This window comes from Ranitomeya variabilis, chromosome 2 (assembly GCF_051348905.1).
Source record: "Ranitomeya variabilis isolate aRanVar5 chromosome 2, aRanVar5.hap1, whole genome shotgun sequence".
Lineage (NCBI taxonomy): Eukaryota > Metazoa > Chordata > Amphibia > Anura > Dendrobatidae > Ranitomeya > Ranitomeya variabilis.
Window position 1 is genome coordinate 579,028,190 of NC_135233.1, and position 108,832 is coordinate 579,137,021.

The 108,832-nt window shown below is 46.8% G+C and overlaps 2 protein-coding genes across 6 annotated transcripts; one reads left to right on the forward strand and one right to left on the reverse strand.

Moving 5' to 3' along the window:
* Nucleotides 1–282: 282 nt before the first annotated feature.
* On the reverse strand, nt 283–65,452 carry CENPN (centromere protein N). Of its 4 annotated transcripts, none has more exons than XM_077288355.1 (11): nt 65,261–65,452; nt 63,779–63,959; nt 63,554–63,599; nt 62,703–62,762; nt 61,857–61,933; nt 61,230–61,400; nt 50,811–50,912; nt 38,856–38,913; nt 38,525–38,637; nt 1,720–1,837; nt 283–1,637 (listed from the first exon to the last, which is right to left on the reverse strand). In XM_077288355.1, exons 1-11 carry the CDS (start codon nt 65,308–65,310, stop codon nt 1,525–1,527), a joined length of 1,089 nt encoding a protein of 362 aa, XP_077144470.1. In that variant the 5' UTR covers nt 65,311–65,452; the 3' UTR covers nt 283–1,524. The 4 variants fall into 4 exon arrangements, with proteins under 4 accessions (XP_077144470.1, XP_077144469.1, XP_077144472.1 ...); XM_077288354.1 differs by having other exon boundaries at nt 63,696–63,959; nt 65,261–65,397; XM_077288357.1 differs by lacking the exon at nt 50,811–50,912 and having other exon boundaries at nt 65,261–65,426.
* Nucleotides 65,453–65,579: 127 nt separating this feature from the next.
* CMC2 (C-X9-C motif containing 2) lies at nt 65,580–107,002 on the forward strand. 2 transcript variants are annotated; one of them, XM_077288358.1, is made up of 5 exons: nt 65,614–65,713; nt 100,620–100,666; nt 101,385–101,455; nt 101,561–101,632; nt 106,812–107,002. In XM_077288358.1, exons 2-5 carry the CDS (start codon nt 100,630–100,632, stop codon nt 106,893–106,895), a joined length of 264 nt encoding a protein of 87 aa, XP_077144473.1. In that variant the 5' UTR covers nt 65,614–65,713; nt 100,620–100,629; the 3' UTR covers nt 106,896–107,002. The 2 variants fall into 2 exon arrangements, with proteins under 2 accessions (XP_077144474.1, XP_077144473.1); XM_077288359.1 differs by lacking the exon at nt 100,620–100,666 and having other exon boundaries at nt 65,580–65,713; nt 101,358–101,455.
* Nucleotides 107,003–108,832: the final 1,830 nt, after the last annotated feature.

Consider the following 108,832-nt stretch of genomic DNA (forward strand, 5'->3'; position numbering starts at 1 on the left):
GTCGTGTGTGCTGGAATAAAATGAGGCGTGAAGTGGGGAGTAAATTTCAGTCCTAATTCACGCCTCTTATTTTTTGGCAGGTTAGGGGGGTAAATTATGATTACTTCGTTGGTCATGCCCGTAATATGTCACGCTAAATGTACTCACAATTACAGGTGTGTGCATGGGGCTTTATTAGAAGAAAAGGCTAAGAAAAGTGGAAAGGATGAATTCACGGTTCCCAGGATTCGATGATGTATTTAACTTATTTGCCACTCACTCAAAACTTTGTGCAAAAATATCAACAGTTCATAAATAAAATCTTTAATTTAAAAAAAAAGAAACACCAAGTTAACAGGTAGAAAGACAGACGAGGCACAACGTAGAAAATGTACAAGTCATGGGTGTATGGAAAAACGCAACAAGTATAGAAGCTTTAATGTTATTGATAGCGATGTACCGAAACCCAGTGAGATGGAAAAAGATGGGACCAGTCCGATAGATGAGATCAAGTGATCCTAAAAGGCGGTGGTCCCCAAAAACACCGAAAAGGGGGCAATTGGAGAGAATGAATACACAGAAGCTTATTTCCCACCCAACTCCTTTATGATATTTGTAGCTGATAATCTGATAACAAATAAGCACAAAAGAAAACAAGAGATGTTTACTAATAATTAATAAACTCAGACAAGTTTTTAAAAGGAACTCCACCAGATTTTTTATTTTTTAACTCCTCAGGCTAGCCTGAAGTTTACTTAGCCCCTGCCACAGCAGCAATGTTTCCCCTGCCTTGGCGACCACTGCGGCCTATCTCTGGGCTCCTCGGTGATGCCAATGTAATCAGGACAAAACAGCCTAAGCTCAATGACTGGCTGCAGCGGTCAGGTGCTGAAGTCGTGATGTCGTTGCTGCACGCTGACAACAGGCCGCAGACAGCGTGGGAGAGATCGTGCTGGATGAGTAAAGAGCAGTTTGCTAGTTGCGGAGTAAAAAAAATAAAATAAAATAAGAATAAAAAAAAAATAATAATTTTGGAAAGCTGCTTTTTGAAAAAAAATGGTGGAGAAAATTAAAAATGTCCCAGAATTCCAATAAAACCGAAAATGAATATAATGTAAATGTGTAAAATATAACCAGAACGGTAAAAAAAAAAAAAAAAAAATAACACACTGCTGCCCCTTCCATCTGTCTATTTCTAAATGGCTGCATAAAAAAAAAAATATTATAACAAAGAATGTAAAAAATAAATTCAAATTTTTTTTAATGGCAAATTTATATATTGAAATGGCAGTGAATAAAATAAAAAAATAAAAAATGGGACACTTGTTTTAACTACATAATGTCCCATTCACTGCCAATAGGCACTATAAACTCCATAAGGAACTTTGACATGTTGGAAAACCTCCCTGTGCCCCTTCGGAGTCCTCACAAACAAAGGCCTGGGTCAGAGATAGCGAAAAATTACAGAAAGCAGAAACCGTAGAATTAGGATTCTTCTTGTTTCGCCCAGAGTTTGTCAGCTGCTCGGAAGTTGAAGAGCTGTCTTTAGTTGTCGCCTCGGCTGCCAGATGATTCCTTCTTTTCCGAGACATAAAATATGTTCTTCCCTTTACTGATTATAGCGGAGAAAAGGCTGGAAACAGGAGCTTCTGATAAACCTGAGAATAGAGACAATGGATGGGTTATATACAGATGTCTTGTATATCAGTATGAAGGAAGTAGGCATCTTCTCAGAGTTACCTGATTGTGCCAGGGATCTGACGGACTCCAGAATATGAGGGCTGGAGAACTTGACCATACACTGGAAAGGTTTAATTTTATTAGCAATACCGGCCTCCCCTTTGAACGGAGTATCCAGCTGTTTGATAATGGAAATAACAGATATAAAAGTGTATATGTTAGATAGCAAGGAAGGTGCTGGGAAAAAGAAATACATTATTATAGAATTAGTTTTTTTCTGCTATTTCTTCTTGTGGCAATGTCTCGGGTCAGTATTAAAAATTGCAGCATGCTAAGTGAGTTATGAAAAATAAACAACAATAAAGTGGTCATGTTTTCTGAGATGGCCAATTAGTTGCTCAAGACTTTTTTTTTCCTATACACTGGCTTGTGAAAAAGTGTTTACCCCTTTGGCTTTCTAGGTTTTTTGTTACATTACAACCTGTGTTTAAAATATTTTGTAATCTGACTTGTGTGTGATGAATCAGCACTAAATAATCTAAATTGATGAAGTGCGAAAATTATAGGCACAAATTCAATTTATGGGATCAAATAACTAAAAACTGGCAAGTGCATATGTATTCAACCCTTGTGAGGAGACCCTAAAAATGTCTGGTACAAGCAATTCCCTTGATAAGTTCCATGTTTGGTGACAGGACGTAACCTGTGTGCAGTTTAAGTGTCACAAATCTGTCAGTATATACACTGTGTGCAGAATTATTAGGCAAGTTGTACTTTGATCACATGATACTTTTTATACATGTTGTCCTACTCCAAGCTGTTCAGGCTTGAGAGCCAAGTACCAATTAAGTAAATCAGGTGATGTGCACCTGTGTAATGAGGAGGGGTGTTGTCTAATGACATCAAAACCCTATAGAAGGTGTGCTTAATTATTAGGCAGCTTCCTTTCCTTTTGCAAAATGGATCAGAAGAGAGATTTGACGGGCTCTGAAAAGTCCAAAATTGTGAGATGTCTTGCAGATGGATGCAGCAGTCTTGAAATTGCCAAACTTTTGAAGCATGATCACCGAACAATCAAGCGTTTCATGGCAAATAGCCAACAGGGTCGCAAGAATTGTGTTGGGCAAAAAAGGCGCAAAATAACTGCCCATGAATTGAGGAAAATCAAGCGTGAAGCTGCCAAGATGCCATTTGCCACCAGTTTTGCCATATTTCAGAGCTGCAACGTTACTGGAGTAGCAAAAAGCACAAGGTGTGCGATACTCAGGGACATGGCCAAGGTAAGGAAGACTGAAAAACGACCACCTTTGAACAAGAAACATCAGATCAAACGTCAAGACTGGGTCAAGAAATATCTTAACCCCTTCATGACCCAGCCTATTTTGGCCTTAATGACCTTGCCATTTTTTGCAATTCTGACCAGTGTCCCTTTATGAGGTAATAACTCAGGAACGCTTCAACGGATCCTTGCGGTTCTGAGATTGTTTTTTCGTGACATATTGGGCTTCATGTTAGTGGTAAATTTAGGTCGATAATTTCTGAGTTTATTTGTGAAAAAAACGGAAATTTGGTGAAAATGTTGAAAATTTTGCAATTTTCACATTTTGAATTTTTATTCTGTTAAACCAGAGAGTTATGTGACACAAAATAGTTAATAAATAACATTTCCCACATGTCTACTTTACATCAGCACAATTTTGGAAACAAATTTTTTTTTTGCTAGGAAGTTATAAGGGTTAAAATTTGACCAGTGATTTCTCATTTTTACAACAAAATTTACAAAACCATTTTTTTTAGGGACCACCTCACATTTGAAGTCAGTTTGAGGGGTCTATATGGCTGAAAATACCCAAAAGTGACACCATTCTAAAAACTGCACCCCTCAAGGTGCTCAAAACCACATTCAAGAAGTTTATTAACCCTTCAGGTGTTTCAGAGCAGCAGAAGCAACAAATAGGGGAAAAATTAACATTTAACTTTTTAGTCACAAAAATGATCTTTTCGCAACAATTTTTTTATTTTCCCAAGGGTAAAAGGAGAAACTGGACCACGGATGTTGTTGTCCAATTTGTCCTGAGTACGCTGATGCCTCATATGTGGGGGTAAACCACTGTTTGGGCGCACGGCAGGGCTCGGAAGGGAAGGAGCGCCATTTGACTTTTTGAATTAAAAATTGGCTCCAATCTTTAGCGGACACCATGTCGCGTTTGGAGAGCCCCCGTGTGCCTAAACATTGGAGCTCCCCCACAAGTGACCCCATTTTGGAAACTAGACCCCCCAAGGAACGTATCTAGAAGCATAGTGAGCACTTTAAACCCCCAGGTGCTTCACAAATTAATCCGTACAAATGAAAAAGTACTTTTTTTTTCACACAAATTTTCTTTTAGCCTCAATTTTTTCATTTTCACATGGGCAACAGAATAAAATGGATCCTAAAATTTGTTGGGCAATTTCTCCTGAGTACGCCAATACCTCATATGTAGGGGTAAACTACTGTTTGGGCACATGGTAAGGCTCGGAAGGGAAGGAGCGCCATTTGACTTTTTGAATGAAAAATTATCTCCATCGTTAGCGGACACCATGTCAGGTTTGGAGAGCCCCTGTGTGCCTAAACATTGGAGCTCCCCCACAAGTGACCCCATTTTGGAAACTAGACCCCCCAAGGAACTTATCTAGATGCATAGTGAGCACTTTAAACCCTCAGGTGCTTCACAAATTGATCCGTAAAAATGAAAAAGTACTTTTTTTTCACACAAAATTTTTTTTAGCCTCATTTTTTTCATTTTCACATGGGCAACAGGATAAAATGGATCCTAAAATTTGTTGGGCAATTTCTCCTGAGTACGCCGATACCTCATATGTGGGGGTAAACCACTGTTTGGGTGCACGGCAAGGCTTGGAAGGGAAGGCGCGCCATTTGACTTTTTCAATGGAAAATTAGCTCCAATCATTGGCGGACACCATGTTGCGTTTGGAGAGCCCCTGTGTGCCTAAACATTGGAGCTCCCCTACAAGTGACCCCATTTTGGAAACTAGACCCCCCAAGGAACTAATCTAGATGTATAGTGAGCACTTAAAACCCCCAGGTGCTTCACAGAAGTTTATAACGCAGAGCCATGAAAATAAAAAAATATTTTTCTTTCCTCAAAAATGATTTTTAGCCCGGAGTTTTTTATTTTCCCAAGGATAATAGGAGAAATTGGACCCCAAATGTTGTTGTCCAGTTTGTCCTGACTACGATGATACCCCATATGTGGGGGTAAACCACTGTTTGGGCGCACGGCAGGGCTCGGAAGGGAAGGCACGCCATTTGGCTTTTTGAATGGAAAATTAGCTTCAATCATTAGCGGACACCATGTCGCGTTTGGAGAGCCCCTGTGTGCCTAAACATTGGAGCTCCCCTACAAGTGACCCCATTTTGGAAACTAGACCCCCCAAGGAACTAATCTAGATGTATAGTGAGCACTTAAAACCCCCAGGTGCTTCACAGAAGTTTATAACGCAGAGCCATGAAAATAAAAAAATATTTTTCTTTCCTCAAAAATGATTTTTAGCCCGGAGTTTTTTATTTTCCCAAGGATAATAGGAGAAATTGGACCCCAAATGTTGTTGTCCAGTTTGTCCTGAGTACGATGATACCCCATATGTGGGGGTAAACCACTGTTTGGGCGCACGGCAGGGCTCGGAAGGGAAGGCACGCCATTTGGCTTTTTGAATGGAAAATTAGCTTCAATCATTAGCGGACACCATGTCGCGTTTGGAGAGCCCCTGTGTGCCTAAACATTGGAGCTCCCGCACAAGTGACCCCATATTGGAAACTAGACCTCCCAAGGAACTAATCTAGATGTGTGGTGAGCACTTTGATCCCTCAAGTGCTTCACAGAAGTTTATAACGCAGAGCCATGAAAATAAAAAATTATTTTTCTTTCCTCAAAAATGATTTTTTAACCCACAATTTTTTATTTTCCCAAGGGTAACAGGAGAAATTGGACCCCAAAAGTTGTTGTGCAGTTTCTCCTGAGTACGCTGATACCCCATATGTGGGGGTAAACCACTGTTTTGGCACACGTCGGGGAGCGGAAGGGAAGTAGTGACGTTTTGAAATGCAGACTTTAATGTAATGCTCTGCGGGCGTCACGTTGCATTTGCAGAGCCCCTGATGTGCCTAAACAGTAGGAACTCCCCACAATTGACCCCACTTTGGAAACTAGACCCACAAGGGAACTAATCTAGATGTGTGGTGAGCACTTTGATCCCTCAAGTGCTTCACAGAAGTTTATAACGCAGAGCCGTGAAAATAAAAAATGTGTTTTCTTTCCTCAAAAATATTTTTTTAGCCCAGAATTTTTTAATTTTCCCAAGGGTAACAGGAAAAATTTGATCCCAAAAGTTGTTGTCCAGTTTCTCCTGAGTACGCTGATACCCCATATGTGGGGGTAAACCACTGTTTGGGCACATGGCGGGGCTCGGAATGGAAGTAGTGACGATTTGGAATGCAGACTTTGATGGAATGGTCTGCGGGAATCATGTTACGTTTGCAGAGCCCCTGATGTGCCTAAACAGTAGAAACCCCCCACAAGTGACCCCATTTTGGAAACTAGACCCCCCAAGGAACTTATCTAGATGTGTGGTGAGCACGTTCAACCCCCAAGTGCTTCACAGAAGTTTACAACGCAGAGCCGTGAAAATAAAAAATAATTTTTCTTTCCTCAAAAAAGATGTTTTAGCAAGCAATTGTTTATTTTCACAAGGGTAACAGGAGAAATTGGACCCCAATATTTGTTGCTCAGTTTGTTGTGAGTACGCTGATACCTCATATGTGGGGGTAAACCACTGTTTGGGCGCACGTCAGGGATCGGAAGGGAAGTAGTGACATTTGAAATGCAGACTTTGATGGAATGGTCTGCGGGCGTCACGTTGCATTTGCAGAGCCCCTGATGTGCCTAAACAGTAGAAACCCCCCCACAAGTGACCCCATTTTGGAAACTAGACCCCAAAAGGATCTTATCTAGATGTGTGGTGAGCACTTTCAACCCCCAAGTGTTTCACATAAGTTTATAACGTAGAGCCGTGAAAATAAAAAATAATTGTTCTTTCCTCAAAATTATGTTTTAGCAAGTAATTTTTTTTTTTTGCAAGGGTAACAGGAGAAATTGGACCCCAATAGTTGTTGCCCAGTTTGTCCTGAGTACGCTGGTATCCCATATGTGGGGGTAAACCACTGTTTGGGCGCACGTCGGGGCTTGGAAGGGAGGGCGCACCATTTGACTTTTTGAACGCAAGATTGGCTGGAATCAATGGTGGCGCCATGTTGCATTTGGAGACCCCTGATGTGCCTAAACAGTGGAAACCCCTCAATTCTAACTTCAACACTAACCCCAACACACCCCTAACCCTAATCCCAACTGTAGCCATAACCATAATCACAACCCTAACCCCAACACACCCCTAACCACAACCCTAACCCCAACACACCCGTAACCCTAAATCCAACCCTAATCCTAACCCTAATCCCAACCCTACCCACAACTGTAACCCCAACACAACCCTAACCCTATCCTTAACCCTAACCACAAGCCTAATCTTAACCCTATTTCCAACCCTAGCCCTAATTCCAACCCTAAGGGTACCGTCTCACATAACGATTTACCAAAGATCACGACCAGCGATACGACCTGGCCGTGATCGTTGGAAAGTCATTGTGTGGTCGCTGGGGAGCTGTCACACAGACCGCTCTCCAGCGACCAACGATGCCAAGGTCCCAGGTAACCAGGGTAAACATCGGGTTACTAAGCACAGGGCCGCGCTTAGTAACCCGATGTTTACCGTGGTTACCAGCGTAAAAGTAAAAAAAAAAAAAAAAACACGTACATACTCACATTTCGGTGTCCTTCAGGTCCCTTGCCGTCTGCTTCCCGCTCTGACTGAGTGCCGCCATACAGTGAGAGCAGAGCGCAGCGGTGACGTCACTGCTGTGCTGTGCTCTCACTTTCCGGCCGGCAGACAGTCAGAGCGGGAAGCAGACGGCAAGGGACCTGAAGGACACCGAAATGTGAGTATGTACATTTTTTTTTTTTTTTTTTTACTTTTACGCTGGTAACCACGGTAAACATCAGGTTACTAAGCGCGGCCCTGCGCTTAGTAACCCGATGTTTACCCTGGTTACAAGTGAACGCATCGCTGGATCGCTGTCACACACACCGATCCAGCGATGACAGCGGGAGATCCAGCGACGAAAGAAAGTTCCAAACGATCTGCTACGACGTACGATTTTCAGCAGGGTCCCTGATCGCTGCTGCGTGTCAGACACAACGTCATGGATCGTACCGTCGTAGCGACCAAAGTGCCACTGTGAGACGGTACCCTAACTCTAATTCCAACCCTAACCCTAAGGCTATGTGCCCACTTTGCGGATTCGTGTGAGATTTTTCCGCACCATTTTTGAAAAATCCGCAGGTAAAAGGCACTGCGTTTTACCTACGGATTTACAGCGGATTTCCAGTGTTTTTTTGTGCGGATTTCACCTGCGGATTCCTATTGAGGAACAGGTGTAAAACGCTGCGGAATCCGCACAAAGAATTGACATGCTGCGGAAAATACAACGCAGCGTTTCTGCATGGAATTTTCCGCACCATGGGCACAGCGGATTTGGTTTTCCTTAGGTGTACATGGTACTGTAAACCTGATGGAAAACTGCTTCGAATTCGCAGCGGCCAATCCGCTGCGGATCCGCGGCCAATCCGCTGCGAATTCGCTGCGTATCCGCTGCGTATCCGTGGCCGATCCGCTGCGGATCCGCGGCCGATCCGCTGCGTATCCGCGGCCGATCCGCTGCGGATCCGCGGCCGATCCGCTGCGTATCCGCGGCCGATCCGCTGCGGATCCGCGGCCGATCCGCTGCGGATCCGCTGCGGATCCGCGGCCGATCCGCTGCATATCCGTTGCCGATCCGCTGCGGATCCGCGGCCGATCCGCTGCGTATCCGCGGCCGATCCGCTGCGTATCCGCTGCGGATCCGCTGCGGATCCGCGGCCGATCCGCTCTGTGTGCACATGCCATAACCCTACCCCTAACCCTACCCGTAACCCTAACCCTACCCCTAACCCTACCCCTAGTTCTAACCCTAGTTCTAACCCTAACCCTAGTGGAAAAAGAAAAAAAAAAAATTCTTTATTTTATTATTGTCCCTATGGGGGTGATAAAGGGGGGGGTTATTTATTATTTTTTTTATTTTGATCGCTGTGATAGAACCTACCACAGCGATCAAAATGTACCTGTAAGGAATCTGCCGACTGGCAGATTCGGCGGGCGCACTGAGCATGCGCCGGCCATTTTCCAAGATGGCGGCGCCCAGCGAGGAGACGGCCGGACACCGGGAGGATCGGTAAGTATGAAGGGGTGGTGGTGGGGGGGGGGGTGTCGGAGCACAGGGGGGGTGATCGGACCACAGGGGGGCTTTATTCACACAAGGAGGGAGCGGACAGGAGGACGGGGGAGCCGGCAGGCGGACGGAGGGGACCGGAGGACTAACGGAGGACTGGGGGGGCGATCGGTGGGGTGGGGGGGGTCCACTTAAGTATTTCCAGCCATGGCCGATGATATTGCAGCATCGGCCATGGCTGGATTGTAATATTTCACCAGTTTTTTAGGTGAAATATTACAAATCGCTCTGATTGGCAGTTTCACTTTCAACAGCCAATCAGAGCGATCGTAGCCACGGGGGGGTGAAGCCACCCCCCCTGGGCTGAAGTACCACTCCCCCTCTCCCTGCAGATCGGGTAAAATAGGAGTTAACCCCTTCACCCGATCTGCAGGGACGCGATCATTCCATGACGCATACGCTGCGTCATAGGTCGGGAAGGCACAGACTTTCATGACGCAGCGTATGCGTCAAAGGTCGGGAAGGGGTTAAAGAAGTTGTCCACTACTATAACCTTTTTTTTTTTTCCCCATAAATCTTGCTATTATGTGCCACTGAAAACATCTACTGTGTTTATTTTAGCAATATTACCTTTTATCATGCTGTAGCAGCCCACTTTAGTGCTGGATTCAGCTCTCATGGGGTTAATCGACAACTTCCTTTCTCCTGAGTTATTGTGCTCTAATACTACAAGTTCCATGATGCATTGCACTGTCCTCTAAGCCTGAACTTAGCACACCCACTCCAAAACACACCCCAAGCCCTCCCTCCTCTCGCTTCAAAAAGATTTGTGATGTCATTTCTGTCCAACCTCCTCTTTTACATTTGTCCAACCCACACTCCATTACACACAGATAGAGGGAAAGACAGACAGACAGACAGACAGATAGATATGGGATAGATAGACAGACAGATAGATAGATACATACAGATATATCTATGTCTATTTCCATACATATGTCCATATCCATGTTTCTAAACCCCTTCACCCCTGCAGCTTTTTTGTTATCGTTTATCGCTCCCCTTCTATCCAGAGCCATAATTTTTCCGTCAATATGGCCATGTGAGGGCTTGTCTTTTGCCGAACAAGTTCTACTTTTGAACGACATCATTGGTTTTACCTTGTCGTGTAGCAGAAAATGTGAAAAAAATTCAAAGTGCAATGAAATGGCAAAAAAAAAGGGAATTAGACCTACCGGTAATTCGGATTCCAGGTAGTCCCTCAGGACAGCACAATGGAGGATGTCCTTCCTTTGACCTATAGCGGGACAGGATCATAGAGAGGTTAAAAGGACCCTCCCACCTCCACCCTCCAGTGTTTTTTCAAAGTACCACAGAAGGATGGAAATAAATGGTCTAAACATGCCCTTACAAACACAAGTGTTATAATCCATTTAACGGCTTCATCTTAATTTTGAGCCATGGTGACTCAAAGGACGAACGATCTGCCGGTAGATTAATCCCGTACAAGCCTAAAAAGAGAAACATAAGGGAGGGAACTAAGGGTGCTGTCCTGAGGGACTACCTGGAAACCGAATTACCGGTAGGTCTAATTCCCTTTTTCCATTACGTCCCTCAGGACAGCACAATGGAGAATACCAAAGAAACTCTCCCAGGGTGGGTACAGAAGCCCAGGAATCAAAGTCCCAGGCTAAAACCAGACTAGGTGTATAAATGATATGAAAGATCAGAAAACCATAGATATCTAAAGAGATCCGCAAAGAAAATCACCGTAGTGAGTGTCTGATATACATCTATAATGGCCAATTTCAGTATGAATGTGGTAAACGAAATAAGCATCAGAAATAGAGAGGGAAATTCACCCATTGTACTCAAATACCAATAATGAACCACAGCAAGTTATTTATTGTGATAGATACTTATAGACATCGCAGCCCCAGAATAGGGTTAGAAAACCTTAATGCCCAGCAAAATATGGTGAAAGTCACAGCCACCACACAATGAGGACTGTACCGACCAATAATAAGCTGCATGTGCTTATAACAGGACTGTTCCTTCATCGGTCCTTCTGGGCTCAGGTTAAGTCTTGGTTACAGACCAGCTTACCGTACTACAAGGAGACCTGCAGGACAGAGGCCCTGGACTGCGGGAATATCAAACCAATAACAGTTAGTACGTGGATAATGGCAGAGCATTGGGTGTACGCACATTACTCATCCAGGAGATCACGTCTATTCCAAATCCTTAGATGTCTAACCCCAAGTAAGGGTTGGATATTATTGAAACTAAGGAATACACCATCCGGCAGGTAATATCTCCTGCCATTACCAATGTCGGGCTTCTCATTAGAAGCGCTGAAAGAGAAACGTGGGTCATCACTCCTGTTTTCCTTGATGTTAGACACAGGGAGTCTGGAATCTGAATCGATGAAGGTGGTGGTGCTATTAAAAATCTTCCGACACTTGAAATTATTCGAAACTGCATTTATACGAGTCATTAGTCCAGACATTATAAGTATGTCGACTATTTGTCCATATATGCATATTACGCTCATACATATCCCAAGAAGCAATCTTCTCAGGAATCTTTATACACCCAGACTGCCATTGTGGGAGTAACCATATTCCATGGCTACAGAAAAAGTAGGTCTCTTCCCCATTACGGAGGGAGATTATCTACTGTGAGGCAGTGAGACTATGGGGTCTTAACAGTAAGAGCCCTGGATACAGTTTCATTTATCTTAGGAGCCGTGACTGCTGTAAGAGCCGCGAGTATGAGATCCTCTGCCACACGACAGTACTGCTACTTCACCACAAGGTACAGAAGGCAGTGCTGATGTCCCTGGTAAACATAACGCAACAGACTTATGGGACAAGAATCTGTCTGATTGCCGAATGTAGAGTTTGGGAAGGATCAATAATAACAACAACAATAAACTTTATATAAAGTCAACATATTCCGCAGCGCTTTACAGCTTGACAGTTTCAAACGCAACAGTCATAAGTATCCACCATATAATAATTAAAGCAAAATAAAACGACCCTGCTCGTGAGAGTTCAATCTACAATGAGGCGGGGAAGATACAATGTACAAGTGTGTACTGTATTAACAATGTTGTATAACAATGATGGCACAGCCATCTTTAGGGGGTGGGGGATAGATGGAGATAGTGAATGGGCTACACACACACACACACACACACACACACACACACACACACAAACACAAAATGACTGATTAGGGAACGTGATAGGCCGCTCTGAACAAATGTGCCCTGAGGGAGTGGCCAAACTATGCAAATTGTAGATGGTCCTAATATTTTAGGGCAAATCATTCCAAGGAGGAAGGAATCCTTCCTTTCAACTCGTGGGATTTTTCCCATTCCCAGGACAGTAGTATGTCCTTTTATAGGATTATAGGATGTACCAAAATGACATATGTCATCTTTTAAAGCGAATTATGTAATAGACTTGCCTTTAGCACTCAAGGTAGAATCTACCTGACAGATCTGTTCCAAACAGAAGAAATGCAAATTCTACTAAGACAATTCAAGCATATCTGTTTGCTTGACTAAGCCCTGTTGTAAAGAATGAAGTAACAGAAGCTGGATCTGGGTCCAAAAACACAAGGACTCCATATCCAGAGTTGCGGCCCAAGACAAAATGTGAAGTGGTAGACCGATGATACAATGTGCAGCCACACAAGGCACAAGACAGAAGGTCTAACCCAGTGGTTCACCGCCAGAGGCGAAAAAAAACACCAAGCCTGACACACTAATGATACCCCCTGAGGCACAGGGCACCAAAACCCTATGATGCAAAATGATGCATATAGGAACTATGAAGCAATATAATGCAATATGATGTCCAAAGGCACTATTAAGTAATCTGATTCAATACGATGCAATATGATGCAAAGTCACTATGAAGCGCTATAATGCATATAGCAACTATGAAGAAATATGATGCACAAAGGCAATCTGAAGCACTATGATGAATACACGAACAATGAAGCAATATGATGCATATAGGAATAATGAAGCAGTATGATGCATGAAGTAACTATGAAGCGCTATGGTGCATATAGGAACAATGAAGCACTATAATGCATATAGGAACTATGAAGCAATATGATGCATGAAGTAACTATAAAGCACAATGGTGCATATAGGAACAAAGAAGTAATATGCTGTAATATAATGCACAAAGGCAATATGAAGCACTATGGTGCATATAGGAACAATGAAGCAATATGCTGTAATATAATACACAAAGTCACTATGAAGCGCTATGATGCGTATAGGAACCATGAAGCAATATACTGTAATATAATGAACAAAGGTAATATGAAGAGCTATGATGCGTATAGTAACCATGAAGCAATATGCTGTAATCTAATGCACAAAGTCACTATGAAGCGCTATGATGCGTATAGGAACCATGAAGCAATATGCTGTAATATAATGCACAGAGGCAATATGAAGCGCTATGATGCGTATAGGAACCATGAAGAAATATGCTGTAACCTAATGCACAAAGGCAATATGAAGCGCTATGATGCGTATAGGAACCATGAAGAAATATGCTGTAACCTAATGCACAAAGGCAATATGAAGAGCTATGATGCGTATAGGAACCATGAAGCAATATGCTGTAATATAATGCTCAAAGGTAATATGAAGCGCTATGATGCGTATAGGAACCATGAAGCAATATGCTGTAATATAATGCACAAAGGCAATATGCAGTGCTATGATGCGTATAGGAACCATGAAGCAATATGCTGTACTATAATGCACAAAGGCAATATGCAGTGCTATGATGCGTATAGGAACCATGAAGCAATATGCTGTAATATAATGCACAAAGGCAATATGAAGCGCTATGATGCGTATAGGAACCATGAAGCAATATGCTGTAATATAATGCACAGAGGCAATATGAAGCACTATAATGCGTATAGGAACCATGAAGCAATATGCTGTAATATAATGCACAAAGGCATTATGAAGCGCTATGATGTGTATAGGAACCATGAAGCAATATGCTGTAATCTAATGCACAGAGGCAATATGAAGCGTTATGATGCATATAGGAACCATGAAGCAATATGATACACAAAGGCAATATGAGCACTATGATGCATATAGGAACAGAGATGCAATATATGATGCAGAAAGGCAATATGAAGCACTCTGATGCATAAAGGAACCATGAAGCAATATGATGCAATATGATACACGAAGTAACTATGAAGCGCTATGATGCATATAGGAACTATAAAGCAATATGATGCCGTATGATAACCCAGAGGCACTCAATATGTTGCATAGATGTACTATGATTCAGTATCATGCACAGAGACCCTCCATATGATGCATAAAAGCAGTATGATGCAGTATTATGCACGGAGGCACTTGATATGATGCACAGAAAGACTAGGCCATGCTTGAAGGTGCCAAACAAGAGACCAGGCCTACACTTTTAAGCAAAAGAGCAATCTATCAGAGGTCCAGATAAATCTCCACTCTGAACAGTACCTCTCATTTGTCAGACTGACTCCACCCGAAGGAGCTAATTAATGAGCCGCAGCTGGAGGGCAGTCTTCAAGGAGACAATGTGCTGAATTAACACCTTGTGTCCTCCTACGGACGGAGTAGTTAAGTTGCAAAGAAAAGTGAAACACTTGTTTATTGAACCAAAAAATGGAAAGCATGCTTCCAAAAAAAAAAAAAATCACTCTGAAGCCCAATCATAAGGCTCTGTGCAGACAAAACCTGCAACTAACTGAAGTCCAGTCATGAGATGTAGCCTGGACATATGGCCCTACCATAGCCTAGAGGTCCAAGGCCTAGCTGCAAATGGGTTCCAGGTACAGCTTTGACACAAAGGCATGAGACTAGAGTCAGCCCAGAGGCCCAGGCCATCAATGCAACATTTAAACCATGCACTCACCTGTGCTGGCTCCATACCTGCTAGAAGACAGGGGGAGCTGGTAACGCCGAAAGCCTACCGTGGAAGGAAGCGGCGTCCCCATTACTCTTCTCCTGTGCCCCCTTCCGTGTTCCATCGTGGAACGCACGCCAAACCTATGTGCCGGCGCTCCATCACTGTAAGCGCCACGGCCTTCTCCACCACACGACCTTCGGACATAGAGGTGTTTTGCCGGTTGGCGTCCGAGCCGAGAGCCCCCCACCGGGAAGAAGCGGCTCTACCCAGGAGCCCGTCCGCTCGACTGGTCTCTGGGGCTGAGGGACTCCCCACCGGGGAGTTTCCACCCTGGGCTACTTGACAGGGGGAAGGATTGGACCAGCCGCACGATCCCCCTGAGCCCATTGCACAGGCTGACTGTTGGCTGAGGAACCTCTCAAAGAGGAGTCGGCCACAGTCCACTTGACAGGGGTGAGAGAATCCACAGGCTATCTTCGCTCTAGGAGCAACCTCTCATACAACCGTCCCCTGTAGGGACAGGAAAAACACTGGAGGGTGGAGGTGGGAGGGTCCTTTTAACCTCTCTATGATCCTGTCCCGCTATAGGTCAAAGGAAGGACATCCTCCATTGTGCTGTCCTGAGGGACGTAATGGAAAGTGCAATCCCACACTTGTTTTTTGCTTGGCTTTTTTGCTAGGTTCCCTAAATGCTAAGGCTGTGTGCACACATTGTGGATTTGATTGCAGATCCGCAGCGTTTTTTGCCGCACTGAATTGCATCAAATCCGCAGTGTAGTGCACAACCATTGTAAGTCTATGGGAGCCGCAGACTTGTTGTGCACATGCTGCGGAAAAGGCCGCACCGAAACGCAGCTTTTTTTTCTCGCAGCATGTCACTTCTTTTGTGCGGAACTGCAGCGTTTCTGCACCTTTAGGCTATGTGCACACTCTGCGGCGTGCTCTGCGGGTTCTCCCGCAGCGGAATTGATAAATCTGCAGGGCAAAACCGCTGCGGTTATCCGTGCAGATTTATCGCGGTTTGTTCCGCGGTTTCCGCTGCGGGATTACTCCTGTACTATTGATGCTGCATATGCAGCAATATGCAGCATCAATAGTAATGTAAAAAATAATAAAAATTGGCTATACTCACCCTCTGATGTCCGGATCTCCTCGGCGCTGCACCCGGCGGTCCAGTTCCAAAGATGCTGTGCCGAGAAGGACCTTCGTGACGTCACGGTCATGTGACCCAGGCGTCATCACGGTCATGTGACCGCAACGTCACCACAGGTCCTGCTCGCACACCAACCCTGATACCGGACGGCCGCGTGCAGCGCTGAGAGGTGAGTATAGCATCATTTTTTATTTTAATTCTTTTTTTTTTTTACACTATTTATGCTTCCCAGGGCCTGTAGGAGAGTCTCCTCTCCTCCACCCCGGGTAGCAACCGCACATGATCTGCTTACTTCCCGCATCATGGGCACAGCCCCATGCGGGAAGTTAGCGGTTCAATGCATTCCTATGGGTGCAGAATCGCTGCGATTCTGCACAAAGAAGTGACATGCTGCGGGTTTTAAACCGCTGCGTTTCTGCGCGGTTTTTCCCGCAGCATGTGCACAGCGGTTTGCGGTTTCCATAGGGTTTATATGTTAATGTAAACGCAATGGAAACTGCTGCGGACCCGCAGCATCAAAATCGCCGCGGATCCGCGGTAAAAACCGCTATGTGTGAACATGGCCTTAGACTTTCATTGAGTCGGGCACATCCGCCGCAAAACCGCAGATGTAAAAAAGATCTGCAGTTTTGCTGCGGATGTGGGTCCGAGAAACGCAGCAGCTCGGGAGGATGGAAGTGTGTGGGCGGTGACGGTGTGCGTCTATGTGTGGGCGGGCGGGGTCTGCGGGCTGTTCGGATGTGTGCTGCGCTGTGCGGGACTGTTCAGGTGTGTGCGGGGTCTGTGGGCTGTTCGTGTGTGTGCGGGGCTGTGGGGGGGGGGGGGGTCTTTTGGGGTGTGTGTGCAGGCATCATCCGATGGAACTACAAGTACGCAGCATACAATCTGCAGCTCATTCGGATGTAATCCGGACAGTGGACACACACCCTACGCTATCCATACATCTATCAATAGATATCTATCCAGACACATCTATAGATAGATATAGGAATAGATAGATGTATGCATCTATAGATCTATCTATATGTAGATCTGTCTATCCATTTCATCTATCATCTATCTGTCTATCTGTGTGTTTAAAGGAGTGTGGGTTGGACAAATGTAAAAGAGGAGGTTGGACAATAATGACATCACAAATCTTTTTTTTTGTTCAATAATACATCTTTATTTACCTTTCAAAAACGCACCAAAACGCCTAAAAACCGCGCAAAAACCGCAACAAAAGCGAATTAAAAAATGCATCAAAACCGTGCAAAAAACTGCATAAAAAATGCATCAAAACTGAAAAAAATCGCATCAAAACCGCACCATAATTGCATCAACACTGCACCAAAAACTGCATAAAAACTGCGCAAAAACCGCACCAAAAACGCCATCAAAACCACACCAAAACCACACTAAGAACTGCATCAAAACCGCACCAAGAACTGCATCAAAACCGCACCAAAACTGCAAACTGCACCAAAACTGCAAAACTGCACTAGGTTTTGATGCAGTTTTTGGTGCAGTTTTGATGCAGTTTTTGGTGCAGTTTTGATGCTTTTTTTGGTGCGGTTTTAATGCCGTTTTTGGAAATAAGTAAATAAACGGAAAATGTGCATGATTTGAATGGAAACATGCATGAAAAAAAGGATTCCAAGGCCGTATTCATCATTTCACAGCTCAATTTCATAGGTTTTTTTGCCGGATCCGTCGCTGTGCGTTTTTTCGCCGGACAGAAAAAATGTTCCTCTGTATGTGTTTTCTATCCGGCGGAAACAGCTTTTTTGACGGATCCGGTAAAAATCGGATGAAACGTGTGGCCATCAGGCGCAATCCGGCGCAAATACAACTCTGAGAAAAAAACAGATCCGGCGGAAAAAAATGGATCCGTTTTTTTCAAAACTTGCCGGATTGTGCCTCACGGCAAAAACCTGATGTGTGAACGCAGCCAAATATATGGATAGATACATCTATGTTTCTATAGATATATCTATCTATAAATATATCTATAGATAGATATATCCATAGATATATAATAGAAAGGCCGATGTTTCTAAGGCCTCTTTCACACTAGCGCTGTGCACTGCACATCGCAATGCGTCGTTGTGGAGAAAAACGCGTCCTGCAAAGTTGTCTGCAGGATGCGTTTTTTCTCCATAGACTTTTATTAGCGACACAGCGCGACAGCCCCTTACCGATGCTAGTCTGAAAGCAGCCTAAGGCTACTTTCACACTTGCGTTTTTAGCAATCCGTCTTTTTGGGAAAAAAACGGATCCTGCAAATGTGCTCGCAGGATGCGTTTTTTACCCATAGACTTGTATTAGTGAGGGATCACGATGGATTGCCACACGTCGCGTCAGTCGTGCAACGGATGCGTCGTGTTTTGGCGGACCGTTGGCACGTCCCTCGCATCTGCCATTTTCTACCGCGCATGTGCGGCCAAAACTCCGCCCCCTCCTCCCCGGACTTCAGAATGGGTAGCTGATGCGTTGAAAAACTGCATCCACTGCCCACGACGTGCACAAATTTCACAACGTGAGTCAGTACGTAGGCCCGACGCATAGCGATGGACCCGTACCGACGCAAGTGTGAAACAGGCCTTAATGAGCGTTTAATTTAATAAAGAAACAGAAAAAAACGGCGTGGGCTCCCGCGCAATTTTCTGCGCCAGAGGGGGAAAGCCGACGGCCGGGGGCCAATATTTGTAGCCTGCTATGAATATCAGCCCGCAGCTGTCTGCGTAGCCTTTACTGGCTATTAAAATAGGGGGACCCCCCCAAAAAAATAACGTGGGGTCCCCCTATATTTTATAGCCAGAAAGGCTACGCAGACAGCTGCGGGCTGATATTCATAGCCTAGAGAGGGGCCATGGATATTGGTCCCCCCCGGCTACAAATACCAGTCCGCAGCCGCCCCGGAAATGGCGCGTCTGTAAGATGTACATGTAAGATGTAAGATGCGCCAATTCCGGCACTGAGGCTGGTTTCACACTTGCGTTTTTGGACGCTGCGTTTTAGCGCTAAGAAACGCATGCGTTTTTTTCCTATACTTAACATTAAAAACGCATGCGTTTTGACGCGTTTTCGGCAACGCATGCGCTTTTGAACGCGCGCGTTCATTTGCAGAAATGCAACCTGTAGTAATTTTTAGCGGCGTTTTTTTTGCGGCAAAAAAATGCATTGCTGTCTATGTAAACGCATGCGTTTTTAAGCACATGCGTTTGTTTGCGTTAAAAACGCATGTGTTTTTATAGAAAAAAACAAAAAACACTGAAAAACCACCCACCACCATCAGGGTGATAAAGGGATCCAAACCCTAACCCTACCCCTAACCGTTTAATGAACATTTTCTGACATAGTGCAACGATATTTCAGTGCCACGTATTTCAGTGCCACGTATGTAAGTGCCACGGATTTCAGTGCCACGGATTTAAGTGCCACCTATGTAAGTGCCACATGCCACGTATTTCAGTGCCACGTATTTAAGTGCCACGTATGTAATTGCCACGTGCCACGTATTTCAGTGCCACGTATTTCTGTCACGTTTGGGGCCTAACCCTACCCCTAGCTATTTCTATTTATAGTGGGTTTTCTTGTGGATTTTGATGATTGGCAGCTGTCACACTTCTCAGCATGCGTTTTAAAAACGCAAACGCATGAAAAACCGCATGTAAACGTGGCAAAACGCAGCGTTTTTTTTCTACATGCAAAAACGCATGTGTCTAAAAAACGCAGCGTTTTACCGCGTTTACATGCGTTTTTTCACACATGCGTTTTTTTTTTAAAACGCATGCAGATAAAAACGCAAGTGTGAAACCAGCCTTAGCCCCTCTCTTCCCACTCCTGTGTAGCGGTGGGATATGGGGTAATAAGGGGTTAATGTCACCTTGCTATTGTAAGGTGACATTAAGCCGAGTTAATAACAGAGAGTCGTCAATAAGACGCCTATCCATTATTAATCCAATACTAAAAAAGGGTTAATAAAACACGCACACATTAGGAAAAAGTATTTTAATATTCTTCATTTAACCATACTTACCATAATTCAGTGCCTGCAAAAAAACGTATACTACCTGTCCGCCGTAGTCCAATTAATAACGAGTGTCCCACGACGACCTCCCCTATAGAACAGTGACATCGGGTGATGTCACTGCTCTATAGAACCCTCAGTGACACACTGACAGGAGACAATGGCTCCTGCAGTGCATCACTGAGGTTACTATAGTTCACTGGTCTCACTTTATGGCAAAAAGCTGCGTGGGAACTTTCTCATACAGCATGCCATAAAGTGAGAGTAGGGACTATTTTCTCACAGGGGCGTAGGAATACATTGTGGGGAATACATTGTGGAAGGATACCTTCCTCTCCTCATTGTGTTCCTGGAGCCCCTGGAGAGTGGTTGCATCAGCAGAGGCTCCTGCTCTCCACGGGAGATCGTCGTGGGACACTCGTTTTTATTGGATTTCTGCGGATCAGGGAGTATAGTGTTTGTTTATTATTTTAATATTTTTTACAGATGACACTGGCTTCGGGGATCAAAGTGACAAGTGATGGTGAGTATGTACTCTATGTTATATGTACTGTATGTCTGTATGTATGTTGTATGTACGTACTGTATGCGCATGTCGTCGCATGCAGCATGTCGTCGCATGCTGCATGTTGTCGCATGGCGCATGTCGTCGCATGGTGCATGTCGTCGCATGGCGCATGTTGTCGCATGGAGCATGTCGTCGCATGGAGCATGTTCTGTATGTGTGTATGTACTGTATATGTGTGGTTTTTTTTTTTACATTCAACACATTAGCCGGATGATGGGACTACTACTGTCCCATCATTGGCTAATGTGTCACTGACTGTTACTGTAGCAGGCAGAGCCCGATGGGACTTGTAGTCCCATCGGACAATGCCTGCACACAGACACACACACACACACACCAAAGACCACCCCACCCCCCGCAGCAGACCCAGCACATACCGGCAGCAGAGCCCCGGCGCCGGCCCCCACCCCCACATACCGGCGCAGAGCCCCGGCGCCGGCCCCCACCCCCACCCCCACATACCGGCGCAGAGCCCCGGCGCTGTACCCACATACCGGCGCTGGCACGCAGGGCACCGGCCCCCACCCCCACATGCCGGCGCAGAGCCCCGGCGCTGTACCCACATACCGGCGCTGGCACGCAGGGCACCGGCGCCGGCCCCCACATGCCGGCGCAGAGCCCCGGCGCCGTACCCACATTCCGGCGCTGGCACGCAGAGCACCGGCACGAACATACAGACCCCAGCGCCCGCACCTTCATCATCCCTGCCTAGCCCCGCCCGCCCCCAGCACAGCCCCGCCCGCCCCCAGCACAGCCCCGCAGGCAGCCACCAGCCCCGCCCACAGCCCAGTCACTCTTGATGAGTGACTGCTCTGACTGTGCGGCTGGGACACACCTGCTGCTGACGTCACGTCAATTTCCAGAGTCTGGAAATTGACGTGACGTCGGCGGAAATAAGCGGCGGCTGCAGCCTGGGGGTCACGTGACCCGGACTCAGCCGCCGCTACAGCGCCGCTCACAGGCGAAAACGGCAACAAAAGGTATTTGCACAATTCATCAGGGGCCCCGGGGGGATACATTGGGGGGTTAATTGAAAGTAGTGGACAACCCCTTTAAGACTGACTTTTCAAAGGTTTTATGGACTGATGAAATGAGAGTGACTCTTGATGGGCCAGAGGCTGGATCAGTAAAGGGCAGAGAGCTCCACTCCAACTCAGACACCAGCAAGGTGGAGGTGGGGTACTGGTATGGGCTGGTATCCTCAAGGATGAACTTGTGGGACCTTGTCGGGTTGAGGATGGAGTGAAGCTCAACTCCCAGACCTACTGCCAGTTTCTGGAAGACAACTTCTTCAAGCAGTGGTACAGGAAGAAGTCGGTATCGTCCAAGAAAAACATGATTTTCCTGCAGGACAATGCTCCATCACATGCCTCCAACTACTCCACAGAGTGGCTGGCCAGTAAAGGTCTCAAAGAAGAGAAAATAATGACATGGCCCCCTTGTTCCCCTGATCTGAACCCCATAGAGAACCTGTGGTCCCTCATAAAATGTGAGATCTACAGGGAGGGAAAACAGTCCACCTCTCGGAACAGTGTCTGGGAGGCTGTGGTGGCTGCTGCACGCAATGTTGATCGTAAACAGATCAAGCAACTGACAGAATCTATGGATGGAAGGCTGCTGAGTGTCATCATAAAGAAAGGTGGCTATATTGGTCACTCATTTTGGGGGGTTTTGTTTTTGCATGTCAGAAATGTTTATTTCTAAATTTTGTGCAGCTATATTGGTTTACCTGGTGAAAATAAACAAGGGAGATGGGAATATATTTGGTTTTTATTAAGTTGCCTAATAATTCTGCACAGTAATAGTTACCTGCACAAACCGATATCCTCCTAAGATGGCCAAATCTAAAAAAAACCCCACTCCAACTTCCAAAAATATTAAGCTTTGATATTTATGAGTCTTTTGGGTTGATTGCGAACATAGTTGTTGATCAATAATAAAAATAATCCTCTAAAATACAACTTGCCTAATAATTCTGCACAGTGTACACTTTACCTTTCCTGAAAGGCCACAGAGGCTGCAACACAGTTAACAAGAGTCACCACTAACCAAACACCATGAAGACAGAGCAGATCTCCAAACAACACTATGAAGACCAAGGAGATCTCCAAACAAGTCAGGGTTGACTTGTTGGGAAATACTAGTCAGGGTTGGGTTATAAAAAAAAAAAAAAAATATCCCAATCACTGATGATCCTCCAGAGTACCATCAAATCCATTATCATCAAAAGGAAAGAACATCATACCACAACAAACCTGCCAACAGACGGCTGTCCACCAAAACTCTCAGCCCGGGCAAGTAGAGCATTAATTAGAGAGGCAGCACAGAGACCAAAGAGAACCCGGAAGGAGCTGCAGAGTTTCCGACCAGAGACTGGAGTATCTGTCCATACTAACAAAATAAGCTGTACACTCCATAGAGGTGGCCTTTATGGAAAAGTGGCCAGAAAAAAGGCTTAACTTACACACAAAAATTGTAAGTCTCGTTGTGAGTTTGCCAAAAGACATGTGGGACATTCCTCTAATGTATTGAGGAAGGCGCTGTGGTCAAATGAGACCAAAATTTGAACTTTTCGGCCACCAAGATAAATGCTGTCTGTCGTCAAACCAACAGTTCATCAACCCAAGAATACCATCACCACAGTGAAACATGGTGGTGGCAGCATCATGCTGTGGGGATGTTTTTCGGCATCAGGGACAGGAACACGGTCTGATTTGAGAAGATGGATGGTGCGAAATACAGGGATATTCTTGAGCAAAACCTCTTTCATCTGTCAGTGATTTGAGATTGGGACGGATGTTCATCTTCCAACAAGACAATGACCATAAAGCAACACTCGAGTGGTTTAAGGGGAAACGTGTAAATGTTTTGGAGGGGCCTAGTCAGATTACAGACCTTAATCCAATAGAGAATTTGTGATCAGACGAAGATTGTCGTTCACAGAGGAAAACATTTATTGTGAAGGAGCTGGAGCAGTTTTCCCTTGAGGAATGGGAAATATCCCAGTGGCAAGATATGGAAAGCCCAGACTTGTCCGATGCGAACTGCAGCTGTAATTGCTGCTAAAGGAGGCTCTACGAAGAACTGACTTCAAGTGGGGGGGGGGTTGGGTGAAATGAATAGTTATGCACACTGAAGTTGTCAGTTATTTTGTCCTGTTTGTTGTTTACTTCACAATAAAAAGAAAACTAAATGTTCACTATTGTAGGCATGCTGTCTACATCAACTGATGTTCTCCCTCATAAAAAAATCAAACAGTAAAATTCCAGATTGTGAAGTAGTAAAACACTAAGAATGCCAAGGGGAGGTGTGTGTGTGTTTGTATGTATGTGGAACACTTTCAGAAGCCACTGTGAATAATATATATATATACATATATATATATACACATATATACACACATATACATACATACATACATTATATATATATATATATATATATATATATATATATATATATATACACACACACACTATATATATATATATATATATATATATATACACATACATACACTAGATGGTGGCCCGATTCTAACGCATCGGGTATTCTAGAGTATGCATGTCCACGTACTATATTGCCCAGTCACATAGTATATTGCCCAGCGACGTAGTATATTGCGCAGCTACATAGTATACAGCACAGCGACGTAGGATATTGCGCAGCTACGTAGTATATTGCACAGCTTTGTAGTATATTGCCCAGCCTTGTAGTATATTGCCCAGCCACGTAGTATATTGCCCAGCCTTGTAGTATACAGCAGAGCCACGTAGGATATTGCCCAGTGACGTAGTATATTACCGAGGCACGTATAGGGCCAAAAAATAAAAAATAAACATACTCACCTAACGATCCGAGGGCCCCTTGTAGTGTATCATACTCACCATTCTTGTCGCTGCTCCTCTGCGTCCTGCCATCTCTTCCTGGGATCCTGTGCAGATGGTAGTGGTCGGCTTCAGGAAAATGGCCGCTGGATGCTGCGCGTGCGCAGATCGAGATCGCGGCGGCCATTTTCCTGAAGCCGAGTTCCATTGCAAGTGCCAGGGCTGGTGGGAGCAGGACCTATGAAGACGTCGCGGTCACATGACCGTGACGTCACAGCAGGTCCTTGCCGCACACCAGCCCTGGGACGGGACCGCACCGCAAGCTGACGCTTGTAATGGAGCGGTCCGGGGAGCGTGGCGAGGAGCGAGAAAGGCGGCGGAGGGTGAGTATAGCAGGTTTTTTTTTTTTTTTTATTATTTTTAACATTACATTTTGTACTATTGATGCCGCATAGGCAGCGTCAATAGTACAAAGTTGGGGACACACAGGGTTAATAGCAGCGGTAACGGAGTGCGTTACCCGCGGCATAACGCGGTCCGTTACCGCCGGCATTAACCCTGTGTGAGCGGTGTATGCGGGCGCCGGCAGTGAGTGCGGGGAGTAAGCGGCCATTTTTTTCTGGACTGTGCGCGTCGCTGATTGGTCGCGGCAGCCATGACAGGCAGCTGCCGAGACCAATCAGCGAACGAATAACGGTGACAGACAGAAGGACAGACGGAAGTACCCTTAGACAATTATATAGTAGATATATATATATATATATATACACACACACATATACATACACACACACACACACACACACATTTATTTTTTTTTCTTTCAAAAGTTTGGACACACCTTCTCATTTAAAGATTTTTCTGTATTTTCATGACTATGAAAATTGTACATTCGCACTGAAGGCATCAAAACTATGAATTAACACATGTGGAATTTTATACTTAACAAAAAAGTGTGAAGCAACTGAAATTATGTCTTATATTCTAGGTTCTTCAAAGTAGCCACCTTTTGCTTTGATGACTGCTTTGCACACTCTTGGCATTCTCTTGATGAGCTTCAAGAGGTAGTCACCGGGAATGGTTTTCACTTCACAGGTGTGCCCTGTCAGGTTTAATAAGTGGGATTTATTGCCTTATAAATGGGGTTGGGACCATCAGTTGTGTTGTGCAGAAGTCTGGTGGATACACAGCTGATAGTCCTACTGAATAGACTGTTAGAATTTGTATTATGGCAAGAAAAAAACAGCTAAGTAAAGAAAAACGAGTGGCCATCATTACTTTAAGAAATGAAGGTCAGTTAGTCAGAAAAAAGGAGATTTTTGTGTACTCACCGTAAAATCTATTTCTCTTAGCTTCTAATTGGGGGATACAGGACCATGGGTGTTATGCTGCTGTCCACTAGGAGGCGACACTATGCATAATCTGAAAAAGATTAACTGTGGCTCCTCCTGTGCAGTATACACCCCTGGATGGCATCAGCCTTCTCCAGTTTTGTGCAAAAGCAGTAAGAGGAACGTAACATGAATAACATAATTATGCCTGTAAGAAGGCAACTATGTACGAGCTCAAGAAAACAATATGAGAACTCAACAGTTACAACGGCCCGGAAAGGGCAACAGGGTGGGAGCTGTGTCCCCCAATTAAAGGCTAAGAGAAAGAGATTTTACGGTGAGTACACAAAAATCTCCTTTACTCTGTCGCCTCATTGGGGGACACAGGACCATGGGACGTCCTAAAGCAGTCCCTGGGTGGGAAGCAATGGACGAATATTGTGCAGACAGGCCCCTATACTTAGGGCACCGCCGCCTGCAGGACACATCTACCCAGGCTCGCGTCCGCTGAGGACTGGGTATGAACCCTGTAGTGTTTAGTAAATGTGTGTAAGCTAGTCCAAGTGGCCGCCTTACACACTTGTTGTGCCGAAGCCTGGTGCCGAATGGCCCAGGAGGCCCCTACCGCCCGTCTAGAGTGTGCCGTAATACCGGCTGGAAGAGGAGAATTCTTAATGCGGTAGGCCTCTTGTATGGTGGATTTGATCCATCTGGCAAGGGTAGCTTTGGAAGCTGGCAGACCCTTGTGGCCGCCTTCCGGATGGAGGAAAAGAGAATCAGACCTCCGGAAGGACGCTGTCCTAGACTTGTATATACGCAATGCCCTGACAAGGTCAAGCGTATGCAGAGCCTTCTCCACTCTATGAACCGGAACCGGACAAAGGGATGGTAGTGAAATTTCCTCATTGAGGTGGAAGTCGGACACAACCTTCGGAAGGAAGGATGGGACCGTACGAAGAACTACCTTGTCCTGGTGAAAAGCCAGGAAGGGACGTCTGCAGGAGAGTGCTGTCAGTTCAGACACCCTGCGTAGCGAGGTGATTGCCACCAGGAAAACCACCTTCTGGGAAAGAAGGCGGAGCGGGACCTCCTTAAGGGGTTCGAAGGGTGGTTCCTGCAATGCTGTAAGGACCAGGTTGAGGTCCCACATTTCAAGCGGTCGTCTGTAGGGGGGAACCAATCGGGAAACCCCCTGAAGGAAAGTCCTTACTTGCGGCTTGGTAGCAATGCGCCTTTGAAAAAACACAGAGGGCTGACACCTGGCTCTTAAGCGAGCCCAATGACAGCCTGGCCTCCAGACCCGATTGGAGAAAACCAAGTACTTTGGGTAGGGAATAAGGGAGTGGGATCTGGCCACGAGATTCGCACCAGGTAAAGAAAGCTTTCCAGGTACGGTAATAAATCTTGGCAGAGGCTGGTTTCCGTGCTCTGATCATGGTTCCAATGACGTCCGTTGAGAGCCCTGCCTGGGTTAGAACCCAGGTCTCAAGGGCCACGTCGTCAAATTGAGAGCCCCTGAGTTCTGGTGGTAGAACGGGCCTTGTGATAGAAGATCGTGGCGGTAGGGGAGACGCCAGGGGGCGTCTGCTGTGAGTTGTACGATGTCGGCGTACCATGTGCGTCTGGGCCAGTCCGGTGCAATTAGGATGGTTGAACTCCCTCTTGTTTGATCTTCCTCTCCACTCTGGATATCAGGGGGAGAGGTGGAAAAATATACAGAAGCTGGAACTGGGTCCAGTCCTGAACCAGAGCGTCTGCTCCGAGCGACCGCGGATCGTGTGTTCTGGCCATGAAGTTGGAGACCTTGGCATTGAAGTGGGATGCCATTAGGTCCACATCCGGGGTCCCCCAGCGGAGACAGATCTGTTTAAAAATTTCGGGATGGAGAGACCACTCTCCCGAGTCTATTCCTTGTCGGCTGAGGAAGTCTGCTTCCCAGTTGTCCACACCCGGAATGTGGACCGCAGAAAGAACCGACCCTGTGTCCTCCGCCCAGCGGAGGATGTGTGACACTTCTCGCATCGTCTGGGTACTGCGGGTCCCCCTTGGTGATTCACATATGCCACAGCCGTGGCATTGTCCAACTGTATTCTGATGTGAGAGGCTGCCAGTAAGTGATGGAAGGCCCTCAAAGCCAGAAGGATGGCACAAATTTCCAGGATGTTGATGGGCATGGTCGCTTCCACTGGGGACCACTTGCCCTGTGGTGTAGGTGCACCGCACCCCAACCTGTCAGGCTCGCGTCGGTGGTCAGAACCTTCCATTGACATGTGAGAAAGGATTTCCCCTTTGCTAGCGAGGTTGGCTTGAGCCACCAGTGCAGGGACCTCCTGGTTGACGGCGTTAGCTGGAACTCCCTGTCGAGAGAAAAGGGATTCCTGTCCCAGGACTTGAGAATGGCTAGTTGGAGAGGTCTGAGGTGAAACTGGGCAAATGGGACAGCTTCTATTGCTGCTGCCATCTTGCCGAGGACTCTCATGGCAAACCGGAGAGATCGAGGGGGTTTGCGGAGGAGGGTGCGAACTGCTAGTCGGAGAGCCAGTGCCTTGCCCTTGGGAAGGAGCACTAGACCCCTGGAGGTGTTGAATAACATTCCCAGGAAGGTCAGGAACTGACTCGGGGTTGGTGATGACTTTTGTAGGTTGATTAACCAGCCCATGCGACTGAGAGTATCGGTTGTGATTGAGACGCAGAGCTCGCAGTCCTTGAAGGTGGGAGTCTTGATGAGTAGATCGTCCAGGTATGGAACGACTACTATGCCTCTGGAGTGCAGGACGTCCATGGTGGCTGCCATGACCTTGGTGAACACTCTGGGAGCCGTGGCGAGTCCGAAAGGGAGAGCCACGAATTGGTAGTGGTCCTGGCCTATTGCGAACCTGAGAAACCTCTGATGGGCAGGTGCAATGGGTATATGCAGGTATGCGTCTTGTATGTCTATGGAGGCGAGATATTCTCCCTTCTCCATGGATGCAATGATGGACCGAAGGGACTCCATGCGGAAATGACGGACCCGTACATATTTGTTGAGCTGTTTTAGGTCTAGTATGGGCCGTACGCTGCCTCCTTTCTTGGGAACTACGAATAGATTGGAGTAGAACCCTCGGAAGCGGTCGGTCGTGGGTACCGGTACTATGACTCCTGCTTGAAAAAGCGAGGAGACCGCTTGGTGGTAGGCACGAGCCTTGGCTGGCGGTTTTGGGGGGACAGAGAGGAAGAATCGGTCCGGTGGGCTGGAGGTGAAGTCTATTTTGTATCTGGAAGACACTAGTTCCATGACCCACCTGTCTTCTGTAATAGGCAGCCAGACTTGATGAAAGAGCAAAAGTCGGCCGCCTACTGGTGTGGTGTCTTCCGGAGTCCGTGAGTCATGATGAGGAGAAAGTCTGAGATTTTCCTCCTCTGGGCTTAGGCTGGCCTGCTTTTGACTGCCAGGTCTTGTCCGACCTTTGCGTCGATCGTGAGTTGTCCCTGCGTGGGGAACGGTTACGATTTTGTGCTGGACGCGAGACGGACCAGCCGGAGGAATTCCGAAAGGATCGGAATCGAGTTTGGTTACGCTTCTTGTAAGTGCGTTTAGGTTTCAGTTGGGGAAGAGAAGTACTCTTACCCCCGGTGGTGTTGGATATCATAGTGTCCAACTGTTCACCGAAAAGTCTCCCACTGAGGTAGGGGAGGTGCGTGAGGGACTTCTTTGAGGCTGCGTCCGCTTTCCATTCCCGCAGCCAGAGGATACGCCGAATCGTGATGGCGTTTGATGCTATCCCCGCTACTCCCCTTGCTGAATCCAGAGTTGCATGGAGCATGTAGTCTGCTACAACTGCTATTTGAACCGCTTGGTCCGACAGCTCAGGAGCGGATGCTTGGAGAGCTTGTAAATTCTTTGCCCAGGCCAGAATGGCCTTGGCAGCCCAAACTGAGGCGAACGCGGGAGCCAGGGATGCCCCTGCTGCCTCGAAAATTGAACGAGCCATGCGTTCTACCTGCCGGTCTGCTGCGTCCCTGAGGGTTGAGCTATCTGGCAGTGAAAGGAGGGTCTGTGCTGCTAGCCTAGAGACTGGGGGGTCCACTTCAGGTGGATCTGTCCATTCCTTGGTGTCCTTCTGTGGGAAGGGGTACCTCGCCTCCAGATATTTGCGATTAGCGAATTTTTTCTCAGGCTGTGAGAGCTGCTTTTTAAGGATCGCCTTAAACTCTGGGTGGTTAGAGAAAACCTTAGGCGGCTTCAGAGGTCCTTCAAAGGAAATCTTATGTTCTGGGGCCTCTGGTGGCGGATCAGAAATGTCCAGCACCTGATGGATGGATGAAATTATGTCCTCAACTAGCGCTGTATTGCTAGGAGGGATTGGGATCAGGGACCCCTCCGTTTCTCTGTCTGAGTCAGAGTCGCAGATGCCTTCCGAATCCTGTGTATCACTGAGGCGTCCCCTGTTGAGTGGGCTGGAGAGGAGGCCTTCTCTAGTTGGGGATTGCGGAGATCTGCATTGTCTGTCCCTGGAATGGGACGGTCTAGATGACCTGGCGCTACGGTGTCTCTCCCTGGAGGGGGATGACCGTGTGCTATGGGATGACGCAGATGGACTTGAGCTATGGGTCCGCTTGCGTCCTGACCTAGATGTGGATGTGCCAGGGTCATCTTGTTCCTGAGTCAAGCACTCCCTTTGCTGTGTAACGGTCATAGCCGGGGCATGACCCTGCAGAGCCTGAAGCAATGTGGAGGTTAGGTTATCTATAGACTGCGTCATAGATTGCGATATCTGAGTAGCCCATTCCGGCGTGGCATTAGACACCGAGGCATTGGCAGGGGCTTCTTGGGGCTCTGACACATTAGTTTGTATACAGTTCTGACAATGCGGGTACGTGCTACTACTGGGGAGAGCGGTCCCGCAGGCTGTGCAGAATGCATAATAGCAGTTCTGCCTGGTTCTCTTGGACCTTGAGCCCGGCATAGTGCACAGAGTGCAGAAGTGCTGCAAGCAGAGGACCTTACAGGGGTAGAGAAACCTATAGGGGAGCCTTATAGGTAATATGGATTCACAGCTGAGTAAAAAACCCAGCTGTGATCTTACCCCACCAGTGTGCCCCTAGGTCCAGCGCCGAAAATCCACAGTTCTGTGCCCCCCGGAGACTGGCTGCCTGGTCCTGGTCCTGCAGACCGGGAGATGCAGGATTAATCTGCAGCCGAAAATGGCTGCTGAGACAGAGAGGAAAGGAGGAGAAGGGGGCGGAGAGCTGGAAAAAGGCGGCAAGGCTGTGTAAAAACACGCCCTGTCTCGATCCACCCCCTTTATGACACTGTAGAGTGTCAAATTTGTCATCCGGGGGGCGGTGTTATGACCCCAATGGCGAGGGTCTCAGAGGAACGTGGAAGTCTGCAGAATACAAAAATCCAGCTCATAGGGCAGTGGTAACTGGGTTGACCATATATCTACTCCTAACGCCAACACTAGAAGTAGCCGGGGATCATTCCTACGTTGATTCTAGATGACACGCGCCAGCCGGAGAATCTAGCTACCCCTAGTAGAGGAAAACAAAGACCTTTCTTGCCTCCAGAGAAGGGGACCCCAAAGCTGGATAGAAGCCCCCCACAAATAATGACGGTTAGGTAAGAGGAAATGACAAACACAGAAATGAACCAGGTTTAGCACAGAGAGGCCCGCTTACTGATAGCAGAATAAAGAAAGGTAACTTATATGGTCAACAAAAACCCTATCAAAATCCACACTGGAAATTCAAGAACCCCCGAACCGTCTAACGGTCCGGGGGGAGAACACCAGCCCCCTAGAGCTTCCAGCAAAGGTCAGGATATAGATTTGGAACAAGCTGGACAAAAATACAAAAACAAAACAAATAGCAAAAAGCAAAAGGCAGACTTAGCTGATATAACTGGAACCAGGATCAGTAGACAAGAGCACAGCAGACTAGCTCTGATAACTACGTTGCCAGGCATTGAACTGAAGGTCCAGGGAGCTTATATAGCAACACCCCTAACTAACGACCCAGGTGCGGATAAAAGGAATGACAGAAAAACCAGAGTCAAAAAACTAGTAACCACTAGAGGGAGCAAAAAGCAAATTCACAACAGTACCCCCCCCTTAGTGAGGGGTCACCGAACCCTCACCACGACCACCAGGGCGATCAGGATGAGCGGCATGAAAGGCACGAACTAAATCGGCCGCATGAACATCAGAGGCGACCACCCAGGAATTATCCTCCTGACCATAGCCCTTCCACTTGACCAGGTACTGAAGCCTCCGCCTGGAGAGGCGAGAATCCAAGATCTTCTCCACCACGTACTCCAACTCGCCCTCAACCAACACCGGAGCAGGAGGCTCAGCAGAAGGAACTACAGGCACAATGTACCGCCGCAACAAGGACCTATGAAATACATTGTGAATAGCAAACGACACAGGAAGATCCAGACGAAAAGATACAGGATTAAGGATTTCCAATATCTTGTAAGGCCCAATAAAACGAGGTTTAAATTTGGGAGAGGAGACCTTCATAGGAACAAAGCGGGAAGAAAGCCATACCAAATCCCCAACGCGTAGTCGGGGACCCACACCGCGGCGGCGGTTGGCAAAGCGCTGAGCCTTCTCCTGTGACAACTTCAAGTTGTCCACCACATGATTCCAGATCTGCTGCAACCTATCCACCACAGAATCCACCCCAGGACAGTCAGAAGGCTCCACATGACCCGAAGAAAAGCGAGGATGGAAACCAGAGTTGCAGAAAAAAGGCGAAACCAAGGTGGCGGAACTAGCCCGATTATTAAGGGAAAACTCAGCCAACGGCAAGAATGTCACCCAATCGTCCTGATCAGCAGAGACAAAACACCTCAAATAAGCCTCCAAAGTCTGATTGGTTCGCTCCGTCTGTCCATTAGTCTGAGGATGGAAAGCAGACGAAAACAACAAATCAATGCCCATCCTACTACAAAAGGATCGCCAGAACCTGGAAACGAACTGGGATCCTCTGTCTGACACAATATTCTCAGGGATGCCGTGCAAACGAACCACGTTCTGGAAAAACACAGGAACCAGATCGGAAGAGGAAGGCAGCTTAGGCAAAGGAACCAAATGGACCATCTTGGAGAAGCGATCACATATCACCCAGATAACGGACATGCCCTGAGATAGCGGAAGATCAGAAATGAAATCCATGGAGATATGTGTCCAAGGTCTCTTCGGGACAGGCAAGGGCAAGAGCAAACCGCTGGCACGAGAACAGCAAGGCTTAGCTCGAGCACAAGTCCCACAGGACTGCACAAATGACCGCACATCCCTTGACAAGGAAGGCCACCAAAAGGACCTGGCCACCAGATCTCTGGTGCCAAAAATTCCCGGGTGACCTGCCAACACCGAGGAATGAACCTCGGAAATGACTCTGCTGGTCCACTTATCCGGGACAAACAGTCTGTCAGGTGGACAAGACTCAGGCCTATCAGCCTGAAATCTCTGCAACACACGTCGCAGATCCGGAGAAATAGCTGACAAGATAACTCCATCTTTAAGAATACCAACAGGATCAGCGACTCCAGGAGCATCAGGCACAAAGCTCCTAGAAAGAGCATCGGCCTTCACATTCTTTGAACCTGGTAAATACGAGACAACAAAATCAAAGCGGGAGAAAAACAATGACCAGCGGGCCTGTCTCGGATTAAGGCGTTTAGCAGACTCGAGATACATCAGATTTTTGTGATCAGTCAAGACCACCACACGATGCTTAGCACCCTCGAGCCAATGACGCCACTCCTCAAATGCCCATTTCATGGCCAACAACTCCCGATTGCCCACATCATAATTTCGCTCGGCAGGCGAAAACTTCCTAGAGAAAAAGGCACAAGGTTTCATAACAGAGCAACCAGGGCCTCTCTGCGACAAAACGGCCCCTGCCCCAATCTCCGAAGCATCCACCTCAACCTGAAAGGGAAGTGAGACGTCAGGCTGGCACAAAACCGGCGCCGAAGTAAACCGGCGTTTCAACTCCTGGAAAGCCTCCACGGCAGCAGGAGCCCAGTTAGCTACATCGGAGCCCTTCTTGGTCATATCTGTCAAAGGTTTCACAATGCTAGAAAAATTAGCGATAAAACGACGGTAGAAGTTAGCGAAGCCCAAGAACTTCTGAAGACTCTTAACTGACGAGGGCTGAGTCCAATCAAGAATAGCTCGGACCTTGACTGGGTCCATCTCCACAGCAGAAGGGGAAAAAATGAACCCCAAAAAGGGAACCTTCTGTACACCAAAGAGACACTTTGAGCCCTTGACAAACAAAGAATTTTCACGCAAAATTTTAAAGACCAACCTGACCTGCTCCACATGCGAATCCCAATTATCAGAAAAAACCAAAATATCATCCAGATAAACAATCAAAAATTTATCCAGATACTTCCGGAAAATGTCATGCATAAAGGACTGAAAAACTGAAGGCGCATTGGAGAGCCCAAAAGGCATCACCAAGTACTCAAAATGACCTTCGGGCGTATTGAATGCGGTTTTCCATTCATCACCTTGCTTAATGCGCACAAGGTTGTACGCACCACGAAGGTCTATCTTGGTGAACCACTTGGCACCCTTAATCCGGGCAAACAAGTCAGACAACAGCGGTAAAGGATACTGAAATTTGACAGTGATCTTATTTAAAAGCCGATAATCAATACAAGGTCTCAAAGATCCGTCCTTTTTTGCCACAAAAAAGAATCCCGCACCAAGAGGGGAAGAAGACGGACGAATATGTCCTTTCTCCAGAGACTCCTTGATATATGAACGCATAGCGGTATGTTCAGGTACCGACAGATTAAACAGTCTTCCCTTAGGAAATTTACTGCCTGGGATCAAATCTATAGCACAGTCACAGTCCCTATGAGGAGGCAGTGCACTGGACTCAGACTCACTGAAGACATCCTGATAATCAGACAAATACTCCGGAACTTCCGAAGGCGTAGAAGAAGCAATAGACACAGGCAGGGAATCCCCATGAATACCACGACAGCCCCAACTTGAGACTGACATAGCCTTCCAGTCCAGGACTGGATTATGGGTCTGTAACCATGGCAGCCCTAAAACAACCAAATCATGCATTTTATGTAAAACCAGGAAACGTATCACCTCGCGGTGTTCAGGAGTCATGCACATGGTAACCTGTGTCCAATACTGCGGTTTATTTGCTGCCAATGGTGTAGCATCAATACCCCTAAGAGGAATAGGATTTTCTAATGGTTCAAGAGTAAAACCACAGCGCTTAGCAAATGAGAGATCCATGAGACTCAGGGCAGCACCTGAATCTACAAACGCCATGACAGGATAAGATGACAGTGAGCAAATCAAAGTTACAGACAGAATAAATTTAGGTTGCAAATTACCAACGGTGACAGGACTAACAACCTTAGCTATACGTTTAGAGCATGCTGAGATAACATGTGTAGAATCACCACAGTAGTAGCACAAGCCATTCCGGCGTCTATGAATTTTCCGCTCATTTCTAGTCAGGATTCTATCACATTGCATTAAATCAGGTGTCTGTTCAGACAACACCATGAGGGAATTTGCGGTTTTTCTATCACATTGCACCGAATTAGGTGTCTGTTCAGACAACACCATGAGGGAATTTGCGGTTTTGCGCTCCCGCAACCGCCGGTCAATTTGAATAGCCAGTGCCATAGTATCATTCAGACCTGTGGGAATGGGAAAACCCACCATAACATTCTTAATGGCTTCAGAAAGGCCATTTCTAAAATTAGCGGCCAGTGCACACTCGTTCCAATGTGTCAGCACGGACCATTTCCGAAATTTTTGGCAATACACTTCAGCCTCGTCCTGCCCCTGAGACATAGCCAGCAAGGCCTTTTCTGCCTGAATCTCAAGATTGGGTTCCTCATAAAGTAAACCGAGCGCCAGAAAAAACGCATCAAGATCAGCCAATGCCGGATCTCCTGGCGCCAGCGAAAAAGCCCAATCCTGAGGGTCGCCCCGTAAGAACGAAATAACAATCTTTACTTGCTGAGCAGAATCTCCAGATGAACAGGGTCTCAGGGACAAAAACAATTTACAATTATTCACGAAATTCCTAAACTTAAACCTGTCTCCGGAAAACAGTTCAGGAATCGGTATTTTAGGTTCTGACCTAGGATTTCTGATAACATAGTCTTGTATGCCCTGCACACGAGTAGCCAGCTGGTCCACACTTGTAATCAAGGTCTGGACATTCATGTCTGCAGCAAGCATAGCCACTCTGAGGTAAAGGGGAAGAAGAGAAAAAAAACAAAAAAAAAACAACTCAGAATCTTCTTTCTTATAATCCCTCTTCTGCAATGCATTAAACATTTAATACTGGCCTGGCAAACTGTTATGACCCCAATGGCGAGGGTCTCAGAGGAACGTGGAAGTCTGCAGAATACAAAAATCCAGCTCATAGGGCAGTGGTAACTGGGTTGACCATATATCTACTCCTAACGCCAACACTAGAAGTAGCCGGGGATCATTCCTACGTTGATTCTAGATGACACGCGCCAGCCGGAGAATCTAGCTACCCCTAGTAGAGGAAAACAAAGACCTTTCTTGCCTCCAGAGAAGGGGACCCCAAAGCTGGATAGAAGCCCCCCACAAATAATGACGGTTAGGTAAGAGGAAATGACAAACACAGAAATGAACCAGGTTTAGCACAGAGAGGCCCGCTTACTGATAGCAGAATAAAGAAAGGTAACTTATATGGTCAACAAAAACCCTATCAAAATCCACACTGGAAATTCAAGAACCCCCGAACCGTCTAACGGTCCGGGGGGAGAACACCAGCCCCCTAGAGCTTCCAGCAAAGGTCAGGATATAGATTTGGAACAAGCTGGACAAAAATACAAAAACAAAACAAATAGCAAAAAGCAAAAGGCAGACTTAGCTGATATAACTGGAACCAGGATCAGTAGACAAGAGCACAGCAGACTAGCTCTGATAACTACGTTGCCAGGCATTGAACTGAAGGTCCAGGGAGCTTATATAGCAACACCCCTAACTAACGACCCAGGTGCGGATAAAAGGAATGACAGAAAAACCAGAGTCAAAAAACTAGTAACCACTAGAGGGAGCAAAAAGCAAATTCACAACAGGGCGGGCCGGGGGGGGGGGTTGGGGGGGGGGGCGGAGTAGGCGGCAGCTTCAGCTAGGCTGAAGCCGGGGCCTAAATTAGATGCCTGAGGCCCAGAAGGGCTCCAGGCCGGCACGAAAGTCTGGGAGGGCGTCGGATCTGAACCGGACCCCTCCGGATTTAAAGGCAGGATGGCGGTGGGGCTATAAGCGGAAGGGGGAGCCCGGTAGGGGTCTCCCTGAGGCAGTATAGAGCTGGTGCTGCCGCAGAGACAGGGGCGCAGGGAGCCCTGTGTCTGTCTGTGCCATGCCTGCCTGCACTCCCCCCGGCCCCAACAGGAGCCCGCAGCTGGGCTGGGGTCCCTGGATGCAGGCGCAGTGTGTTGGCCCATTGCTGGGAGCTGTAGAATGCTGCCTGTACAGGCCCTACCTGAGGTGTCTCAACCTAATACCCCCAGAGGGAGATAGGGAGGGTGCTGTTGTCACCTTTAGGGGCCTTTCTCCTCGCCTCGACCTCAACCCAGAAACCAAAAGGAATTGGGGAAGGAGGGGGGGTCTCGACTTCGAACCAGCACCCGAGGGACTGGGGAAGGAGCAACATGGGGAATAGCCATCTCTACTTCAACTGGGCACACCATAATAGGGGGCCGAGGAAGGAGCCATGCCGGGAGTCTCACAGGAGACCCTCTTTTCTTCATCTGTAATCCCGTCGGAAAAAACGGAGTAAAAATCTTTTAGGTGTGCCTCCTATGCGACACTAAGCAAAAACTGGAGAAGGCTGATGCCGTCCAGGGGTGTATACTGCACAGGAGGAGCCACAGTTAATCTTTTTCAGATTATGCATAGTGTCGCCTCCTAGTGGACAGCAGCATAACAACCATGGTCCTGTGTCCCCCAATGAGGCGACAGAGTAATTGGGAAAAGTTTGAAAGTGTCCCCAAGTGTAGTTGAAAAAAACCATCAAGCGCTACAAAGAAACTGGCTCACATGAGGAATAACCCAGGAAAGGAAGACCAAGAGTCACCTCTGCTTCTGAGGATACGTTTATCCGAGTCAACAGCCTCAGAAATCGCAGGTTAACAGCAGCTCAGATTAGAGACCAGGTCAATGCCACACAGAGTTCTAGAAGCAGACATATCTCTACAACAACTGCTAAAAGGAGACTTTGTGCAGCAGGCCTTCATGGTAAAATAGCTGCTAGGAAACCACTGTTAAGGACAGGCAACAAGCAGAAGAGACTTGTTTGGGCTAAAGAACACAAGGAATGGACATTAGACCAGTGGAAATCTGTGCTTTGGTCTGATGAGTCCAAATTTGAGATCTTTGGTTCCAACCACCGTGTCTTTGTGCGACGCAGAAAAGATGAACGGATGGACTTTACATGACTGGTTCCCACAGTGAAGCATGGAGGAGGAGGTGTGATTGGTGTGGGGGTGCTTTGCTGGTAACACTGTTGGGGATTCATTCAAAATTGAAGGCATACACACACACACACACACACACACACACTACATTAAAAATAAATTATATGTATTAAAAGTACATTTTCTTTAGAAAGCTTGGACGGAATTACCATGTAATCCGCACACTCCAGCACTGGAAGACCGCCGTCTCCTAATGTTTCCAACATTGCTTGACGTACTCGTGCCTTTCCTTTCATTCTTTCAGAATCTGCTCTTTGATTTACTGGTAAGGGGAAAAAAGGAGATAATATTTACAGAATTCAAGCCACATTGTATAATGGGTCCTTGCCAGTGTCTCACCCCTCACCCCCCGACTCTTCTTTACCAACAGGTCCCCTTTGTTACCACGGATGATGGACTTGGTTGGAGGCACTTGGAGACATCACAATCACGGATCTGGCCAATAGACCCCCCAAGAGATTACAGTTGGAAGTCACTTACCAGTTGTGGGCATGCAGCTTTCCTCTGGAGCTGATCTTGACTGATATGATTGAAATGGCTATAAAGATACAAAAGAAAAAAAAAAAAAGATGAAAAACACCCTGCAAACAACACTTAGGAGTGGAAAAAGTTACAAAACTATTAAAAACTGCAGAGGTACCAAGAATTCCCTATGTTTAAGCATCACTTCACCCTTTAGCTTGACAGTGGAAGTGCTCAATGTTTTAGAACCTTAGGTCTGAAGCATCTGGAACTCTGCACCCCCATGAAAACATTTTTTGGCCATAATTTACTACATACGTCAGTCGTTACCGGAAGTTGGCTAAAGTTGGAAGTTCACGCCTCTCAATTAATGTGGCACGATTTGCTATGACTGAACTAAATACTAGATCAGCAGCTCATAGATGTTTTAGAGCCATCACTTCTACTGAAAATTATAGTAAATCTGTGAGCCCCAATGGGGACAGAAAGGATGAGGTCTATAAACGCTGTGGAATTAATGGCACTATATAAAAGGGAGTACAACATATAAGTAAATTCACATAGGAAAGCCCCTGTTCGCAGGATCTGTGACGGTTCCACAGGTCGAACCCCCCCCTCGATCAAGAAGTTATCCCCTAACTCAGGGGTGCCCAACCTGTAGCTCGGGAGCCACATGTGGCTCGCGGTCCAATGAATTGTGGCTCGCGGCTGTTGGCCAGCTTGGTGCATTAGCTCCAGATTTAGTAAATAGTGAGCTTTGTGAATTGCCCTGCACAGAAGAGCAGATTTGGGTACACATCTACTGGTCTTGGGGGTTTAGAGATAATTTAAGTATGGCACGCTGGAGACAGTATGATACTACCGGTCAAAGGAGGTGCTCGAAAATGGATGTGACTGTGCTGGGAGTGCGTGATGGGAGAATGCTGAATGTGGTGGGGTGTGGTGGGAACCCCTGGATTTTGGTATACTGCTTTGGGGTAATTTGTGTGGAAAAGCTTTGGTTATCATTATACCTGTAATGGGGGCTTTGGTTGCCACTACTGTGAGGGAGGCAGTAGCTGGATGTGGCTCGCGACCCTCTTGCATAGCTAAATGTGGCTCTCAAGGTCAGAAAGGTTGGGGACCTCTGCCCTAACTCATGGATAGACGACAACTTTCAAACTAAAAATTAGCTGAAGTTAATATTTTTTTTTTCAAAGCCAACACTATTATATAAATACAAATATAGATTAAACAACCACAAGACAGATTTCATCACCAAGGAATTATTAAACAGTATAGCGGCACCAACCTGACAGTGTCTGTAGTTTACTCAGCACAATCCTGCTGATAGCTTTCCTTTAAATATTATTTAAATATTATGTGATCCTCTAGGATCCAAAGTTAGGGATCTCTCACTGATCAGGCCTGGAGAACAGATCCCCTGAAGGTACTGACCTTTTACTTCGGCTCCCTTCCCCAGCTGACTTGCGTCAGTAGTAACCCAGATGCATCGTGAAAGAATCCACGGTACCCCTTTCTGCAGCTTTGCTAGAGATGTTCACCATGATGGTGAAGTCTTCAGTCTTGTAAATAACCATCTGGACTAAACATGAAGATGATGGTATCTGTTCCAGGCTGTTAGAATTGCTTCCTGCAAGACTCTGGAATTGGCTTGGCTCAACTGCAGTTCTCGGATGCAGAAGGTAATCAATCTCAAAATAGGGATTTTTGTGTACTCGCCGTAAAATCCTTTTCTCCGAGCCACTCATTGGGGGACACAGGACCGTGGGTGTATGCTGCTGCCACTAGGAGGCTGCCACTAAGTAAATACAAAAAGGGTTAGCTCCTCCTCTGCAGTATACACCGCCCACTGGCTCCGGATAATACCAGTTCGTAGCAAAGCAGTAGGAGATTAACAAGATTTAACTGTAGGAACAACATGTCAGAGACTAAAACACTCATCATAGGCAACAAGCCAAAACAGGGGTGGGTGCTGTGTCCCATAATGAGTGGCTCGGAGAAAAGGATTTTACGGTGAGTACACAAAAATCCCTAGTTCTCCATCGCCACATTGGGGGACACAGGACCGTGGGACGTCCAAAAGCAGTCCCTGGGCGGGAAATAACAACCCAACAGTAAACTTATGGCACCTGCTGTCTACAGGTGCGCTACTGCTGCCTGCAGAATACGCCTACCCAGGCTTGCATCTGAAGATGCCCGAGTATGAACATTGTAATGCTTTGAAAAGGTGTGCAGGCTAGACCAGGTAGCAGCTTTGCAAACCTGCTCTGCAGACGCTTGATTCCGAATGGCCCAGGAAGCACTCACCGACCGAGTGGAGTGTGCCCTGAGACCCGTAGGGATAGGCTTGCCTCTGATGCGGTAAGCTTCTTGAATAGTCGACCGAATCCATCTGGCGATTGTCGACTTAGAAGCGGCCAGTCCCTTCCGGTGTCCCGCCGGGAATACGAACAGAGCATCTGTCTGTCGAAAAGGTGCCGTCGTAGACTCTGACAAGATCCAGGGAGTGAAGAGCCTTCTCCACGCAGTGCGTTATAGCAGGACAAAATGACGGAAGTACGATATCCTCGTTGAGGTGGAAGGAAGACACCACCTTTGGGAGGAAGGTAGGGGACGGTCTGAGGACCATCTTGTCCTGGTGGAACGTAAGGAACGGCGTCCGACAGGAAAGAGCAGCCAACTCCGAGACTCGTCTGATCGAGGTAATAGCGACAAGAAAGGCCACCTTCCACGAAAAAAAAAAGAGGTAGAGAGATGTCCTGCAACGGCTCGAAGGGAGATTCCTGCAGGACACCTAGAACCAGATTAAGGTCCCAAGCCTCTAGAGGCGCTTTGTAGGGAGGCACCACGTGAGAGACTCCCTGAAAGAATGTTCTGGCATGAGGTTTGGAAGCAATTTTTCGTTGAAAAAGGACTGACAAGACCTGCCCTTTAAGGGAACTCGGCGAAAGCCCCGAGTCAAGACCGGATTGGAGGAAATCCAGGATGGTAGGGATGTTGAAAACCATCAGAGGGCGACCTCTGCTTCTGCACCAATCAAAGAATATCCTCCAGGTCCGATGGTAGATGTGCGATGACACCGGCTTTCGGGCATTGATCAAGGTGGAAACTACCTCACGGGAAAAACCTGCTTCAGTCAGAACCCAGGATTCAACGGCGAAGCCGTCAAACACAGGGCTCGAGTTCTGGTGGTAGATCGGGCCCTGAGAAAGTAGATCTGGACGATCTGGTAGGCACCAAGGAACGTCTACAATGAGTTGGATCAGCTCTGCATACCTCGCCCGGCGAGGCCAATCAGGGGCGATGAGAATTACCGGGACACCCTCTGCCCTGATCTTCCTGATGACTCTAGGAAGCCGGGGCGGGGGGGGGGGGGGGGGAAACAGGTAAGGAAGGCCAAACTGACTCCAAGGAAGGACTAGCGCGTCCGCCCCGATTGCTCTGGGGTCCCGGGATCGGGCCACAAACTGAGGTACCTTGGCATTGAACCAGGAAGCCATCAAGTCTACGTCCGGAGTACCCCAACGAAGGCAGATTTGTTATAATATGTCCTGATGGAGAGACCACTCTCCTGAGGCAAGACCTTGCGGGTGAGGAAATCCGCGGCCCAATTCTCCAATCCTCGAATGTGAATGGCCGATATGACCGAGTGGTTGTTTTCGGCCCAGAGAAGGATGTACTCTACCTCGCGCACTGCAGCTCTGCTGCGGGTGCCCCCCTGATGGTTTATATAAGCAACAGCCGTGGCATTGTCCGACTGGATACGGATGGGGCGGCCTGCTAGGAGATGATGGAACCGCTTTAGGGACACCCAAATCGCACGTATCTCCAGGATATTGATTGGAAGGCGAGACTCGTGATGAGTCCAGGTTCCCTGAGCAGTGTGATGGCGAAAGACCGCTCCCCAGCCTAGGAGGCTGGCATCGGTAGAGACTACCAGCCAATGGACTGGGAGGAAGGATCTCCCTTGAAGAAGAGAGGATCGGAGCGTCCACCATTGGAGAGTCTGCTTGACTCGAGAAGAGAGAGGACACAGTCGGTCGAGGGCAAACGGACTCCCGTCCCATGCGTCCAGCAGAGCTTGCTGGAGGGGACGAAGGTGTAGTTGCGCAAATGGAATCGCCGCCATTGCTGCCACCATTTTCCCAGGAATCCTCATGCCAAAATGGATGGAACAGGGAGACGGCTGGAGAAGCTTCCAGACCCCCTGTTGAAGAGCCAGGACCTTGTCCCGAGGAAGAAGCACCAACCCTAGGGAGGTGTCCAGGGTCATGCCCAGGAAGGACATCCGTTGGGCCGGAACAGGAGATGACTTTTCTAAATTGACCAACCAGCCCAGCCGAGAAAGAGTATCTAAAGAAATACGGACGCACTCCTCGCAGTCTTGGAAAGATGGGCCTTTGACCAGTAAGTCGTCTAGGTAGGGAAGCATATTGTTTGGGAAACACTGCACACTCTAATGATAATAAACTCATACTATCTTGCATAAATTAACACACAACTCAATATAAATAACACATGGGAGCACATCTATCAACATTGGATAAGCGACTAAATCTGATAACATAACATGACGTTTCGACTCTCCCGAGTCTTAATCATACCATCGCTGAGTATGGTGATAATGTTACGCACAAAAAGCAACTCCTTAGGTATGGATATATGGGTAGTACTAATCGCTTTAAGGTTCTGCCAAAGCCAATGGCTGGACGCTGCCCTGTGTATAGGACCTGTATGAAGAAACTTGAATTGCGGCGCTCCCGCGCCTTGCAGATGCAGATGTTGTGTGTAACATTATCACCATACTCAGCGATGGTATGATTAAGACTCGGGAGAGTCGAAACGTCATGTTATGTTATCAGATTTAGTCGCTTATCCAGTGTTGATAGATGTGCTCCCATGTGTTATTTATATTGAGTTGTGTGTTAATAATTTATGCAAGATAGTATGAGTTTATCATTAGAGTGTGCAGTGTTTCCCAAACAATTTGATCACTGGGACTTTCACAGTCCGTGACACTCGCACCTCGCTCCAAATTGACAGAGTGCACACCAATATACCCCACTATAGGTAGGGAAGCATGACTAGACCCCGAGAATGTACAATGGCCATGACCGCCGCGAATAAAAACCACGAAACCTTTCGTCCTCTGGGACAGGGACAATCATCACTCTGTCTTGGCGGTTCGACTCGATGGCCTGGGAAAAAGCCCGAGCGCGCATTCCCGCTTCAGGAGGGCGGGAAGCGAAAAACCGAGTTGGAGGGGGAAAGGAAAAATCGATTTTGTAACCGGAGGACACCAGATCCCTCACCCACTCATCGTGAATGACTGCGAGCCAGGCATGACTAAACAAATGAAGGCATCCGCCTACTTTGCCGGTGTCATCCGGACGAGGTTGGGAGTCATTTAGAAGAAGATGGTTGGGGTCTCGATCCCCTGGACCGAGACTATGTGGAGCAGCCCTTCCAGGAATGGTTGAGCCTGTATGAAGCCTGAGGGCTTTTGTCTCTGCTGGCGCCCCGAACCAGGGGAACTGGCCGAGGAATGCCATGCTTAAGTTCCACGAAAGGGCCGAAAACGAGCCTGCGGCTGTCATTGGAACGGTTGTCAATCTCTGCTGGGGAAGGGAAGTACTTTTTCCCCCTGTAGCGTCTGAAATCAGCTTGTCCTGCTTTTCACCAAAGAGACGGCCACTAAGATATGGCAGGGACGTGAGGGACTTTTTAGATGCGGAGTCCGCTCACCATTTCCTCAAGCAAAGCGCTCTCCTAATCGCCACAGCGTTTGAGGCTGTAAGTGCAGAGCAGTTTGCCGCATCCAGGGAATCGTTTACTAAGTAATCGCCAGCCAAGGAAATTTGATTTGCTAGCTCCGCTATGTCAGAAGGAAAATAACAGTTCTGTAAGGCCTTATGCAGAGAGTCTGCCCAACAAGTCACGGCTTTGGCTACCGAGGTAGCCGCGAAGGAGGGGAAGAGTGCCGAGCCTGAAGCCTCAAAAGCTAAACAGGCGAAACTGTCAACTAGGCGATCTGTGGGATCTTTGATAGAAGATCCGTCCGGCACGGATCGAAGGGTTTTAGAGGACAAACGTGAAACAGGAGGGTCCACTGGAGGGGATTCTGTCCATTGTTTGCAGAGATTAGGAGAAAAAGCATATTTGGACTCCAGCGATCTCTGGCCTTGAAAGCATTTGTCTGGACGCTCCCTATGTCGCTGGACTATGTCCTGGAACTCCGGGTGATTGGCAAACACCCTATGAGTACGTTTGGTCCTTTTGAAGGACACCGAATTATCCGTACTGCAGGTCGCCGGTTCCTCATCAACCTGAAGGGACTGGTTGACGGCCTCAATGAGACTATCTATAGCAGAGGTGTCAAACTGCATTCCTCGAGGGCCGCCAACAGGTCATGTTTTCAGGATTTCCTTGTATTGCACAGGTGATAATTTAATCACCTGCACAGAATGATTCCAGCACCTTGTGGAATGCTAAGGAAATCCTGAAAACATGACCTGTTGGCGGCCCTCGAGGAATGCAGTTTGACACCTCTGATCTATAGAGCTCTGAAAACCTGGCGACTCCAGATCTAGAGGCTCAGACTCAGGATCAGAGTCCTGGTCGGAAGAGGTGCCTGGGGAGCGGGAAGCAGAGCTAACGGACGCCGAGGCACCAGAGAGCCTGGGGGACGAGCTACGGGCACGCCTCCTAGACGGCCGCTTGTGCTTAGAATGAGAGCGGCCTCTGCAAGCTGAAGATTCTGCAGCCGTAGGGGGAAGTTTCCTGAATAGGCGGATTAGGCCTCTTTCACACTTGCGTCGGTACGGGTCCGTCGCTATGCTTCGGGCCGATGTACCGACGCACATTGTGAAATTTGTGCACGACGTGGGCAGCGGATGCAGTTTTTCAACGCATCCGCTGCCCATTCTGAAGTCCAGGAAGGAGGGGGCAGAGATTCGGCCACACATGCGCGGTAGAAAATGGCGGACGCGACAGACAAAAAAAGTTCACTTGAACGTTTTTTCGTGCTGACGGTCAGCCAAAACACGACGGATCCGTTGTACGACGGACGCGATATGTGGCCATCCGTCGCTAATACAAGTCTATGGGAAAAAAATGCATCCTGGGAGCACATTTGCAGGATCTGTTTTTTTCCCAAAACGACAGATTGCGACGGATGCCAAACGACGCAAGTGTGAAAGAGGCCTTAGTGGTCCTGCTCCTGGTTGGATCCTGGAGGGACTCGATAGCTTTAGTCAAAGAAGCCATACATTGCGAAGTGACAAAGCCCACTCAGGGGGACTGGTCACCGCGGGCTCGTTTGCGGCAGTGGGCTCCTGAGCGCATTTAGGGTCACAAGCATTACAGAGCGGAGCAGTATGCCTGCTTGGTAGCGCAGCCTGACAGGAGGTGCAAGAAGTGAAAAACACCTTATGTGTTTTTGCAGACTTTTTGGAGGGTTTAGGCAGAGACATGTTGTCTGTTAACCTCTGTGCAGGGCTGATGTGGGGCACTTGTGCAGCTAATAAAGCGGAGCACTGTGTGCAGGAGTAGGAGGGCCTGTGTCAGTGTGCAGCGCACCTACCCAGGTCCTGTGTCCTGATGCCGCACTGTGACCGGGAGGAGGTGCCGCTGGCGTCCTAAGCTCTTCGTGTCCAAGATGGCTGCCGAGAGTCTGTGGAGCGCTTCTCGTAGTGTGCGAGAAGCGCTAAACCGGTGGGCGGGCCCTCGCGCGTGACGCGCACTGTGGGCGTAGACGCGGCCTAGCTGTGGCCGAAGCCAGGGTCTAAATTAGCGGTGCCCGGCCGCAAGATGCGGCCGAGCCCACTGTGCACTTGGGAGCCCCCCTACCCCTGCCAGATTCACCGCTTATGGTCCTCTTCAGGCGAGGTATGAGGGGGAGGTGCAGTCAACCTCGATCCGCCGCCCTCTTGATGAGGAGGTGTAGAGGGACTGGGGAGCTCCATGCAGCACCGCTGTTCTTCAGTGGTGGTGCAGAGGGAGGGCGGCCGGACTGTGCTTATGGAAGGTGGCCTCTGTGTATCTTAAGGGTTCGCTCCCCTAGGATTTCACAGGGCTAGTTCTCGGCCGAACATCCCACATCGCAGGAGAGGGTATGGGGAGTAAACTTGCCGTGCTCGCCTGTTGATGTTTTGGGGGAGATCGGCCCCCTTAGAAGGGTCCGTCGCCCCACCATCCTCTTGCGCAAAGTTAAAAATAAAAAATAAAATTAAAAAATAAGAACGTCTGGAGAAAAACAGACGCAGTGTGCCTCCTACGGACACTAAGCAAGAACTGGTATTATCCGGAGCCAGTGGGCGGTGTATACTGCAGAGGAGGAGCTAACCCTTTTTGTATTTACTTCGTGTCAGCCTCCTACTGGCAGCAGCATACACCCACGGTCCTGTGTTCCCCAATGTGGCGATGGAGAAATCCTTATTGCGTATCTGAATGACACTCGCTTTTGCCTCTGGAAAGATTGAACTCTGCTCCTGACTTCTAAGGGGGCAAAAAGATTGTCCTCAGATGGGAGTCGAGGAGAACTCCCAGAAACACCTTTTGCGTGTCTTTCATAAATTGAGAAAAGTCCAATTTATAGAACCAAAGTAGACTTTTTACTGTGAGGATAGTCTCCAAGAGATGATAGTTGAGATGATGCACCAAGTACACCACCAAAAGAAGATCGTCCAAGTATGGGGAGATAATATCCCTTCTCTCCTCAAAGAAGCCACAACCTTGGTCATTAGTTTTTTACATATCCTAGGGGACAAGGATAGGCTGAACAGAAGGCACTGGAACTGGTGAATTATCTCATGAAGTTCTAGTGCAAGCCTCAGGAACTGTTGGCAAGTGGGATAGCCACATGCTGATATGCATCTTTTAGATCTAAGGTGCACAATACTGAATTCTTTCCTATTAACGTGATAGCTGATTTTATAGTCTCCATGTTGAACTTTCTGTACTTGACCCACTGGATAGGAGCTTATAATGGTATAAAACTTCCCTGAGGGCTTCTTTATGGAGAAGAGACTGTAATAGTGGCCCTGACAAATTTCCGAGTGGGGTACTGGAAAAACTGCTCAGGACGATATCAGATCCCTGACGTCCCCTAAGAGTCTATTTAGGAAGGTTGGAGATTGAGGGATGGTTAGGCAAAATTTTTCTGAAGAGGGCTAAGTTCTATCCTGTAGCCTTCTGAGATGGCCTGCCAACCCCCAAGAAAGAATTGAAGCCTCCCCCCAACTACCCTGACGTCAAAGTCTTGCGGATGGCGCTGGTCTAAACTGGGCACCTCTACCCTTACCTCCCTTGGGGGTAACTCCACCTTCCCGTTTTTCCTTTCCCCTTGAATTCTTGTCTCTGGGACAGACTGGACCTACGAAAGGCATGATATCTCCTAGGCTTTTCCTCTGGGAATTGTTTTCAGAAGCCTTTTTCAGTATCTCATCTAACATGGGACCAAAATGGAAAGGAGAATAGCTTGCTTTTGGAATAACTATCTCTGACCAGGTTTTTAACCAGATGGCCCGCCTAGCTAATTTAGAAAGGAAGTTGCTTTTGGCTGCAAACCTTATCAATTCTGCCGAAGCCTCTGACATGAACTCTGTCGCTGTTTTTAGCATGGAAAGGGACTCTAATACAATCTCCCAGGGAGTACTAGCATTTAATTTAGCCATTAGCTCATCGATACACAAACACATGGACCTAGCTACAGAGCTGGAGGCTATGTTGGCCGTAATGACGGCTGTTGATGCCTCTTATGTTCTTCTTAGCAAGCCCTCTGCCTTTCTATACATAACATCCCGGAGACATGAAGAGTCTTCAAAAGGTGACTGAGGACTTCCTTTCATGATACTCCTCCGTACTGCACGTAATAAATCAACAGTGTCCTCAGATGAAAAATTATACTTTTTTTGCTCTTCTGGTCGGATGTGAGGTGTAACCGCTTCTCCTTCCAAACCCTGACCAGAGTATCAGGAACCCTCTTCCTCTTCTGATGATTCCTCCATTTTCCATCTAGCTCTTTTATGATGGGTTGTGCCCAGAACAGTTTGAGGGGGAAAAAAAACTGGAGACCGTGCTTTGTACTTCCTCCTTGATCATGGATCTCATATTGGCGATAAAAAAGGTTTGTTCCTCTTTTAGGATCTTGATGCACTCCGCACATAACTGGTTCATCTGTGCCTCTGATAGTTTGGTGTTACATGTTGCACATTTTCTGGCTATCTTCCAGGAGGTAGAACCAGACCCTAAAGGGGCTCCTCTGCCCCTAAATGTAAAGATAGGAGATTTTGAATGTAAATGAAATCAGAGTATATATCAGGAAAGTTATTGGGACAAATAAGGTTATAGACTTACAATGTCCAGGGATTGGTCGGATGGGGTTTCTGAATGTGTAGGATCAACATCCATGGTCAGATTGTGCACACCAAATCATATCCTCAGTAACCCTTTTATATGGTCCTACCTTATCTTCCAGGTACACGCCATCCTCACCGTCCATAATCCCTTGCGTTCCAAGCTGGAACGCACGCTGTGCTGATAGTTTACGGTAATTCCTCCCCCTTGAAACAGGACGTGCGTATCACCCAGTAAAGCAGGCGCACCGGGAAGAGCGTCCTGAATGCCTGTGTAAACCGGAAGTGTATTCCACCCTTGAACGCACGAGTCACCAATGTCTACCCTATTGTGAGCTGCAGCATGAGATTGAGAGCCCTTCACAGAGGGAAGCAGCAAAAAGTTAGGAGCCACTTCCCGCTCTACTCACCCGACTGATGGACCGCTATCAGCCACGAGCCTCTTCACAGGAGGAAGGGAAGAGATGGATACCCTCCAATCCACTTGAGCTCATCCAAGTAATTCTTCCACACTGATGAACCTCCTCTCCTGCTAGGGACAGGAAAACCACTGAAGGTGAGGTGGAGGCAGGGTGCTTTTAACCTCTCGTGTGTTTCCGGTCCCTAGAGGATGAGAAGCACTCCCTTATGGTGGGTGGTCACGAAGGACGTCCTGGAAATACTTATTTCATACAATAAAAAGTATGACTTTCTGATTTTCTGTTTATTATTTTTACATTCTGTCTCTCACAGGTGAAGTGTACCTACTATAAAAATTACAGATCTCTCAATTGTTTATAGGTGTGAAAACTTGCAAAATTGGCAGTGTATCAAATACTTATTTTCCCCAGTGAATCCCCTCTTGTCCTTATAACCGCTCTAAACAAGGAGATTATATAGATGCAAGTCGCTGCGCATACCTAGCCGGAGAAGCAGCAATTACGAGATACATTCATGGGTACCAAATAGAAAACAGGACCACGAGTACCGTCATGGGGACACAAGGGTAGAGATGCCGCCTATCACAAAAAACAGATCAGCAATCTATGAGCTTATAAAGTAAATGTCAGCATGAAAACGTTAACATTTATCTACATTCAGAAGTGATTCTAAAGTTTTTACAGTAGGTGGGAAAAAAATCCATAAAGTGGTGTTTACCTGCTCACACAGCTGTTCATGATACAGGATTTCCTGAGGACATTTTCCCACCTGCTGAAGACGTATAGAACCAGGCCTGAAGAAATGAAAATCCAAAAACTGGTCTCAGAAACACATCTGGTAATAGTGCGGCGGATAAAATAATGATGCTACCACTGTCTCCACAGGACGGCGGATATAGCCGAGGGCAGAGCAAGGCACGGCCACCACTCCAGTCTTATGGGGGGGGGGGGGAGGTACAAGTCCCCTGTTTGGACGCCCACCAATCTCTTAATGACTATGCAATTACCCTTTATGGGGACACACTGACAAGGTTGCATACTTCCATCTGTACATCAGTAGGTGGTCCATAAGCGTCAATGACAAACAGCAAGTTGTGTTTCAAAAGATGTTTAAGTACATGGAGGCTACAAGTATCAGACAAGTCAGAGGCCGACAAATCCCTTTATACTGGCTACATTCGTGAAATTTTGCTTACTTGACTAAATCGCTTGAATACAATGTCTTGCAAGGACTCCAAGTACCGACTTTTAAGGTCCATCTTTTCGATACTGTCGTACCCTGCAGCTGATAAAAGACCCTGTAACAGCAAAGAAAGGTATAGCTATCAGAAATAAGGATTTTTGGTACTCACCGTAATATCTCTTTCTTGGATCCTTCATTGGGGGCAGAGGTAGCCATGGGGTGTATGCTGCTGTCTCTAGGAGGCTGACACTAGGCAGAAAAACAGGGATTTTTGTGTACTCACCGTAAAATCCTTTTCTCCGAGCCAATCATTGGGGGACACAGGACCATGAGTGTTATGCTGCCGCCACTAGGACGACACTAAGTAATACAGAAAGAATAGCTCCTCCCTGCAGTATACACCCTCCTGCTGGCTCCAAGTGAACCAGTTTGGTAACAAAGCAGTAGGAGCTTAACATTTAACCAGGATGAACTATGTCAAAACCAAGCCAACACAGAAAACCAAAGCCGTTAGGCTAACAGGGTGGGTACTGTGTCCCCCAATGATTGGCTCGGAGAAAAGGATTTTACGGTGAGTACACAAAAATCCGTTTCTCCAACCCCTCATTGGGGGACACAGGACCATGGGACGTCCTAAAGCAGACCCTGGGTGGGGAACAATCAACTGTAATTGCTCCTTGTACCCACAGGTTACAGATGCGGTACAGCCGCCTGCAAAATTCGTCTGTCGAGGCCTGAGAATGAATATGGTAATGTTTTGTAAACGTATGCAGACTGGACCAGGTCGCAAACTTGTGCTGCCGAAGCTTGGTGCTGGACGGCCCAAGACGCACCCACTGACCGAGTGGAATGAGCCTTAATCCCTGCTGGGACAGAATGACCTCTGACTCGGCAGGACTCCTGAATAGCTGAATGAATCCATTTTGCTATTGTCGCCTTGGAAGCGGGATACCCCCTCTTGTGGACCTTCCGGGAGCAAAAACCTGGGCATCCGACCTGCGGAAGGACGCCGTCCGCAAGACGTATCTTTTGAGAGCTCTCACTAAATCCAGTGTGTGGAGGGCCTTCTCGATGCGATGTACTGGAGCCGGACAGAGAGACGGTAAGACAATCTCCTGATTGAGGTGAAAGGATGAGACAACCTTTGGCAAAAAGGATGGGGATGTTCTCAAAACCACCTTATCCTGATGAAAATTCATGAACGGAACTTGACAAGACAGAGCCGCCAGCTCGGAGACTCGTCTAATGGACGTGACCGCAACCAGGAAGGCAACCTTCCACGAAAGAAAGGACAGGGAAACCTCCTGTAGAGGTTCGAAAGGAGCTTCTTGCAAGACCCCGAGGACCAGATTAAGGTCCCATGGTTCCAACGGCATCTTATAGGGCTGCACCCTATGGGAGACTCCCTGAATGAACGTCTTCACTTGTAATCTGTTGGCAATCCTGCGTTGGAACAGAACAGACAGGCCTGAAATCTGCCCCTTGAGAGAACTAAGGGTGAGACCTAAGTCCAAACCCATTTGTAAAAATTTGAGGATGGAAGGAATGGAAAATTCAAGAGGAGAACGTCCCCGGTCGGTGCACCACGAAAAGAAGGTTTCGATGATAAATGCGCATGGACGTAGGCTTTCTAGCGCTGATCATGGTAGAGATGACTTCCGGAGAGAAATCTGCCTGGGTTAGAACCCAGGACTCAACGGCCATGCCGTCAAACACAAGGCCTCGGAGTTCTGGTGGTAAATGGGGCCCTGTGATAGCAGGTCTGCGCGATTCGGTAATCGCCAGGGAACATCGGCGACTAGTTGAACTAGTTCCGCGTACCACGCCCGGCGCAGCCAATCTGGCGCACTCAGGATTACCGGTACTCCCTCCACTCTGATCTTCTTGATGACTCTCGGCAGTAAGGGGTGCGGGGGAAATACTGTATGTACGGAAGCTGAAAATGATGCCGTTCAGGACCTGCGGAAACAGTCAGGTGACTCGAACTGCTTACAAGATTGGTCCGTGAACACTAGAAAAGAGGTATTGTGTCTTATATGAGATTATGCATTGATTAAGATCGGAAGCGATCGAAACGCGTCGCATATTTGTCTGCACCTAAGCATTCGCATGTATGCAAGGATCCACTGAGTTGGAAGAATTTTAAGGAATCAATAAAGAATTACTGTTTTATGGAGCTGGAACGCCTTTTCCTTTGCTGCTCCTGTGATAGCAGGTCTGCGCGATTCGGTAATCGCCAGGGAACATCGGCGACTAGTCGAACTAGTTCCGCGTACCACGCCCGGCGCGGCCAATCTGGCGCAATCAGGATTACTCCCTCCGCTCTGATCTTCTTGATGACTCTCGGCAGTAAGGGGAGCGGGGGAAATATGTACGGAAGCTGAAAGTGATGCCACGGGAGAACGAGTGCATCTGCCCCGATTGCTGCTGGATCGTGGGACTGAGCTATGAAGTCGGGAACCTTGGAATTTAGCCGTGAGGCCATCAGATCCACGTCCAGGGTTCCCCAACGACAGCAGATCTGGTGGAAGATCTCCGGATGGAGGGACCACTCCCCAGAGTCGAGGCCTTGACGACTGAGGAAATCTGCCTCCCAATTGTCCACTCCCGGGATGTGAACCGCAGAAATCATTGAGCGTTTTTCCTCGGCCCAACGGAGAATGTAGCCTACCTCGTTCACTGGCTGCCGTGCTGCAGGTTCCCCCTTGTCGGTTGATGTATGCCACTGCAGTGGCATTGTCGGACTGAATCCTGATGGGACGACCCGCCAGAAAGGGATGGAATTGGAGAAGAGCTAACGTGATTGCCCGAATTTCTAAGATGTTGATCGGAAGGCGTGATTCCTGAAGTGACCAGCGGCCCTGAGCTGTGTGATGTAAGCACACCGCTCTCCAGCCTAGAAGACTGGCATCTGTTGTCACAACTAGCCAATGTACTGGAAGAAAAAAAAGACTTCCCTTGATTCAGGGAGGACTATAATGTCCACCACCTGAGAGACTGTCTGACTCACTGGGGAAGGAAGAACCAACGGTCGAGGGAGAACAGGTTCCTGTCCCAAACAGCTAGGAGGGCATGCTGTAAGGGACGGAGGTGTAATTGGGCAAATGGAACCGCCTCCAAGGCTGCTACCATCCTGCCGAGGACTCTCATACTGAAGCGCAGAGAGAGTGCGAGGTTGAGAGAGCTTCTCGCTGTAAGGCTGAGATCTTTTCCGGGGAAAGAAGCACCAACCCCTGGGACGAGTCCAGTATCATTCCTAGAAAGAAAATTCGCTGAGCTGGTACTGGGGAAGATTTTTTGAAGTTTATCTTCCAACCCAGGCGAGAAAGAGAATCTATTGTGATGTTCATAGCCTCCTTGCAGGCGCGGAAAGAGGGGCCTTTGATGAGGATATCATCTAGATACGGTAGCACCACCACGCCTCGGGTGGGAAGGATGGCCACGGCGGCCGCCATGACCTTGGTGAATACCCTGGGAGCAGTGGCGAGGCCGAAGGGCAAAGCAAAGAATTGGAAGTGTTGTTCCTGAACTGCGAAAAAAAAGGAACCTCTGGTGAGAAGGGAAAATTGGAATGTGGAGGTACGCATCCTGGATGTCTATAGATGCCAGGAACTCGCCTTTTTCCATGGAGGCGATGACAAAACGAAGCGGAACCGTTGTAGCATGACGAACTTGTTCAGCGGTTTTAAGTCCAGTATGGGCCGTACTGTACCGTCCTTCTTTGGAACAATGAACAGGTTTGAATAAAAACCTTGAAACCTTTCGCTTTGAGGGACTGGGATAATAACCCCGTCTTCTTTTAGAGAGCTTATGGCCTGGAAGAACTCTGATGCCTTTGCCCTGGAAGGAGAAGACAGGAAAAAGCGATCTGGTGGAAGATACGCTGTGTCCGGCCAGGTCCGGAAGATGTGGAAGTAGAGGACCAATTTGAACGAAAAAAAAAAAAAAAAAAATCGGGACCGAGCCGGCTGTTGCTGGTTCCGAAAGGGTCTCTGTTGTGGGAGAAATTTACTTTTCCTTCCAGTGGCGTCGGAAATTAATTGATCGAGTTTTTCACCAAAAAGGTGACCGCTCTGATATGGTAAAGAAGTCAATGACTTTTTGGAAGCAGAATCAGCACGCCAGTCCCTGAGCCATAAGGACCTCCAAATGGTGATGGCGTTTGCTGCTGCTTGAGAAGCGCAGTCAGCGGCATCCAGAGACGTGGTCACTAGAAAATCCCCAGCTGAAGACAAGACCTCAGCCCAATGGGTCATAGCCTTAGCCACCCACGTAGCGGCAAAAGATGGAAAGAGTGCGGCTGCTGCGGCTTCAAAAGCTAAACGAGCCATATTGTCGATCTGACGATCGGTGGGGTTTTTAGTCGAGGCACCCTCTGAAGCGGATAAAATAGATTTAGTAGCTAGGCGCGATACCGGAGGAGACTGTGACCAATCTTTTCTTAGATCAGGAGCAAAGGGATATTTTGACTCCATGGGCTTTTGCCCTGTGAAGCGTTTATCTGGACGGATCCTATGAAATTCAACGATTTCCTTAAATTCGGGATGATTGGCGTACACTCTGTGAGCCCACTTGGTCCTCTTAAAGGACACAGCATGTTCCATTTTAGATAAAGGTTCCTCATCTAGTTTCAAGGCCTTGTTTACTGACTCAGAGTCGAGAGTCTCCTGATCATGTTGAAATTCCTGATCTAGGGATGTGTCAGAATCGTCCTTTGAGCCAGGTTCTCTACTAGCCCCAAGGGAGGGGGATTGGGAAAAAACTCTCAGAACCCGATTCTCGGTGATGGTCTGGGGACAAGGCATGAGTCCTTTTCCTGGAAGAGCGAGAGCTCCTGGGTAAGGTACAACCCCTAGTGTACAAGGGGTTCCGATCATCGGAAGCGTTGTCCGTAAGAGTGCCCTGGTTAGAGGAAGGGTCTCGGAACGAGTCTAACGCTTTGGCCAGGGATGCCATAGACCGGGTAAGGGAGGTAGCCCACTCAAGGGGACTAGGCTCACTGGGTTCGGTATCACTAACAGGTGGTCCCTGAGCAGTCACCGGTTCACAAGCTGAGCATAACGCAGTATTGTGACCCCGAGGTAGAGATACCTTACAAGAGGTACAAGCAGCAAAAAACAGTGTGGGTTTTCCCAGACTTTTTGTTAGTCTTTGAATGAGACATAGTGTAGCCTTGAGGAGAGTGCTTACTAGCAGGGGAAGGGTTAAGCTACTTTTCTGCAGCTCACCCAGGTCCTGTGTCTTGAGTCCCCGGGGGAGGTCCGCAATGTGTCCACCGAAATCACTAATCCCTGAAGCTGTGAGTCAGAATGCTGGAGCAGCGCTGCAGCATCAGCCCTGTGGGTGTCCAAAGATGGCCGCTGAGATCAGGAAGAGAAGGCGTTTTTCGCCGAACGAGAAACGCCAGAGAGAGTGGGCGGCGGTAACCGCCGGTGGGCGGAGCCAACGTTCCGGCCTGGACAAGAGAAAAGCCGGGGGTTAAATTTTAAGCTTGCGGTTGCGGCCTGGGGCGCCGCAGCTGCTATTTTTGCAGACTGACATGACCCACGCACCCGGGCTTTAAGATATGTGCGGACCTCGCTTATCCCAGGGACCAGGACCTTCCAGCACCTCGGCCCCGCAGGTGTACTCACGGTAGATGCAGTGGGCCGGTGCTCAATCCACCTTCGCCATAGTCAGGGAGGGGGTGGAGAGCTTCTGCCGCCTTGCATCATCCGCTATAACAGTGGTGATGCAGTGGGGGGCTGCATGGACGCCATAAACATCATGTCCGGCTATGCACCTGGCTCCAGGAGAGGTAGATGGAGGTAGATAGGTCGCCTGCTATGGAGGGGGGAGATCAGAACGCGAAGGAACCGTCGCCCGTAAAGTGAGCTCAGGGCTGGCATCCAACGGTGCAGGAAAGGATATGGGAGGGATGCTCCGCGTTCTTGCCTGTTGATGGTTCGGGGGAGATCGGAACCTAGAAAGGATCGGTCGCCCCCATTTGCTCCATTAAGGGAAAAATAGAATAAAAATAAAAACAGTGGGGTCTGAAAGACCCAAGTGCCTCCTACAGACACTAAGAAAGTACTGGTTCACTTGGAGCCAGCAGGAGGGTGTATACTGCAGGGGAGGAGCTATTCTTTCTGTATTACTTAGTGTCCTCCTAGTGGCAGCAGCATAACACCCATGGTCCTGTGTCCCCCAATGAGGCGTAGGAGAAAAAGTTAGCGCCTCCATAGCAGTATACACCCACCGACTGTCACGGGGGGACTAGGTGAGCGAGAGCTAATAACCCGGGCTCCTGCAATTTCCCTCAGACTAGGGAAATCCTGACTGACCCTCTACCTGGAGTTTACACTGATGGTGTGCATGTCCAGGCCTCGAACCTCACCCTATCTCCTGTTTCAACCCTAGGCTGAAACCTCCGCCCACCACCCAGTGAAGAGGTAATACACCAATACCCACAGTTAGCACAGACAAGGATAAAGGAAAATATACACCACGCCGCAGTCACTCAGGAATACACTAGAAATGTGCAGGGCAAAATAAATACAAATATAGGAAGACGTAAATAAGACTAAGGAAAATACACCACCAGCAACGAATCTCCAACAACCAGCTCTCCACTCCAGACCGAGATAACAACGCACAAGACAGAAGCTATAATCGGCGACGCCCAATGATCAGGAGAACTATTTAAAAGCAATGGGCATGGCCCAGCCTCCAATCCGAGGATCAGGTAAATTAACCCCGGAACAGCTAGATAAAATCTAGCCGACGCCAATGAGCAAATAGTGGTCAAAAGCGGAATTACCGTTGTCTGTCGAACGACCTGGTCTGAACAGCGTCCGACATGACACCGACAGACACAGAGCTCATCAGTTGGTCAAGAAAGCAGTAGAAGCAACAACAAAGAACTATACACAGGCCCAACATAAGCACAAAATAAGGCAGGATAGTGTGACCCAATAAAGGCTCTAAGAAATGGATTTTAGGGCAGGTACCAAAAATCCTTCTTTCTAAATTGCTTCATTGGGGTACACAGGTAACCATGTGACGTCCAAAAGCAATCCCAAGGGAGGGAATGGACTATCAGGCTCAAATCAGGCCAGACAAAGGACAACCGCCGCTTACAGCACCTTTCTACCTAGGCCGGCATCAGCTAATGCGTAGGTATGTACCCTGCAGAATCTTGCGAATGTATGAAGCGATGACCAGGTAGCGGCTTTGCAAATCTGGGGTGCAGATGACCAGTGTTGAATGGTCCAGGAGGCCTTCATCGCACGGGTGGAGGGAGCCCTCACACCCTGAGGAGGTGGTCAATCCTTAACACGGTAAGCCTCCAGTATAGCCGAGAGGCTCTAACAGGTGATGGCAGATATGGAGGCAGGAAAACCTTTACGACAACCTTCAGGAAAGACAAATAAGGATTCCGAACGTCTGAAGGATGCTGTCCTTGAGAGGTAGAGATCTAAGGCTCTGACTAGGTCCAGCTGGTGGAGACACATTTCTCAGGGATGGACAGGGGAGGGTCAGAAGAAAGGACAACATCCGAGTTGATATGGAACGGGGAGACTACCTTAGGAAGGAATGAAGGAACTGGTCGTAGGACAGCCTTGTCTTGGTGGAGGACAAGGGAAGGAGAGTGGCGAGAGAAAGCTGATAATTCTGAGACCCATCTGATGGAAGTAATCACAACCTTAAAGGTCACCTTCCAGGAGATAAGGGGAGACGCGATGTCCGGAATGGGTTTAAAGGGAGATCCCTGAAGGACACTCAAAACTAGGTTAAGATCCCACAGGGGACGATATGGTGGTGCTAGGCAAACAATTGCTTGAAGGAAGGTCTTGACCTTGGGATGAGAGACAAAATTCTGTTGAAACTACTGAGAGCGAGGAGACCTGACCCTTGAGAGAACCAAGAGAACAATCGGACACTAGACCTGACCGTAAGAACGCCAAGATGTGCGGCCATCTTCACTCCAACGAAAGAAGGTTTCATTGCTCCGATAATGGTCTGTATGACCTGGGATTAAAAGCCTGCCTCCCTCAGGACTGTGGCTTAAATGGCCATGCCATTAAATTGAGAGACTGAGAATACTGGTGGAAGAGAGGACCCTGAGAGAGTAGGTCTGGCCAGTCTGGGAGTTTCCAGGGGCATCTGCGAGTAGGTTGACTAACTCTGCATACCAAGCTCTTCTGGGCCTGTCTGGAGCTACTAGGATGACTGGAGCGCCTTCCGCCTTGATCTTGTTGATGAGCTTGGGGATCAGGGGAAGAGATGGAAAGAGGTATGGAAGTTGAAATTGAGTCCAGGGAATGACCAGGGCGTCGTAACCGACTGCCAATGTGTCACAGGACCTGGCCATGAATTGAAGGAAATTGTGATTCATCCGAGAGGTCATCAGATCGATGTCGGGATTGCCCCACCTTTGATAAATCTGATCGAGCACAGGGGGTTTGAGGGACCACTCGCCCAAGGAGAGGCCGGACATGAAGAAACATCTGCATGGGAGAAAAGAAAATTCTATCTTTTAGCCTGTGGTAACGATCTCCCTGACCCAGGAGTCGACGACTACAGAGAGCCCTGCATCCTGGTAAAGAAGAAGGTGGCCACCCACCCCGAGAGGATTCCCAGGTGGGGGTGACCGGTGGACTGCAACTTGGGCAGAAGACAGAGGCTGACCGGTGGGCTACTCTTTTTGCAGAGAACACAGGCATAGTGAATGCCTGAGGGACTGTGTATGTGAATGTGTGAGGGACGGGAGCGAGATTCCCTAGCTCTGTGCATATGTAAGACCTGGGGACGAGGGGGGCTAAGCATAGGAGGAAGGAGAAAAAAAAACAGCCTGGATAAAGCCTACCCGGTCCTGGATGCAGAGAATTATGTCTGAGTGGGCCTGTTTGCCTGTTGGGAGGGGACAGGTCCTGCAGAACAAACGACGTCATGGAACTGCGACTGGAGTGAAACACCACGGGAGCCGAAGTGAAGGGGCGGGCCCAGACGAGGGTGATGACAAAAAACGCATTGTGTAGAAAGAAACAAGCGATCTCATGAATGAAAAAGCGTGCGTGTGATCCTCAAGCTCCGATTAGCTGGTGCACACGAGGGGTGTGTGAACAAGGCCGCCGAATAATAAAACAAGCGCTCCAATAGGAGGGAAAGAGCACGTGAGCCCCCGCGTACTGGTTTTCTACTACACACAAGGAAGAGGGGCTGAAAACAAACATTGGGGCCATAGAAAAGCCAGGGATTACATTTATGCAATTTTTGGTGCGTCGGAAATCGCATACTGGGAAGAAGAGAGGGGTTCTCCTCCATTATTACTGATGCCCCCTGCTACCTTGAAGGGGGACTTTGGAGGAAGAGAGGGACAGTACCTGTCTGGCTGAGGTCCCGACTCTCTTCTCCATCCAGGGGACAGCATCAGGAGCCCACAGGAGAGGAGATGTCAAAATGAAAAAAAAAAAAAAAAAAACCTTCTCCTTCCAGCACGGTCATGGTCCCAGACAGTGCAGAAGACGGTGGCAACTGAGGAGTGATAACAGATTTCCTCCTTGTTCGCTCCGAGCAGAGGACTGGGGTGTGGAACAGCCAAGGTCCGACATCCACGAACTGCAGTGAGACACGTTGTAATGTCAGGGGTATGGTCTTGCCTCGCAGACCAGAGAGTGGACAGCACCACACTATTCTCTCGGTCGCTTATTTTTGGGAAAGCAGGTTGAGAAGTTCCACCCTGTAGAGAAGAACCTGAAAAATGGAAAAGATGAATCAAACACAACTGAGTGACCTAAGGAGAAAAAGACGGATCTGGGATCAGATCCAGGTCTGCCTCCTACTGACACTAAGCTAAAAACTGATGAGCTTTGTTCCAGTCTGTGGATGGACCCTGCTGAGAAGGATGACTTTTTTTCCATAGTGTCAGCCTCCTAGTGACAGCAGCATACACCCATGGGTACCTGTATCCCCCAATGAAGCAATAGAGAAAGTAATGTCACGCTGAGATGGCAGAATAAACACTACCTAACCATCATCTTATAAGGACATCATCAGAGGGACATTTAAAAAAGTGATCGTCGTTTTGTACTTTTTTTTAATTATATCAATAGCTCACATGAAAATAAGAAACTTTAAAATATATCTTATAGGAGAAATCCCTTTCTTTGCCCCCCTAATTATTATCAGACTCCTCAATTCCCAGAGATAGGAGATGACAGTTTGTGCTCATAAAGTTCTATACAGAATGCTGGGCTCTAGTCCCTCCCTCCTCCATAGAATGTTAGAAGCACCAGCTGACATCTCAGTGATGGGAAAATCTGTCTCCAGTGACTACAGATTATACCCATGACTTGGGAGTGAAAAATCATTCTGGAAGGAGAAAGAAGCAGATAAGATACATCACAAAGTTGCTTATTTTCATGAAATAAAATAAATAAAAAATGGTTACCTGACAAACCAATGGCTGCTGGGTTTTAGTAAGGCTTGTCATGAAAACATACGGGGTCTGTATATGGTATACGATAAAGGAAGGCCGGTACTGATTAGGCTTCATGTAATCTTTCCCCCAAGCTATTCGGATCCACAAGGCGTCTCCAAATTCTCTGAAGTGAATGATTAGCTGAAACCAAGAGGATACTGAATTATTTCTCCATACAATATACCGTATATTTTTTTCTTGTCATCTATTTAAAAAGTGGGTTTTCAGTCTCCGCGCCCTCCCACATCCAGACATGATGCTGCTGATGAGGTCGCGTCTGCACATGTCACCTGTCCCATTCATTACACTAGGACATGTGCACGATACCTGCAGATTGCATCTGTATACACTCGTGCACGACATCACACACCATGCATTTAGGCAGGTGTGTGCAGGACGCGCCATCATCCTAGTACTGTAATATTCCAGGCGACTACCAACAAGTACAGGTTTGGGTCCTTGGGTCTGACCCCTCCAGTTAGCCACTGGTGTAAAACATCTTTACTTCCACAGTATATAACCAGACAATCTCTTCTTTTAATTTTTAGAAATAATTATTAAAATTATGCTATAACACGCACTGATGTAAAGTCTTACATTTCTCTGAATTGAAAAGACAAACTTTTTGAAGGAGGCTCGGAAGTTCGAGACATCTGTAAAATTCATGCCAGGATCTGCAAAAAAAAAAAAGAAGACATTATTATCGTCACAGTGTTTAGGTATCGGCGAATATTCAATGGACACATTATTATTTTTCAGTAGTGAATTGCATTTCATCAGGGAACAGTGACACTGGATCTGAGAATGTTAAAGGGAACAAAACAAATAGCTTTAGCTTAAAGGGGTTCTCCATTACTCCGACTGCCCCTTCTCAATCGGTATGTTTCCCCTTAGTATAAGAAAAACACTCAGATTCACCTCTGATGCCGTTCTAGTGGTGTCGGCATTGGTTTTCCGAGGGCTTGTGTAACATTATGTCATGCAATCCCTGAGGCCAAACAGCGCTGGCTTCACTCGCCTTGCGACGTTAGCAAGCGCCGCTGCTCGCTCATTTTCTCCGGATATATACGATTCCCCTAAAGGCAAGGCGAGTGAAGCCAGCGCTGTTTGGCCTCAGGGATTGCATGACACAATGTTACACAAGCCCCAGGAAAGCAAGCGCCGACACCGCTGGAACAGCACCGGAGAGGAGTAGAAGTATTATTATAAGAGGGGGAAAATACAGGTATTGAAAAGGGTCTGCCTGAAAAGTTGACAACCCTTTTAACGTTAAAGGTATTTTTTTTCATACAACATTGTGGTCCTAAACAATTACAGTGATGATTTAAAGGGGCTGCCCAGTTGTACAATAGATAGTTTTTTTTTTAAAGATTCTCTTGTGGTCGGCTGTGATCTCGCAATATCCCACTGTCCTGATTACAGATGGACAGTATCCATTTTTACCTGTTTGCTTGGACATTTGCAACACTTCCCATATTTTCAGTTTTGACTTGGCATGGGTATCTGTTTGAGGAAAAAACACATATCAAACAATTAACTCTAGAGTATATGTTGGACAGAAGAATCCTTCCACTTGACACCGACACTTATAATCGAGAACTATAGTAGATTTATCCAGTTTACCAAGTGTATCGGTCTATGCCCCATAGAACGATGGTTCAGCCATCTCCCCCAAACACAGGAGGGCTTGCTCTACCAACTGCTCCTTTGTTTTCTATGAGAGAGAGTCGCTGCCATATTCTTCTGTCAGTGGCTTTTCTTGACAAGAACAAAAGGATCTGCAGTCCGAAATTGGACAATGCTTGGGAGGAGAGTCTGAAGGCCTCCTAGACTATTAGCCGAGACCTTCATGGGTTCAGCTGACGTTAGTCTAGTGTGTATGGGGGTCTTTACTCTGAAAATCTATTACACCCCAATCAAATCTCCAACCTGTACCTTTGCTTGCCAAGGTATGCTGGGAGTTGTAGTTTTTCAAGAGCATAAAATCATAGGTAGGAGACTAGTGATGAGCGCATGTGCTGGGATAAGGTGTTATCTGAGCATGCTCAAAAAATATGTTCAAGTCACTGCATGTATCATGGCTGACAACACATGCAGGGATTATCTAACTAACGGAGAATCCCTCCATGTGGTGAGACATGCAGTCGCGGGGAATCGAACATATTTTTTGAGCATGCCGAAGACCCTCTGTTAGCTCTCGAGCATGCTCAGATAACACCTTATCCAAGGACTGTTAGAGACAACGGGAAAATATCATATTAATATTTAATGAATGCAAAACAACTTTCACTTACACACGAGATCCAGTTCGGCTGCACGAACCATTGTACATTTTCGAGTCTGGGTAGAGGTGTAAAAAAAAAAAAAAGAGAAAAAGATAAATAAAGTTGTTTTTTTTTTTTTTTTTAAATTCTATTTTTTTTTTCTTCTTCTTACACACATACAAGTCGGAATTGACTTCCATGAAGCTGATCGCACACTGTAGCCAACAAGCGCCCGGGTCACTAATGCCGGGTTACCTCGCAGAGATGAACGACTTCCATGGCTAGGCTCTCCTTCGAATTCTTCATAGTCAGTGATTGGAGGTCCCGTTCTGCCAAAACCCCCCACGCCTTCAGTACAGGCATGACTTCTGCAAAAGACATTCGCGTAATCATCCGTTTTATAAATTCGCTTGTGCATTCGTCCATAGCGGCAATGCTGGGAAAAAAAAGAACAAAAACACAAAATATGAACAGAAGACAAACACAAAGCTCAGGAATCGCTGAGACGTGGCCGCGGATGAACAACTCTTCATTCAATTCCTAAAAGAGCTCAAACATTGCAGCCGTGTCCTGAGAAGTCGCCATGGAAGTCATCACACACTGGCAATGGAAATCAACGTAATGTAGGGGCAGAGACCCTGATTCCAGCGATGTGTCACTTACTGGGCTACTTGCTGTCTTTTTGATATCACCGTTTTCTCTGCTGCAGATGTCTGAATGCTGAGCCCTGTATAACCCTGCACACACCACTAATTGGCCGCTTTCTGTGTATACTGCGCATAGGCAGAAAGCTGCCAATCAGTGGCGGGCTATACAGGGAAAATAAATATGCAGCAGGGTTACTAGTAATAATCTCCTGCTGATAAAACATTGATTGTATTAAAGGGAACCTATCACCTGAATTTGGCGGGACCAGTTTTGGGTCATATGGGCGAGGTTTTCGGGTGTTTGATTCACCCTTTCCTTACCCGCTGGCTGCATGCTGGCTGCAATATTGGATTGAAGTTCATTCTCTGTCCTCCATAGTACACGCCAGCGCAAGGCAATATTACCTTGCGCTGGCGTGTACTCCGGAGGACAGAGAATGAACTTCAATCCAATATTGCAGCCAGCATGCAGCCAGCGGGTAAGGAAAGGGTGAATCAAACACCCGAAAACCCCGCCCATATGACCCAAAACTGGTCCCGCCAAATTCAGGTGATAGGTTCCCTTTAAAACTGCACCAAGCAGCCCAATAAGTGACACATCACTGGAATCAGGGTCTCTATCTCTACATTAGGAGAAATCGATTATTAAATGAAAGGATCAGTTCAAAACCGGGAAAAAAAACTTGGGGATCAGTTTGCATCTCCTTTATTGCACATCTTAGGTGTGTACAGGGTGTTAGGCGATTCTGGACTCGTCCCTTCGCGGCGATGTGGCGAGATCCCCTGCGCGGGATCAGCCTTTGTTCACACTCCATTATTCCGGTAGGCGGAATTTCACCTATGGATCCGTTAAATAACGGACACAGATGGAAGAGGAGGGGTCTATAGATTACAGGGGTGTCAGGGTTCCGCTATTGGAACGGATAACTGACCCCCAGGATAATAATGGGCCCCTCCACTGAGTCTGTGACAAGTCTTTGTATGTATGCTACATTTTAAATAAAGTTTAAAAATATAAAAAAGTGGAGAAACTTGAAGTCCCCGCACTGCGCAGCTGCCGTTGCCCCCAGCTCCCCCTTTATAGAATCACCTTTGCTGCCTCCGCCTCGGTCTGTTGGCGGTCCCCGGTGTTGGAGCCATGGCGCTAAACAACCCGTGTCTTCAAACCAACCAATCATATCACGGAACCGTGTGCGGGCTTCTGGTGACGTCATCACTCGGCGCCGCCTTCGCAACGCCTCAACTTTTAGTTTCTGTGTCAGCCTGGTGACGAAACATTACCCCGCCCTCTTTAGAAGGACATATACTTCTCATTCGTTGGATAGCGCTGTAGTCCCGCCCCTTTATCACATTATCATTGGTTGATTATAGTCCCGCCTTTTAACTATTATCTTCGGTTTCATTGGCTGGTATATTTTGATAGACAGGCTCTGTAGCCAGTTAGAATAACGCTTATGAAAAGAAAAAAACCCGTACGTTTCTAAGGGCGCGGGTCAGGTATATAAAGAGTCGGAGTGAGTGCAGAGAGGCCGGCTGCTTACAGGTAGGATTTGGAGTGAATGGAGCAGGTTACCGGCCTGAGAGGCGCTGTACCAGCATGGTTGATCCTAGACTGTATGGGCTCCTTCCTTCCTGGTCCTGACTGCAGCCCATACAGTGTAGCCGGCTCACTACTGAAGATGCTGGACTGTATGGGCTCCTTCCAGGTATATATTCTTGAAGATAGCAGACTTTATAGGTTGCTGCCTGGCCGTGACTGCAGCCTATACATGACACTAGAATGTATGTGCTCCTTCATGGTATAAATTATTAAAGCCAGCAGAATATATGGGCTCCTGCCAGGTCCTGACTGCAGCCCATACAGTCTAGCCAGCTCACTGGTGAAGACACTAGACTGTACGGGCTCCTTCCAGGTATATGTTACTGTAGGTATAGACTGTACAGGCTCCTTCCAGGTATATATTACTGTAGGTATAGACTGTACTGGCTCCTGTCAGGTATATATTATTGTAGATACAGACTGTACGGGCTCCTGTCAGGTATATATTATTGTAGATACAGACTGTACGGGCTCCTGTCAGGTATATATTATTGTAGATATAGACTGTACAGGCTCCTGTCAGGTATATATTACTGTAGGTATAGACTGTACAGGCTCCTTCCAGGTATATATTACTGTAGGTATAGACTGTACGGGCTCCTTCCAGGTATGTTACTGTAGGTATAGACTGTACGGGCTCCTTCCAGGTATGTTACTGTAGGTATAGACTGTACGGGCTCCTGTCAGGTGTATATTATTGTAGATACAGACGGTACAGGCCCCTGTCAGGTATATATTATTGTAGATACAGACGGTACAGGCTCCTGTTAGGTATATATTATTGTAGATACAGACTGTACAGGCTCCTGTCAGGTATATATTATTGTAGATACAGACTGTACGGACTCCTGTCAGGTATATATTACTGTAGATATAGACTGTACTGGCTCCTGTCAGGTATATATTATTGTAGATACAGACTGTACGGGCTCCTGTCAGGTATATATTATTGTAGATACAGACTGTACGGGCTCCTGTCAGGTATATATTATTGTAGATACAGACTGTACGGGCTCCTGTCAGGTCTATATTATTGTAGATATAGACTGTACGGGCTCCTGTCAGGTATATATTATTGTAGATATAGACTGTACGGGCTCCTGTCAGGTATATATTATTGTAGATACAGACTGTGGGGGCTCCTGTCAGGTATATATTATTGTAGATACAGACTGTACGGGCTCCTGTCAGGTATATATTATTGTAGATATAGACTGTACAGGCTCCTGTCAGGTATATATTACTGTAGGTATAGACTGTACTGGCTCCTGTCAGGTATATATTATTGTAGATACAGACTGTACGGGCTCCTGTCAGGTATATATTATTGTAGATACAGACTGTACGGGCTCCTGTCAGGTATATATTATTGTAGATATAGACTGTACAGGCTCCTGTCAGGTATATATTACTGTAGGTATAGACTGTACAGGCTCCTGTCAGGTATATATTATTGTAGATACAGACTGTACAGGCTCCTGTCAGGTATATATTATTGTAGATACAGACTGTACGGGCTCCTGTCAGGTATATATTACTGTAGATACAGACTGTACGGGCTCCTGTCAGGTATATATTATTGTAGATACAGACTGTACGGGCTCCTGTCAGGTATATAGTATTGTAGATACAGACTGTACGGGCTCCTGTCAGGTATATATTATTGTAGATACAGACTGTACGGGCTCCTGTCAGGTATATAGTATTGTAGATACAGACTGTACGGGCTCCTGTCAGGTATATAGTATTGTAGATACAGACTGTACGGGCTCCTGTCAGGTATATATTATTGTAGATACAGACTGTACGGGCTCCTGTCAGGTATATATTATTGTAGATACAGACTGTACGGGCTCCTGTCAGGTATATAGTATTGTAGATACAGACTGTACGGGCTCCTGTCAGGTATATATTATTGTAGATACAGACTGTACGGGCTCCTGTCAGGTATATAGTATTGTAGATACAGACTGTACAGGCTCCTGTCAGGTATATGTTACTGTATAGACTGTATGGGCTCCTGTCAGGTATATATTATTGTAGATACAGACTGTACGGGCTCCTGTCAGGTATATAGTATTGTAGATACAGACTGTACAGGCTCCTGTCAGGTATATATTATTGTAGATACAGACTGTACGGGCTCCTGTCAGGTATATAGTATTGTAGATACAGACTGTACGGGCTCCTGTCAGGTATATATTATTGTAGATATAGACTGTACGGGCTCCTGTCAGGTATATGTTACTGTAGATATACACTCACCGGCCACTTTATTAGGTACACCATGCTAGTAACGGGTTGGACCCCTTTTGCCTTCAGAACTGCCTCAATTCTTCGTGGCATAGATTCAACAAGGTGCTGGAAGCATTCCTCAGAGATTTTGGTCCATATTGACATGATGGCATCACACAGTTGCCGCAGATTTGTCGGCTGCACATCCCAAAGATGCTCCATACAAGGCAGGATGGATCCATGCTTTCATGTTTACGCCAAATTCTGACCCTACCATCCGAATGTCGCAGCAGAAATCGAGACTCATCAGACCAAGCAACGTTTTTCCAATCTTCTACTGTCCAATTTCGATGAGCTTGTACAAATTGTAGCCTCAGTTTCCTGTTCTTAGCTGAAAGGAGTGGTACCCGGTGTGGTCTTCTGCTGCTGTAGCCCATCTGCCTCAAAGTTCGACGCACTGTGCGTTCAGAGATGCTCTTAGGCCTACCTTGGTTGTAACGGGTGGCGATTTGAGTCACTGTTGCCTTTCTATCAGCTCGAACCAGTCTGCCCATTCTCCTCTGACCTCTGGCATCAACAAGGCATTTCCGCCCACAGAACTGCCGCTCACTGGATTTTTTTTTCTTTTTCGGACCATTCTCTGTAAACCCAGACTGTACAGGCTCCTGTCAGGTATATATTATTGTAGACATAGACTGTACGGGCTCCTGTCAGGTATATGTTACTGTAGATATAGACTGTATGGGCCCCTGTCAGGTATATATTATTGTAGATAGACTGTACGGGCTCCTGTCAGGTATGTTACTGTATAGACTGTACAGACTCCTGTCAGGTATATATTATTGTAGATACAGACTGTACAGGCTCCTGTCAGGTATATATTATTGTAGATATAGACTGTACGGGCTCCTGTCAGGTATATGTTACTGTAGATATAGACTGTATGGGCTCCTGTCAGGTATATATTATTGTAGATACAGACTGTACAGGCTCCTGTCAGGTATATATTATTGTAGATACAGACGGTACAGGCTCCTGTCAGGTATATATTATTGTAGATACAGACTGTACGGACTCCTGTCAGGTATATATAATTGTAGATACAGACGGTACAGGCTCCTGTCAGGTATATATTATTGTAGATACAGACTGTACAGGCTCCTGTCAGGTGTATATTATTGTAGATATAGATGGTACAGGCTCCTCTCAGGTATGTATTATTGTAGGTATAGACTGTACGGGCTCCTGTCAGGTATATATTATTGTAGACATAGACTGTATGGGCTCCTGTCAGGTATATATATTATTGTAGATACAGACGGTACAGGCTCCTGTCAGGTATGTATTTTTGTAGGTATAGACTGTACGGGCTCCTGTCAGGTATATATTATTGTAGATACAGACTGTACGGACTCCTGTCAGGTATATATAATTGTAGATACAGACGGTACAGGCTCCTGTCAGGTATATATTATTGTAGATACAGACTGTACAGGCTCCTGTCAGGTGTATATTATTGTAGATATAGATGGTACAGGCTCCTCTCAGGTATATATTATTGTAGGTATAGACTGTACGGGCTCCTGTCAGGTATATATTATTGTAGACATAGACTGTATGGGCTCCTGTCAGGTATATATATTTTTGTAGATACAGACGGTACAGGCTCCTGTCAGGTATATATTATTGTAGATATAGATGGTACAGGCTCCTGTCAGGTATGTATTTTTGTAGACATAGACTGTATGGGCTCCTGTCAGGTATATATTATTGTAGATACAGACTGTACGGGCTCCTGTCAGGTATGTTACTGTATAGACTGTACAGACTCCTGTCAGGTATATATTATTGTAGATATAGACTGTACGGGCTCCTGTCAGGTATGTTACTGTATAGACTGTACAGACTCCTGTCAGGTATATATTACTGTAGATATAGACTGTACTGGCTCCTGTCAGGTGTATATTATTGTAGATATAGATGGTACAGGCTCCTGTCAGGTATGTATTATTGTAGGTATAGACTGTACGGGCTCCTGTCAGGTATATATTATTGTAGATACAGACTGTACAGGCTCCTGTCAGGTATATATTATTGTAGATATAGATGGTACAGGCTCCGGTCAGGTATGTATTATTGTAGGTATAGACTGTACGGGCTCCTGTCAGGTATACAGGTCCTTCTCAAAAAATTAGCATATAGTGTTAAATTTCATTATTTACCATAATGTAATGATTACAATTAAACTTTCATATATTATAGATTCATTATCCACCAACTGAAATTTGTCAGGTCTTTTATTGTTTTAATACTGATGATTTTGGCATACAACTCCTGATAACCCAAAAAACCTGTCTCAATAAATTAGCATATCAAGAAAAGGTTCTCTAAACGACCTATTACCCTAATCTTCTGAATCAACTAATTAACTCTAAACACATGCAAAAGATACCTGAGGCTTTTAAAAACTCCCTGCCTGGTTCATTACTCAAAACCCCCATCATGGGTAAGACTAGCGACCTGACAGATGTCAAGAAGGCCATCATTGACACCCTCAAGCAAGAGGGTAAGACCCAGAAAGAAATTTCACAACAAATAGGCTATTCCCAGAGTGCTGTATCAAGGCACCTCAATGGTAAGTCTGTTGGAAGGAAACAATGTGGCAGAAAACGCTGTACAACGAGAAGGACCGATTCCAGACCTTGGGGAACCTGAGGAAGCAGTGGACTGAGTCTGGTGTGGAAACATCCAGAGCCACCGTGCACAGGCGTGTGCAGGAAATGGGCTACAGGTGCCGCATTCCCCAGGTAAAGCCACTTTTGAACCATAAACAGCGGCAGAAGCGCCTGACCTGGGCTACAGAGAAGCAGCACTGGACTGTTGCTAAGTGGTCCCAAGTACTTTTTTCTGATGAAAGCAAATTTTGCATGTCATTCGGAAATCAAGGTGCCAGAGTCTGGAGGAAGACTGGGGAGAAGGAAATGCCAAAATGCCTGAAGTCCAGTGTCAAGTACCCACAGTCAGTGATGGTGTGGGGTGCCATGTCAGCTGCTGGTGTTAGTCCACTGTGTTTCATCAAGGGCAGGGTCAATGCAGCTAGCTATCAGGAGATTTTGGAGCACTTCATGCTTCCATCGGCAGAAAAGCTTTATGGAGATGAAGATTTCATTTTTCAGCACGACCTGGCACCTGCTCACAGTGCCAAAACCACTGGTAAATGGTTTACTGACCATGGTATTACTGTACTCAATTGGCCTGCCAACTCTCCTGACCTGAACCCCATAGAGAATCTGTGGGATATTGTGAAGAGAAAGTTGAGAGACGCAAGACCCAACACTCTGGATGAGCTTAAGGCCGCTATTGAAGCATCCTGGGCCTCCATAACATCTCAGCAGTGTCACAGGCTGATTGCCTCCATGCCACGCCGCATTGAAGCAGTCATTTCTGCCAAAGGATTCCCGACCAAGTATTGAGTGCATAACTGAACATTATTATTTGATGGTTTTTTTGTTTGTTATTAAAAAACACTTTTATTTGATTGGACGGGTGAAATATGCTAATTTATTGACACAGGTTTTTTGGGTTATCAGGAGTTGTATGCCAAAATCATCAGTATTAAAACAATAAAAGACCTGACAAATTTCAGTTGGTGGATAATGAATCTATAATATATGAAAGTTTAATTGTAATCATTACATTATGGTAAATAATGAAATTTAACACTATATGCTAATTTTTTGAGAAGGACCTGTATATTATTGTAGACATAGACTGTAAGGGCTCCTGTCAGGTGTATATTATTGTAGATACAGACGGTACAGGCCCCTGTCAGGTATATATTATTGTAGATACAGACGGTACAGGCTCCTGTCAGGTATATGTTACTGTAGGTATAGACTGTACGGGCTCCTGTCAGGTGTATATTATTGTAGATAAAGACAGTACAGGCTCCTGTCAGGTATATATTATTGTAGATACAGACGGTACAGGCTCCTGTCAGGTATATATTACTGTAGGTATAGACTGTACTGGCTCCTGTCAGGTATATATTATTGTAGATACAGACTGTACGGGCTCCTGTCAGGTATATATTATTGTAGATACAGACTGTACGGGCTCCTGTCAGGTATATATTATTGTAGATAAAGACGGTACAGGCTCCTGTCAGGTATATATTATTGTAGATACAGACGGTACAGGCTCCTGTCAGGTATATATTACTGTAGGTATAGACTGTACTGGCTCCTGTCAGGTATATATTATTGTAGATACAGACTGTACGGGCTCCTGTCAGGTATATATTATTGTAGATACAGACTGTACGGGCTCCTGTCAGGTATATATTATTGTAGATACAGACTGTACAGGCTCCTGTCAGGTATATATTATTGTAGATATAGATGGTACAGGCTCCTGTCAGGTATATATTATTGTAGATATAGACTGTACGGGCTCCTGTCAGGAATATGTTACTGTAGATATAGACTGTACAGGCTCCTGTCAGGTACATATTATTGTAGATACAGGCTCCTGTCAGGTATATGTTACTGTAGATATAGACTGTATGGGCTCCTGTCAGGTATATATTATTGTAGATACAGGCTCCTGTCAGGTATATGTTACTGTAGATATAGACTGTATGGGCTCCTGTCAGGTATATATTATTGTAGATACAGACTGTACGGGCTCCTGTCAGGTATATATTATTGTAGATACAGACTGTACGGGCTCCTGTCAGGTATATATTATTGGAGATACAGACTGTACAGGCTCCTGTCAGGTATATGTTACTGTAGATATCGACTGTATGGGCTCCTGTCAGGTATATATTATTGTAGATACAGACTGTACAGGCTCCTGTCAGGTATATATTATTGTAGATATAGACTGTACGGGCTCCTGTCAGGTATGTTACTGTATAGACTGTACAGACTCCTGTCAGGTATATATTACTGTAGATATAGACTGTACTGGCTCCTGTCAGGTGTATATTATTGTAGATACAGACGGTACAGGCCCCTGTCAGGTATATATTATTGTAGATACAGACGGTACAGGCTCCTGTCAGGTATATGTTACTGTAGGTATAGACTGTACGGGCTCCTGTCAGGTATATATTATTGTAGATACAGACGGTACAGGCTCCTGTCAGGTATATATTATTGTAGATATAGAATGTATGGGCTCCTGTCAGGTATATGTTACTGTAGGTATAGACTGTACGGGCTCCTGTCAGGTATATATTATTGTAGATACAGACGGTACAGGCTCCTGTCAGGTATATATTATTGTAGATATAGAATGTATGGGCTCCTGTCAGGTATATGTTACTGTAGGTATAGACTGTACGGGCTCCTGTCAGGTGTATATTATTGTAGATAAAGACGGTACTGGCTCCTGTCAGGTATATATTATTGTAGATATACTCAAGCTACTTACCAGGTAGCGGTGTTTTTCAGGAGTCCATGACAGCACTAACGAGAGAGGGGATCCGCCCTTCAGGGACAGGAAACCTACAGAGATAAAAGGGCGGCACCTCTCTCCCGCATCAGTTGGATTACAGAGCATGAGAGGACCTCCATTGATTAGTAACACATAAATATCTAACACAATTCACCTTGTGACTAAAATTTTAGAAAATTTATATATAAAAATATACTTAATGTGGTGAAAGCCATACCAGTGGAAAAGGGAGGGAATATAGGAGTGCTGTCATGGACTCCTGAAAAACATCGCTACCTGGTAAGTAGCTTGAGTATTTATTCAGTCGTCATGACAGCACTAACGAGAGAATTACAGAGAAATGAGTATTAGGGCGGGACTACTGCTTCCAGCACCCTTCTACCAAATGTGAGATCGCTGGAGCCACCAAAATCTAATCTATAATGATTAAAGAAAGTAGATGGAGATGACCATGTGGCCGCCTTACATATATCCTCAATCGACACCTCCGACCTCTCCGCCCAGGAAGTCGCCATGGCACGGGTGGAATGAGCTCTTACGCCTTCCGGGACTTGTAGGCCACCTGCTGAATAAGCCAAAGAAATTGCCTCCCTAATCCATCTACCTAAGGTGTTCTTGGATACTCTAAACCCTTTCCTGAGTCCCTGATAGGATATAAACAAGGAATTATCTTTTTTCCAGGGATCTGTTAAAGAAATATATTTAAGAAGGCATCTTTTGACATCTAATGTATGGAGCTTGAGTTCCTTTGGGTTTTTAGGATTAGGACAAAAAGTGGGGAGATTTATCTCCTGAAGCCTGTGGAACTTTGATGCTACCTTCGGAAGATAGAGGGGATCGGTTCTTAATACTACCCTATCTTCTCTAATCTGCATATATGGAGTCAGTCTAGAGAGGGCCTGTAAATCACTAACTCTCCTAGCCGACGTAAGAGCCACCAAGAGAGCTGTTTTTAAGGACAGGATCTTTATAGAAGCAGATTCTAAAGGCTCAAAGGGGGGGTTCCGTTAACGCTGAGAGGACCAGGTTTAAGTCCCATGGGGCTAGTCTTTCCTTAACGATGGGTCTTGACCTAGCTGCCGCTTTAATAAAACGAGCAATCCAATACTTTTTAGCTAACCCACAATTATACAATGCACTTAAGGCTGACACCTGGACCCTAAGGGTGCTTGTAGCTAGCCCCATCTCTAGACCTCTCTGCAGGAACTCCAAGATTTTAGGAATATTAGCTTTCTGACCCATCACTGATCCTGAAACTGACATGAATTTTCTCCAGATTCTAACATAAATGTTTGTCGTGGAATTTTTTCTGCTCTTTAATAGAGTGTTAATGAGTCCATCTGAAAATCCCTTTTTCTTTAGTAATGACCCTTCAAATCCCACGCCGTCAAGTGTAAATTGGCCACTTGTGGATGGAGAATTGGACCCTGTGAAAGGAGGTCTGGGAGAATCCACGGTTGAGAAATGGACATTTTCCTCAGCCAAGGAAACCACGGCCTCTTGGGCCAGAACGGCGCTATCAGAATTACATGAGCTTTGTCCTCCCGAATCTTCCTCAGAACAATCGGGATCAAGTTCAACGGGGGAAAGGCGTAGGCTATTTTGAAGTGCCAAGGAATTAGGAGGGCATCCACCGCCTCCGGATTGTCTCTGGGGTTTAGGGAACAAAACCGACGACATTTTTTGTTTTCTTTGTTGGCGAAGAGGTCTATCTCTGGGCACCCCCAACGATGGGTGATCTGATCGAAGATGACCTGATTGAGCACCCAATCTCCTTGCCCGAGCTTCCTGCGACTTAGAAAGTCGGCTACGACGTTGTTTCCCTTTTATATGCAGTGAAGTGAGCGACCGTAGATGATTTTCGGCTATCTGTAAGATACGACCCGATACCTCCATTAAAGATCTCGATCGGGTTCCCCCTTGGTGGTTAATGTAAGCTACCGTTACCTGATTGTCTGAGAATAGCCTGACGTGATGGCCCTGCAAGGATATAAGGAAATGGCTCAGAGCTCGCTCTACGGCTAATAATTCTTCAAGGTTAGATGACATATTCTGTTCGGAGTGTGACCAGACCCCCTGGACCCACAATTCGCCCATATGCGCCCCCCATCCCGTGGGACTAGCATCTGTGGTTATTACACGCGATATGTGGTTTATCCAGGGAACCCCATTACGCAGGTTTGGAGTGTGTAACCACCAATGTAAGGACTGAATAGTGGAATCGGACAAGGAAAAAGAACTATCCAAGCGACCCCCCCAACAGACGAGTGTTGTGCAAAACCTCCCACTGTAGGACCCTGGTGTGGTACTGGGCCCAAAGTACTGCCGGGATACAAGACGTGAGTGAGCCTAACAGTGACATTGCTCCCCTCAATGTTATTAACGGATTATTAATCACTCTAAGTATCTGTCGTTGGATTTTTTCCAACTTAACGACAGGTAGACGGCATTCCTGTAACCTTGAGTCCAATATGAGACCCAGGAATTCTTGAACCTCTAGAGGCTGCAACCGCGATTTTTTAAAATTAATTATCCACCCCAACCTTTGCAAGGCTGCAATTACTTTGTGTAGTTGGGACGTGCAGTGTGATTCAGAATTTCCTATTATTAATAGGTCATCCAGATACGGAACTATGAGAATATCTTGCTCATGGAGATGTGCCATAACCTCTACCATTATCTTCGTGAACACCCGAGGGGCCACTGCAACACCAAAGGGAAGTGCTCTGTACTGGAAGTGTTTGACTGATTCCCCTAAAAGGACTGCAACTCTTAAATAACGCTGGTGGTCTACGTGTATGGGGACATGGTAATATGCGTCTTTAAGATCTAAGACGACCATAAAACACCTGTCAAACAACAACTTTATTGCGGTTTTGACCGACTCCATTTTAAATGACGGGATCCACAAAAACCTATTTAGGCCCTTAAGGTTTATGATTGTGCGAAAGGTATTATCCGGTTTTTTAATCAAAAAGAGGGGAGAATAGAATCCTTTACCCCTTTGTACTTCAGGAACCTCCACCAAAACACCTTTCTGTTGGAGATCCTGGACCTCGGTCTCTAACGCCAGTTCTGCGGGAGAAGAACGTATCGGTGTTATAAGAAATCTGTCCTTAGGCATGATCTGAAAGTCAAATTTTAGCCCAACTTCAATAATATTTAGGACCCACGGGCTATTGGAGATATTGCGCCACTCCGGATAGAAGGCTAGAAGCCTGCCTCCTACCCGGTCCGCCAGTCATTGTGGCTTCCTGTTGTCTCGAAAGGAATTAAACATATAGCCTCTACCTTTCTTTTTATTGGCGTCATATCTGGGTTTATCTCTATTTGATCTTGTTCGGTCAAACCACCGCCTGTAAGTGGGTCTACCAAGGTAGGGAAAACGTTTCTTACTGTCCCCCGCTTTTTCCAATAATTCGTCTAACACTGGACCGAATAAGTGCGCCCCTTCGCACGGAATGTTGCATAATTTAGATCTGGCCTGCATGTCCCCTTGCCAACATTTCAGCCAGATTGCTCTACGGGCTGAATTAGAAAGAGCGGCCGACCTGGCTGCCAACTTGACTGAGTCCGCTGAAGCATCAGCCAGATAAGCCGCAGCGCCCTGAATCATAGAGGGAGGATAACATTTCGTCTCTCGGAGTTTTGTTTTTTAGCTGATCCTCCAGGCTATCCAACCACACCATCATAGAGCGTGCAGTGCAGGTGGCAGCAATTGATGGTCTAAGAGCCCCTGCTGAAGTTTCCCAGGCTCCCTTGAGAACCACATCTGCCCTCCTGTCCAGTGGGGTCTTTTAAAGTTCCCAGATCCTCAAACGGTAGAGAGGATTTCTTGGAAGCCTTGGCTACAGCTGCATCGAGCTTCGGGGCTTTATCCCACGTCGCCGATGCGGACTCTTCGAATGGATACTTCCGTTTAAAGGATGGAGGAAGAGAACCTTTCCTTTCCGGTTTTTTCCATTCTCTGGAAATTAGGGCGCTAACTTTCTCTACCACCGGAAAGCATCTGCGGGATTTACGGTCCAGACCTTTGAACATGACATCTTGCATGGACTTTTCTGGCGGGGTCTGCTCAATTCCAATTGTGTTATTTACCACTTTTACGAGGCGGTCTATGCGATCAAAAGAAAAACAAGACTGTCCGTACTCAGTGTCCGAGGAGGATACCGATGTGTGAGAAGCTTCTGACTTTAGATCTCCTAAGTCACTGTCCTCACATGAACTTGGGGATCCAGGGTCTATTATTTTAGACCCCCTACTATGAGATTGAGATCTTGAAGAACTTCTAATCTCTTGTCTAACAATTTGTCTTAGACTAGTAGTGAAATCTGGTGTCTCCTCCGTTGTTAGACGCTGGATACACGGACCACATAGTTTTTTAACGTATTCGTCTGGGAGAGGAATACCACATTCTGCACATTCCTTGTGCTTGGATTTAGAGGACCGCTTTTTTCCCTGATGTAAGAAAGGGAAATAAGGGGAGACACAATCACTAAGTGAACTTTCACGAGGATCACTTACCCCTATAGTGTCTGAGTGGTACCGAAGATTGCGGGGGGACCCTCTCCACCGAAGCAATATCCATCCGGTTTGAGGACTTTCCGGCTTTAGAAGATTGATCAGTTCTACCTCCAGGACGACCACTAGAACGTCGCTGGGTGTTTGCTGCATGGGGCTTCTCCAGGGGTTGACACTGTTGCTCAGAAGGCAACAGATCCTGCTCCTGAGACTCCATTGTAACAATGGATATGAAGCATGAGGCAGCCACTACTGAATCATTAAGAAGCCGGCCCCCTAAAGGTACCTCCCCCAGATGGGGGACAGCCGGCCAATCCTGGTGAACTGCCTGGTACAACACGGCCTGTGGGAGGCCCCTCCTCCTCCCGCCCGCCAATAGCACTTACACTGTCAGCCAGGAAGCACCGCCGCAATTTTCAAACGAAAAAACCCCACGCAGTCTATTCAGGGGAGACCGACGGGCGCCGCCATGTTTTTTCACCAGTGAGACGCACTGCGCCTGCGCCGGGCGTCATCGCATGCTGCCGCACTAAGCCCCGCCCCTTCACACGCGTCACCTCCTGTGCGCCGCTTCCGGGACGCCGAACGCAGCGCCTGTGCTGCCTAGAACGCCGGTGCCAGAGGGGAAGTGCTAGCGCTGCCGTACCCCAGAGCCGACCGCAAGGTCACCGTTCTCTTTCATGTCGCCGATGCGATGTGCCCGCCAAGGGGACCACCACCAGAGGGGCACCCAAATTACCGACGGCGTTCGCAGTTCAGGAGGGCCTCCCACATAGTACTTACCTCTACCCAGCGATGGGACACCGCTCGAGACAGCACTCCCCCTGAAGGCTGCTCCTGCCGTGCTGCTGCCTACCCCCACAGCCCTCTGTGGTGCGGCACTTCCAGCGTCGCGATCAACACCGGGGAAGGGGCCATCCCGCCTTCAGGATCGGTGAGTCGGACCTGGGTCCAAAAAACTTCCTTCTTCGCCTTTTTTCTAAAGGCCTCTGTAGAGTCCCCTGTCAGGGACAGGAAACCAACTGATGCGGGAGAGAGGTGCCGCCCTTTTATCTCTGTAGGTTTCCTGTCCCTGAAGGGCGGATCCCCTCTCTCGTTAGTGCTGTCATGACGACTGAATAAACAGACTGTACAGGCTCCTGTCAGGTATATATTATTGTAGATATAGATGGTACAGGCTCCTGTCAGGTATGTATTATTGTAGGTATAGACTGTACGGGCTCCTGTCGGGTATATATTATTGTAGATACAGACTGTATGGGCTCCTGTCAGGTATATATTATTGTAGATACAGACTGTATGGGCTCCTGTCGGGTATATATTATTGTAGATACAGACTGTACGGGCTCCTGTCAGGTGTATATTATTGTAGATACAGACGGTACAGGCCCCTGTCAGGTGTATATTATTGTAGATACAGACGGTACAGGCTCCTGTCAGGTATATATTATTGTAGATGTAGAATGTATGGGCTCCTGTCAGGTGTATATTATTGTAGATAAAGACGGTACTGGCTCCTGTCAGGTATGTATTATTGTAGATACAGACTGTACAGGCTCCTGTCAGGTATGTATTATTGTAGGTATAGACTGTACGGGCTCCTGTCAGGTATGTATTATTGTAGGTATAGACTGTACGGGCCCCTGTCAGGTATATTATTGTAGATACAGACTGTACAGGCTCCTGTCAGGTATATTATTGTAGATACAGACTGTATGGGCTGTCAGGCATATATTATTGTAGATATAGACTGTACGGGCTCCTGTCAGGTATATGTTACTGTAGATATAGACTGTATGGGCTCCTGTCAGGTATATATTATTGTAGATACAGACTGTACAGGCTCCTGTCAGGTATATATTATTGTAGATACAGACTGTACGGGCTCCTGTCAGGTATGTTACTGTATAGACTGTACAGACTCCTGTCAGGTATATATTATTGTAGATACAGACTGTACGGACTCCTGTCAGGTATATATTATTGTAGATACAGACTGTACGGACTCCTGTCAGGTATATATACCGTATTTTCCGCTTTGTAAGACGCACTTTATTTCCCCCAAATTTGGGGGGGAAATGGGGGTGCGTCTTACAAAGCAGATATACCGCTTACCGTTACAGGCTGGGATGAGGGGGTGTCCGCTGCCGCCCGCTGCTGCTGCCGCCCACCACCGCTGCTGCTGCCGCCCGCCACCGCTGCTGCTGCCGCCCGCCACCGCGGTTGTCCGCTGCTACTCCGGTGCTGCGGGGGCTCTGGCGACATTTTGTGAAAGACCAGAGCCCCCCGGCAGTTCGTCCATGCGTTCCTTCCTGTATGACTAACTCCGGGAAAATGGCCGCCGAAATCTCGGGAGATGAGATTTCAGCGCTGAGATCTCATCTCTCGAGATTCCGGCGGCCATTTTCCCGGAGTCAGTCATACAGGAATACATGGACGAACTGCCAGGGGGCTCTGGACTTTCACAATATGTCGGCAGAGCCCCCGCAGCACCGGAAACAGCCCTGCAGCCCCGAAGCCCCCCTGCAGCACAGGAGCCCCCCCGCAGACCGCCTCATCCCAGCCTGCAGCACAGGAGCCCCCCTGCAGACTGCCTCATCCCAGCCTGCAGCACAGGAGCCCCCCTGCGGCACAGGAGCCTCCCTGCGGCACAGGAGCCTCCCTGCAGACCCCCTCATCCCAGCCTGCTGCACAGGAGCCCCCCTGCAGACCCCCTCATCCCAGCCTGCTGCATAGGAGCCCCCCTGCAGACCTCCTCATCCCAGCCTGCAGCAATGATCCACTCCTGCCTCCAGCAACGACCCTGGGACCCTGATCCACCGCAGCCACAACCCCTGGTAAGTAATAAGACGCATGGATTATAAGACGCCCCACCAATTTATTAAAAAAAGTTTTTTCCTATTTTTCTCCTCAAAATTTGGTGTGCGTCTTATAATCCGGAGCGTCTTACAAAGCGAAAAATACGGTAATTGTAGATATAGGCTGTACGGACTCCTGTTAGGTGTATATTAGTGATGATATCAGAATGTATGGGCTCCTATCAGGTATATATCAGTGATGGTATCAAAATGTATGGGCCCCTGTCAGGTATATATTACTGATGATATCAGAATGTATGGGCCCCTGTCAGGTATATATGCTGCGATTGTTTTCGTATGCTGATTCGGCATGAAAAAATAATCACAGATGTGATCTGCCCCATAGATTAACACTGGTCTGAGTACTATGCGATGTTTTCTCACATAGCGCTCGTCCCTATTCTACACTAGTGTGACCCCGGCCTTAAACTTATGAAGCGACACAGACCACCTGCAGTTCAGCCATCATCAATATTTAAATTACAAGTTTTTCACCATCCAAAAAATGCTAATTTTAACCTAGTTCCATAGCTTTCTTAATGGGAACCTGTCACCAGGTTTTCCACATATATAGTACCACCAGCACCTATATGCCCTTATACACACCCTTCTAGAGTGCTGTACCGTACATACCATATATACTCGAGTATAAGCTGAGATTTTCAGCCCACTTTTTTGGGCTGAAAGTGACCCTCTCTGTTATACTCGAGTTATTGTCGGCAGGGGGGTCGGCGGGGGAGGGGGAGCGGCGGCTGTCATACTCACCTGCTCCTGGCGCGGTCCCTGCATGTCCGATGGACTCTGGGCAGCTCTTCCTTTGTTCAGCGGTCACGTGGTACCGCTCATTAAAGTAATGAATATGGACGCATATTCATTACTTTAATGAGCTGTACGTGACCGCTGAACATACGAAGATGCTCCCGGAGACCATCTGACAGTGAGAAGCTGCCAGGGACTGCGCCGGGAGCAGGTGAGTATGATGGGGGAGGTGAGCGTTGCACGATATTCACCTCTCCCCTTTCCACCGCTGCTGGCCACTCTGTCTTCTGTCCTCTGGCTGAGACTGTTTAGGTCAGAGGGCGCGATGACGTAGTTAGTGTGCTGAACAGTCAGTGCAGAGGATGGAAGACAGAGCAGCGGTGGAAAATGACTATCGCAAGTGCCGGGGGCCTGAGCGAAGAGAGGTGAGTATGTGATTTTATTTTAATCGCAGCAACAGCATATGGGGCAAATGTGTGGAGCATCTCATGGGGCATAATCTATGCAGCATCTTATGGGGCCATCAACCTTTATGCAGCATTGTATGGGGCAAAAGTTTCTATGGAGCATCTCATGGGGCCATTAACATTTGTACAGCATTATATGGGGCATATTTTAATATGGAGCATCTTATGGGGCATATTTTGTATGGAGCCATCATGACCTGTATGGAGCATTATATGGGGCTCCTGATTCAATATGGATATTCAAAAACACTTAACCTACTGATGTCTCAATTAATTTTACTTTTATTGGTATCTATTTTTATTTTTGAAATTTACCAGTATCTGCTGCATTTTCCACCCTAGGCTTATACTCGAGTCAATAAGTTTTCCCAGTTTTTTGTGGCAAAATTTGGGGGGGTCGGCTTATACTCGGGTCGGCTTCTACTCGAGTATATACGGTATGTCCCTAAGCCAATGTGCATAATGTAAATAACTTCTTATACTCACCTACGGGGCGGTCCGGTGTTATGTTTGGCGCTGGTCTTCATCCGGCGTAGTCCTTCCCGTGGATGTGTTCTACATCATCCACACAACCTCCCTCATCACACTTCTGTGCAGGAACACTTCTCTGCTGAGCACAAAGCAAAGTACTGCAACAGGCAGAAAGAAGTGCGCTTGCACAGGAGCGTGATGGAAGACTCCGTGTGGATGACATACAGTAGGACGCGTCATCGACTCAAAGAAAGAAGGATGGTGATAGAAGAGAAGGCACCGGATTAAGACTAGCGAAGCCCATTGGATGGGGCTAGGCAAGTCTACTATGCCACTATCTTAAGGGCATACAGATAGTGGTTGTGCGTTAGAAAATGCTGTATATAAGGGTATACAGGCAGTGGTCATACTATATACACACAGCATTCTAGAATGCTGTATATAAGTGCATATAGATGGTGGTTGTACTTTATATGGGGGGGGGGGGGGGACAGAAACAATGATTGAATAACCTGTAGTAAGTAAACGGCTATAGTGCAAGAAAATATAGGGTACTTAGTTAACACGTTTTTTTGGGGCCTGAGAAAGGAGTCCGAAAAGCGCGTCGGGACGGACGCGCTGCTGTGAATGTCAGTGACTATATCTACCACGGTTCTCTTAAAGTAATTTTACCAGAATAGTTTTATCTGAGCATGGTCTCATAGAAGGGTATATTACCCTTAGTGGTAGGATGTAGCCGTGGGTGGGTGGAGAAACACAGGAGTGAACAACATGTCGGTTATATATTAGGAGTTGGATAGAGATAGATATAAAATAAATATATATAATATTCGTGATTACTCGCTAATCCCGTCCCCTGCACAGTGGCTCCGCCCTCACACATCACCACAAACAATCCCGCCCGCCCCCACATTACCACACGAGGCTTGGTCCCCCCACATTACCACACGAATCCAGTTTGCTTTTTATTTTACACTGTGAATAAAATGTATTAGTATTCTGATTATTATTTTAATTTGAAGGTAATTTACCACCTGCGTAAGCGCTAATGAATGTTGTCATTATTTACTTTAGTTTAATCACTAGCAGCGTTAATTAGATAGCAATGAGCGTGCCGAGCGTTAGCTGGCTGGAAACAGCTAGTGTATTTACTATTAGCCACCCACCCTGGTTGATTTGTGTATATTAGCTTTGTGTCATCCATAGCGGCGCGTTGTTTATGGGTGACTGATGAGCGGGAGGTTTGTTTCTCTGTTTCACCTTGGTAATGTGGTTTTAAAATGATGCTTTCCAATAAATATTTGTATTTCTATTATCCAATAATAGCCTTGTGATCATCGTTTTTGTCCTGATCTATGTAGTAGTTGATAGGCTGTATAAGTCCTATTAATTTCATGGTTTAAAATAAAAAAAGGTGTTATACAATTTTCAAAAAATATTTATCTACCATGATTGTTTGTCATATTTATCTATATGTGCGCACGTTGCAGACTTGCTTGAGGAAATTTCTGCATCTCTTAGCAGAAAAGGCAGTGGAAATTCTGCACTTTTTATATGCAGATTTTGATGCGTTTTTATAAATCGAGTGCTAAAGATATATTAAAAAAAAAAAATTGTGATGTATTTTCCTTATGCAACCTTTTCACAAGATACCCTCATTTAATATTAACTAAAGACACACACACACACACACACACACACACACACACACACACACACACACACACACACACACCCATGTAGGAGCATTGACATAATTAACCTACATATGAAAAAAAAAACAAACAAACGAAGAAACCTGCATGAAATGTAATGTTTATTTTTCAAAAAATAAAAAAACCCTGCATTGGCTCCCGCATAATTTTCATAACCAGCAGAGGGAAAGCTGACAGCTGATGTTAATATTCTGGAAAGAAGCCAATAACCATAAAGGTTCCCAGGCTATTAATATCAGCTCACAGCTGTTTGCTTATCCTTTACTGGCTATTTTACAGGGGGACACAAAAAATATTGACATGGGATCCCCCTATAAAATCCAACCAGCAAAGGCTAGGCAGACAGCTGTAGGCTGATATTAATAGCCTGTGAAGAGGCCATGGATATTGGCAGCCCCACAGGCTAAAAACCATCAGCTCTCAGCCGTCCCAGAAATGGCGCATCTTATAGATGTGCCAATTCTGGCACTTAGCCTCATTCTTCCCACTTGCCCTGTAGCAGTGGGGTTCATATTTGTGCTGTTGATGTCACCTTTTTATTGTCAAGTAACATCAAGCCCACAGGTTAGTAATGGAGAGGCATCTATCAGACACCTCTCCATTACTAAGCTGGCCTAATGTCACCTTACAATACAAAGGTGACATTAACCCCTTATGCCACCGCTACAGGGCAGTGAGAAGAGAGGCTGAGTGCCAGAATTGGCGCATCTAACAGATGCACCTTTTCTGGGGTGGCAATAACCATGGTCCCTCTCTAGGCTATAATATCTGTCCTCAGTCACTGGCATCCCTTTGTGGCACAGAAAATTGTGTGGGAGCCCACGCCAGGTTTTTCAGTGAAAGCATTTTTATGAAATACATTCAGGTCCCAAATTTTACACACATAAATCTAACCGTTCTGCAATGGCTTACTGTATGTAAACCATGTCTCCTATCCTGTCAGCTTCTGCAATGATTTGACAGAAGCTGACAAATTAACTATTTGTAAGTATTGTAAGCTGTCAGTGTGATTTTACTGTACACTGCACTGGAATTGTCGGCCTTTCAAAGGACACCGTTGCGTATTTCTTGCAAGTCAGACTGATGGCCCGTGTGGTGTGAGGTTTTTCTTGCACAAAGACTTTCATTGGCGAGTCTCGGCTGATATATGGTGCAAATCGCAGCATACTGCAATTTCACTCGCACATATAATACGGCCGTGGAAAAAAAAAAAAAAAAAAGGGATCTGCCCAATAGATTAACATTAATCCGAGTGCTATGCGATATTTTTTTTTTTTTTTTTTTTTTCTTGCATAGAACTCGTCCGTATTCCCTCTAGTGTGACTCCGGCCTTAAAGGGAAAATCATTAAAAATTTGAACATTTCTGATATTTTTACAAAATAAAGCAAAACATATTAACCCAAGTTTACCATTATCATAAAGTCTAATATGTCAGGAAAAAAAACAATCTTAAAATCAATGGGATATGTTGACGCATTCCAGAGTTAACCCCTTCACCCCCAAGGGTGGTTTGCACGTTAATGACCAGGCCAATTTTTACAATTCTGACCACTGTCCCTTTATGAGGTTATAACTCTGGAACGCTTCAACGGATCTTGGCGATTCTGACATTGTTTTCTCGTGACATATTGTACTTCATGATAGTGGTAAAATTTCTTCGATATAACTTGCGTTTATTTGTGAAAAAAACGGATATTTGGCGAAAATTTTGAAAATTTCGCAATTTTCCAACTTTGAATTTTTATGCCCTTAAATCACAGACATATGTCACGCAAAATACTTAAGTAACATTTCCCACATGTCTACTTTACATCAGCACAATTTTGGAACCAAATTTTTTTTTGTTAGGGAGTTATAAGGGTTAAAAGTTGACCAGAAATTTCTCATTTTTACAACACCATTTTTTTTTTTAGGGACCACATCTCATTTGAAGTCATTTTGAGGGGTCTATATGACAGAAAATACCCAAGTGTGACACCATTCTAAAAACTGCACCCCTCAAGGTGCTCAAAACCACATTCAAGAAGTTTATTAACCCTTCAGGTGTTTCACAGGAATTTTTGGAATGTTTAAATAAAAATGAACATTTAACTTTTTTTCACACAATTTATTTCAGCTCCAATTTGTTTTATTTTACCAAGGGTAACAGGAGAAAATGGACCCCAAAAGTTGTTGTACAATTTGTCCTGAGTACGCTGATACCCCATATGTGGGGGTAAACCACTGTTTGGGCGCATGGCAGAGCTCGGAAGGAAAGGAGCGCCATTTGACTTTTCAATGCAAAATTGACTGGAATTGACATGGGACGCCATGTTGCGTTTGGAGAGCCCCTGATGTGCCTAAACATTGAAATCCCCCACAAGTGACACCATTTTGGAAAGTAGACCCCCTAAGGAACTTATCTAGATGTGTGGTGAGCACTTTGACCCAACAAGTGCTTCACAGAAGTTTATAATGCAGAGCCATAAAAATAAAAAATCATATTTTTTCCATCATACATGACGGCACCACGAGAGAGGGGATCCGCCCATCAAGGACAGGAAACCTTCAAGATAAAAGGGGTGGCTCCTCTCTCCACATCAGTTGGTTTCCTGTCCTTGACGGGGAACCCTCAAGATGGAAGACGTCTGATGAAGATGGATGACGTCTGAAGATTGAAGAGGATGCCGGGGCCTGGGTCGGGTGGATTTGGGCAGGCTCTGTCTGCTGCACCCGTCACCAGGTACCCGTAGTCGCCTCGGGGGTCAATATATACCATGCCCCCCCTGAGCGAAGCATGGCCACAGCCCGCGAGGCGAACTCCCGGGTGAAGATTCTCCACGGGGGCCGCAGGTGCGCTTCTCCCCCCCCTGTTGAGTTGAAAAATCCTGCCTGTCCACGGGGGTCACCTTATGGTGCCCCCCCTGTTGACCAAAGGTGGCCATGCAGCCCGTGAGGCACATCGGTGCCCGGGCTAGGTAAGCTCCTCGGTGGGGTTTGGGGCCCTCCCTGTTGAGCGTAAAAAAGCAGGTCTCCCCCCCTTCCTCCCCTCCTCCCTGGTCGGTACCTGTACAGAGGAGCGGTTTTGGAGCGGTGTCCGCTGAGAAACATCTGCTTGTTGGGGGTGAGTGCGGTGCATCTGGCTCCTGAGGTCCGTGGCGTGGACATTTTCCGGCGCTGCAAGCTCCTGCTCAGTCGGCGTCAGGTACCCGGAAATGGCAGGTAGGCGCATGCGCACAGTACCCGGCGGCAGCACTCGGAACATTATAGAGGTGCTAAGCAGCAGGGGGACTGAAAGAGGCGGCGCGCACCGGAAGTGGTAACCGGATGCGCGCCTGAAGCACAATACAGAGCGCGCACCGGAAGTAAGTCCGGGTGCGCGCGCAGGGCTCTGCCAGAGGCAGGATCAACCAGGTAAAATGGTGGATTGAAAAGCGCGCACCGGAAGTGGTTGCCGGGTGCGCGCTGGCATGATTATACAGCGCTGGCGACGGCAGGATCAACCAGGTGATTGATTGCACATAGAAGCACCGGAAGTGGTGCAGGCACGATCAGCCAGGTAATCATTCAGGACAGGTGCGATTATACACCTGATCACTGAAGCAGCCAGTAGGGCAGGATCAACCAGGTGATTCATTAGGAAAAAAAAAAAAAAAAAAAGTGAATCTATTTAAACAAGCCAGAAACGCTGCCCTGTGTCACTAAAACCAGGCCAGGTTGAAGGTGACTACTCTTGCTAAGTGTTAACGTGTATGATGGAGAGTCTTTCACCAGAGCATTTGATGCCACAGCAAGAGATGCAGGAGAGGCGGTCTCGCTCAAGCGAAAAGAGCCAGTCCCGCCATGGCAGCAGCAGAAGCCGCTCGGACAGCGTACGGACGGATCGCCGTGCCAAGGAGGGGTCCCTAGTCTCAGTGGGAGACATGGAGAAATCCAGCCAACCTCCGGATCCGGTACCCGTACTTTGAAAGCGTCCGAGTGGTGAGTGATCTGCGAGAAAGTCCAGCACGCTAATGTCTGTTCTTTTCTCTTCTCTTATCTCCGTCTCTCCCCTCTTTTCTTACATACATTGCGGGGTGGAGTATAGGAGGTCCCCAAAAAGCGTCAGGGGAAAACTAAAAATAAGGAGTGCCCCTTATGTAAAAAACCCTTAAAGACATCTTGGGGTAAAAGACTGTGTCAGGAATGTATCAACCAGACTGTTGCGGAGGAAACACCCTCCTTTACGGACGGCCTAAGGTCCCTGATTCAGACCGAAGTCTCTAGGTCCGTAAACGCATTACAGACAGCTGACACAGATGCCAGATCTAGGGACAGATCCAGCCCTTCAGTAGGATCCCAAAGAGATTCCTCGGGGTCAGAGCAGGATTCCGATACAGCCCGCTGCTCTGATAGTAGCTCAGAGGAAGAAGACATCTTTCCAGCAGAGGCTACGGATAAGCTTATTAAAGCTGTTCGCTCTACCATGGGGCTGGTAGATGAGAAGGCCAAAAAGACAGCCCAGGAACTCATGTTCATTGGCCTACAAAAGAAAAAGCGGAGGTCTTTCCCTGTTAATGAGCAGCTACAAGAACTAATTAAAAGGGAATGGCAAAAGCCAGAAAAAAGGTCCCAGTTAACTACCTCCCTAAAAAGAAGGTACCCTTTTGAAGAAGAGGCGTCGTCATCTTGGGACAGAGCCCCAAAAATTGATGTGGCGGTCTCCAAAGTTGCCAGGAAATCTCCCTGCCATTCGAGGACCTAGGTTCTCTAAAAGAACCTCTGGATAGGAAGGTGGACAGTTCCCTGAAGACAGCTTGGGAAGCCTCAGCAGGAGCACTAAGGCCAGCCATCGCGGCCACTTGTGTAGCCAGATCTCTTAAAATCTGGATAGACAACCTGGAGGAACAGGTAGAGAAAAAAGTTCCCAGGGAAACTATCCTGGAGGCAATACCAACTATGAAAGCAGCGGCGGTGTTTCTAGCTGAAGCATCAGCGGACTCGGCTAGGCTGGCAGCAAAGTCAGCAGCGTTAGCCAACACAGGACGCCGTGCCGTATGGCTTAAATGCTGGCCAGGAGATACTCAGGCGAAGATGAAGCTCTGCTCTTTGCCTTGTGAGGGGAACTTCCTCTTCGGACCGGCTTTAGACGAGGTGTTGGAGAAAGCCGGGGATAAAAAGAAGAACTTCCCGAAACAGCCGTTTCAGCCCTTTCGTCGCTCCTTTCGGAGAGGTCAAAAATTCCGGAGACAGCAGTACAGAGACCGAGACAGGAGCAACCTGGACAAGCGACCCAGGGGAGGAAAGGGCTTCTATTTCGGCAAGTCCCCCAGAGACACCAAAAAACCCTCCCAGTGACGGTCCTTCTCAGGTGGGAGGGAGGCTCTCTCACTTCCTTCCAGCCTGGGAGAGGATCTCATCCAGCATATGGATCCGGCAGATCGTAGGATCAGGCCTAAAACTAAAGTTTCACCACTGGCCTCCAAGAAGGTATATGCAGACCCCAGTACAATCCTCTCAGGAGAAACAAGACAGTCTGGAAGGAGAAGTAACATCACTCCTAGACAAACACGTCTTGGAGGAAGTTCCTATAGAGGAAAGAAGGGAAGGATTTTATTCCCCTCTTTTTCTCAAAGAAACCAGACAACTCCTGGAGGACAATAATAAACCTAAAAGGCCTCAACAAATTTCTTGTAATACCATCATTCAAGATGGAGACCATAAAATCAGCGGTGAAACTTCTCTATCCCCAGTGTTACATGTCCGTCCTCGACCTCAAGGACGCTTATTATCACGTCCCAATCAGACAACAAGATCGTCGGTTTCTCAGAGTGGCAGTCCAGATGGGGTCCCAGCTGCGTCACTTCCAGTACAAGGCTCTGCCCTTTGGGATAGCAACAGCCCCACGGGTATTCACAAAGCTGATAGCAGAGGTCACAGCTCATCTCAGAGAAAAAGACACTCTGATAATACCCTACCTGGACGACTTCCTGATAGTGGGGAAGAACTTTTCTCACTGTCAGGAACAGGTCAGGATAGTGATGGACACTCTTCAGACACTGGGATGGCAACTAAATCTCAAGAAGTCCAAGCTGGAGCCTGCTATGGTCCAGAATTTCCTGGGGATAACGGTAGACTCCGTGGCACAGGAGTGTCGCCTCCCAGAAGGAAAAGAGGAAAAAATCAAACAAATGATTATGACCATTTTAAAAAAACCGGAAATGACTTTAAGAAGGGCCATGTCGGTGTTAGGATCCCTAACCTCCTGCATACCGGCAGTAAAGTGGGCCCAGTTCCATGCAAGAGAACTGCAATGGTGTGTGCTGCAGAACGACCAGGAACTTCAGGGGCAGTTAGAGCAGAAGCTCACTCTCCCACTCTCTGTGCTCCAATCTCTCAGATGGTGGTTACAGATAGAGTCATCCCCGAGAGGAGTTCCCTGGACATTCACAGCCTCCAAGGTGATCACAACAGACGCCAGTCCGTGGGGGTGGGGAGCCCACTCAGACTCACTATGGGTCCAAGACCCCTGGGCTCAAGAGGAGAAAGATCTATCCTCAAACGAGTGGGAGCTCCTAGCAATAGAAAAAGCGCTAGAGAGATTACTTCCTCACTTGGCAGGGCATCATGTGAGAGTCCTATCGGACAACCGAACAGCGGTCGCATACGTGAACCACCAGGGAGGCACCCGCTCTCGGGCTTTGATGCACGTAACCACAAGACTCATGTCTCTAGCCGAAAGGCACCTCCTGTCATTATCGGCCCTGCATATCCGAGGCGTGGACAACATAAAGGCAGACTTTTTAAGCAGGAACCACTTGAGGCAAGGAGAATGGTCCCTAAAAAAGTCCGTTTTTCAACGGATAGTGCACATGTGGGGAAAACCCAAGATAGACCTCTTTGCCTCAAAAGTCAACAAGAAAGTCCAAAAGTTCTGCTCCCTGAACCCAGCAGACAGGCCGTTGGCAGTAGACGCCTTCAGCATAGAATGGACGTCAGGACTCCTGTATGCCTTCCCACCGATATGTCTAATCCCAGTGGTTCTGAGGAAGATCAGGGAGGACAAGGCCAGGGTAATTGTCATAGCTCCCTTCTGGCCGAAAAGACCGTGGTTTTACTGGCTGAGAGTGATGTCAGTGACGGACCCATGGGTTCTCCCGGAAGACCAGGACCTTCTAACGCAGGGTCCCTTCAACCACCCGCAGAACTCCGGGCTTCATTTGACAGCCTGGCATTTGAGCGGTCGTTACTAGAGAAAGAAGGGTTCTCGGCTGGGCTAATATCCACCTTGCTCAGCAGCAGAAAGCCAGTAACGACCAAGATCTATGGGAGAATATGGAAGAAATTCCTCTCCAGCTCAGGGCCAATACGGGAAGGGGAGGTCCCAATAGTGGCAATACTGGAGTTCCTGCAGAAGGGCTTAGATCTGGGGTTAGCTGTTAGTACCCTCAAAGTACACATTTCAGCCTTAGCAGCCCTATTTAACTGTGACCTGGCAAGTAATAGGTGGGTGGTGAGGTTTGTCCGAGCCTGTAGTAGAGCTGACTCTGTTCCATCTCCTACTCCTCCACCATGGGATCTAAATCTAGTGTTAACAGCCCTGACGGAAAGCCCCTTTGAGCCATTAAATACAACTTCTGATAAAATACTAAAATTAAAAACAGCTTTGTTAGTGGCCCTTACATCAGCCCGTAGGGTAGGGGATTTACACGCGTTGTCAGCTGACCCCCCTTACACACAAATCATGGACGATAGGGTTGTATTAAAATTAGATCCGGCATATCTCCCCAAAGTGGTATCGAGATTTCATAGGGCTCAGGACATAACCCTACCCTCTTTCTGTCCCAATCCCAGTAACCAAAAAGAGGAGAGACTCCATTGCCTAGACGTTAGGAGATGTATCCTACAGTATCTAGAGGTGACAAAATCCTGGAGGAAGCATAGGGCTTTATTTGTTTCGTTCCAGGGGTCAAGGAAGGGCCTTAAAGCCTCAAAACAGACTATAGCTAGATGGGTGAGAGAGGCCATTATTCTAGCGTATAGTAGTGCAGGCAAGGTTGTTCCACAGGGTCTGAAAGCCCACTCCACAAGGGCCATGGCGACGTCGTGGGCGGAGAGAGCAGATGCTACCATCGACCAGATTTGTAAGGCGGCCACTTGGTCCTCTCCGTCTACGTTCTTTAAACATTATAGGCTAGACCTATCTGCTACCTCTGATCTCACATTTGGGAGAAGAGTGTTACAAGCAGTGATCCCTCCCTAAAGAGAATACAATCTCTGTAACTCTCTCGTGGTGCCGTCATGTATGATGGAAAAACACGGGTATTACATACCTGGTAATGTGTTTTTTCATGAGACATGACGGCACCCTTATATTCCCACCCTTTTGATCACGTCATTAGTTGGGTGCATTATTAACATTATTTGTATTATACACTCCCTGGGGTATCGGTGAATAGAACCGTATAGGATGTATTATTTATGTGTACACTAACCAGCGGAGTTCCTCTCGTACTCTGTAAACAACTGATGTGGAGAGAGGAGCCGCCCCTTTTATCTTGAAGGTTTCCTGTCCTTGATGGGCGGATCCCCTCTCTCGTGGTGCCGTCATGTCTCATGAAAAAACACATTACCAGGTATGTAATACCCGTGTTTTTCACAAAAATGATCTTTTCGCCCCCATTTTTTTATTTTCCCAAGGGTAAGAGAAGAAATTAGACCACAAAAGTTGTTGTCCAGTTTGTCCTGAGTACGCTGATACCCCATATGTGGGGGGAACCACTGTTTGGGCGCACAACAGAGCTCGGAAGGAAAGGAGCGCCATTTGGAATGCAGACTTAAATGGATTGGTCTGCAGGCGTCACGTTGCATTTGCAGAGCCCCTGATGTACCTAAACAGTAGAAACCCCCCACAAGTGACCCCATATTGGAAATTAGACCCCCCAAGGAACTTATCTAGATGTGTTGTGAAAACTTTGAACCCCCAAGTGTTTCACTACAGTTTACAACGCAGAGCCGTGAAAATAAAAAATCTTTTTTTTTTCCCACAAAACTTATTTTTTAGCCCCCAGTTTTGTATTTTCCCAAGGGTAACAGGAGAAATTGGACCCCAAAAGATGTTGTCCAATTTGTCTTGAGTACGCTGATACCCCATATGTTGGGGTAAACCCCTGTTTGGGTACACAGGAGAGCTCTGAAGGGAAGGAGCACTGTTTTACTTTTTCAACGCAGAATTGTCTGGAATTGAGATCGGATGCCATGTCCCGTTTGGAGAGCCCCTGATGTGCCTAAACAGTGGAAACCCCCCAATTATAACTGAAACCCTAATCCAAACACACCCCTTACCCTAATCCCAACGGTAACCCTAACCACACCCCTAACCCTGACACACCCCTAACCCTAATCCCAACCCTATTCCCAACCGTAAATGTAATCCAAACCCTAACCCTAACTTTAGCCCCAACCCTAACTGTAGCCTTAACCCTAGCCCCAACCCTAGCCCCAACCCTAGCAATAACCTTAGCCCTAACCCTAACCCTAATGGGAAAATGGAAATAAATACTTTTTTTTAATTTTTTTTATTTTTCCCTAACTAAGGGGGTGATGAAGGGGGGTTTGATTTACTTTTATAGCGGGTTATTTAGCGGATTTTTATGATTGGCAGCCGTCACGCACTGAAAGACGCTTTTTATTGCAAAAAATATTTTTTGCGTTACCACATTTTGAGAGCTATAATTTTTCCATATTTGAGTCCACAGAGTCATGTGAGGTCTTGTTTTTTGCGGGACGAGTTGACGTTTTTATTAGTAACATTTTCGGGCACGTGACATTTTTTTGATCGCTTTTTATTCCGATTTTTGTGAGGCAGAATGATCAAAAACCAGCTATTCATGAATTTCTTTTGGGGGAGGCGTTTATACCGTTCCGCGTTTGATAAAATTGATAAAGCAGTTTTATTCTTCAGGTCAGTACGATTACAGCGATACCTCATTTATATCATTTTTTTGTGTTTTGGCGCTTTTATACGATAAAAGCTATTTTATAGAAAAAATAATTATTTTGGTATCGCTTTATTCTCAGGACTAACTTTTTTTTATTTTTTCGCTGATGATGCTGTATGGCGGCTCGTTTTTTGCGGGACAAGATGACGTTTTCAGCGGTACCATGGTTATTTATATTCGTCTTTTTGATCGCATGTTATTCCACTTTTTGTTCGGCGGTATGGTAATAAAGCGGTTTTTTTTTCTCACTGTGTTTACTGAAGGGGTTAACTAGTGGGGCAGTTTTATAGGTTGGTTCGTTACGGACGCGGCGATACTAAATATGTGTACTTTTATTGTTTTTTGTTTTTTTTATTTAGATAAAGAAATGCATTTATGGGAATAATATATATATTTTTTTCTTTATTTAGGAATTTATTTTTTATTTATTTTTTTACACATGTGGAAATTTTTTTTTTTTTACTTTGTCCCAGGGGGGGACATTACAGATCAGTGATCTGACAGTGTGCACAGCACTCTGTCAGATCTGCGATCTGCTGTGCAGGGCTGCAGGCTTACCAGCGCCTGCTCTGAGCAGGCACTCGGTAAGCCACCTCCCTCCCTGCAGGACCCGGATGCCGCGGCCATCTTGGATCCGGGACCTGCGGCGAGGAGGGAGGTAGGAGACCCTCGGAGCAACGCGATCACATTGCGTTGCTCTGGGGGTCTCAGGGAAGCCTGCAGGGAGCCCCCTCCCTGCGCGATGCTTTCCTATACCGCCGGCACACCGCGATCATGTTTGATCGCGGTGTGCCGGGGGCGGTCCGTGACCGCTCCTGGCACATAGTGCCGGATGTCAGCTGCGATATGCAGCCGTGAGCGCGGCCGATCGCGTATGACGTACTATCCCGTCGGTGGTCATACGGGCCCACCCCACCTCGACGGGATAGTACGTCAGATGTCAGAAAGGGGTTAATACATAAAGTGACACTGATCAGATTTAAAAAAAAAAATTGGCCCCGTCACTAAGGGGTTAAGTGCTTTGTACAAGTGAACATTGTTTCAAAAGTGGTTTACCTGTCTAAGGCCAGCGTCACACTGGGGTATTGCATCCGATGCGAGATCATCAGATGCAATATGCTAGTGACACTCAGCTCCTGCTCGCAGCAGAGCAGGAGCCAAGTGTCATGCGTCTGTGCTCCGATTCTCTCGCACAGGGAGGATCGGAGCACAGCTGCGGAGGAGGCGGAGAAATGAATTTCTCCATCTCCTCCATTACTGGGGTCCGCTTATAACGCACAGCACTCGGATGATATCCGAGTGGTGTGCGCTGTCTCACTCACACCCATAGGCTTATATGGGTGCGAGGGAGCCCAGAGTTTTCCTCGGTCCGAGACAATCGCAGCATGCTGCGATTGTCTCGGACCGAGGAAAACGGCCGATAAAAAGTCGGCTGCTGGGAGCTGCCCCATAGCTGAACATTGGTCCGAGTGCAATGCGATTTTTTTTTTTTTTTTTTTTTTTTTATCGCATTGCATTCGGCCATTTAAAACGTTAGTGTGACGCCGGCCTCAGGCTGGTTTCACGCCAGCGTTTGGCAGCCTTCATCCTCCGTTAAGCCCCGCCCACTGCTGCACCTCTTCCTTTAGCTCCGCCTACGTCTGCATGCATCCCCTATCTTTAACATTGGGTACGCAGGCATGCGTCGTTTTGACGATGCGCTGAACTGCGTCGAACGCAACATGTTGCGGTTGGCGCAGTGTCAAAACAACGCATGCGAAGGCATCCGCTTGGCCTGCGTAACCAATGTTAAAGATACGGTATGCAGGACGCATGCAGACGTAGGCGGAGCTGAAGGAAGAGGTGTGGCAGTGGGCAGGGCTTAACAGAGGAAGAAGGCTGCCATCCGCAGCCCTGCCGAACGCTGGTGTGAAACCAGCCTAAGGCTGTTATAGCACCTTCCATGTGTTACACAGATACATCATGGGCTTGTCCTGCCCTATGCATGAAATGAAAGGCGAAAATACAGTGTGGAGACTGAATCAGAGCATTGTTTTATTTACATTCCGAACTGGTTTAAGAGGTAAACAATTACCATTTCCCACAGAATACTGGATAAATATCATTTTAACATTAGATATAGAAACATTTCTAATTTTATAAAACTGCAATTTTTTTGCATCGAATAACTTTGCCTTTGCGTGTTTCATTTTATGCATTTCTAAAGTATTGTAAAACTGTAATATGCTGTTGGTGCGACTGGCGGTAGGGTATGTGGCTCTGCCCCCCCCCCCTTCCCAGGCCTGCCTCCGGTGTCTGAGGTTTTGGTGTCCCGGACCAAAGATCATAATACCGGCCTTGAATAGTGAAGGACACGGCAGCCGACCCTGAGAAACATCCAAGGTGGGAAAGCCCCATCATGTCGAAGAGAGTCTGCTAGATCCAGGCCTAGCAGACCAGTGCTGGTGGGTTCATGGATGCCAGGAGGGGGCTGGACTAAAGGAAGGTCTCGTCTTTTCCTGGCGGGTCGGAGAGTTGTCCCGCCATTTTTTTGGGACAGAACATTTCCAAAACCACCAAAATTGAACAGCAGATCTCTTGGGAGGCAGACTTTAGTCCTCTGTTGCAGAAGCGAAGTACTCTTAAACTAATAGGCGCAGAGTAGGACGCACTAGAAAGTTGGCGTGCATGATTGTTCAGGGCACTGGTGGTGTGGACCGGCCATCAGAGAAGGCCTAGACCGAAGCCTGGATATTTTAAGAGCAGGGTCAGGAGCCTCTGGAAAACGTGAAGGCTGCATGAATAGGAAGGTTTCCTCAGGAGACGTCCATATTGCTCTGGGGAAAACTAGGACATATATGTCCTGTCTTTTTTATTTTTTTATTTTTTTTTAAAGTAGCCCCCTCACTGCATGGTAGGATAATACCTGTCCTTAAGATCACAAATCCTTCTTCGCAGACCGATGCTGGAGATGGGCATGGAATAACCTGGACGCAGACTTTTCGGCGGCTGGCACATAACAAATTCGTCTTCCCTCCCTACTCTATCTGGCTCTGGGGGGCGAGAGGATAGGGGGATTCGTGGCATGGACTGTCCTCTGGGGAACCACAAACACTCTTGATGTGTTAGGGCCTTGCCTCGTAGACCACAGATGATACGGTAGTGACAATACTAGGTGGGAGATTAGAGTGACAATTCCACTGTCGCCCTCAAAAGCCGTATCTGAAAAAAAAAAAAAAAATTAGGAAACAGGAAAATCGTTAATAAAAAAAACAAAAAACTCCCAAAACCTAAGGCAGAAACTGGGCTGGGCGGTCCAGACTCATGTCTGCCTCCTACTGACACTAAGCTGAAAAGGATTAGCTTCGTGCCAGTTGGTGGTGTACCCTCCTCTACAGGGAAATACCAAAAAAAAAAAATGTTGCATAGCATGAGCAGCATACACCCATGTTTTTTGTGTACCTCAATGAAACATTAGCCCCCCACATCAACCAGAAGGCCACACAGCATAAACTCGCTGCCCCAGTCAGAAACCTTTACCTCACATTAACCAGCGGACCCCACAGGATAAACCCAAAGCTCACCAGACATTCCCTTCCCCCAAGCGTAAATCCCCATATGACGCCCCCTGCCCCCAACCATAAATCCAATCGGACGTCCACCCCTCCTCCAAGCATTACTCTCATCGTACACCACGCCCACCCAAGAATAAACTCCCATTGGACATCCACCCCTCCTCCAAGCATTACTCCCATCGTACACCACGCCCACCCAAGAATAAACCCCCATCGGACGTCCAACCCCCACAAACCCCCATCCAACGTCCAAACCCCCGTCGGACGCGGGCCCCCCCCACCCAGCACAAACCCCCCATCGGACGTCCACCCCCCACCCAGCCTAAACCGTCATCAGCCCCCCCCCCCCCCCCCAAACCCAACCCATAAGCAGGTTGCCCCTCAAAAGGGATCCCCCAGTAAGCAGCAGGTTGCCCCCAAATCCCACCACGGGGTCCCCGCCCCCCCACACCCCACCACAAGCAGGTCGCCCCCCCACATCCCACCACAAGCTGGTCGCCCCCCACATCCCATCGCCCCCCACAAGCAGGTCACCCTCAAATCTCACCACAGGGGTCCCCCCCAATAGTCTGCAGCAGGTCACCCACCACATCCCACCACAAGCAGGTCACTCCCACATCCCACAAGCAGATCGCTCTCAAATCCCACCACAAGCAGGTGGCCCTCAAATCCCACCACAGGGGTCCCCCCAATAGACAGGTCACGCCCCCCAACCACAAGCCAGCAGCAGGTCGCCCCCACTAAAAGGGGTCGACCCCGTAAGCAGCAGGTCACCTCCAAACCTCACCACAGGGGTCCCCCCCAATAGCCAGGTCACCCCCAAACCCCACCACAGATGCCCCATCAATAGCCATCAGCAGGTCACCCCTCCACAAGCAGGTCGCACCCACTAAAAGGGGTCCCGCCACAAGCAGGTCGCCTCCCCAAACCCAACTATAAGCAGGTCATCCCCACTAAAAGGGGTCCCCCGCAAGCAGGTCGCCCCCAAATCACACCATAGGGGTCCCACCATAGGGGTTACCCCAATAGCCAGCAGCAGGTCTCCCACTCCAAACAGGTTACCCCATAAGCAGATCACCCCCAAATCCCACCACAGGGGTCCCCCCAATAGCCAGCAGCAGGTCATCCCCCACAAGCAGGTTGCCCCACTAAAATGGATCACCCCCAATAGCATGCAGCAGGTCGACCCCCCCCCCCACAAGCAGGTAAGGGGTCCCCCAATAGCCTGCAGCAGGTCGCCCCCCCCCACAAGCAGGTCAGGGGTCCCCCAATAGCCTGCAGCAGGTCAGCCCCCCAACACACAAGCAGGTCTCCTACCACAGGGGTCCACCACAACAGCCAGCAGCAGTCACCCCCAAAATCCCACAATAGCCAGCAGCAGGTGCCCCCCAAAATTCCACCACAGGGGTCCCCTACAATAGCCAGAATTAACAGGTCCCCCCCCCAAATCCCACCAGTGGTCCCACACAACAGCCAGCAGCAGGTCTCACAAAATCCCACCACAGGGGTCCCTCACAACAGCCAGCAGCAGGTGCCCCCCAAAATCCCACCACAGGGGTCCCAGACAATAGCCAACATCAGGTGCCCCCCAAAATCCCACCACACGGTTCCCAGACAATAGCCAGCATCAGGTGCCCCCCCAAATCCCACCACAGGGGTCCCCCACAATAGCCAGCATCAGGTTCCCCCCAAAATCCCACCAAAGGGGTCCCCCACAACAGCCAGCAGCAGCCCCCCACCAAAATCCCACCACAGGGGTCCCCCCCCCAAAATCCCACCACAGGGGTCCCCCACAATCGCCAGCAGCAGGTACCCCCCAAAATCCCACCAGAGGTCCCCCACAACAGCCAGCAGCAGTAGGTGCCCCCCAAAAAAAATCCCACCACAGCGGTCCCCCACAATAGCCAGCATCAGGTGCCCCCCCAAAATCCCACCAGGGCGCGATAATGTTACTGACCCTACAGTATGTCGAGCCTAGGTGTTTGGTGGCGGAGTGGTCTGGGGGTTGTTTACTACCCGTGAGTTAGTATGGGGGCATAGGGAAGATGAGCTGCTGCTATCAATGTGTACAGGCCCCTGGAGGGCAGGGACTGGCTGTACATTCACTTCTGCAGGACCCTTAAAGGGGTGGTCTGAAATTCCCTACCCTTCCCTAGCTACACTGTCTTACTGGTTTTCTATTTTTTTTTTTTTAAATTTCCTTTTTGACGACGCTTTGAGATTCCCGTGCATGCTGTGATACTCAAACGAAGCTTTATCAGGGGGTGATTGCCCCTGACACCTCCCTGAAACGAAGCCTAATCACCATCAGTGATGCTCATTTTAGGGGCTGGGCTAGTTCTTGCTTTGTCTCTGTGCTCAATGACAGTGCACTCTGGCAGCTCAGATCAGTAGTAATGAACTTGCACCAGAGCGCACTGTCACTGCACAATGACCATGCACTCTTGTTGGCGGCTCAGATCTGTAGTAACAAGCTGGCACCAGAGCACACTGTCACTGCACAATGACCATGCACTCTTGTTACGCGGCTCAGATCCATAGTAAGGAGCCAGAGCGCACTCAGTAATGTGGAAATCTGTCTTCAATGAATACAGATTTTACCCCCGAATTGAGAATAAAAGATTAGTCCTGGAGGAGAAAGAAGCAGATTCCTCTGATAAGATATATTATAAAGTTTCTTGTTTTCATGTGTACTATCGATTTATGAAATAACATGATATTGCACTCTGCCCGGTCAGGTTCTGTTAGTGCATTAATTTCCCATGAATGTTCCTGTACGGTAGTGAATATTTAGTATTATCCATCATCACAATGCAGCAGATAATTCTGTATTTTTTTTGTCCTAGTTGGCAGAACATGACAGCCAGCGATGGTTTGTCTTGGGGTGGAGCCGGTATCCTTTAAATTTAGATATTAAATAGGTCTTAACGGTTTATGACATGAACACTGAACATCTGATATAGTCCTGTAAGGGTCATCACAACGTTGCTTTCCAAAAACTGAACTCTCCATTCTAGACTCCACTCATTGTGAATCCTAAATGTAGCATTCATCTCCAGAGCTCCAAACCTCTGCTGGTTTCCTGGTCACTGTCAGGCCACGGCCGCTGCTTGTTCATTGTCTGCATTGTCGGCTCTGCTGTCTCCAATATCCGACATCAGAAGGAATTTAGTGATGGTATATTAACTTATTAACTAGAATTAGGGGGCTTCACTTGCACCTTAGTGACTAACTTTAGGGGCACTTCTCAATCAAAAGCGATGCCAGGTATTGGCACATATTGGGCATTCACACTACTTTACATGAAAGAGATCTGGCGAGCAATCAATGTATACACTCATCTGATGTGCAGTTGGATCCAGTCCAGAGCTCAAAACACGTGGTCTTTTTTCCTAAAAGACATTTTAGGGGAAAGCAGACTATTTTCTTTTTTTTCATATTTATACTGCACAAATGGATAATAAAAACGGACATGTGATCACTGTCTAAACCACACTGCAGAATGATCACAATTATCATCATGTCTGTGGCCTCCTCTGTCATTGCTTAATTAGCTTCCATATTTTTCTGTTCTCTAACCACAGTTGCTCCTTAACGTACGATGCATCCAGACCTGTCTCCGCACCTCCACACCGAAGAATGCAACGTGCTGATTAATTTGCTGAAGCAATGCCACGTAGACGTAAGTGTGACCTAACGGGACGTGGAAGGAACTCACGGGGCACGGCAGCCACATTTTGGGTTGTGCTACCTTCCTCACACATTGATTTCTCTTTTATGGTTTCAGAACAAGTTTATGAAATACTTTGGACAGTGCAATGATTTTGACAGAGTGATGAGAAAGTGCCTAAGGAAGGAGGTGAGACTGAAGCCTGAAAGAAATTTTTTTTTTTTTTTTTTTGTTAAAGGTTTCTTCATACCTTATAAATCAAACTGGAAGGATTAGGAAGGAGAAACATTCTCTCCCCTGAAAAAAATTGCAGCGGCGAAACATCATTTCTAGAAATGACGATTCAACAGGGTTGTTAAGGCTTCTGCATCAAGAACTGAGCGGACCTGGTGAAGTAACATCTACCGATATCCTCCTGATCAAGTGAGAGGCCTGTCCTAGGCCGGGATCACACTTGCGAGAAACTCGCACGAGTCTCACATCTCAATATGCGGCACTGCCGCCAACACTAGGGACCGGAGCGTGCGGCTGCATGTATTTCTATGCAGCTGAGCGCTCCAGTCCGAGTGTCGGGTATTGAGATGCGAGACTCATGCGAGTTTCTCGCAAGTGTGATCCCGGCCTTAACCATAAGATATCTGTCGACTCTTGGTGTGTTAGGGGCAGGAATACCGCTTTAAAGAGAAGCAGTCATCAAAAAATGATTGATTGCCTAACTCAGATTTTTGCCGATCGTGGGCATTTAACTCCTCTGACGCTGTCAGTAGTGACAGCGACATAGAGGGGCATCGTGCAGGGACGGGGCCTCCCTGCGCTCTCCCACCAGAACATCTTCTCCCGCAATAAAAAAGCCCCCATACAGCATCATCAGCAGAAAATTAAAAAAGTTATAGCTCTCAGAATAAAGCGATGCAAAAACAACTCTTTTTTTATATAAAATAGTTTTTGTGTAAAAGCGCCAAAACCTAAAAAAATGATATAAATGAGATATCGCTGTAATCTTACTGACCCGAAGAATAAAACTGCTTTATCAATTTTACCAAACGTGGAACGGTATAAACGCCCCCCTAAATGAAATTCAGGAATTGCTGGTTTTTGTTCATTCTGCCTCCCAAAAATTGGAATAAAAAGCGATCAAAAAATGTCATGTGCCCGAAAATTGTACCAATAAAAAACGTCAACTCGTCCCGCAAAAAACAAGACCTCACATGACTCTGTGGGCCAAAATATGGAAAAATTATAGGTATCAAAATGTGGTGATGCAAAAACTATTTTTTGCATTAAAAAGCATCTTTTAGTATGTGACGGCTGACAATCATAGAAATCCGCCCAAAAAAAACACTATAAAAGTAAATCAAACCCCCCTTCATCATCCCCTTAATTAGGGAAAAATAAGTTTTTTAAAATTTTATTTCCATTTTCCTGTTAGGGTTAGGGCTGGGGCTAAAGTTAGGGTTTGGATTACATTTACGGTTGGGGTTAGGGGTGTGGTTAGGGTTATGGTTGGGATTAGGGTTAGGGGTGTGTTTGGGTTAGGGTTTCAGTTAGAATTGGGGTGTTTCCACTGTTTAGGCACATCAGGGGCTCTCCAAACGCGACATGGCGTCCGATCTCAATTCCAGCCAATTCTGCGTTGAAAAAGTAAAACAGTGCTCCTTCCCTTCCGAGCTCTCCCGTGCGCTCAAACAGGGGTTTACCCCAACATATGGGGTATCAGCGAACTCAGGACAAACTGGACAACAACTTTTGGGGTCCAATTTCTCTTGTTACCCTTGGGAAAATACAAAACCGGGGGCTAAAAAATAATTTTTGTGGAAAAAAAAAAAAAGATTTTTTATTTTCACTGTTCTGCGTTATAAACTGTAGTGAAACACTTGGGGGTTTCAAAGTTCTCACAACACATCTAGATAAGTCCCTTGGGGGGTCTAGTTTCCAATATAGGGTCACTTGGGGGGGGGGGGGGGTTTCTACTGTTTAGGTACATCAGGGGCTCTGCAAATGCAATGTGATGCCTGCAGACCAATCCATCTAAGTCTGCATTCCAACCGGCGCTCCTTCCCTTCCGAGCTCTGCCATGCGCCCAAACAGTGGTTCCCCCCCCCACATATGGGGTATCAGCGTACTCAGGACAAATTGGACAACAACTTTTGGGGTCCAATTTGTCCTATTACCCATGGGAAAATAAAAATTTGGGGGCTAAAATATCATTGTCGTGGAAAAAAATATATTTTTTATTTTCACGGCTCTACATTATAAACTTTTGTGAAGCACTTGGAGGTTCAAAGTGCTCACCACACATCTAGATTAGTTCCTTAAGGGGTCTACTTTCCAAAATGGTGTCACTTGTGGGGGGGTTTCCACTGTTTAAGCACATCAGAGGCTCTCCAAACGCGACATGGTGTCCGATCTCAATTCCAGGAAATTTTACATTGAAAAGTCAAATGGCGCTCCTTCCCTTCCGAGCTCTGCCATGCGCCCAAACAGTGGTTTACCCCCACATAAGGGGTATCGGCGTACTCAGGACAAACTGTACAACGACTTTTGTGGTCCAATTTCTCCTGTTACCCTTGGTGAAATAAACCAAATTGGATCGGAAGTAAAAATTTTGTGAAAAAAAGTTAAATGTTCAATTTTTTTTTTTTTAAAACCTTCCAAAATTTCCTGTGAAGGACCTGAAGGGTTAATAAACTTTTTGAATGTGGTTTTGAGTACCTTGAGGGGTGCAGTTTTTAGAATGGTGTCACTTTTGGGAATTTTCTGTCATAGACCCCTCAAAGTCACTTCAAGTGTGAGGTGGTCTCTAAAAAAAAAAATGGTTTTGCAAATTTTGTTGTAAAAATGAGAAATTGCTGGTCAATTTTTAACCCTTAGGAAGAGTTATAACAAATTATGTTTCCAAAATTGTGCTAATGTAAAGCAGACATGTGGGTAATGTTATTTATTAACTATATTGTATGATATGACTCTAGAATTTAAGGGCATAAAAACTAAAATTTTAAAAATTTTCACCAAATTTCCATTTTTTTCACGAATAAACGCAAGTGAAATCGAAGAAAGTTTACCACTATCATAAAGTACAATATGTCACGAGAAAATAATCTCAGAATCACCAGGATCCGTTGAAGCGTTTCAGAGTTATGACCTCATAAAGTGACTGGTCAGAATTGAAAAAAATGGCCTGGTCAGGAAGTTGAAAACAGGCTTCGGGGTGAAGGGGTTAATATCAACAATAAAAGCAACAAAGAAATGCTATATGGTAGAATGGATATACATAGTACTGGGTGAATCTAAAATAGGAAAATAAAAATCCATGCTACCAAGAAGCCGGACCTGTGTAAAATTGTGTGGACAGTCGGAAAAGCACAAAGACCGACCATACAGTCCAATACACTATAATTTTATTATTACATAATTCTGGTAAGAACAAATTCAGATGGAAAATATATTCAGGTAAAAAATAATAATACAGACCGCAATGCAAAAAGTACAAAATTATACAAAGGGGACACACACCCTGGGGTAAAGAGCAATAAAACTGGGTGAAAGATAACACAACGGTGTATATGGGTCTAAAGAATATCGTATATACACACAAAAATCACTGAGCAAAAATCCTTAAAATTATTGATTATGTAAAAAAATTATGATATATAAATACATGAATGTAAGTGCTGGTGCAATATGACAAAAAATGTTACCCTGGCATAGAAACCATGGGTATAGATATATACCGTATTTCGCGGACTATAAGACGCACCGGACCATAAGGCGCACCCCAAATTTGGGGTGAAAACTGCAGAAAAAAAGATTTTTTTATAAGATGGGGGTCCGTCTTATTGTCCGAATTTACAGTATCTTACCTGAGGGCTGGTGGTGGCAGAGCAGGGTCACAGGAGGCATGGTGGCGGCAGAGGTGGGGTGATGCGGTACGGCGTGCACCTGAGCAGGGTCCGTTCCTGCTTAGGTGGGCGACGCCACGGCCTGGTGTCCATGGGAGGGTGGCAGCAGTGGTTACCGACAGGAGCTGGGATGAGGAGGCACAGTGAGAGGTATGGCGTGGGCAGGGTCCCTTTCCCCGGTGAGGTGATGGAAGGATCTCGTGGGCACATGGACTGGAGATGATGGAGGTAGTGGTGTACATTGTGAAGCGAGTATTCCACAGGAGCTCATATGTCTGAGTCCTTGCCGCTTCCCGGCGCTCCTCAGCGCAATAATTATTTCAGAAGCCGGTAATAAGTGAGGAGCTCCGCTACCGAGACACAGCCGCCATGACCGGACACTGCGGGAAAAGCGCCTCTGTGCTGCTGCGAGCCCTGCTGGAGGCGGAGAGCCGGCCGTGCCATGCGGTGCTGAGGAGCGCCGGGAAGCGGCAAGGACTCAGACATCTGATCTCCTGTGGAATACTCGCTTCACAATGTACACCACTACCTCCATCATCTCCAGTCCATGTGCCCACGAGATCCTTCCTGAACCTTGCTGCACCCATCCTGGGAAGCAAATGGATGGAGTATACAGAGTCCAAAGTCCCGGTGAGGTGATGCAGCTGCAGCAGCCCGGTAATGCAGCAGAGCCGGGTGAATCCTGTTGATATCGGTGGGCGCGGCCATCTTCCTGAGGCCGCGCGTTCGCAGATGGAGCTCTGCTGCCTGGGGCTTCAGGAAAATGGCCGCCGCGATCCCCATCTGCGCACGCGCGGCATCCCGCGGCCATTTTCCTGAAGCCCCGGGCAGCAGAGCTCCATCTGCGAACGCGCGGCCTCAGGAAGATGGCCGCGCCCACCGATAACATCAGGATTCACCCGGCTCTGCTGCCTTACCGGGCTGCTGCATCACCTCACCGGGAAAAGGGACCCCGCTCACTGCGCCTCCTCATCTCCGTACCTCTGCTGCCACACCTCTGCCACCGCACCTCTGCCGCCACGGTAAGCCTGCATTGCGACTATTAGACGCACCCCCCATTTTCCCCCCTTTTTTTGGGGGGAAAAAGTGCGTCTTGTAGTCCGAAAAATACGGTACCATATAATGGTCAAACATTAGCAGCAACAAGAGTACGTGAAACACGTTGTGCTACGACAAAGGGATCAACAAGGTGTGATTGTATAAACAACATTGTATAGTAAATTAAATGGTGGCATTAAATATTACAATTGTACGATAGATGGAAAAATAAAGAAGTTAGGACTCTTGGAATGATGGGGATGGAAGAAAAAAAATTCCTGGTTCTTAAGATGGGTCTGAGCTGTAATATCAGACACCGCCAATAGGCAAGGATGACTATAATCCTCCAGCAGTCTTTACCCCTAGATTATATTGTGTTTTGTAGCGCTGATAGTCCTCCTTTGTAACTGTTTTTCTTTTTTGCCTTTCAGTATGAGGACAAGAGAGCGGAAAGCCGCGCCAGGTCAGAAAGAATTAAAGAGAAACTGCTCAATGCCAAAAAGGAGGAAAACTAAGATATGCCCTTCACTTGCCAGCCAACCATGGAACTGTTATTCCGAAACCTTCTCAAGAACGACCTGTATTTATTGAAATGCCAAATAAAAACAAACGCTTCCTTGTTTGTTTAGGTGATTTTTATGTCTTTCATTAATTTGCTTATTAAACGGAGAAAGCATCTCAACATGGCACGTTAGTTTTTTTTATATTGTATGAGTCAGAAAATGACCTATTGCTTAAGTTAGTTTTTTTTATCTAACTTTATTAAGTTTTTATTTTCTTAGCACAGTATTTATTATAAAAAAAAAATTAGTAATCTTGTAATTTTCAATTTCACACTATGGCTTTTTTTTTTTTTTTTTTGAGAATTTTTGTTTATTTTAGGAACTGTTTTCAGCGGACTCCTTATCACCAGAGACAGGTTTACAATGATGGGTAACACGGATGATAACACAGGATCCACCAATCACAATAGGTGATGTCCCCCCCGTTCGCTTCACAATGACCTTTGAACATGCTAGTAGCTTCAATAAAAAAGATAAGCAGCAATGAACAGATTCTGATTCTATGTGCATGTGTTGTTTCCTGAAACAGGAAATTAGAATCTAAACAAGCCCCAGTGGTCGGTGTGAGAATTGCAAGATTTCTAATCTGTATTTATATTAAAGAGAATATCGAAAAATGAAAACCTTGGCAAAAAGTAAGAAAAAAAAAATACATTAAGCATAAAATAAACAGTTGTTGAGATGGACCAGACATGGGTGCCTTTTGTACCCCTTTTGTTTGCCATGGATCCACTAGCTGTCAGGATCTGTGAAATTGCAGGGTATAGAGGGATGAAAGTGGGTTCCCGTGAGGACCGCTTGGGATCCCGTTTATGGCCAGTCTAAGAGTTACGCTGCCTTTGGTAATGGATCTGATTGATGAATTTTGCCGGTTCTCCGAACTAAACATAAACTGTCAGAAATCCATGCTGTTACCAGATGATTGGGAGCAAGCCATATCACTCACATATTTGTCAACAATGTCCATGCCGCTTCAAGAGTCATACTATAAACTTTTTACAAGATGATATCTCACCCCATTGTCCCTGATCTATCCAGAGCACTCGTCAGAATGTTGGAGAAATTATAAAAATGGAAACATGCTTCTCATTTTTTGGCAATAACCAAAATCAAGCCTTTGTGGACAAAAATATCTAATCTCATCAACATTATTTTGAATAAAAGACTAATCTTAACACCCCAACTAGCTCTTCTATCACTAGCTACAGACCAAATCGACTCATTTCTCAGAAACATAATTCATATCCTGCTTGTAACAAAAAATAGTATCTCCTTTTTTGGAAAAAACCTGATATACCCTCAATTCAAGACATCATTGACAAAGTTTCCCTTCACAGGTCCTTCGAGCACAAATATGCTATGGTCAATAACTGTTCTGATAAATTTGCTAGAAAGTGAGTTCTATGGTATGAATTGTTTCCGTGAAACAATAAATAGAAATGTACTGGTCATTACATAATAACATGTTGTATGTTATGTATTGATGTTTCTTTGCTATGTAATTTGGTTAATTACTCCCTAAAGTCCTCTCTTATCCCTTTCCCTTCCCTATTCATTTTCTCCTCCCATACCTTTCTTAAATTTCTTGATAAATGCCAATAAAAAGTTTGGAAAAGAAATCCATGTTGTTACTTCTAAGCCCCATGGGATGGAAATTAGGGAATGAATTCTGCAGGTTACGAATACTATCTTACTTTAAATATTTACAGTAGTATTCAAAATAATAGCAGAGTATTCAAAAACATGAGTTAATCGCAAAATCTTTATACTTGTTTTTATTTCCAGCATTGGGAACATTGCACACTGTTCTCTAATTCAAAACTTGAAGAGAAATGTATATAATTTTTAACTACTTTACAGAAAATAAAAAAATTAACATTAGGCTGTTC

What these genes read in the sequence shown, in the direction of transcription:
- CENPN (XM_077288354.1), bottom strand. Translation starts at nt 63,941, where the DNA reads ATGCACAAGCGAATTTATAAAACGGATGATTACGCGAATGTCTTTTGC. An exon ending in AGCCGAACTGGATCTCGTGT is followed by an intron (nt 62,763 to 63,553) that starts GTAAGTGAAAGT and finishes TTCCTCAAACAG; the next exon opens with ATACCCATGCCAAGTCAAAA. An exon ending in TGGAGTGTGCGGATTACATG is followed by an intron (nt 1,838 to 38,524) that starts GTAATTCCGTCC and finishes ATTATCAAACAG; the next exon opens with CTGGATACTCCGTTCAAAGG.
- CMC2 (XM_077288358.1), top strand. Translation starts at nt 100,630, where the DNA reads ATGACAGCCAGCGATGGTTTGTCTTGGGGTGGAGCCG. An exon ending in TTTGTCTTGGGGTGGAGCCG is followed by an intron (nt 100,667 to 101,384) that starts GTATCCTTTAAA and finishes CGATGCATCCAG; the next exon opens with ACCTGTCTCCGCACCTCCAC. An exon ending in GAAAGTGCCTAAGGAAGGAG is followed by an intron (nt 101,633 to 106,811) that starts GTGAGACTGAAG and finishes TTTGCCTTTCAG; the next exon opens with TATGAGGACAAGAGAGCGGA.